Below are 142,525 nucleotides of genomic sequence, written 5' to 3' on the forward strand. Positions count from 1 at the left end.
CTGCCAGGGAAGTCCTTGGCAATGCATTTTAAACTAAGTTTTCATGTAATACACATACCATAAAGTGCACACATCTTAAGCTTACAGCGTGATTAGTTTCAGAGAGAACACACCTGTGTAGCCACAGCCCAGCTCAGTTTATAGAGCGTTTCCTGCATTTCAGAAGCTTCTCCTGTGCCTCCTCCCATCCTTACTTTCCCTCAAAGGACCACTCTTTCACTTTTATCATCATTAGCTAGTTTTGCTTGTTTTGAACAATATACAGTTGAAAAGGATCTTTGAAATTATTTCTATGTATTTTATAGACTATAGATATGTCTATATATTTGGTGCTGGTAGCTTGTTGATACGGAAGATTTCTCGTTGTGAGCTCAGCCCAAGACACCTGGCGAGAATCCTAGCTCTGGACCTCTTTGTGTCGTGTCGAGGGTTCCAGGATCCTTTGATTTTCTGACTCTAAAATTCTGTGGCACCACCAGGGCTTGAATGGCGTGACGCACAAGGAGAGCCCCAAAGTGAGGAAGGCAGCTGGAGTGTCGGCACCCCCAACTCCTGATGAGAGTAGGGTGCAAGAGAGGGCTAAGGTGGGAAGTTGGCTTCCTGTGAATCTTCAATGCCAGGATGAAGGAGGCTCCTAACTGGTCTACATTTCCTCTATTTTCTTCCTCTTCAGCCAGGTTATTCCTTTTCACCTGTGGTTCGAGACCTGCTTTTCTTCTTGTGTGATTTCCCCAGGGGACTTGGGAGAACTGGGGATAGAGGGGAGCAGAAAGTGGAAACGACAGCATCCAGGTGCTTGGAGAGGGATGTCTCACTCTCTCTGCTTCTCTTTGTTTCTTTCTTTCTCTTTTTTTAATCTTTTGGCCATGCTGCATGACATGTGGGATCTTAGTTTCCCAACCAGGGATCAAACCCGCGGCCCCTGCATTGGAAGCGTGGAGTCTTAACCACTGGACCCCCACTCCCCACCCAGGGAAATCCCCGCTTCTCTTTTTGATTTGGTCTCTGCCACTGCTTTTTGGTGAGACTTGACCAGTGCTTTCCTTTCCCTGGGCCTTGGTTTTCTGGATGTAAAGAGAAGGCTGGACCAAATAGTCCAAGAGTGCATCCTGTGGTTCCCGCTCTCTGAGTTTTCCTGCTCTTCTTTCCTGGGCATGCGGACATTTTTCTGGGTATATCAGACTCTCTGAGACTTGGTTTCTCTCCCCCAGCACCTCAGTCTTTCCAAATCTCTCCCTGCCTTGTCCCTGCCCCTGTCAGTCTGAATCTCAACCTCCCAGTCTCTGAGTGGAGCGAGTGTCTCTCTCCGCCTTTGTGATCCCTTGACAATGGGAGGTAAAAATAGCCCAGGGGCCGAGCTGGTGGAGATAAAAGGGAATTTGCCTTTTGTGTCCTGTGGCCAGGCTGGGGGGGCTGTGACACGTGGAGATTGCTGACATAGCTCTCCTCCGCTGACCTTGACGGCAGCAATAAAAGGGGGAGCCCAGCTCCCAGCCCTCACCGTGGTGCCGAGGTGGGTGATCGGGGCTGGAGTGGGAGCCCAAGGGAGGGCAGACAGGCTGGTGGGTAGGTTGCTTGTGGGTTGGCACAAGTCTCTCCATTTCTGTGGGAGAGGATGCTCTGGTGTCTGAGAGGGTGCTTGCATGTGTTGGGGGCTTACCAAAGAATCACCTACTATTAGGTCTTGTGGGTTGGTTGATCACACCCCAGTTTGGGGCCCCTGCCCTCAGTCCCCTCTCCATGCCATCTTCCAGTGCCTGCTGACTTGGACCGCCTTGAACCTCCAAGATCTCTGCTGCTGCATCCTCCGCCTCTCAGTGCCACTACCATGATGGATGTGAGTGAACTTGGGGAGTCTGCACGCTACCTCCGCCAGGGCTACCACGAGCAGATGAAGGTGCACACCGTCCTGTGGGATGGTAAGTGAAGGCAGAGGTGGGCAGAGCCACAGAGAAGTTCTTAAGGACTCAGAACAGGAGTGAGGAGGGGTGGCACTCCCCTTGGGTCTGAAGGAGCCCTCTAGCCTGACAGCTTTAGCCCCAAGAAGAAAATCCCAGGAACCTAGTATACCTCACTTGGGTGCCTGTGAGCAAGCCTTGGTTTGCTCCTCTGTAAAATGGGACAGTATCGCCTGCCTCCTAAGACTGCAGTCCGTGGCCGGAGCCTGAGGCTTCTGAGACGAGAGTGCCTGGTATGTGTGCAGGCTGCCTCCACGTGTCCATAAAACCTGTGCTGGAGTTATTTTTAGTGCTTTCCCTAGAGCCAATCCCTCTGTTTATTAGGGACAGGAATAAAGGCGACTATTTATGACCCGGTTTGCTCATAGGACAATAATAACAATAGGCAATGTGTATCAAGCACTTATTGTGCGCCAGGCCCAGAGCAGATGACTTTCCATGCATCATTGCAACAACCTGGGGAGGTGGTGACCAGGGCCAGCTTCGTGGGTATGTGACCTCTGCAGCTGCACTGGGGGCCTTTTACTCTTTGCTATCAGCATCTTGAAATTTTAAATGATTTCTTAACAAGAGGACTTGCATTTTAACACTGGAGCCTGCAAGTTATGTAGTTGGTCCTAAGGTACTTGGCTAGTAGGTGACAGGATACCTGAGTCTTTAACTTTCATGATGCCTTTAACTACCATGAAATATGGGCTCCCTGGAGCTCTGGGACCAGCTGCCTGGGCAGGAAGGAGCATAAGACAGACTTACAAGATGCAGGGCTTGAGTCTTGGGTAAAATAGGGGAGACAGAACCCACTAATATTAAGTGCCTGATACTGAGGGTTGCTCCAGAGGAGAACTAAGGCAATGCTCACAATGTTTTGCCTTTGAGGGACAGGCCCAGAGAGAATGAGGGATTTTCCACAGGTCGCAGGGCAAATACAAGAGAAGCATGAATTTGAACCAAAGTGTGTAATCCAGGGCTGTGGGGGACCCTTACTTCAGTCAGGGGATTCTTTGAGGAGATCTCTAGGGAAACCTCCCAGTGCTGCCTTTTCAGGAAAGAGGGTCTGGAGGGATCTTTCCTGGGTACTCCTGTGTCCTGATAGAGGGGCTCCTAGGCACACAGCTCTAGGGACACGACAGGGGAACCCAGTTGGGCCCCCAACCCCTGGATGTGCATCAGCCTCTTTCAAAGCCCCAATGCTCTCCCGGAAACCCAGGGAAGAAGCGGGTCTGGGTACCTGATGAACAGGATGCTTACGTGGAGGCTGAGGTCAAGTCGGAAGCCACTGGGGGCAGAGTCAACGTGGAGACCAAAGACCAGAAGGTTTGGCTCCCCCCTTTTCCTGGAATTAGCTCCTCTGCCTCCCGAAGGTGTAGCTCCTGGAAGGCATGCTCTGGATGAAAGGGGGTCTGGGGGCGTACAGGGGTGAGAGGCTGAGGTCACTTGGTTCACGTCCCCACGATATGGCCTTCCTGGCAGGTGCTGACGGTTCGCGAGGCTGAGCTGCAGCCCATGAACCCGCCCCGCTTCGACTTGCTGGAGGACATGGCCATGATGACGCACCTCAACGAGGCATCCGTACTGCACAACCTGCGCCAGCGTTATGCTCGCTGGATGATCTATGTGAGCCTGGAACCGAGGAGGGGCCACGGGTGGGATGGGGCTGTGCGTGGTGGGGGCGGGGCCGTACCATCAGGGGCGGGGCTAGAGCGAGAGCCACAGCTCGGCGGGGTCGGGACCGTGGGGAGGGCTCGCGGCTGTGTGCGGTGGGGGAGCAGGGCTAGAGGCAGGGTAGGGTGATGTCATGGGGCTGAGGGGGCGGGGCCACCGGCTGGTGGGCGGAGCTGGAGGTGGGGCTGGAGGTTTGGCTATGGGACTGTAGGGGAGGAGCGGCAGCCGCAGAGTCGCTGGGCAATGGGCTGTGGAGGTGGGGCCACAGGCTGAGGGCAGGAGTGAGAGCTAGGGCGGGGCCAGGTCGGCCACAGAGGTGTGGCGTCGCACCTTAGGCAGCTCATTTTGGGGAATTTTTGCAAAGATCATAGTTTTGCGAGGGCTAGAGCTTGAGGACGGGAACTTGGCCTCCAATAACCCATCTATACTCTCTCTCCCCAGACATACTCGGGCCTCTTCTGTGTCACCATCAACCCCTACAAATGGCTCCCTGTCTATACAGCCTCCGTGGTAGCCGCTTACAAGGGAAAGCGCCGCTCGGAGGCCCCGCCCCACATATACGCGGTGGCGGATAACGCCTACAACGACATGCTGCGCAGTAAGGGCTGCCTTGACTCCTCTCCCTGAGTCCTCTTTCTCTCCTGAGACCCTTCCCCCGGCTCCCCTTCCCTCCACTCGCACTGCCCTCTTTTCCATCCCGCTGGACACTGAAGCATAGTCGTTCTGTCTCTTCAAGTGGGAGCTGGCCTGCAGTCTGAAGGTTCCCACCTGGTCCTTCCCATTATTGGCTCTGGGTGGCGGAGGGGCTGTCCCAGCGCCAAGGATACCCCAGGTGTTCCACCTGTGGCTGGTCCCTCACTTTGGCTAACTTCTCTGTCTCCTCCCTTTTCTTCCAGACCGAGAGAACCAGTCCATGCTGATCACGTGAGTGTGGGGCTCTGGGGATGGGGTGGGAAATGCTGGCCATCTGGCAGGGAGGGAGTGGAACTAAAATCATTTCCCGAGATTGAATAATTGAATACAAAGTGCTAAGGGCAGGGGTTTTACCACCTAGAGCCAGTGTCCCAGGTGAGGCTAAATTATAGCGTCTTCTCTGCCCCTGTTCTGAGCAGATAAGTAGAAAAGGAATGCCAGACTGATCACCCACTCTCATACCCCCTGTTCCTAGGGCCTGGAATCTTCTCTAACCTTGATCTTTGGGGAGTTCTGATTCTGGCTCAAGGAGGGGGGAGGAGATCCCCTTCCCTTTCCTCTTTATTTTAGTCGGTCAGTCATGTCTGACTCTGAGACCCCATGGACTGTAGCCCATCACACTCCTCAGTCCATGGGATTTCCCAGGCAAGAATACTAGAGTGGGTTGCCATTTCCTCCTGCAGGAGATTTTCCTGACCCAGGGATTGAACCCATATCTCTTGCATTGCAGAAGTCTTCTTTACCACTGAGCCACCAAGAAAGCCCTTCTTCTTTATTACCAGCTTCTTATTTCTGAATCTTATTTATAACCCTTTGTTTGCCTCCTTGGGAAAGTGGTAGAATTCTTACATACCAAGTTTAGGTCCAGCCAAGCCAATATGGACATTGGTTGAGCATGAGTGTGTGTATGTGTGTGAGTGTGCAGCCTGCTAGTTAAGAGTAAGACCTTTGAAACCAGAAAGACCTGGATTCAAGTTCTCATGGGTCCACTTCCTGCTGGTGCCCTTGGTCCTCTGAATCTCATCAGTAAAAACAGGACAGTCCTGCTTACCTACTGCAGAGCTATAGGAGTCAGCCGGTGAATGTTTGCACCTGGCACCCGGCAGAAACAGCTACATGACCTCTCTGAGTCACAACCCCTTCTCTATCAAAAGAGGGTGATGATGGCGCCTGCCTTACAGGGTTCCTGAGGCTTCAGTGAACCAGTTCAGGTGAAGCACTCGGCCCAGGGCCTGGCAGTAAGTTAGCACTCAGTAAACAGTGGCATCATGTGTTTTCTCATCTCACTGGGATGATTTATGCTGGTTTGTTTTGTAAACAATTCAACACCTCTGGGAGCTGATCCATCTCTGAGTTTTGGGCTCGGGGGGATCCTGAGTTGGGAGCTGGGTGTGGGGAGGGCAGAGGCACCCTGCTGGAGAAGTAGGGTGCTGGGGGTGGGAGGAATTAGAGCAGCCAGATGGACATTGGTGACTCATGTTTGTGTTGTCCAAGGGGAGAATCGGGGGCCGGTAAGACCGTTAACACCAAGCGGGTCATTCAGTACTTTGCCATCGTCGCTGCCCTGGGAGACGGGCCGGGCAAGAAGGCTGTAAGACTTGCCCACGCGGGCACTGCTCCCTGCTGCTTCTCACTGTTTTTCTTTTCTTTTTTTTCTCCTTTTCTTCTTTTTTTAAAAAGTTGATTCCCCAGAGCCTCTCGCCCTGCCTGAGCCTCCCACCCTGGTGGCAGACTCTGGCCCGAGCAAGGCTTGACCAGAGAGGCTGTGGCCATTCTCTGTCACGTGATGCAGATCCACACTTGCCTTACTGTTCCCATCTGAAATGCAGAGGGGCGGGACCACATTGCTAGTCCTCAACATTTCATGTAATTTTTCCCTTTCATATTTTCACGACCTTCATATTTTAAAAGTTTACCAAGCAGGCTGTTTTTACCAAGAAGTAATAATCGGTTTCTTGGTTTTCATGCTCCAGTTACCTGCTGTCAATCAAACAAGGCAGGTTTAGCCAGAGCCAAGGGCACTTGGCCTTCCCAACAGTCAAGATTAAGGGCAGTTTTGCACCCTATGATTTCTTTATGGTTTTTGAAATTTTCTGAAACAATGGGGGACCAGTATTTTGGGGTTTTTTATTTGTTTTCGAGGTGCAGTTTTCCTTCCTAGCCCTATGGCCAGCTGTTTAGGGATGTGTGGGCACTGCACCCCCACCCCCAAATGGGTTGACTTTTCTTTCCAGAAGCCTAAGGCCTCCGCCCACCCAGCCCTCACTCCTGGTCTTGTTGAGCCTTGCTTTTATTATGGGGCATTTTTCTTTCTTCTTTTTCTTATCTTTTTTTCCATTTAAAGTTTTTTTTCCTTTTACTTTTTGCCTTTTCCTGTTTTCCCATTTGATTTTCTTGTGATTTTTTTTTTTTTTTCCCCAGTTTTGGTTTTTTGTTGTGGTGGTGGTTGTTTTTCTTGTTTGGTTTTGTTTTTGCTGTTGACTTTTTTGGTACTCTTTCCTCCCTCCCCTCCACCTCATTTTCCCAACTCCCAAAATGTCTCTGAGGATGCTACAGAAAGTTGGGGCTTGGTCCAGGAATAGGAATGGAGGGTGGGAGCTGATGGGGATGCAGCCAGAATGGGTGAGTCTAGGGGGCACCTGGGCAGAAAGGAGCTCTGCATCGTGGATTTGAGGTTTGGGGGAGCTGTCAGGCAAGGGAGGTAGAGAGAAAGGCTGGCCCACAGGGGCCATGGGCGTTGTAGCTTAAAAACCTTATCAACCTGCCTCCCCTCTCCCCCAAATTTGACTACATCTATCAGAAGGAGCCCTATTCAAAAGCCCTGGAGCTGAGTGTGTGGGGTGGAGCTCAGGGGAGGGCTCCTGCCATCTGTCTCCTGCCCCTGTCTCCCCAGCAACAGCTCAGGGGGATTTTTAAGTCTTGGGCTCCCTTGAGGTGAGTGAATCACCAAAGTCTCATAGCATGGGACAGGTGGCATGGCACCTGTCACTCCAGAATCCATTCCTTCCTTTCCCCCCTTTTCTTCCCAGGCTGCTGGGATCCAGGGCAGGGAAGAGATAGAAGGGTAGATGGAGGGAAGATGAGGCTAGGAGAGAGCAAGTGGGGAGGAGTCCTTTGGTTCAGCAAGTCCCTCTAGATGAGAGACAGGTGGCTTTGGGCATCATGGGAAGCAGGATGCCTGGACTCAGTGTCTGCCCTGCCCCTGACTTACTGTGTCATCTTGAGCAGACACTTTCCAGCTCTGAGTCTTAGGTTCCTCATTTGCAAATTAGGGCTAATAATATGCACCTGGCGGGGCTATTTTGAATAATACTCGATATACAGTTGTACAGTGAAAATGCACCCAATCATAATAGAAAGGAGAAGTGTGAAGAAGGGCCATCACAGAGGGAGGTCAAGGGTCAGAAGGTTTGGACAGGAAGAGTCTCTTCCAGCCTCAGAGAATCAGGGAAGACTTCCTAGAGTAGGGGGCTTTTGAGCTGGGCTCTAAAGGGGAGTAGATTGTAGTCAGGAACCTCTGGGGCTTGGAGCAGGGTCAATTCCAGGGGTGTGGGAAATGAAGGGATATGGAGGAGGCCAGAGACAGAGCTTTGGGGCACTGTGGGTAGGGGACACCCACACACAGCTCCTGCCTCAAGCCCCTCCCTGACTAGAGCCCTGCCTGCTCCATTTCTTGCATTTCTCCATCTAACAGCCCCTGGAGGGTCAGGCATAGGGAGTGGGGTGACATTTGGGTGACTAACATTCACTGTCCTGCTAACCCACCCTACTCCCCCACTGCCACACTCCCGCCTGGTGAGACCTCACACCTTCTAACTTTGTCTTCCTTCTCCTCCCAGCAATTTCTGGCCACAAAGACCGGGGTAGGTATGGGGCTGGTATGAGTGGGGCAGACAATTATTATGAAGTCCTGGGGACCCTCCCTCCCCTTCCCCTTCCTCTTCCCCTTCCCAAGCAGAGGTGGTCTGGGATGGGCTAAGACCCAGGACCACGGGGTGAGAGACCCCTCATCCTGCCTCCAGGGCACCCTTGAGGATCAGATCATCGAGGCTAACCCCGCCATGGAGGCTTTCGGCAATGCCAAGACCCTGCGCAATGACAACTCGTCCCGCTTTGTGAGTGGCTTTGGTGGGAGACTGGGTGGGGTTGGGGCAGGAGGGTGGGGAGGCGGGGAGACACAAGGTCTGGGGAGCCCTGGGTGGATGGAGCAGCACTGCCTGGGCCCCCGACTGAGGCTGCTCCTCTGCCCACAGGGCAAGTTCATCCGCATTCACTTTGGTCCCTCTGGGAAGCTGGCATCCGCGGATATTGACAGCTGTGAGTTCAGGAGAGGGTGGGGAAGGAGGAGGATGGGAGGGGCCACGCCTGCACCTTCCCACTTAGATTGAACAAGTTTCATCAAGTCTTTGGGGCTCCCACCTGCCCCAGACGCTGCTCTTCATCCTCAGGCCACTGCCCAGCTCATGCCACCTCACCTCTCACCTGGAACTTACCCACTGCCTCCACGTGATCTCCCAGCCTCCATTCCTCTGCCTGATCTTCTTTTAGCCAGAGTGATCTTTTTTTGGCTGCTAATCTGATCACATCGAATTCCTGCCTAAAAACCTTCTCCAGATCCCATCACCTTAAGATGGAGACCCCCACCCTTATTTGGTCAGGCTCCTTGTGATTGGGCCCCTCCCCCTACCACAACCCCAGCCTTTTCTCTGACCCTCCATCCAGCAGACCTGTGCCCCTCCTGCCCAACCTCATCTCTGGGCACCTTGAGACCCTGTCCTTCCAGGAAGGTCTCCCTCAGTCTGTCTCTGCAGTCATCGCCTATCCCTGACCCAGTCTGGCTACACAGACACTGGGTGCCCAGGTCACACGCACAGAGGGACCCCCCCACATTGACTGCTCCCCATCTTGGGATGCAGGGCCAGATCCTGACGGACAAGCATAGGCAGGTGGTGATGGGAGGAAACATAGTAATTTACACCCTGATGGGCCCGTGTGCAAACACACCAAGGCTCTGCTCTCTGCACACACTGGCACACCAGCACACCTCTGGGGGAAAGGAGCAGTCTGTGGGTGGAGGAATGACAGCCTAGATGAAAGAACAGACAAACAAAGATCCACACACAGGGGATTTCCCCGATGGTCAGTTAGGACAGTGAAGATTTGGCACTCGGTGCTGAGGGCCCGGGTTCAGTCCCTGGTCAGGGAGCTAAAATCCCACAGTGGGATTTAGTCAAGTGGCCAAAAAAAAAGACCCCTACACAGACACCCACATTAATACACGCACACTGGTGTACAGACACACACATTCCCACACTGTGGCACATGTGCCAATGGAGAGACCTCCTGCAGCACATGCCGGGGGTGTGTGCAGACACTCTTGCCCCCTGCTCCTCAGCCCTGGTGGGGTGACCCACTCGGGACAGTAGGCCAGCTCCTCCCTTTCCCCCAGATCTCCTGGAGAAGTCACGGGTGATCTTCCAGCTGCCTGGTGAGCGAGGCTACCACGTCTACTACCAGATCCTTTCGGGGAAGAAGCCAGAGCTGCAGGGTGAGGGCCAGCAGCCCAACGGGGTGGGAGTCAGAGCCCGCCGGTCTGGGTGGCAGTGGGGCTGCCCAGCCCTGTCCCGGGCCCCCTCAGACCAGGCCCTGGGCTGCCTGTTCCCCTGCTGTTCTGGGGTCTGTGACATCCCTTCTTCCCTAGAGACGCAGCACTCCTTCTAGCCACCCACCCGCTTCTTGGGATTTCTGGTTCCTGCCGAGCCCTCCCCCTCGCGCTGGGGAACAGGCCCCTCAGCATCTCTGCCCTGGCCAGGTTGTCTCTCCTGTCCTGAGACTAGAGAGGTTCCCCTCAGCACCAAGCAGGGAGCAAGGGCTCCATCTGGGCCTGGCTCACCTCTCTTGCAAGCCCCTCGAGGGCAGAATCTGATCCTCCCTGTACCCGAGCACCCAGCACGGGGTCTGGGCCAGAGGGGTGGCTGTGAGCAAGAGTCAAAAGGTGAGTGAGAGGTAGGGACTGTGGCTCTTTCCCCAGACTCATAAAGAAAGAGAAGCCCTGGGCATTGGAGTGGAGGAGAGAAACTCCAGGTACAAAATCTAGAGAGGGCCCTAGAGTCTCTTGCCGCAAGAGCCCCCAGGACCCACCACGCTGGGACCAGGGGAAGGAGGAGAGCTGGTGAACCCAGCCGACACCCCCTTCTCGGCTCTGTGTCCCCCAGACATGCTGCTTCTGTCTATGAACCCCTACGACTACCACTTCTGCAGCCAGGGCGTCATCACCGTGGACAACATGAATGACGGGGAGGAGCTCATGGCCACTGACGTACGTCTGGTGCGAGGGGAGCAGGTCCCGTGGCTCCGCTGGACCCTGAGGAGCCCAGGGTTCTCTGAGTCTTCCCCTCCCCCACAGCACGCCATGGACATCCTGGGCTTCAGCGTGGAGGAGAAGTGCGCCTGCTATAAGATCGTGGGGGCCCTCCTGCACTTTGGCAACATGAAATTCAAGCAGAAGCAGCGGGAGGAGCAGGCTGAGGCCGACGGCACTGAGAGTGAGGCGCCCTGACCCTGACCTGACCTGGTCATTCTCTTGACCCTGATCCCAACCTCCAGTCCGTGACCGTGATCCCTGAGCCTTGTCAGCAACCTTTGACCTCAGTCTGGCCCTATTTGTAAATTGTGACTACTCAACTCCAGCCCCTCACCCTTCTGAGCTGTACAGTTTGCTGACCCTGAACTTGACCTCTCCCAACCTCCCTCTCCTAACCCTAAGTAGAGACCAGTAGAGCCCCCAAAACCCCTAGTCTTGGCCACCTCCTCATCTCACCTGTGTGTCCTGCCAGGTGCTGACAAGGCTGCCTACCTGATGGGGGTCAGCAGCGGGGACCTCCTCAAAGGCCTTCTACACCCCCGAGTGCGTGTGGGGAATGAATATGTGACCAAGGGTCAGAGCGTGGAGCAGGTGAGCTGCCGGCAGGACGGGGCCCACCCTGGGACAGCTGGGGCAGGGTCCGCTTCTTGCCAGGTCCCAGCCCAGCCTCCCCATGACTCCAGGTGGTGTTTGCCGTGGGGGCTCTGGCCAAGGCCACCTACGACCGGCTGTTCCGATGGCTGGTGTCTCGGATCAACCAGACGCTGGACACCAAGCTGCCCCGTCAATTCTTCATTGGCGTCCTGGACATTGCGGGTTTTGAGATCTTTGAGGTGCGGGCAGGCCCATGGCCCCAGGCTCTGTTCTCTCTGGGGTGGAGGACCATAGGGGTGGGGGCAGGAGCCCTGGGGGTCTGCCTGGAGGCAGGGTGGAGTCCCGCACATCCCTGTCCTCTGTGGGCCTCCATGTCCCCATCTACAAGCAGGCCGGCTGAGCCGGGCGCTGCCCTCTACAGTTTAACAGCTTTGAACAGCTGTGTATCAACTTCACCAACGAGAAGCTGCAGCAGTTCTTCAACCAGCACATGTTCGTGCTGGAGCAGGAGGAGTACAAGCGGGAGGGCATTGACTGGGTCTTCATCGACTTCGGCCTGGACCTGCAGCCCTGCATCGACCTCATCGAGAAGGTGGGGCCCAGGGCCAGGTCACTCCGGCAAGGGAGTGCCTGTGTGCTTGTGTGTGAATGAGCGTGTGCAGGCAGGCATGTGCGTGTGCATTTAAGTGAGCGTGTGTATACGAGCATGACTGAGCGTATGTGTGTGATGTGTATATGAATGGAAATGCGTGCGGGTGTGTGACTAGGTGTGTTGGAGATTGAGTGCGAGCGTGTGTTGGTGAGCAGGGCGTGTGTGTGAGCCTGCGTCCCTGCTGCACTGCTGACAGTAAGCCCTACTGCAGACAGTTTCATTGGACCCTCAAAACTGTCCAGAACTACAGGGCACGGTAGGGTGTGTTTGTTTATTTGTTTATAAAACATTACATGTATTTCCCTATGGTACAAAGACTAGAAGGAAAGAAAAGTCAAAGAAAAATGGAAAAATCAGAAATAAAGGGGAAAGAATATTTCCCCCAGTCCTACCACAATATGCATCCTCTCCATCCTTTATCCTCGGCCTCTCTTTTCTCTAACGGACACAGACTCACTTCTCATCCTACCTTTTCTCTGAAAGTGTATTCTGGGCATGGTGCTTTGTTGAAGAAGGCACAGTGGTTCACACAGCAGATGATGCCCATGCGTTTCTGTAATCTCCTACCTATGCACATTCAGGTGGTCGACAATTCTTTGCTGTTATGGCAGGAATGAAAGTATTCATGTCCCCATTTTGCAGGTTAGAAAACTGAGGCTTAGAGAGGTCTAAGGGCCCCTTAACCACTAAGTGAGGAAGCCAGAGTTTGACATCAACTGCGTTTTTTGACAGCACCATGTGGGAGAGTGTGAGACCACAGATGTTGGAGGTGTGTGGGTGCAGGGGTGCTGGTTTGAATTTGCACACTTATAAGCAAAGAGAACAACTCAGGGCTGGCTGCAAATTGGTCAGAAGCAGGTTGAAAGCCAAGCCACAAACTTTCTTTCTTAGAAGACAGGGCTCCTGGATGCAGATCCATTCTGCCTCCCTCTGGGCAGATGGTGGCTGAGGTTGGGGGGTCTGGGAAAGCTCCCAGAGAGTGGGGCTCCAGGAAGTGGGAGTCCAGCCCAGCCTGGATGGACTGGCTTGATGGAGACCCTTCACCCTTGCGCCCTGTCCCCAGCCGCTGGGCATTCTGTCCATCCTGGAGGAGGAGTGCATGTTCCCTAAGGCCTCGGATGCCAGCTTCCGGGCCAAGCTCTATGATAACCACGCGGGGAAGTCGCCCAATTTCCAGCAGCCACGGCCTGACAAGAAGCGCAAGTACCAGGCCCACTTTGAGGTGGTCCACTATGCAGGCGTGGTAAGTGCCTGTTGAAAGCCCAGCTCTTGATCTCCCTCCTCCCTTCCTGGGGTTCCCCCGCCCCTCGGGTCAGCACCTGTCTGGTCTCTGGCAGGTGCCTTACAGCATCGTGGGCTGGCTGGAGAAAAACAAGGATCCACTGAATGAGACGGTGGTCCCCATCTTCCAGAAGTCGCAAAACAAGCTCTTGGCTACTCTCTACGAGAACTACGCTGGCTCCTGCTCTAGTGAGTACCAAGTGGTGCAAGTCTGCAGGGGACTCACGGAGGGAGTTCTCTGCAGTGAGTGACTGGCCCCTTGTCTGTCCTAGCTGAGCCCCCCAAGTCCGGGGTGAAAGAGAAGCGTAAGAAGGCAGCGTCATTCCAGACGGTGTCCCAGCTGCACAAGGTGAGGCCCCGTCTAGGCCCTGTGCAGGCCCCCTCCCTGCCGCCCCCACTGGGTCCTAGCTCCCTGCTCTGTCCCCTGCACCCGGGCGGGCGGCCGTTAAGACTTGCAGTGATGTTTAACTCCTCTCCACGTGAACATCACAGCAAGTCTGTGCTGCTTCCCGTCCCCACGCTGCCTGGGCAGGGTTTAGAGGGGATGGGGTGGGAGCCACGGGGCCTGTGGGAGGGCTGAGGATTGGTTGGGGGACCCACCCAGTCAAATGGAAGAGGGCCAAGGGTCACAAGGAGAGTCAAAGGGTGGTGCTGCAGAGACCCAGTGCTGAGGTGCCCAGTCCTTAGCGGGCTGGTCCATCCTTGGTGGGCTGGTCCATCCTTGGCGGGCTGGTCCACTGCGGCTTCCAATCCTGCTTCTCTGCCCTCTTGTGCTTTCTCCCCTCTCCCTCCCCCAGGAGAACCTCAACAAGCTGATGACCAATCTGCGGGCCACGCAGCCCCACTTTGTCCGTTGCATCGTCCCAAATGAGAACAAGACCCCAGGTAGTCACCCCAGGGGGGCTGGTTCCCCATGGGGGGACATGGGAGGGAGGGGATGGGGTTGCCAGAGCTGGGTCACCCCTCTCCACAGGGCCTGTGCGGCCTCGAATTCATGAAGGTGTGTCCCCTGACCGCTAGTCTTTTCCTTTAACCTCCACTGTGCCCAGGGGTCATGGACGCCTTCCTGGTGCTGCACCAGTTGCGCTGCAATGGGGTGCTGGAGGGGATCCGGATCTGCCGACAGGGGTTCCCCAACAGGCTGCTCTACACTGACTTCCGGCAGCGGTGGGTGTCTCCCCGGCCCCAGCCCTGGCTCCTCCCCAGCTCCCCCGCCAGCCACCTTCCCTCTTCCCTTCCTCCCAGGTGGAGGCAGAAGGCTGGGTGGGGTGGGAAGGGCACCCAGGAGGATGCAGGAGGGCTGGGGAGGGGGCTGGGGGGGCATCCCAGTGGGAAATGCTAGTCGGTGAGACCCGAGGGACTGGGTTTGGGAGAAGTGAACAGGCTCTGGGTAAATACTGCAGCTTCAGCCAGCAGGGTTTGCTAATGAACTGGAAGTGGAAAGAGAATGAAAAAGATAGGGGTGACTTCCAGGTGTTTGGCCTATCAACTGGGGAGTTGGTGGTAGATTTACTAAGAAACCAAGATAGATTTTTAAACTTTTGGCAGGGGGAGGTAGGTGGACAGTGGATTGAACTCTCCTTGGAACATGTCAGATTTGAAATGTCTCCAGCAGGAAGCCCAGGAGGGAAGTTGGGCAGGCAGAGCCAGGTGTGGATTTGGGAGTTGAACGAGGGCTCACGTGGACTAGGCTCTATGTAGCGCCTGGCAACGAGCGCTTCGTCAGTGCTGGGGCCTCTGCCTCCCCTTTATAGGTTTGACTTTTGTCTGGCTGCAATTGTCCATGGGCCCCTCCCTCTTCAGAAGTAATTGTGGCCATCCATGCTGACCATTATACATGTGTGTCTGTAGAAATACTTTACACATGGGTGCACACACACGCATGAGCACACACATGCATGAGCACACACACACATGAACACGCACACATGAGAACACACACATGTTCTCTGTTTTTTCCCTGTAACCATGTCTTGGGGATTGTTCCTTGTTAATAGACATAAGTCTGCATCATCACCCTTTTTTAAAAAAAAAATTAAGACTATTTTTTTAGAGTAGTTTAAGGTTTGCAGCAGAATCGAGGGGAAGGTACAGGAAATTCCGACAGTCCTGCCTCCCCCGGGGTCAATGAACCCCACCAGAGTGGGGCGTCTGTTACGGTGGCGTCATAATCCCTCAGTGTCTATAGTCACCATTACAGTCCACTCTCGGTATTGTGCCTTCTAGAACTTTGGATAAGTGTGATGACAAGTAGCATCATCCATTTTGTTATGGAGTGAAGTGCTCTGTAATCTAGTGACCCGTGCTTTGTAATCAGTCCCTTAGTGAGGGGCCTTTTGTGTTTCCAGGGTTTTGCCTTCACAGTGTGGTCAGCGCAACCTGACCCACACGGCCCTGTACACACGTGCAAGCGTGTCCTTTTAGAAGTGGGCATGCCGGAACCCTTGTTGATCTTGTGATCGACAAGATCGTGATCTTGTCGATCACAATTCTCTCCCAATGCTTCTTCAGTTTGTGATATGCTGTAACACATCACCTTCTTTACTTTTTTATTGTCTTCTCAAAAAACTGATAAATTATTAAAAATTATAAGTTAAAAATTATGACAGTGCCATAGGCCTTCTGTAAATACTGCTGCCTCTTAAAGAACTACTGAAGCTGTTTAAATATTACCTGAGCTTTTAAAGCAGAGTATGCCCACTCCCCCAGTATCACGAGGCTGTCAAGTGTCACCTGCCAGCTTGTTCAGTGGAGCCTGAACAAGCCTCCCAAAGGCCAGCCTCTCCAGTCCTCTGCTCCCCGTCCAGCACCCTCCTCACCAACCCTTCCCCACCCCCTCAGGTACCGCATCCTGAACCCCAGTGCCATCCCGGACGACACCTTCATGGACAGCAGGAAGGCTACAGAGAAGCTGCTGGGCTCGCTGGACATCGACCACACCCAGTACCAGTTTGGCCACACCAAGGTCGGGGCACAAGGGAGTTAGGATCCTGACCCGGTGTGGGCACGCACTCTGCAGGGGGTCATGCAGACGATTGAGGGTTATACCTACCACACCTACCCCAGGTGTTCTTCAAGGCTGGGCTCCTAGGCGTCTTGGAGGAGCTTCGCGACCAGCGTCTGGCCAAGGTCCTGACGCTGCTGCAGGCGCGGAGCCGGGGCCGCCTGATGCGCCTGGAGTACCAGCGCCTGCTTGGAGGCAGGTGGGTGCAGGCAGAGGGGTGGGACACAGGGTCAGGGTACAGCCACTGTCCCCCAGCTCACAGAACCTCTAGGCTCTCTGAACCTGGTCGTATTGTCCTGTGGGTCAGATTTTGCATATGGCTGGTTGAGTGTCTCCGAAGGGGCAAGCCTCTGCTGTGTGCCCATCAGCCCCCAGCTACCTGCCACTTCCTCCCCTCAGAAGGTGGGGAAAGAGAGTCCATCTCTATTCCAGGCCATCCCAGAGTGTGGTCCAGAGTGGGAATAAGGGCATCTAGTGTTTTCTAAGAGTCTTGTGTGCCAAGCCCTGGGCGAGATATCTTGTTCGAATTTATCTTGGTTAAGGTACAGGATGGACTTCTCAGATGTCTCTGGTAAAGAATCCGCCTGCCAATGCAGGAGATGCAGGAGACACGGGTTTGGTCTCTGGGTTGGGAAGATCCCCTGGAGAAGGAAATGGCAACCCACTCCAGTATTCTTGCCTGGAGAATCCCATGGACAGAGGAGCCTGGTGGGCCACAGTCCATGGGGTCACAAAGAGTCAGAATAGACTGAGCACACATGCAAAGTACTGGACAGTCCTAAGAGGCAGATGACCATCTCTGCTCACCAGAGGGGGTGTCTGAGCAGAGAGAGAGCCATCAGCTGACTCATGGGGGAGGTGGGAGGCTGGGATGGGAGCCCAGGCTGTCTGACCTTATATGACAGTCAGTGGCTTAACCACCCCTGGTGTCCTGTCTTCAGGACCCTTGCAGGGACCACCAGGCCATTCAGGGTTTGTGAGCTCCAGCCCTGGAGGCAGACCTGCATGCCCTGGGCCTCTCCCTCAACCTCGTCTGTAAAGCAGAGGATTAGGACCTATTTGAGAGGCTGTTGGGAAGGTTAACGCAATCGACCACACACTGAAGTGCTTAGTGCAATGTCCGGCCCAGGGGAGGTGCTCAGCAGCATCGGGGCTATCGCTATGAAGGGGCAGCTGTGAACCTGCTGACCACCGGTGGTCACCCCTCCCCAGGGATGCCCTGTTCACCATCCAGTGGAACATTCGTGCCTTCAATGCTGTCAAGAACTGGTCATGGATGAAGCTCTTTTTCAAGATGAAGCCGCTGCTCCGCTCGGCGCAGGCTGAGGAGGAGCTGGCGGCCCTGCGGGCAGAGCTGCGGGGGCTGCGGGGGGCCCTGGCCACCGCCGAGGCCAAGCGCCAGGAGCTGGAGGAGACGCACGTCAGCGTCACCCAGGAGAAGAACGATCTGGCCCTGCAGCTGCAGGCGGTGAGGAGGGGAGGGGTGGGCTTTCTTTCTGCGACCTGGTGCCCCGACCCCTGGGCATCCTCAGGGAACCTCAGGCTGCTCCGAGGAAATAGCACAGGCAGACCCACCACGCCCCACTCCCCCTCACCCCCCTGCCCAGCCAAGGCCAACCTGGCATGTGCTGGGTGCTCAGGCTTTACCTGGGTCCTTTTTGCTATTCTGGAGGCTCACGGGCTCATACCTGCATGCGGCCTCCTCGTACCCAACCTCCCCACCCAGTCAGTGCATGCGCCCCAGTGCTCCCACACCTTGGGCCCCATGGCTTCCTGCTAAAGCCTCCATGGAGCCCCATCTCCCCAGCTCTCTCCTCCACTCCCTCCCTGAGACAGTGCCAGGCTCTCTTCTCTGGTTAAGGGCCATGGGAACCCAGGCAGCAGGTAACAGTAACAACCAGAGGGCAGAGATCAAGGGTCCAGATCCTCCCCCAAGTCCACAGAGCCCTTCCTTCCTTTGGCAAACACCTTGAGTGTCAGGCGCCACAGAAGCTCTGGAGATAACACCGGTGGGAAGACAGATGGGCCTGTGCTCAGAAACCCACCTGCTAGAGCAGGAGATGGTTATCCGGTCAGGTGGTGAGGAAACAGCGTGGTGGCCGAGAATCTGAGCCCTCTGTGGCCCTGCAGGGCCCTCCCCACCCCAACTTCAGTGAGGGCGGACCTGGCCGTTGGCTTCTCTCCTTGAGCCTTGTTTGGGCCTTTCTCTGGATCGCCCCGCAGCCTACGGTTCCCCTCTTGTCCCCCGGTCCATCCCTCCACTTGTGCCCTCATCCCACCACACCTGATTGCCTTCAGGGCCCAGAACAGATCATTGGCATGGCATTCCTTGGTCCCAGAACCCAACTGAACCTGTGTCAGGCCTTGGCATGGACAAATGAGCTTTCTGTCTAGGACCTGGCCTGGGGTCCCTCGGCTGTCCTGACTGCGCCATTCCCGTGTCCCCCTCCAGGAGCAGGAAAACCTGGCGGATGCTGAGGAGCGCTGCCACTTGCTCATCAAGTCCAAGGTGCAGCTGGAGGCGAAGGTGAAGGAGCTGAGCGAGCGGCTGGAGGACGAGGAGGAAGTGAACGCAGACCTGGCTGCCCGCCGCCGCAAGCTGGAGGACGAGTGCACGGAGCTCAAGAAGGACATTGATGACCTGGAGCTGACGCTGGCCAAGGCCGAGAAGGAGAAGCAAGCCACGGAGAATAAGGTGTGGGTGCGGGGTGGGGTGGGGCAGAGCTGTGGGGCCAGGCACCTGCAAGTCCCACACCTATGTGGCCCTGGGCAGGTCTCATCCTCTCTGTGAGCCTCAGTTTCCTCCTCTGTCAAATGGGGCTAATAGAAGCACTTCCCTAATTAGGGTGGGTAAGGATTCAGTGTGTAACTAGGCTGTGCGAGCACTCACCACCGAGCCTTGCACGTAGTAGGTGCTCAGCAGATGCTCGGATCGTCATCCACCAGCTCCATGTGCCCCAGGGGCCTTCCCTCATTGAACCCTCCTGAGAGCCCGTTGGTTCACACTCTGGGGGGACTGACTCCATCATACAGGAGGGGAAAGTGAGGCTCTGGGGGAGGGTGAGCTGCTTATTCAGGTTCTCACAGGTGCTCCCTGAGGAAGCCAGGAGTAAGGAACAGCTGCTTAAAACACCCCTGAATACCCAAATAGCTAGCATCTATTGATCTCTCAGTGCCAGCCAGACACTGGGGAAAGGCTCAGTAATCCCTCGAGGAGGAAGCTACAACCATCCCTGAAGGATGAAGAAATTGAGGCTCGGGATGAACTGACTCACCTGAGGTTCCCTGGCTGGAAGGGGCAGCTGCTCAGGCCAGAGTTGGGGGAGGCAGCCCCACAGTGACCTTGGCCCCGACACAGGTGAAGAATCTGACAGAGGAGATGGCAGCACTGGACGAGTCTGTGGTCCGGCTGACCAAGGAGAAGAAGGCCTTGCAGGAGGCCCACCAGCAGGCCCTGGGCGACCTGCAGGCTGAGGAGGACCGTGTGAGTGCGCTGGCCAAAGCCAAGGTTCGGCTGGAGCAGCAGGTGGAAGACGTGAGTTGGGGCCACAGCAGGGGGCTGCACGGAGGGGCCGGGCCGGCCAGGACAGGGGGAAGCCCACCCACTCTGTCCTGCCCCACAGCTTGAGTGCTCCCTGGAGCAAGAGAAGAAGCTGCGCATGGACACGGAGCGGGCCAAACGCAAGCTCGAGGGGGACCTGAAGCTGACACAGGAGTCGGTGGCAGACGCTGCCCAGGACAAGCAACAGCTGGAGGAGAAGCTCAAGAAGTAAGTGTGGGGAGGGCCTAGCCCCAGCCTCCTGGCCGCAGGGACCTGAGCCTGCAGCCCGCTTCTCGTCCCCCCCAGGACTCTAGTCAGTTGCATCACAGCAGAGGTTGAACTGTAGGGTGAAGGGGGCCCACCTAGGGCCAGGCTCTAGGGCCAGGGCTTGAGAGGGAACTCTGGGGAGGTCTTGAGGGCTACTCCAGGCACAGTGCCTCAGGACAGCGTGTGTGCTGGGGCCCTCAGCAGGTTGGTGGCAGTTAGGACCTGGGCCGGCTCATGCCCATCCTCTCCTCCAGGAAGGATTCGGAGCTGAGTCAGCTGAACCTGCGGGTGGAGGATGAGCAGCTCCTCGGAGCCCAGCTGCAGAAGAAGATCAAGGAGCTGCAGGTGCGTGAGGGACAGGGGCGGGCGAGGACCCGGGTCAGGGGCCCATGAAGGTGACCCTGCCGCCTGCCCGTCCCCAGGCTCGGGCCGAGGAGCTGGAAGAGGAGCTGGAGGCTGAGCGGGCGGCCCGGGCCCGCGTGGAGAAGCAGCGGGCAGAGGCTGCCCGGGAACTGGAGGAGCTGAGCGAGCGGCTGGAGGAGGCGGGTGGTGCGTCAGCCGGGCAGCGCGAGGGCTGCCGGAAGCGCGAAGCCGAGCTGGGCCGGCTGCGGCGAGAACTGGAGGAGGCGGCTCTGCGGCACGAGGCCACCGTGGCGGCCCTGCGGCGCAAGCAGGCGGACAGTGCGGCTGAGCTGGGCGAGCAGGTGGACAGCCTGCAGCGGGTGCGGCAGAAGCTGGAAAAGGAGAAGAGCGAGCTCCGTATGGAGGTGGACGATCTGAGCGCCAACGTGGAGACCCTGGCCCGCGGCAAGGTGTCAGCCTCCTTCCTGACCCCGACCTCTGACCCTCCGCTAGCAGCCCACCCTCACCGAACCCCTCCTGACTGCAGTAGCTGACCCCATGCTCTGAGCCCCGAGCACCCCCTGCCTATCTGACACCACACTACTGCTAACCCTGCACCTGATCCTGATCCCCGGCCCATTCACCCGGCACCCAGCCCAAAACCCCCCACCAGTTCTGACCTCAAACCCTACCTCCTAAACTCTGTGCCCTGATGCCAAAGGATTTTGACCCAGCATCCAATTCCAACTTCTCAGTCTTTGACCTCTGAATTCTGACCTCATCCCTATCCTGTTTGGGCTTCCCTGGTGGCTCAGCTGGTAAATAATCTGCCTGTAATACAGGAGACCTGGGTTTGATCCCTGGGTCAGGAAGATCCCCTGGAGAAGGGAATGGCAACCCAGTCCAGTATTCTTGCCTGAAGAATTCCATGGACAGAGGAGCCTGGTGGTCTACAGTCCATGGGGTCGCAAAGAATCGGACACGACTGAGCAAATAACACAGACCTGTCCTGACTGTTCTTGTCCTGAATCCCAGCACCCAACCCTGACCCCTGACCTTTGTACCACCTAATCTTAACAGCAGACCTGTGACTGCTGTCCCCAGCTGCCTTCAGACTCTGGTATCCTAAACTCACCTTGACCCACTGGTTCAGCCTGCTCACTTCTGACACCCATGTTTTAAGCCATAGTCCAGCACTTGAATCTCTGACCCTGAACTTGGGGTTCTGTTCTCCCTTTGATTCCTGGGCACACATCTAGCCTTCCAGTTCCTGGCTCCAGTCTCTCTGATTGGCAGCCCTAGATCCTGCCTTGTGGGTCTCTGACTTGTTCTGATCCCTGACCCCGGCTCCCAGGCCAGTGCAGAGAAGCTGTGCCGGGCATATGAGGATCAGCTGAGCGAGGCCAAGATCAAGGTGGAGGAGCTACAGCGGCAGCTGGCAGACGCGAGCACCCAGCGTGGGCGGCTGCAAACTGAGAGTGGTGAGGCACGGGGCTCAGCGGGCCACGGCGGGGCCTCCGTGCTGCCCACCCGCCTTCACCTAACCTGCTGGCTCCCCTTTGGCCTGCAGGGGAGCTGAGCCGCCTGCTGGAGGAGAAGGAGTCTCTGATTAGCCAGCTGAGCCGCGGGAAGGCCTTGGCCACCCAGAGCCTGGAGGAACTGCGGCGGCAGCTGGAGGAAGAGAGCAAGGTGGGCCAGCCATGGGCAGCCACAGAATGGCGGGGGTGGGGGCACAGGGTCACCGGCTGGCCCCACGCTGAGGTCACCGGGCTCTCTGCAGGCCAAGAGCGCGCTGGCTCACGCAGTGCAGGCTCTGCGGCACGACTGTGACCTCCTACGGGAGCAGCATGAGGAGGAGGCTGAGGCCCAGGCCGAGCTGCAGAGGCTGCTGTCCAAGGCCAATGCCGAGGTGGCCCAGTGGAGGAGCAAGTACGAGGCGGATGCCATCCAGAGGACCGAGGAACTGGAGGAGGCCAAGTGAGTGCCCTGCCGGCTTGGCAGCACCACCTCGGGGCAGGGTAGGGTGGGGGAGGATGCGGGGCTCAGCTACGCTCCCATATCCCATCTGTTCCTGGGGTCCAGAAAGAAGCTGGCGCTGCGACTGCAGGAGGCAGAGGAGGGGGTTGAGGCCGCTCACGCCAAGTGCTCGTCGCTGGAGAAGGCCAAGCTGCGGCTGCAGACCGAGTCGGAGGACGTGACCCTGGAGCTGGAGCGGGCAACCTCTGCAGCCGCGGCGCTGGACAAGAAGCAGCGGCACTTGGAGCGGGCGCTGGAGGAGCGGCGGCGGCAGGAGGAGGAGATGCAGCGGGAGCTGGAGGCGGCCCAGAGGGAGGCCCGCAGCCTGGGCACCGAGCTCTTCCGGCTGCGGCACAGCCATGAGGAGGCCCTGGAGGCCCTGGAGACGCTCAGGCGGGAGAACAAGAACCTGCAGGGTACGGCCAGCCACGGGGTCAGAGCCGCCCTGGGGGTCACTGGGAGTCCCCTCCGAGTCACACAGGCAGGGTGCCCTAGCGAGGGCACCCTGGAATTACGAGGGGGTGAAGTGATGTGGCTGCAGCATGAGTGGTGGGGTGGCCCCTCAGTGCCCTGTCCTTTCTGCAGAAGAGATCAGTGACCTCACAGACCAGGTCGGCCTCAGTGGGAAGAGCGTCCAGGAGCTGGAGAAAGCCAAGAAGGCGCTGGAAGGGGAGAAGAGCGAGCTCCAGGCAGCACTGGAGGAGGCTGAGGTCAGGGGTGGGGCGACGCTGATGTGCTGGCTCCTCTGGCCTCCCCTCTCAACACACGTTCGTGGACCTCCTGGCTCAATGGCTTGTTCTATACCCCAGGGGGCCCTGGAGCTGGAGGAGACCAAAACCCTGCGGATCCAGCTGGAGCTTTCCCAGGTCAAGGCTGAGGTGGACCGGAAGCTGGCAGAGAAAGATGAGGAGTGTACTAACCTGAGGTGCGGGGGGCTGGCCCTCCTCTCCAGGCTGACAGCCTCTCCCGTCCCAACCGTCTGAGAGCAGAGGGCAAGAGGTGTTGGCTGAGCCCCAGCGTGCACGCAGATTGGCATGACACCTAGTCCCCCCTCCCCAGGACTTTCTTTGGGGGAAGGAGTGGATTATTGTCCACAGTTTAGAGGTGAACAGAGAGGCCAGAGGACTTGCCCAAGGTTACACAATAGAGGCAGAGCCAAGATTCAGTCCATGTCTGTCTGCTCCAGAGCCTCACTCTTGCCTGTGAAGTTGCTCTGATGGGCAACAGGCAGTCATGAGGGGCTTGAAACCAGGGAGAGACCGGTCACTTAGTCCGGTTTACGTCTCCAGCGTTCTTTTTGCGCCTGTCAGCAGGTGCGGTGCGCGGGCCCCTGCTCCTCAAAGGTCACCACTCCTCCTTCCGTCCCTTCCAACCATAGGCGCAACCACCAGCGGGCAGTGGAGTCCCTGCAGGCCTCCCTGGATGCGGAGACTCGGGCTCGCAACGAGGCACTGCGGCTCAAGAAGAAGATGGAGGGCGACCTCAACGACCTGGAGCTGCAGCTGGGCCACGCCACCCGCCAGGCCACGGAGGCGCAGGCCGCCACGCGGCTGCTGCAGGCCCAGCTCAAGGAGGAGCAGGCGGGGCGGGACGAGGAGCAGCGGCTGGCGGCAGAGCTCCGCGAGCAGGCACAGGCCCTGGAGCGGCGGGCCGCCCTGCTGGCTGCGGAGCTGGAAGAGCTGCGGGCAGCCCTGGAGCAGGGCGAGCGCAGCCGGCGGCTGGCGGAGCAAGAGCTGCTGGAAGCCACGGAGCGTCTCAACCTCCTGCATTCGCAGGTGGGCACAGAGGGGGTCACCAGAGCGTGCGGGCCGGGGGCCTGCAAGACCCAACTCTAAAGCTCTGCTTCCCTGCAGAACACAGGTCTCCTGAACCAGAAGAAGAAGCTGGAGGTGGATTTGGCCCAGCTGAGTGGGGAGGTGGAGGAGGCCGCCCAGGAAAGGCGGGAAGCCGAGGAGAAGGCCAAAAAGGCCATCACTGATGTGAGGCTGGGCTGGGGCTGGGGATGCCAGAGAAAAGTCCAAAGGGACCGTCACCTCCTGACCAGACCGCCACCTCCCCTACAGGCAGCCATGATGGCAGAGGAGCTGAAGAAGGAGCAGGACACAAGCACACACCTGGAACGGATGAAGAAGACGCTGGAGCAGACGGTGCGGGAGCTGCAGGCCCGGCTGGAGGAGGCAGAACAAGCCGCCCTCCGGGGCGGGAAGAAGCAGGTGCAGAAGCTGGAGGCCAAGGTGTGTGCGGCCCGCCTCCCAGCCTGCTGCCCTGGCGGGTGGGTCAGCCCCGGGGAGGGCAGGCCAGGGGCACCAGGCCCACCGGCTGGCTGCTTGTAGGTGCGGGAGCTGGAGGCCGAGCTGGATGCGGAGCAGAAGAAGCACGCAGAGGCCCTCAAAGGGGTGCGGAAGCACGAACGCCGGGTCAAGGAGCTCGCGTACCAGGTGGGTAACCAGGACCACCTCGAGGGGCGGCCCTAGGGCTGGGCTGCTTTGGGCAAGACCTGAATCCCCTTTGCCTGCCCAGGCTGAGGAGGACAGGAAGAATCTGGCTCGCATGCAGGACCTGGTGGACAAGCTGCAGAGCAAGGTCAAGAGCTACAAACGTCAGTTTGAAGAGGCGGTGAGTGCACGGGAGTCTGGGTCTTTGGGGCCTAGTACCAGTCAGGATTCCGGTGGTCACCCCACTTCTACAGCTGGCCCAGTCAGTGGGGATGCCAGCAATGGTCAGGCCTGTTCCATCTCTGGGCTGTGATTTCCCCCACGGTGGCTTTGTGTGTTGGCTGGGACAGTGACCCCACTGCCCAGTGGGAAGAAAGACAAGTTTCTAACAGGTCCAGCAAGACACAAGACCTAGCTCTGTCTCTGAGGGGACCTCTCTGCTTTCCCCTTCCAGGCAGGTCTGGCACCCAGGCACCTCTGGAATGAGTGGGTCCATGCCCTTCCTTCCTGCCGTGGGAACTGGGGAGGGATGGGGAGGGCCGTGGGCAGCGGTGGTGAAGCAGACTGGAGGACCAGGAGAAGCCGGCCCCTTTTGGGGCAGCTGACCGTCTCAGTGATCAGAGAGTGAGCAGGCCTGCCTGTGCCCACAGGAGCAGCAGGCCAACACCAACCTCGCCAAGTATCGAAAGGCCCAGCATGAGCTGGACGATGCAGAGGAGCGGGCAGACATGGCGGAAACCCAGGCCAACAAGCTGCGGGCACGCACCCGGGACGCCCTGGGCCCCAAGGTGAGGGGTGGTGTGGGGCACCCTCCCTGCTCTCTGCCCCGGAAGCCGCTCACTCAGGCACTCCTCTCCCTTTAGCACAAGGAGTGACGCTGGAACCCTGGGCTCTAGGAAAAGAGGGATACCTGCTGTCTGCCCCACCCTGATCCTGGCCTCTCTTCATTCACACCTGCTGGAGCCTCGCCACCCCAAGCCCTGCTCCACCTTGAATAAACCCCGTGGCTGCAGCTCTGACTGGGTTTCTGTTCATTCTTTGGGGTTCAGGAGGGGAGGGGAGCACATGGTCTCACAGACAAAAGTCAGGTCCACATCAGTCATTTAAAATAAATTCTTTAATAGTCTCCATTTAATTGGTTTATTTGTTGTTAATAAATTGGCAACACAAGAAGGGGCCGGGGGTGTGCTCCCAGGCAGGCTCCCGTGCGGGCAGGCTCAGGCAGGAGACGCTGCCTGGGGGTGGGGGTGGGGCACAGCCACCCTGTGCCCCAGGGGATTGAAGGAGAAAGCCCCCCACTTCTGGGGGAAACCCCTGGGATGAACACAGCGGCCAATGAGCAAACAGAACCAGAGGAGCTAAAGGAAAACGAGGGAGGGAGGAAAGGAGGGACAGATGGGCAGGCCTGGGGGAAAGAAGCATTCTCTGGTATCCCCCACCCCTGCCCAGGGGCTCAGAAGCCTTTGCCTGGGTCCAAAGGCCAGGGCAAGCTCGGCTCACAGATTGGGGAGGGGGCCCACATCTCCCTCCCCACGCCAGGACTGACAGTCAAGAGACCAGCGGGAGCTCAGACAGAGCTGTCTTTAAAAGTCCCCTTAGCTCTAGGTGGGCCAGGGCCCCAGGGTTCTGAACGAAGGGTGGGCACAGCGCCCCTGTCCTCATCATGGCGATCTTGAGGGAACTGAGGCACCCCAATGACCTGGAGCCTCAGAACCCAGGGGCCAAGGGCTTCTAGATGCTCCCTCCCACCCAGCCTGTACCTGAAGACCCGGGGCAGGTGGAGCAGCAGGGAGGCGGGGGAAGGGTGGGGGCAGGGCGTGAGGCACGCATACCCCGCTCACCCGTGCTGGCCCAGCAGCCACCCGAGGCCTGGCCCAAGATCACTCCTCGGTGAAGTCCCTGTCTATGTCCATGTAGGGCTCCTCAATGTAGCTGACAAGGGCAGAGGGAGACTGGCGGTCCGGGTTCAACAGGATGGACACGGTCTCTTTCCAGTATGAGAAGCTGATGCAGGAGCTCTGTGCACAGAGAGAGGGGCCACGGGAAGTGCCCTGGTAAGGGGTAGAGAGCTGCCTTCCACAGGGCCTGGTGGGAGTCAGGCGCCCCGGACACCTGCCCCTCCGAGGAGCCTGGGCCGGCGCGCCCGCGGCCTGCCTGCCACCCTCAGGGGCGGGGCACTCACGTTCTCCAGGCAGGTGCTGTCCTTGTCCTTGTGCAGGTAGTGCTGCTGCCAGAAGCGCAGCAGGTTGTGGAAGTTGTTGAGCAGGAAGCCAGGGTACTTCTTGCTGTGCTCCATCCGCTGCAGCAGCCGCAGGTAGAGGGGCAGCCGCTCTTTCCGTCGGGCCAGCATCAGGATCACCAGGCTGGTGTTGAGGCAGCTGACGTTCTCCTACAAGGATCGGGCGGTGTGGGTCAGGCACGTGCCGGCAGCCCAGGGGCCCTGGTGGACCGGGGTGGGAGGTAAGGGGGTAGTGGGCAGGGCGGAGGTGTCCACGGGCCTCACACGGAGCTGCCCTGCATAAAGCCAACAGAGGACTGCGGAGAGGAACGATGAAGCTCCTGCCCCCAGTGCCTTCCTGGCCCTCACTGCCCCCATCTCCCACCCCAGAGGTGGGGGGAGCGGCATTATTAATCTAGTCAGTCCATGCCTCCTCCAGAATCGGCTCAGGCACGGCTTCTTCCTGGGAGCCTCAGTCCCTGGGGCGGCTGGGTGCACGCATCTCTCTCACTCAGCACTAGACTGGAAGCATCTTGGTCTGTTTATTCATGGTGCATCCCCAGCCCAGGGTCTTGCCTTAATAAATGTTTGTTAGATGAAGGAACAAAAGAAAACCTCTGAGTGTCACTCCCATTTTAGAAAAGAGGGTGTGAAGCTTGGAGGAGGGCAGCTGCACAATTGCTTGTTGAAGGAGATGGGTGTCAACATCAGATCCAACCCTAGGTCTGTGCTGCAGGCAGGGCCTGAAGAGCACTGGACGGGGAGTCAGAACTCACTGCCCACCCAGACTCTGCCCAAACCACTTGTGACCTCGGAGGCTGGCTCCTTCCCCAGGCCCCTTCTGTAAAATGGGGAGCTGATCCCTTATTGGAACAAGTCCTCAGAATAGCTGGGGGGTCTCCTAGGAATGAAGGGTTGGGTGACAGGAGAGGTACTTCTAGGGTGAAGGTGGCCCCGGGATGAGGGTAACTTTCCAATCCCCCTTTCCTGGGGGCAGGTCTGTAGGCCTCTCACCTGGGTCAGCGTCTGCACGTGAATGATATTGATGAGGCGGAAGAGGAAGGACATCTGTGTGGGCACCTGGGATATGTAGGCGAGCAGGCGGCACTCGGACAGGACCTCCGCGACTGAGGACAGACAGGCAGAGGTGTGAGCAGCAGGTGCAGAAGCTGCTCGGTAGCCCCGGGGCCCGACACCCAGGCTTCTAGTCAAGCCCCCGGGGCCCCAACTCTGAAGCTGGGAGCCCCCACTGTCAAAACGACTACAGAAAAGCTGGGCTGCAGCAGGGAACAAAGCTCCAGCTGCTCCGCCACCATGGCCAAGCCTGCGTTCCCATGAGAGTCCCAGCAGGAGTGCACCTTCCCCTTCTCCTTCAGTCCCATTCTGGGGCCGTGCCTCCCTGAGGCCCTCCCCAGGCTTCACCGCTTGAATCCTCATCCAGGCAATTCCAGGCCAGGAGAGGAAGGGTATGGTGTTGTTTCTTGCATTTTGCTGGCAACAATGTTTTGGTTTTCTTTAATTAAAATGTCATACATGCCCATCAGAGGAAGCATGGATGATAGAGAAAATTCATGAAAATCACCCAGAGAGCCACTGCCCCGACCCCAACCATGTTGGTTGTGTAATGACTCAGAAATTTCTGTCTCTCCTTGCAAGAGGCTGGGTGTTTGACACCAGTGCGGCCACAATGGACGGACTCACTTCCGCACTGAGCCTTCTCTTACCTTTCATGTCCACCTGGTTTTCGAATCGGTCCAGTGACAGAGTGACACAGCGCACCAGCATGTTGGAGTCCACCAGCGAGCTGTTGATCTGCTTCAGGAACACCTGGAACTGGAGCGGGGCCAGGCTGACGGGGGTGGTGGGCTCTCGGCTGAAGATGGCCAAGGCCCAGGGCATGCGGTCACTGCAGGGGCACCCACCTCCCCTGGCCCAGCTGTTGCCAACAGGAAGACCGAAGCTCAGAGGGACTCGGTGCCCTGCCCTCCCCACCTAATAAGCAGCCCCAGCAAGAGCTGAACCAGATCTTCAGACACCATGTCCAGTGTTTTCTGCACCAAAGGGACTGCTGTCATGTTTACTTCAATTAGTCTGGGCTGGGTTTCTACCACATACACCCTGAAAGCTTTCCACATCAGGCCCCATCCTGCCCTTCCAGGGCCCATCATGGCACCTGGCACACTGCGTCAGAGTCACTGCCAAGCTCACCTGCTCCTGCCTGCCCACAAGCAGGCGAGACTTTCATCCCTGCATACCCAGGGTCTAGCGCAGAGCAAGGGCTAATGAACGCTAACTGACATCTGCCCGCTGACCCCAGGACTCTCCAGTGTAAAACCAGCACCTGAAGACTGGCAAGGACCAGGGCTCTGACATAACTTCTGGACAAAACAGTGAACTCATGAAGCCCTGGCTTAGACTTACCTTTGCATCAGTGTTGATGTACTTATTGAACCTCTTGAATGCATCAACATTAAACTTCATCAGCTCCCCAAGGAGGTCAAAGTAACTCTGCAGCACATCCCGTGACTTGCACTCACTGTCCACGATGCAGTAGAGGATGTGCTGGGGATGGGAGAGGACAGAATGAAGGCAGGAAAAGGTGGCTGGTCCCCGGAGGCCCCAGGCCGTGCTCATCTGAGCTGCCCACCGCCTGCCTCCCCCAGCCCTGGTATGTAGCTCAGCCCATGTGGTGTTAGCTTCGAGCAAGCATCCAGGTTGATAGAACCTGCTCCCCTGTCTAGATTCTCATTGGAGGATGCTGGTGGCTCGAAGGGCAGGGCCAGGCCTGACACACCTAACCAGGAAGTGGGGCGGGTAGGGGTGAGGGCAGGTTGGGGTATGTAGCCACAACCTCTCTTGCTTGCCCAGGTCTGAGCTAAAGTCTTTTCACGATGGCCAAGCTCTCCAGCTCACAGGGAGGGAGCTGTCTCCAGAGGTAATATGGCCCCGGCCTGAGCACTGAGGCCATTCAAGTGAAGCATGGGGTTTAAGGACAGGAGACACATTTTGACCCCATGGTTCATGTTAATAAACGGAAAAGTTTACAATGAGTGAATTTTTACAAGACAGTTAAAATGTTTCCTTTTCTTTTTCTTGAGGTTGTATATACTGATTTAGGTGAATTCTTTACCTTATGGATGTTATTACAGTTCATGGGTCAGTTTCTTATTTGTATCCTTTTTATTTTTTAAACCAATTGTAGCTTTGGACATTTTGCTCTACCCCATATTGTAAATTTTGCTTTTTCTGGAGGCCATTTTTTAATAAAGGGAAATTAAATAGTCAGCAGCAAAGTATCCTTGGGGTCAAAAGGCCTTGCTGAGCAACTTCACAGACTCCTATAATCCTCCATGGCCACCCCTCAGATCCCTCAATCGCCCGGTAAGCACCCATGGGGAACCCAGAGCTGAAAGCTCAGGGGAAGTACCAGAGAGATGTGCACTGGCATCTGAAGATAGTCTGGTCTGCTTCTGCCAGCTGTCTAGGTCTCAGGGCAGGAAAGCAAAGCATGGGGCTGGGGGAGAAGGGGACACCCGACACCCTGGCTCCTCCGGGCCATTACCTCTAGAAGGCCTCGCTTCAGCAGGAACATCTGGTCTGCATAGGAGGTGGTCCCTCGGAGGAAACTCTCCACAGCCCGGGCTTGCCAAAACCTGCGACCCAAATGTTGACCCCTGGCCCAGGTGGCTAAGGCTGCCCTCTTCTGGCCCACGTTCCACTCACCGAGGGGCTGGGAGATGTCTATTGCCCTTTTCACTGATCCAACACACTGGACACTGGGAGACGTTTACTGAACATCTCCCAGGCCTTGGGCCTCATACAGGGCCCTGGGAACACGTGGCGAGTCCCCACGCTTAGGGAGCTGACGGCTCAGTGGGGAACAGTCCTCTATGTGGTTCGTCTGGAAGGAGTATGTGGGCTCAGAGGACTGCCCCAGGAGTTACGTGTGAAAACATACTCTAGGCTCCGTTCCTTCAGAGGAACAGGAGGACATGGAAGAGAGGGGTCAGAAATGCATGAGGGACCAGACAGGCATGTGGACGGGTCACTGAACTCACTTCTGATGGGCTGTCCTAGAGAAGAGGAGGCTGATATTGACTGAGTGGCCCCAGAGGGCAGAGCTTGGATCCGTGAGGGGACGAAGAGACAAGGTAGGCTGAGCTGACAGGGAACCCTTGGGCGTGGAGCCTGCTGACAGCTCACACCCACCCTGATGGAATGCCTCCCTCAGCCGCTGTCCTGTCCACAGCCTCTAAGACAACATGGATGAGTCTAAGGAACCGGGATGCCCTGTCTGCACCCCCCCTCCCCCACAAGCCCTTCCTTTGCTCCCACAGTCCCCAGCACAGGTCCTGGCTCTGAGCCTTTCCATACCGCATCCCCCACACAGGGGTTTTTCCATGCTTATTTCCTGCATGCCAGGGGCCTCCATATGGGTAGGGATTGTAGCTCCCATTTCTTCCCGCTTGTCCAGCATCAGCACAGAATAGGTGCTTGTTGAATGCTGGCTCAGTTCCTGAAACACACTGCCAGCACACAGCAGAACCTAGTACATGCTAGATTCTGTACAGCATCAGGGAGACAGCAGACTCCCTTTCCCTGACAGTAACCAGCTATGCGGGGTGGAAGCTGGTGATGACAGAAGGCGTTTCTAACAGCTTAAACACTTGGTTTCTGCACCCTCAGGAGTGGGAGGTGCATGTCCAGACCTACCTGAAAGATGACTCAGCTGGCTCCTTCTTCATAACCTGCAGCAGACGTGTTAATAAGCCCCTCTTCCCATCACATACCAAACTCCTGAAAGAAAACAGACAAAAATCTTGATGGCAGATTTGAGAGGCTGACAGAGGCCAAATTCCATATGGCAGAAGAACTACGTCTTGAGACCCTGGGACTGGGTGTCTTTGCTGACGTAGGTGGGTAAAAAGCAAAACAAAACAAAACATGAGGACATTTCTAAACCTGCAGGATGTCCTCCTGCTCCACCTGGGTCCAGAGCACTGTAAGGACTCCTGCAGTCTCAGAACTAAACAGCCAAATGCATTCTCACATCTCAGGGCAGCCTTCCATGCCCAGGCATGCTGACAAGTGACCAGAGGCCAAAAACACATCCAGAGTCATATGGGGCTCGGAATTGCTGGAGGGAGGGCTGCTCGTGACAAAAGTGGGTTTGGATCACCATGACAGAGTCTAAGAGATGGGGCAAAGTCCGTGTCACTGATAGGGTACGTAAGGCAGGGAGTACCCTGGGCCCCAGCTTTGGCTTCAGGTGGCCATGGACACATACCCAAGTTTCTGGGCCTCTGCTTCTCAGTCTAGGAAGCAAAGACAATAAATGAGAAAAGCACTCAGGCTGCATTATGGAGGAGAGAGGAATAGCAGGCAGCGACTCTAGGCCCTTAAACTTTCCCTTCAAATAGAGCAGTTCTACTATTCGCCTACTATAGGCCTTGTGCTGTGTGCTTGATTGCTCAGTCCTGTCTGACTCTTTGCGACCCCACGGACTGTAGCCCACCAGGCTCCTCTGTCCAAGCGGATTCTCCAGGCAAGAATACTGGAGGGAGTTGCCGTGCCCTCCTCCAAGGGATCTTCCCAACCCAAGGATTGAACCCCGGGTCTCCTGCACTGCAGACAGATGTGGGACTACATTCAATTTCATCTGAACAAAGATTTCTGCTGCTTTTAAACCAAAACAACAACAAAAGATCAGAGAATTATGACTCCTGTTGCTGCACAGTCCTCCCTGCCGTGACCCCTGTGAGCTTGAGACCCCCCTGCTCTGCTCCAGAAAGCGAGGCGTTCGTCGGCTAATGGGTTTTGGCAGAGGGCAGGAAAGGAGGCGGCCAACGAAGCTCAGTGAGGAGGGAGGGGGCAGAGCATTTACGACCTTTGGCAGGTGACCTCGCTGAGCCCCTGCTCCCCAGTTTGCAAAGTGGGTGACAATGGCACTTCCCGCCGAGGCTGCTGGGGCGCCAGTGAGACAATGCAGGTGACGGGGGGACAGAGCCCGGCACGCGGGGGCCCTCGGCACGCCAGTTACGCACGTGAGAAAGGACCAGTATGCAGACCCAGGTGCACCTGTCTGAGAGCCCCGGGACACGCAGGCAGCCAGGCGGGCTGTGGCCCCGCTGCTCACCTGTCAGTGTTGAGGACGGCTTCCACCTCAGGGATGTTGGCCTTGAGAGAGATGGCGCTGAGTTCATTCAGCTCTTGGTTGTTGAGCAGTAGGTATTTGTTCCTGAAACAGATGTGTTGGAGGCGGTAATGGACAGGAACTGGGGCCACCACCTCCACACTGGGCCAGTCTCTTGCTGCCCACTTCTGTTAAGAAGCCCCCAGTAGGTGCCCTGAAAACCACCCACCCCAAGGCAGCATTCTGGGGGAGGGCATGGAGCCCACTGCTGTTCGGCTGAGGGAGTCTCCCTGGCCCCAACGCCCACCCTCTGCCTCATGTTCACTAACAAAGCCCCTTTCCTTAGTATGTGTAAGGCCTTTCTTTTGCCACTGAACATTTCTATTTAATTTCTCAAAGGCACTTCCAACTCCATGATGCCCAGACGCTCATCACTTGACTCAAGCCTGGCCCTAGTCCAGCTCTCCCACCAGGAGGCCCGAGTGTGACACTCTTCCTTCCCCCTTCACACCCAGGCCTCTCGTCACCCACGTAACGTGAACAGAACCGGCTTCCTAAACGGTCTCCCACAGGAATCAATCCCACACACAGCACCCAGAAAGATCTTCAGAAAACTGGAACCTGACCCTGCCACTCCCATGAAAAGCATGCCCCCCTTTCCTGCTGCTTCAGAATATACACAATCCAAGCCTGCGAAAGTGAGCCGTCAAATGACGAAAGTGAGGAACCCAGGTCCTCAGGGAAAAAAGGACACATTCAGGTCATACTGGTGCCATTTTTCAGAGAGTTGCCATACTTCCTGGGGCTTAAGGCCTTCAAACAGAGAACCTCTCAGAGAGGATGGGCCACACCACCCACACAAAACTTCAAAGTGAAGGCCCCTGAGGCCACATGGGTCTCCTCAGGCATGTTCTATTAGCTTACACAAAGAATCTAAACCAGCACCTAAAAATCAGGACCTTGCACATAAACCTTCATTTCTGGCTTCTATCAGGGGAAAAACTCAGGAACTACAACAGTGGGCCCTGTTTCCTGTACCCAGCAGGTGGTAAGAGCTGAGTAGCACCTGCTTCTGTTTGCCAGTTCACCAACGTCTTCCCAGTGTCAAGGTCAAGAGTCAGCTGTCATTTACCCCTCCCTTGCCTGCACTGTTCCCTCAGAGCAGAGACTCATTCTCCTACACATCCTCCATCAAAGGCTGAAGAGTAAAAAATGAGAGGGCAGAATGTGTTCCAAGGAAAATGGGAGAAAGCACATCTCCTCGTACAGGCAAAGAATATCCCACCTGTTCAACGTATAAATACTCAGCCCACTCTGGCCATCTGAGGTTGCTACAGGCCCCTGCGAATAGCCAAGCTGTCTACTCCCGGCTCACAGGGACAGACGGCCGAGAGCTGCATTGACTCCAGGGGTACTAAGGGGCCAGCAATTTCCGCACTCACTTCCAAGGTGGCTGTGGGGGTCAAGGGGATGCTCAGGTAGTGCCTGGCATAAAGGAAGGGCTGGACAAATGGCAGCGCTTATGGAAGTGCAGCCTCGTGGTCACACTGAGGTGACAGCGGCTCTCACGGCTCCCGGGCCCTCCTCAGCTGAGCTCAGTGATGAGACAGAGGGAGAACAGAGGCAGAAAACCAAGTCTCCTCTTGGGCACAGCTTGTACTTACTCGTGGTGGTCGCTGAAACTCTGGAGGAGCCTCAAAAACTGGATCTTCAAGGTGATGTCCTAAAATACACGTGCACCCTCGATGTTAAGACCACAGTCACAATGTTCCAAAAGAAAACAAAAGGGTCTGCTGGGAGCCTGGGCATCCTGCTGCTTCTCTGAGTCCCTGTCCTGGCGCACAGGGAGGACTCCTCTTTAGTCAGAAAACCTTTTGTCCACATCTGGCCAACAGTGGATTCAGCTAAGGCAGAACCTTTCTGTTAAAAACACTCCAAGATACTGGATACAAAATAACTGAAATTATTTTTAATGTGAGGCTAAGCACATAGGAAAGAAAGGAAATTCCACTAGAATTAGAAACGAAGGAAGGACTGAGTTCAGAGCAGGGAGCACAAGAGCTGATGGCTGGCAGAGAAGGCAAAATGAGACTTATTTGGGCCAGGGCTTGGGTTTCAACGCTCTGTAGGGACCAGACAGGACCTTGGGCCTATGTAAAGCCTGTGGAGCTGATACATTTAGTGAAAAAAGGGTTAGAAAAACCCCATCTACCAGCCCCGGGAGCTGGCAAAGAACCCTGTCTCTGCTGGTGGAGGGGAGTCCCCAGGTCTGCAGGACCCTGGGCTCACACTTCCAGAGGGGGAGGGCAGATACTCAATGTGAAAACTTGCCCTGGGACACTGCCTCCTACAGCACCTGGTAGACAAAAGCCAAATGTTCTATGGGACTACTTCCAGTATCCCCAAGGAAAACAAGCCCCCTGAAGGTGGACCTTCTATAAACAGTACAGAATACAAGGCAACACTCCACCCCAAGCTGAGTCTGAAGACGCAGGCACAAGTATTAGCACTCTGTGAACAATCCAAAAAAGACCATAAAAAAGTATGTTATTAATAATTAAAGAGATGAAATTAAAGACAGAAAATGCAACAGAAAAAGAAAATATTTAACATAATGAATAAAAGTCCAAATACTTTTTGACAAAGATCCAGACAAAATGTCTAGAAACACAAAATATATGAACTCAAATGGATCTGTTGAAAGGTAAATCTGACAAAGCCAAGGAGAAAAACAGCAAACTGGAAGACACGGCACTGAGGGAAGTCCCAGGATGCAGCAGAGAGACCAGGCAGGGCCCACGGCTCTGGGCCCTGACAGCCGTGTGGCACTGATGTGGTGCTGACGGCCGATGATTTAGACTCCCCGTTCAGGGCTCTTTAGGGCACTGTGATGAAAACCAGGTAGACATGAGCCCTTGACCCTTAAAAAAAAAACAAAAACAAAAAAAAAACTTCCTAAAGTCCTTTTTAGAGGCCAACTGCTGGCGTGGTTCTGGGAGGCAAACCTAATATTAGGGATGTCAATTAGAATGGGGAAAAGAACAATGAGGAAAACCCTGCTGCCCTGGAGTGGAGTGAGTGGCCCTGCCTGGAGGTGAATGAACAATGGTAGGCTGCTGGAGGGTCTCCAAAGGGATTCCTGGGGAGGTGGAGGGTGGGGGTCAGATCCTTCCCCAAGGTGGCTTCCAGTTATGGGAGTACACAGGCTGTGACTTTTAGTTTCTGCTCTACTCTCAAAGAAGGAGATTTCAAAGGGCCAAAGGCAGGTCTTGAAACAACCACTCCTGGCATCTGCCGTCAGGGTCCCTGCTCACCGGGCTACAGTCACAGTTCTGGTTGTGACCGTGGAGCACGAGGGCAGATGCTGAATGCTTCCTCCAGATCAGTTTGTCAAACAAATTATTCAGCCCAGGGATCAGCTTGAACTCCGCAATCATTCTGTGAACCTGGAGGGGTAGGAAGGCAAAAGCATGAAGACAGATGTGCGTTGAAGGTCTATCAAAAGCCCAGGCATATATGTACAAGAAGCCTTCAGGATGAAGAAAGCAATGCTGAGCTTTAAAGCAAACATCTACACTTATTCTCACTATGCACCAGTGCACTTTCACACTCTCTAGAGACATTAATAATTGGTAAAATTAGATGCTTCATGGAAGAACCTTGAATGTTCAGGACCAGAGGGGAGAAAGGCTTCATTGATACTTATTTATACCTCAATACAGAACTATGTGAATTACCGACCTATTAAAATAATCCATGTCCCTGTAGTACCTGGCACATAGTAGGAACTCAGTAAGTGCTGACTGTGCAAATGAGGACACAGCAGCATCACACTGGCTCTCAGGAAGGCAGGGTTGAGGCCAGCTGGAAAGGGCGGCTGTGATCAGTTTAACCAAAGACCACAAAGATTCATAGAAACTTGGTGCCAGGGAGACTAAGGGAGCAGGGGAACTATCACGGTGAAGGGACAGAAAGAAAAGTCAGAGCAGCAGGATTTAAGTCCTGCTCTGACAATGCCTGGAGACTGAGAACATGGCCCTTATGTGGGTCTTGGTTTTCACAAATATCAAGTGGGATGGAGGCCACCATCTGCTGTGTAACTTACCAAGTACCTGCATATTCAAATATGATTACAGAAGTGTCTCGAAAAAGAAAAAGCACTCAACACAGGTAAGACATCGTGACTAATATTTTTTATATGAAATATATACCACATGGAAGGAAGGAGCCCCAGTGCTGTGGACGTCATGGCAGGATTTCATCCAGTGTCCTGGTTTTAAATGCCAATCACAGGTTGACAATCCCCAGAGTTATACCTCCAGGGCCCATCTCGCCCCTAACTCACGTGCAGGTAACTCCAGAGCCAATTCTAATAGACAGCTAAACTTAACCTGTTCAAACTGAACCCTGCCCCTTGCTCCCTTCAGACGTCTGCCCCTCCACTTCTTACCCACTAGTCTTAACCATCTCAATAAACGGCAAACCATTCCTCCCACCTGCTTGGAAAGAGGTAAGGAAGTCATCTTTACTTCCTCTCTCCACTTAAGTCCATACCTAACTTCGCAGCAAATCTTACCTGTTCTACCTTCAAAACAGATCCAGAACAAAAGCACTGTTCACCACCCCTGCCATCAACACGTGGGTCCTAGCTACTGTCAGCTCTTGCACACAGCAACTGGAGCATGGTTTTCTGTTTCACTCAGGGTAAATGCCAGAGTCCTTAAATGGCCTATGAAAACCAGAGGCAACCTGGCCCCCTGCGACCCCTCAGCCTGCCTCTCCTGACTGCTGGCTCCAGTCCACCCCCAGCTTTGTACTGTTCCACTAAATCATCAGGCCGGTGCCCACCAGGGCCTGCTTCCTTGACCTGGTAGGCCACCTCAGGCGAAGCGGTCGGCATGCCTGGCTCCCTCGCTTTCTTCAGGACACTGCCAGGCCAGATGTCCTCTTTTCAGCCAGTCTTTCCCCTTCCACCATCTCTAAAATTGTTCCTTTCTTGCAAACTTGTGATAACCGCATCCATCTCACAGAGAGCTGTGTGAGAGAACAGTCTCTGACTCAAAAGGTTGCTCAGGGACTGCCGCGCTCCCAGCTCCCCTCAGGCCTTGCTACATCCCTAGGAGGTAGAGGGAACGGGAGGGGGCCACTTGTCCATCCTGGGGAGAAGCCGGGTGTGCTTCCAGAGCACCCCCCATCCCTCCGTCCTGGAACTGCTTCAAGACTCAGGGAACCTCCGCACAGCTGGACCCCTGGTAGCTGCCCAGCTGTCATAACTTGACTTAGTTCTGGCCCAGCACCCCAAGCCCCCATCAGACTGGCAAGTCCTCCAGTGCATCTGCAGGGCAGACACCCACCCTTTACCCTGTGTATTAACAAGGTCGGGTAACAGGTAACACGGCTACGTCACCCACTTCTGCCTGGGGCCCCAGAGCTCTAAAAAGGTCCCCCCAGTACGGTGCGGTGGGAGGACAATGGGCTCTGGAACCAGACTGCAGGGCTAAGGAACGCGACTCCTCGCGCTGCTGGGCCAGGGCCAGAGTCGCTGTGGGAGCAGCCAAGCAGGACGCTGGTGTGCTGCGCGCGCCCCCGGGAAGCGCGTCGCCGCGGCCCGGAGCTGGGCGGGCCTCACCTGGTTGCGCTGGCGCCCCATCAGCAACACGCACAGCACGTACAGCACCTCCAGCTTGTACATGATCTCGTGCATGATCTTCATCGACTGAGGCAGCTGAGTCCTGGTGGAGCTGTGAGGCGGGCTGTTCTCCTCAGAAGCCCCTGGCGGAGGGAACACAATGGAGGCTGGCACAGCCACCAGGAGACAGGCTTCAGTCACCGCGCGTGAGGAAACACGTTTCTGCCCCTCAAACCTGCTCCGAATAGACTTGAGGGGACAGCCATTAGACTGGGCCCCAGGCCTGTGATGGAGACTCTGAACGTCAGGCCACCAGGGACCAGGGAAGCTTAGACGCGTAATTAGACGCGTAGGAAATACGGACTCTGCAATTCTACCCCATCCGCTTTTAACGCTCCGACACAGCCCACGCAGTACCCTAACCCATTCTCTGCCCTCATCTGGACCCCTCACCCCACCTCCGCCGCCAGAAGGCACCCAGACACACGTTCAGCAGGTAACTGTGTCCAATTCCCTTCAGGTCCCAAATGACTCTGAATATGTGGTCATTCTGCCGAGATTCCACAAGGGGGCACCGCTGAAGGACTGAAACGGGATCTTTTTAAAAGACTTTTTTCCTCCTATCGCTCAAACAGCCAAGGGAACTTTCCTAAGGCAAAGGAGGCATCACAATCGATACTAGAGATGGAGATGAACACATTACCTACTAGCAGATTTTCATTTCCCCCGATTTCATTATTAGCAATGACGGCAACAGCTATGTTGTACTGTGTCAAGCACTGTGTTCTGGGCTTTAGATAAACCATTTACCCCACTGCCCCACTAACACAATAGTCTCAGTGAGTCACACAGCGGAGGGTAATCTCAGGAGCGTGGCAGAGCTAAGGGATGAAGACTGAGGGCTGTGGAACGACAACCTACTGGCTGGCTGTGGGACCCTGGGCGTGTGACCTCCTCCTCAGGCTTTCAAGGGTTCTGTAAATGCGGAGAACAGGAGTGCTGCAGTAGCTGGAGATCCCGTGCAGTGAAGGAGGACACAAAAAGCCCAGAACCTGATTCTTGGGAAGCCTCACTCTTGCTGTGCTGTGCTCAGTTGTGTCCCACTCTTCGCAACCCCCAAGACTGTAGCCCGCCAGGCTCTCTGTCCATGGAATTTCCTAGGCAAAAATACTGAAGTATTCTTCCTGGAGTATATCCTTCTCCAGGGGATCTTCCAGACCCAGGGATCTAACCTACATCTCTTGCATTGGCATGTGGCTTCTTTACCACTCACTGAGTTACCTGGGAAGCCCCGGTCTCACTCTTCGGTCCCTATTATTTTAAATGCTCAGGGTCAGGAGACCTTAGGATTTACTTCCTCTTAGTTTTTCTCATCTTTAAGGTGAAAGGATAAATCAGTCATTACTGAGGTCCTTTCATACTCCTACTCAACTGCTGCCCTGGAGCCTTTTGAAAAGGCCAGAAAATCTGTCTCTTACAGAGCAGTGGTGCTAAAATATACCCAGGTGAGGCACTCACAGTTATGATTTCTGTATGGTGATATCATGTCACAAGAACCTAACTTACTCCACCTCATGGACTTGGAACTATTTTTCCAGCCATGTTAAACATCACTAATATATAAGCTGGAAGACGACCAGATGCTGAAAGAAGCACGACTGCAGCACAGGGGCTAAAGACTTGGAGCCCGACTGTGTTAGGTGGCTTTGTGGAAATCTGTTGACATGCCTATGCTTCAGCATCCATCCTCGTCTATAAAACAGGAGTAACGGCAACAGTGTGTGTGCTGTTGCTCAGTTGCATCCAACTCTTTGCAACCCCCTAGACTGTAGCCCCCCAGGCTCCTCTGTCCATGGAATTTTCCAGACAAGAATACTAGAGTGGGTTGCCATTTCCTGCTCCAGGGGATCTTTCTGTCCCAGGGATTGAACCCACATCTCCTGCATCTTCTCTCTTGTGTCTCTTGCACTAGCAGGAGGATTCTTTAATATTATAACACCAGGAAAGCCCAACTGCAACAGTATATATTACCAATGTTACAAAGGTTAAATGACTTAAAATGGCAACAGTATCTATTACCAATGTTGCAAAGATTAAATGACTTAATATGTTAAAAGTGCTTAAAAACTGCCAAGCATATGTACCCTACATACAAGTGTGTGTCAAACAGAAGTAAAAAACTAACTCTGGGATTTTCAGTTAATGCTTGCTTGCTATTTGTTTTCTTTCTTGTAATCTGCAAGCTCTTAATGGCAACTAAAGTGGCAGTAGGCAAAAACTAAGAAACAGTTTACTCAAGAAAATCTAATTGAGAAAATGCTATTTATTGACATATATTTTCTTGCATGTTGGGAGAAAAACCATCATTACTCAATTTTATGTCTTGGGACTCCTTGGCCCAGGTCCCAGAACAGTTTCAGAGTCAATTGACTGGTAAAGAGAATCTGATGAGTTATCACGCAGAACCACACCTCTGCTGCACACCGGCAGGGTGCTGTGAAGCCTCTGGTGCCTCAGTGTCCTCATCACCTAGACCAGGGGGTCGAGGCGGGGGATGGGGGGGGGGCACTGCGGGAGAGGACCTGTGTGGAAGGAGCAGGTGTGGTGGGTGGCACAGGAGCCCTCCTCAGTAATGAACCTGTGGAGAGATGCAGGCAGCTTGGATTCTTCTGAGTCACTGACAACTTTTGCTGCCTGGTTTGCAAAGGCCTCATAAGAAACTCTCTAGGATAAATATTTTCAACAAACGCAGGCCTCAAAGCAATAGCCAGTGTGCAGAAACAAGACAATTACCAAGGATGAGGATGGGAAAACTAGTTTAAGAGGCCTGGCCTTCCCTCCAGATCTCTTCAGTTCCACAATACCGATTAAAGTGGGTATGACACTCCATACATATGTAATGTACCCTGGAGCACACTAACTTAAATAGCTTTGAGCTATAATTATAATTCACATACCATACAATTCATCCCTTTCAAGGATATGACTCACTGGTCTTTAATATATTCACAGAATATCCAGCTATCATCACAATCAACATTAGAGCACTTTTATCACCCCACAAAGAAGTCCTATTTGCTTTAGCAGCCACTCCCCTTTTCTCACCAAGCCCCTAGAAACCCAGACATCCATTAGACTATGTTCTGTCTCTTTCTACAAATGGAATCATACAACTTGTCGTTTTTTGTTTCCAGCACAATGTTTTCAAGGTTTATTCAGACTGCAGTATGTATCAGTACTGAATAATAATCTATTATATAAAATATATTAATTTTTTTATCCATTCATCAGTTGATAGATATGAGTTGTTTCTGTATTTTGGTTATAATAAATCTGCTACTATGAACATCCATGTGTAAGTTTTTGTGTAAACATATATTTTCATGTATCCTGGGTGTATACCTAGAAGTGGAATTTCTAGGTCATACAAAAACTATGTTTAACTTTTTTAGTAACTGCCAGACTGTTTTCCACAGTGCCTGTACCAGTTTGCATGCCTACCAACAGAGAATGAGGGTTCTGATATTTCCATCTCCTTAAGGACTCCAGTTACCAGTCTTTTTGATGATAGTCATTCCAGTGGGTATGAAAGGATATCTGATTGTTGGATTGGATTTGCATTTCCCTGATGGCTAATGATGTTGATAATGTTCTCATGTGCTTGCTGATTACTCTTGTATCATCTCTGGAGAAAGTCTATTCAGATCTTTTGCCCAAAATTTGAAATGGGTGTCTTTTCATTATTGAGCTGTAGGAGTTCTTTATATCTTCTAGATACAAGTCCCTTATTAGATATATGGTTTGAAAAAATGTTCTCTTCTACCCTCCAAAAGTGTTCACCCATTCTGGCTTTTCCTTTTCTTGATGTTGCTTTTTGAAGCACAAAATATTTTCATCTTAATGAGGTCCAATTTACCTAGTTCTCATCTGGTTGCCTGTATTAGGCATCATCTAAGAAACCACTAGGGTTTCCCTGGTGGATCAGTGGTAAAGAACCCACCTGCCATCGCAGGAGATGTAGGTTTGATCTCTGGGTCAGGAGGATCCCCTGTAGAAGGAAATGGCAACCCACTCCAGTATTCTGGCCAAGAAAATCCCACAGACAGAGGAGCCTGGTGGGCTACAGTCCACAGGGTCAAAGAAACCACGACCAAATCCAAAGTCCTAAAGAGTTATCCTTGTTTTCTTCTAAGTGTTCTCAAGGATTAGTTTTTACATTTAGGTCTTTGATCTTTTTGAGCTCATTTTTATATATCATGTGAGGTGGCAGGGGAGGGAAGTCCAACTTCATTTTTGCATGTGGATATCTAATGGTCCCAGTACCATCTGCTGAAGAGACTACTGTTTCCCCAACCAAATGGTCTTGGCACTCTTGTTGAAAATCAACTGACCATATAAGTGAGCATTTATTTCTGAATTCTCAATTCTATTTCATTGTGTATATCTCTTGAGGTCAGTAGCATTATAGCTTTGTACTAAGTTGAAAAATTAGGAAATGTAAGTCCCCCACTTTCTTCTTTAAGACTGCCATAGCTATTTGAGGCCTCCTGCATTTCCAAATGAATTTGAGGGCCTACTAGTTCATTTCTGCAAAGAAGTCAGTTGGGATTGTGACAAGGACTGTGCTGAATCTTTAGACAGACCTGGAGATCAAGGTGTGAATTACTGCTACTTTAATATCAACTCTTCTGATTCATGAACAAATGCTTTCTTCACAATTTTTTAGGTTTTCTTTCTTTCAGTAACAATTATGTTTTGTAATTTTCAGAGTGTAAGTTTTCTATTTCTTTGTTAAATATGTCACTAAGTATTTTATTCTTTTCTGATGCTCTTTTAAATGAAATTGTTTTAATTTCATTCTTGGTTTGTTCATTGCTACTGTACAGAAATACAACTGATTTCTGTATACCTATCTTGTATGCTGAAACTGTTGAATGAACTTGTTTATTGGTTTAGCAGTTTTGTAGTGGATCTTTAGGTTTTTCTATATAAGAGATCATGTCATCTGTGACTAGAGACAGTTTTACTTCTTCCTTTTATTTCTTTTTCTTGCCTAACTACCTAGCCAGAACTTCCAGTACACTGAACAGAAGTTGTAAGAGCAGATATCTTTGTCTTGTTCTAATCTTAGTGAGAGGAAAGTTATCAGTCTTTGGCCATAAAGTGTTATAATATTGGCTGTGGGTTTTCTTAGATGCCTTTGAACAGGTTGAGGATTTCTTTTCCATTCCCACTTGGAATGTTCTTATCTTAAAATGGATTTTGTCAAATGCCTTTTCTGCATCTACTGAAATAATCATGTAGTTTTCGTCCCTTTTCCATCAATGTGGTATATTAAATTGACTTTCATATACTGAGTCAACCTTGCATAAATTCCATTTAGTCATGTATATATACTTGATCAGGTATATAATCCTTTTTTGTTGCTGTATTTGGTTTGCTAGTATTTTTGTTGAGGTGTTTTGCATATACGTTTGTAAGTTACGTTAGTCTGTAATTTCCTTGTGACGTCTCTGGTTTTATTATCAGGGTAATACAGTTTCACAGAATGAATTAAGAAATGTTCTTTCCTCTTCTACTTTATGGAAGTCTGTGATGTACAGGCATTACTTCTTCTTTAAATGGTTGGTATAATTAACCAGTGAAGCCTTTTGAGCCAGGACTTGTTTTCGGGATAGTTTTTCATCACTAATTCAATCTCTTGTTATAGGTCTGTTCAGATTTTCTATTTCTTCTTGAGTCAGTTGCAGGAGTTTGTGTCTTTTTTATAATTTTTCCATTTCAGCTGGGTTATCTAATTTATTAGCATATAGTTGTTTATAGTATTCTCTTATAGTCCTTTTATCTTTGTAAGGTTGGTTACAATATATCCTCTTTCACTCCTGATTTTAGTAATTTGAATCTTGTCTCTTTTTTTTTGCTTGATCAGTGCAGCTAAAGATTTGTCAATTTTGCTGATATTTTCAAAGAATCAACTCTTGGTTTTGTGGATTTTCTCCGTTGTTTTTCTATTCTCTATTAATTTCCAATTCAATCCTATTATTTCTTTCCATATGTCTGCTCTGGGAATGTGGTTTGCTCTTCTTTGTTCAATGACTTAAAGCAGAAAGTTAGGTTATTTTTTTGAAATATTATATGTAGGCATTTACAGCTATAAATTTCTAAGCATGCTTTAGTTGAAATTCAGTAAATTTTGGTATGTTGTGCCATCATTTTCATTTCATCTCATTCATCTCAAATTATCTTCTAGTTTTCTTTGTGATTTTATCTTTGAACCATCAATTATTTAGAAGTGGACTGCTTAACTTCCACACATTTATGAATTTCCCAAATTTCTTTCTACCATTAATTTCTAATGTCACTCCATTGTGATTGAAGTATATACTCTACAATTTTAATCCTTTTTTAAGTTTTCTGAAATTTTTTTAGGGCTTAGTGCCTTTTTTTTTTAGTCTAGTTGGCTTACTGTGTTGCTCAAGTCTTCTATTTCCTTGTTGATCTTCTATATAGTTACCCACTATTGAAACTGGGTTATTAAAGTTTCCAACTATTATGTTGAACTTATATTTCAAACTTATATTTCCTCTCTTCGAATCTGTTAGTTTTTGCTTTCTTTACTTATTTTTGGCTCTGTTGTTAGACACATATGTGATTTTAACTGCTAAATCTTGATAGATTTACTATAAAATCTACTTATAAATCTCTGATAACTTTTTTTTTGTTTTTAAAGTCTCTCTTATAGTACAGCCATTACAGTTTTTTATGGTTATCTTCTGCATGATATACTCCTATCATTTACTTTCAACCTATTTCTATCTTTGAATAGAAAGTATGTATCCTGTAGGATGCATATAATGGATCGTTTTAAAAAACCCAACATGGCAATCTGTTTTTTGAATGAATTGTTCAATCTATTCACATTTAATGTTATTAACTGACAAAATTGAATGTACTTCTGCCTTTTACTTTTTGTCTTGTTAAAGCTCACTTGTATTCCCCTAGTTCTTCGTTAACACTTTTTGTATTAAGTAAATATTTTCTAGTGTAACAATGTAATTCCTTTAACTATATTTCTCAAGTTACTATGTCAGCAGTCACTACAGGGCTTGCTTGCCATATACATCTTGACAGACTCTTTTTTAGATTTAAACTAACTCCAGGGCTCTCATAGGTCCCTCTCCTCCCTTTGTGTGCTATTATTATTATGCATACTACATCTACATATGCTGAAAACCAAACAATACAATGTACTATACAATACCTTGTTACACAACATTGTATAATTATTTCATAAAATTGTATGCCAATTAAAGAAGCTAAGAAAAGAAAAGAGAATAAATATTTATTATTTTCTATAATGACCCTCTTTATTTACCATTTTGATTTTCTTCAGATTCCTGTCAATTCCTGAGTTACTATCTTGTAACAATTTCCTTATTCCAACACAACTTTGGTCCTACTCACTTTCTTTGATCTGTTATTGTCAAATATATTACTTTTCTATTTGTTATAGGTTCAACAATATAATTATAAACACAGTTTTATACAACTGCTTTTGAAATTAGTTAAGGAAAAATATGCACTTATATTGTCTTTTATAATCATATATAATTACCTTTACTGATGCTGCATTTTTTTGGTGTGTGAATCTGAATTACTGGCTGAGGTCACTTGCTTTCAGCCAGTATTTCCGTAAGGGAGATCTGCCAGCAGCAAATTCCCTAAGTTCTTCTTTATCTAGGCAGCTTATCTAGGTGTTTATTTCACCTTCATTAAAAGAAAAATTTTTTAATTGAAGCATAGTTCATTTACATTGTTGTGCCAATCTCTGCTATAACAGCAAAGTGACTCAGTTATACATGTATAGACATTCTTTTTAAAAGTATTCCTTTCCATTATAGTTTATCACAGGATATTGAATACAGTTCCATGTGCTATATAGTAGGACCTTTTTGTTTATTCACCCTGTATATAATAGTTTACATCTGTTAATCGCAAACCCCCAGTCCTTCTTCCCCCTAATGCTGGCAACCACGAGTCTGTTCCTGTTTTGTAGACAGGTTCATTTGTGTCATATTTTAGATTTCACATATTAAGTGATATCCTATGGTATTTGTCTTTCACCTTCTGCCTTACTGCAGTCATATGATAATCTCTAGCTGCATCCATGTTGCTGCAAATGGCATTACTGGCTCCTGTTTATGACTGAGTAGTATTCCATTATGTGTACAAACCACATCTTCTTTATCCATTAATATATGCTGATGGACATTTGGGTTATTTCCATGTTTTTGTCTACTGTGAACAGGGGTGTGTGTACCTTGTTGAATTACAGTTTCATCTGGTTATATGCCTGGAACAGGACTGCTAGACCATACAGTGATTCTTATGGTTTTCTGAGGAGCCTCCACCTTGTCTTCAACAGTGGTTGCACCAACTTACATTTCTACCAACAGTGTAGGGGAGTTCCCTTTCCTTCAAACTTCTAAAGCATTTGTTATTTATAGACTTTTTAATGATTGCCATTCTGACCAGTATGAGGTGGGACCTCATTGAACTTTTGATTTGCATTGCCTTAATAATTAGTGATGTTGAGCATCTTTTCATGGGCCTACTGGCTATCTGTCATGTCTTCTTTGGAGAAATGTCTATTAAAGGCTTCTGCCCATTGTTTGATTGGGTTTTATTGTTGGTACGGAGAAGGCATGGCACCCCACTCCAGCACTCTTGCCACGAAAATCCCATGGACGGAGAAGCCTGGTAGGTTGCAGTCCATGAGGTTGCTGAGGGTCGGACACGACTGAGTAACTTCACTTTGTCTTCACTTTCATGCATTGGAGAAGGAAATGGCAACCCATTCCAGTGTTCTTGCCTGGAGAATGCCAGGGACGGGGGAGTCTGGTGGGCTGCTGTCCCTGGGGTCGCACGGAGTCGGACAGGACTGAAGTGACTTAGTAGTAGTAGTATTGTTGTTAAGTTGTACGAGCTGTTTGTATATTTTGGAGATTAAGCCCTTGTCTGTTGCATCATTTGCAAATATTTTCTCCCATTCCATAGGTTGTCTTTTCGTTGTTGTTGGTTTTTTATGGTTTCCTTTGCTATGCAAAATCTTGTAAGTTCGATTAGGTCTCTTTTATTTTTGTTTTTATTTTTATTGCCTTGAGGGATTCACCTTCATTTCTGAAAGAAGGTTTTACTGGATATAATCCTTGGCTGAGTTTTTTCCCCAGCACTTTGAGTAGGTCATTTCACTCCCTTCTGGCTGCTATCATTTCTGATGATCTTATTGAGATAATCTTGGGCATGATGAGTCATTTCTTTCTTGCTATTTTAAGCTATTTGCTTTGCTTAAATATTTTTCAAGATTTTCTCTGTCTTCCAGCATTTTCATTATGATGTGCCTGGGTATAATTCTTTTGAGTTTATTTACTTGTAGTTCTTTGAATCTCTTGGATGTGTACACATTGATCAAATTTGGGGAGTTTTCAGCAACTACTTCTTTGAATATTATTTTCTGTTCCTTTCTCTCAGTGAACTTTTCATTCCAGTTATTGTATTTTTCATCTCTGGAACTTCTTTTTGACTTTTTTATCTGGTTAATAATATTCTCTATTTGATGACTCATTGAGCTTCTTTGAGCACAGTTACCTTTAGCTCTTTGACTATAATTATGATGTCTCTGTTAATTCTAACATCTGAGCTCTTCCACAGGCAATTTCTTTTGCCTGCTTTCTCCTATGTATGGGTCATATTTTCCTGTTTCTTTGGATGTCTCAATTTTTGTTAAACATCAGACATTTTGGGTAAATATAGCAACTCTTGAGGCTGATTCCCCTTCCTCCTTTCAGGGCATGTTGCTGTTTTCTTGTTTGTTCAGTGACCTGCCTAGCCACTTGTGGTAAAGTCTATTTCTCTGAGGACTGATTTGTTGTTTTCTTGTTTATTTGTTTAGTGACCTACCTAGCTACTTGGGGATAAAGTCTATTTCTCTGAGGACTGATTTGCTGTTTTTCTTGTTTAGTGACCTGCCTAGCCATTTGTGGTCAAGTCTGCTTCTCTGAGGACTGATGAGCCCCTCTGCCAGCCTTGGGCATGTGTCCATGGATGACAGTGTTTTAGCAGGGCTCTCTTTGTCTGGATCTTTCCCTCATCTCTCTGTTAAACTTTCTGCCTCATCTGATACGAAACTCAGCTGTCAGGCTCCACTAATTGCTAGCTGACCGCTCTACTGTTTTTGACAAAGCCTTGAGGCATAAATTGCTCCAGAGTCTGATTCAATTAAATTCAGGCAGGGGTAGTTTTTGAGACTGAGGTTTCTTGTGACCTCAGCTTTAAGCTCTTCTCAGCCACCTCTTTCCCTGGTTCTCTGGGGAACTAGCTGGTATATGGTTTGACTTTTAATTCTCAATTAAAAATAAGTCCTTTTATTTTCCTAAAAAATCTACATTGTTTCTGGGAATGACCTTGAGCTCAAACTTCCCAACATTCTGTTCTTACCTATTACCTCTCCACCTGGCAAAATCTCAGTGTTACTACTCTGAGCAGGATTGATAGCCTCCACTGTCTTTTCAGCTTGCCTCTCTCTATGTGGTGGAACCTTTGTTCCACAAGTGAACTGGGGCAAGGTGGTAAGGGCCACAGAATTCTTGGTCTACTGGGCCAAGCTTCTGAGCTATGAATACGGTATGTAGGTAGATGGAAGGAAGGAGCCCCTGGCATTACGCTAAGTGAAATAAGTCCGAGAAAGACAAATACTGTATAATACCAATTATATGTAGAATCTAAAAAAAGCTGAACTCAGAGAAACTGAGTGGTGGTTACTAGTGGTTAGGAGTTGGGAAAATGAGAAGTTATTGGTTAAAGAACACAAACTTCCAGTTATAAGATTAATAAGTTCTGGGTGTCCAATAGAGAAGATGGTGATTATAGCTAATAATACCATTATCATATTCCTGAATGTTGCTGATACAGTGGATCTTAAATATTCTCACCAGAAAAAAAGAAATGTTAATTATCTGATGGGATAGAGGTGTCAGCTAAGGCTACAGTGGTAATCATTTTACAATACATAAATGTATGCAATCAACACATTGTACAATGGGAAGGGAAAGGAAGGGAAGAGGAAAGGAACCTCTGCCCTCGTGGCTGTATTCATCAAGAATTCAGCCTCTTCCACTTGGGAGCTAGAAGGAATGAGAGCCTGTCCCTCCCAGGGAGATTCTGTATCCTTATCTGGGAGCTGAGAGAACCCTGTCTTTCTGGCCACACCTGCCTAGAGTGAAACTTGCACCAAGTAGAAATTCCAGCGTCACAAGCTCTCAAGGTTCCCAATCTTAGTAGATTTTTCTGGAAGAAATGTTTCCCTACTCGCTGTATGCTCTGAGAACAATTTCCACAGACTTTATATGGATGTCTGTTGCTGCTGCTGTTGTGTATCCCAGGAATGAAACTCCTCCCTTCACTTTTATTTGCATGATTCCAGTGGGAATTCCTGTGTTTGTACAATTTGACCCCAGAGTCAAATGCTTTGGGTTGAGCACCTCATCTAAAACAGAGCAGTTCACCGAGAAGTTGAAGCTGAGACTAGGAGTCCACACATTTCCAGGCGGCATACTCATCAGAATGGAGAACGGAGAAGACTAAAGAAATGTGTAGAAAGAAGCAGGGACAGAGAAAGATCCTCTGGGTTGCTAAGAATGTTCTGGTAATGGTTTTCCAGTTGGTCCTTTGGGTTCTGTAATAAAGGTCCTGTCCCTGAAATCAGGTCTGCTTTGAGGGAGCTCCAAGAAATTGTCATTTGCTATTAAAATCTGAACAATCATGATTCAGGACCGCCCTGAGGGAGATTCTTTTTTGAGTCAATTTCAACTTATTCTCCTTGGAAAAGAGGTCAAGAATGGCTCTAGGAACCCACAGGAACACTCTCCACCTCTCAGGAGACCTGCCCCGGGTACCTTGATTGTGCTCAGATTCTTCATTAGCCACTCGCATCAGGGCATCTAGCACCAAAGCATTGTCCAGCCACGTGTACCACTCCTCCAACTCCTGCAGGAAGCTGGCTGTGCCCGTTGATTCTGACACCTTTCTAGTTGCCAGCTTGCATAGCCGCTCGACAAAGCCAGGGATGCTGAGGAGGGCCGCTGCCGAGGAAAAACAAGAGAGGAAATGTGACCACAGAAACCAGTGCTACAGCTCTCAGCAGACAACCAGATCCTCACCTGCATGAGAGGAACGATCTTTTTTTTAAATGAAAATTCTGGGGGGCTTTTATTTTTTAATTGGAATATAATTACTTTACAATGTTGTGTTAGTTTCTGCTGTACAACAACCTGAATCAGCTCTATGTATACATATATCCCCTCCCACTCCCTGCTTCCCACCCAGAGGAATGACTCTTAGGCTGACAGCAGTTAGAACTTCCTTTTAAAATGAAATGCCCACCCAAGGTAAAATACTAATAAAGGTAGAGAAATAAGAGCAATTTTAGCAGGTGCAGGGAGTCAAGCTCTCTCATGTCAATTGGTGGGAAGATAAATTGGAATAACCTTTAAACCCTGTATCTCTCTCTGTCTTTGAGCTAGTGGTCCATTTCCGTGAATTCACCATAAAGAAATAATTAATTACAGATAGACAGATAGATAGATATCTGTATAGAGAGGTTCACTGGTGTTTCTATAACAGCAAAAGTCACAGATGACTATATGTTCATTAATGGCATACCGATTAAATACAATATATCCATGCAGTGGAGCACAATACACAGATACTAAAAACAATGACACATATGTCTTTATATTGCAACTCTAAAGAGGTGTTTAATTTACTTCTTAAAGAAGTAAATTATTAAACAGTATTGGCTTAAGCCCAATTTCTTTAAATTTTAAAGTTTTCTTCTTTAAAATATGCACATAATATATATACACACACACGAAGAATGGAAGGATATATACCAAGTATTTACCGTGGCTGTTCCTAAGTAGGAAAGGATACAAATACTTCTTTTAAAATTACTTAACTATCTGATTTTCCTATAACACACACGCCAGGAAGAAAAAATGATAGTCCTTTTTTTTTTAAGGTAAAGAAAGCAACTTAACCACCCAACTCCTATTTCCACCAGTTCCATGTACTCACCATGATGAGTAAGACAGAAATTCTGGTCAGCATAAACAACATAATAAACTTTGAAGGCACGGAATTCAGGTTCAAATCTTGGCTCCAAAAATTAACCCTCTTTAAAATAAAGCTAATGTCTGTGCCTATTTGCTTGTGGATATACTAAATCTTGGAAGGACAGAAAAGAGTGGTTGCCAAAGGCAAAGAGAATATGGCCACTGGGAATAGTGTGAGAAGTTTTCAGTGAACACCTCTCTGAATTTGTAATTTTCTGAACCATGAAAATGTAACATCTAATAAAAAATTAACAAATAGATATTTCAAAATATCAAGATATTAATATTACTTTGGGAGAGTATAATATGGTATTAAGAGTTGTGTTTCAAGAATCACCATCTTATAGAAACACTGAAATATAGGCAGGTGAAATATTACAACGTCTGGGATCTGCTTCAAAATATCCAAAGTGAGGAAGGGAGGAATAAAGGAGGGTAGAAACAAAGACAAAGACAGCCATCAGCTGATAACTGCTGAAGGTAGGTAACACGTAAACAGGGATCATTACACTGTTAGATACATGTCTCTATTTTATATGTGTGAAGAGTCCCATAACAAAAAATTTTAAAATAAATCCTAGAAGAATACAACTTTAAAGAAAGTTCTTTAAAAATAGAATAAATAAAAACAAAATAACTAGTTAGGAGGATTATGTCATATGAATTTAGTCCCAGCAGAAACTGGCAAATCATCTTAGCCCTCTTTCCATCCTCTACAAATTAGTGACTGACTATAAAATAATGTATGACTTCATTAACAAAGATGAAATAAAACTATATTTAAACTAACTTTTCCTCAAAAAGTTAAACATAGAATTATTATACCATGTGACTTAGCAATTCCATCCTAAGTATTCATTCTGTAAGATCTTACAGAAAAATCTGAATGAACTTTTAGGCCAACCCAATACATACCCAAAAGAAGTGAAAGTAGGTGCTCGAACAAATACATGTGTTCAGAGCAGCACTATTCACAGTAGTCAAAAGGTGTAACTAACCCAAATGTCCATCAATAGATACACAAATTTTGTTATATACACACAAAAAAAGAATGAAAAAAGAATGAAACACTGACATTTAACAGCACTGATGAACCTCAAAAATATCATGATAAGTGAAAAAGGTATGAGATGTGATACAAAAGGTCACACATTTTTAAAATCCATTTATATGAAAAACCCAGAATAGGTGAATCCACAGACAGAAAGCAAATGATGGCCAGTGGTTGGGGGGAACAGAGCTTCCCAGGTGGCGCTAGTGGTAAAGAACCTGCCTGCCAATGCAGGAGACCCAAGAGATGCAGGGGTCTGATTCCTGGGTCGGGAAGATCCCTTGGAGGAAGGCAATGACAACCCACTCCAGTGGGTTGCCTGGAGAATCCCATGGACAAAGAAGCCTGATGGGGTCACAAAGAGCTGGACACAACTAAGGCCACTTAGCATGGGGGTGTGGGGAGAAGGGCTGGGGAATAACTGTTGAATGTGCTCAGGGTTTCCTGCTGGGATGAGGAAAATGTTTTGGAACTAGATGGAGGTGGTGGCCCCACAAACTGCAAATGTACTATAAGTCATTGAATTAAGTGGTTAGTTTTTTAATGTGACTTTCACATCAAGTAACGAAAATATACTGGGATAGAATTTTTTGGTTTTGTTTTTACATTTGTTTCTTTTGAGATACCATTTCTTACTTATCAAGTTTGACAACTATCAAGAAATCTAAAATGGCCCTATACTGGGAAGGGTATACAGGGTGGGAAGATGAACTAGTAATTTCTACGGAAGGTAAATCTGTTAACATCTATCAACATTTAAAAGGCAAATATCCAGCACATTAAACTCTATACATAAGGATGTTATCTGTAGGAACAAAGACGAGGGAAACCAAATTTCCATCAACACTGGACTAATTAAATAAATTGCGGTACGCCCATACAATGGCTATCCACTTGTAAAAAGGAATCAGGTAATTCTACATGTACTGGAATGGGATGCTTTGCAAGATAAAATTATCTGAAAAGAGTCAGAGGCAGAATGGTGCTTATTTTACATCATCATCAGTACAAACAGAAAGGAGCCAGTCTCTCATTCCCTCCTCCACCCCCGTGGCTGGGCATGTACAGATTATCTCTGGAGGGACAGATGAGAAACTGGTGATACACCACTGGGAGGAGAACAAACTTTCTGCTGTATACCTGCTATTCGTCTTGTAGTTTGTGAATTTAAAAAAAAACGAAACTGTAGATTTCCCCCCACAAAAAATAAAATAAATGATAAGTTTGAATTCTAAAAATTTCTAATTTTGAAAAATTTCAAAAACATGGATTTTTAGTCACATCTTCTTTCTCCAGGTAAACAGCTCCAGTTTTCCTAACTGTTCCTCGGAGGGCAGTTCCTAAGACCTAGTCTACACACCCTGAACACTAAACACAGCCATTCAGATGTGACCTGCCCAGTATTTAGGATTCTGAGACTGATTCCCACCTCACAGGGTCCTGAGCTTTTGTTAGTCACTCATCTCTGATGAATGTTATGGATTCTCTGATGATGAAAGCTGATCAAACTTATGGAGTCTCTTCTCAGAAAAAACTCACTGGCCTCACTTTACTCACCAACTTATGCACAATCTCAGGGGACTGGCACCCCAGCATTGTACAATCTGTACTTCTCACAGCTTTACCAGTAGCTACCACACACACTGTTGGCTAATGTTAAACCAGCTGAAAATTAAAACATCCACAACTTCCAATAATTTCTGCAAAAGCAGACCCTGTCTCTCTTATTTGTTAAAACATCAGTATTTCCAAAATATTCCTGTGAATTTTTCTGCTGCAGTTGAGGCCCTGCTTTCCAGATCTCTGAGAGGATTCTGAATTCCATTCTAGCTCACATGCTGTGTAAATCAGCCCCTCTCATCTCAGTGTCACCTATAAATTGATAATTGCCAGGCCTGAGGCTTTATTTGCATCTCTGACTAAAATTTGAAAGACCTTTTCCCCACAGATGGATCCATTTGTTCCCATCTGAATCGACAGAAGAGATAATTGGTCGTTTCTGAGCAGCCTATAAAGTGCTCTAACATTTTTATGAACTGAGGGGCAGGAAGATAGCATAAATAATCATTTTGCTGGTCAAGAAAACTATTTCACAGCCACAGTTTATTAGAAACAAAACAAAAACTTTTTGGCAACATCCTATACACTTTAGCCTTCCACACTATAATGGAATGAATTGTGTCCCCCCCCAAATTCTTATGTTGAAGCCCTAATCCACAACATGACTGTATCTGGAGACAGAGTCTTTAGGGAGGTAATTAAATGAGATCATAAAATGAGGTCCTAATCTGACAGGAATGGTATCCTTATTTAAGAGGATGAGACACCAGAGCTCTCTGTGCATGTGCAGAGAGAAGGTCACATTGAGGCCACAGTGAGAAGGTGGCCATCTGCAAGTCAGGAAGAGAGGCCTCACCAAAACCACTGCTGACGGCACTTGCATCTTGGACCTGTAGCATCCAAAACTGTGAGAAACTAATTTCTGTTGTTTAAGCCACTCAGTCTATGCTATCCTGTTATGGTAGCCAAAGCTGACTATTATGTATACCTCTATTTCCTTAAACAACTGTAAACAGAGCCACCAGTCAGATCCTGCAATCCCACTCCTGGGCATATATCTGGTGGTTTAGTCACTAAGTCATGTCTGACTCTTGCTACCCGACAGACTGTAGCCTGCCAGGCTCCTCTGTCCATGGGATTCTTCAGGCAAGAATACTGGAAAGGGTTGCCATTTTCTTTTCCAGGGTATCTTCCCAACCCAGGAATCAAACCCGGGTCTCCTGCCCTGCAGGCAGATTCTTTACCAACTGAGCTACAAGGGAAGCCCTGCATGTACCTGGAGAATACCATCATTCAAAAAGATACATACACCACAACATTCATTGCAGCACTATTTACAGTAGCCAGAACATGGAAGCAACCCAAATGTCCATTGATGGATGAATGGATAAAGATGTGGTACATATACACAATGAAGTATTACTCAGCCATAAAAAATGAAATAATACCTCTTGCAGCAACACGGACCTACAGATTGTCATACTGAGTGAAGTAAGCCAGAGAAAGATAAATACCATATAATACCCCTTATATGTGGAATCTAAAAGTAAAAAAAAAGGTACAAATAAACTTATTTACAAAACAGAGTCATATATGGAGAAAACAAACTTACAGCTACTAAGGGGGAAGCGGGGGAGGGATAAACTGGAAGACTGGAATTGACATACCTACACTACTATATATAAAATAGATAACTAGTAAGAAACTTCTGTATAGCACAGGGAACTCCACTCAGTATTCTGTGATGACCTATATGGGAAAAGAATGTCTTAAAAAAGTGGATGTATGTATATGCATAACTGATTCATTTTGCTGTACAGCAGAAACTAACACACTGTATATCAACTATATACTTCAATAAAAAGAGACTGCTGAAATGACAAAGGATTTACGAATATTACATAAACTTAGGTGATAAAGCAACAGCAGGGTTTGAGAAGACTGACTCCAATTTTGAAGTAAGTTCTACTATTAGTAAAATCCCAACAAACAGCATTGCCTGCTACAGAGAAATCATTCATGAAAGAGTCAATCCATGTGGCAAACTGCTGTCTTATTTTAAGAAACTGCCACAGATACCCAAGCTTCAGCAACCACCACCCTGATCAGTTAGCAGCCCTCAACACTGAGGCAAAGAGATTATAACTCTGAAGGCTCAGATAATGGCTAGCACTTTAGGCAATATTTTTAATTAAAGTATGTACTTTTTTTTAGATATAGTGCTATTATTACACACTTAACAGACTAAGTTCAGTGTAAACATAACCTTTATATGCACTGGGAAACCAAAAAGTTTGTGTGACTCTATTGCAGTATTTCTCACAGTGCTGCAGATACTGGAACTGAACTTCCAGTCTCTCTAATGTATGACTGTATATATCTTTCTCTCTCTCTCTATACTGTTTCTCTCTGTATATATCTGATCTCTCTCTCAAGTGCTAAGTCGCTTCAGGCGTATCTGACTCTTCACATCCCCATGGACTGTAGCTCGCCAGGCTCCTCTGTCCATAGGGATTCTCCTGGCAAGAATATTGGAGTGGGCTGCCGTGCCCTCCTCCAGGGGATCTTCCCCATACAGAGAAACATACACACACATATATATACATACACACATAGCATATAGCATCAGTCAGTATCAGTTCAGTAGCTCAGTCATGTCCGACTCTTTGCGACCCCATGGACTGTAGCATGCCAGGCTTCCCTGTCCATCATCAACTCCCAGAGCTTGCTCAAACTCATGTCCATCGAGTCAGTGGTGCCATCCAATCATCTCATCCTCTGTCATCTCCTTCTCCTCCTGCCTTCAGTCTTTCCCAGCATCAGGGTCTTTTCCAGTGAGTCAGTTCTTTGCATCAGGTGGCCAAAGTACTGGAGTTTCAGCTTCAGCATCAGTCCTTCCAATGAATATTCAGGACTGATTTCCTTTAGGATGGACAGTCCAAGAGACTCTCAAGAGTCTTCACCAACACCACAGTTCAAAAGCATCAATTCTTCGGTGCTTAGCTTTCTTTATACTCCAACTCTCACGCATACATGACTACTGGAAAAACCATAGCTTTGACTAGACTGACCTTTGTCAGCCAAGTAATGACCAAAGATTTTTTGCATATAGCATAAAGACCCAGAAAAGGCGTAGTGGAACAAAAGATATATGTACTTTTAATTTTGATAAATAATGGTGCTTCATTTTTTTGAAAATCTGGATCTACTAAAAAATCTGATGGCTATGGACTTGGTCCCCCAAAATAATGAACAGATACACACAAATTTTACACCCTCTAAGTGGACCCAAGGAGCCCTCACATGGGAGTCAAATCTCTAGAAATACTGAAAGAAAAGATTTAGGAAGGGATCTCAGTGCTACAATGTCAAAATTCTGACAACTTAGAGAGTTTACCTTGGTTAATTTCAGCTGCAGAAGGCCCCAAGCTCAAGCTCTTCTTTTGCTGAGCATTTTTGGCAAGAAGCGTATGCTTGTCATCATTCCCTGTATCCATCTCTGAAATGGTGACAGCCAGAATCCGGCAGAAATTAGCAAGCTGTTGCTGATCAAAATTGGATACTAAGGAACTCAGATTGGGGACTTCATCTAGTCGGATCATTTCCTACAAAAGACACAAACAAAACAATTCCCATGCTCAGTTCATTTGAGACTGAATGTACCGCTCTACTGCATTCCCCTGAGAATAGAGCTTGGTATTTAGACCACTTAGGTTCAAATCCCAGCTCCGCAATTTGCAGCTGTGCAACCTTAAGTAAGTCATGGAACTTAAGTCTTTGTTTTCTCATTTGTTAAACGGAACTAATCTACCTAGCAGTCTTGGATTGATTAAACCCTTTGAGCGCCACTATTTGTATTCTCTACCTTTGTTCATATGTCCCATTTTGGCTTAAAAAAAAAAGTCTACCATTCAAGTTTTATGAATGCGAAACTGCCACAGATGTTCTCTTTTTAAGACATAAAATATTTTAAACATAGCTGAACGCCCCTGTGTGTCCCTATCCAGTAGCCTTCACTTCTTTCCCCTCAGAGGTAACCATTACTTTGAACTCTATTATTTCTACACATGTTCACACTTACAAGTATTTCCACAAAAATACATGTTATTGTTCACAACCTACTATGTATAAAATAAAGATATAATGTATAGCACAGGGAATGCAGCTAGTATTTTATAACTTTAAATGGAGTTTAACCTAGGGACTTTCCTGGTGGTCCAGTGGTTAAAAATCCTCCTTGCAATGTAGGGGATGAGGGTTTGATCCCTGGTCAGGGAACTAAGATCCCACATGCCTAAGAGCCACTACGTCTGCATGCCGCCAACTATCAAGCCTGCGCCACACTAGAGAGTCCATGTGCCTCAACACAAGGTCCCAGTGCCAAAACCAGGACCGGATGCAGCCAAATAAATTCTTAAATTTTAACGGAGTATAATTTTTTAAAATTTTGAATCACTAAGCTGTATACCTGAAACTAATATAATTATACCTCAATAAACAAAAATATACAGTTTTGTTCTGCATCCAGTGTGATTGACATATTATACCCTATTTTTCACAGTCAACACTGTAATTTAACTTTATTGATACAAATAAGTCTGCTTTATTCATCTCTCACTGTTTTACCCTATGATTTATTCAATCTTTCTCCTTTTATAATATGTGTATGTTAAGGTGGACTACAACTTTCCACTATTAAACAAATTAGCAACGAACATTCCCAAAGGTGTCACCTTGTGTACCTGCCTATGTAACCAATTATCGAGAGTAAATGACAGCAGACATTCTCCCCTTTTCCTGTAATAGAAGTATTCCCAAAGTTCCAGGTTCAGTTTGATGTCTGCTGTAAATTTTAACAGATAGTCAATATCACCTTAAGGAATTTTCTTTCTATTCCTAGCTTTTATCATGAATGAGTACTGAGTTTAATGAAATGCTTTTTGTTATCTGGTTATATTCTCATTTCCTTTCTTAAGAGCCACAAATATTGCACCTACATCCCATGAGTTTCTCTCCTTGAAGCATCCTGACATTCCTCAGATAACACCTGCTACCCCTCATCCCATAAATTGACTCAACTTTCACTGGGTTGGTTATTTCTCTATCACTGCACGTATCACATGAAGTTTTCTATTCCTGCATCTAATTTCCCAAATAAACTGACACTGTCTTGAGGGCGAGGTGTGTCTTACCTTCTCTCCAGAGCTTCAGTGCATAGAACCTGGCAGTGAGGGTCTCAATAAACATGTAATGAACAAGTGGATGATTCCTAGAAGCCCTCCTGAATCCTACTCCCACTTCTGGTTGTCTGTGGAGGGGTATTTGAGAACAATTTCTTCCACTTTGCTTCTCAGTAACAATAGTAACAATTACTCAGCCATTAAAAAGAATACATTTGAATCAGTTCTAATGAGGTGGATGAAACTGGAGCCTATTATACAGCGTGAAGTAAGCCAGAAAGAAAAACACCAATACAGTATACTAACGCATATATATGGAATTTAGAAAGATGCTAACAATAACCCTGTGTACGAGACAGCAAAAGAGACACTCATGTATAGAACAGTCTTATGGACTCTGTGGGAGAGGGAGAGGGTGGGAAGATTTGGGAGAATGACATTGAAACATGTAAAATATCATGTATGAAACGAGTTGCCAGTCCAGGTTCGATGCACGATACTGGATGCTTGGGGCTGGTGCACTGGGACGACCCAGAGGGATGGTATGGGGAGGGAGGAGGGAGGAGGGTTCAGGATGGGGAACACATGTATATCTGTGGCGGATTCATTTTGATATTTGGCAAAACTAATACAATTATGTAAAGTTTAAAAAAAAAAAAATGTTGGCTATTGTTATTATTGAAAACTTTCAGCTCATCAGTTCCTCTAGCCCTGGCTAACTTAGGGTGTGGGGTTACAACCCAGGCCCTCCCACTCTTCAGGTGCACTTCTTTGGGTTACATTTTAATTTTTATTTAATACTTGGTATAATATATGCTACAAAGTAAAACAAAGTGAACAGCTATGTGTGCCTTTTCTATCACATTTCCCTGTCTCTCTACCAGAGGTAACCACTATCCTGAGTTTTATTATTGTTTTTTCATTGAAAAAAGTTTTGTATAATTTGAGTTTGCCTATTTTTGAGCTTTGTAAAAATGATATACTATAGACTATCTTCTTTGACTGACTTCTATCAATAATTTCTATGATTTGGCTATGTTGCTGCTTATAGCAACATTCATTGTATAATATCCCATTGTGGGAATAGAGGACATTTATCCATTTTCCTGTTGATGGATCAGAGAGACCTGATTTCAGGCTCTTAATCAATAATGCTATAAACGTTCTTATATGTTTCTTGATGCACAGATGCAGAAGTTTTTCTGGGGCAGTGGCTTCCAAACCATTCTGACAATATTCAAGAGTTAAAAATAAATTTTCCATCACAACCTAGCAAATATACATAGGTGAATGCATAAATATGTGTATAAACATGAAACAAAAACTTAGTACCCTTACACAATACATTTTGATCTTTTCTATTAGCTGGTAGATCCACTGAATTGATTTCACACCCTTGTGGCTTCAATTTAGTGTTTTTATGTCTAAGAATCACTGTTCTGGGGACTTCCCTAGTGGTCCAATGGTTAAGAATCTGCCTGCCAATGTGAGGGATACAGGTTTGATCCCTGGTCCAGGAAGATTCCACATGCCATGGAGCAACTAAAAGCCTTTGTGCCACAACTACTGAAGCCTGTGCACCCTGGAGCCCGTGCTCCACAAACGAGAGGCGCCAATGCAATGAGAAGCCTGTGCACTGCAACTAGAGGGCAGCCCCTGCTCGCTGCAACGAGAGAAAGCTGCACAGCAAGGAAGACGTAGCATAGCCAAAAATAAATAAATAAAAGAATCACTGTCCTGGAATTGAGCTTCCCCACAAGCGTGCCTGGGCATAGGTTACAGGTGACCTAGGCCACGATACTAATGCCTCAGTCCTCAAGGAAATGCTTCCATAGGTGGGAGTCACAGGGAAGGCACATATTCAACTAGAAAACAAAATAGGTTTACTCCACTGATACAAAAAGGTGTCTGCAGTAATGTGTTTGCAGTGATACACATTCTCATAGAAGTTAAGCATCTTCTATTTATGGATCATTTGTCTCTCTTCTGTAAAATGCTTGTTCCTATCAATGCCCATTTTTCTACTGGGCCATTTGTCTCTTCCCTGCTGATGTGTAAGAATTCACGATAAATTCTATTGTTGCTTTTGGTCTTTTTTGTTGTTTGTCTGGCCATGCCATGAGGCATGTGGGATCTTTGTTTCCTGACCAGGTATTGAACTCGTGCCCCCCAGCAGTGGAAGCTCAGAGTCTTCAACCATTGGAGTGCCAGGAAATTCCTCATGACAAATTCTGAATACCAATCTTTTGTTAGTTGAATGAGTTGCAAATATCTTTTCCCAGTTTGCGGCTTGTGTTCCCACTCTCTTTAAGGTGTCTATTCTTTCCAACTAACATCTAGCAAAACTCATCACCATTTTTGGCAACACAGAAAAGTATGAGAGGGGAGAGAGCACACAAGGGACAAGGAGGCAAAGTTAGGAAGGAGCAATCCCAGAGTCTCATGCTGAGATTGTCAGGGAATCTGGAGTTTCCGCCTTGGAAGGCCCTTCTCACAAACTGGAACATACAATTATTGGAAAAATAACAAAGCCTTTTCATCAAAGGGAACAAAGGGTCTGTCTGGGACCTGCACACATCTCCAGTGTGTTCCTACAGACAATGGGTCACTTGTGCATCTTTGGCCTGGGCAATGACAAGCAGAGCCTGGGGAAAGTGCAGCAGGATGACAGAAGTGAAAGCGGGGATCTCCACAATGCACACGGTGCTCTTTTCACTGCAACAGCAACTCTAAGAGCAATGCTAACTCCCACCTCCTCAGTAGTAAAAGAAATCTGCCAACTGTAACTGACACAGACTGGGGGAAGAAAACCAGGTTCTAACAAGCATTATGCCAAAAATCTAATACAGTGCTTCTCTAACATGTCTACAGATGTGTTCTGGAGCGGTCTGTGAGTGCTTGATGACAAGTTTTTAATTTAGTGCTTTCGATTACAGTTTGCCCTTTTTTTTTTTTTTTTTTTTAAAAAGCATATTCTGCATTATTTGAAAGTTCGTCTTAAGACCAAGTAGCGGGATTTCAGTGCTCATATTTGTTATTTCTTATGTTGGTGTCAATTAAAAGTAACTGCTGAAGAGTAATGAGAAAAAACACAGGTGAATGTAACAAGTGAAAGTCAAACATCACCACAAGAAAGCTTCACAACAGTTCAATTATAGAGAAGTGGTAGCAAAACAGAGTCCCTGCACAGCATACAGCAGAAGAGCTATGCGAAAAAGATCCTGCATCATAATAATTGAGGGATAATTTGATTTCAGCATAGTAACAATAGCTGACACATTAAATTCACGTCAATTTGTCCTTTTGAGTTTTATAATTAGTTTGATTTCAATCTGTCTTAAGTTTTATAGTCACTTAAGACCTGTTATAAGGAGCATAATCTAGTAAATATATTTAAGTAACACAAAAAAATAACTTGTGTTACTTAAATATATTTAAGTATTTTAAAATCTTTAAGTATTTATATGTTTATATATAAATATTCTGTTAGCATATACTATAATAAATATTATATATTTATAAATATATTTAAGTATTTATAAGGAATATGGTAAAATTCTTCTTTAAAAGAGCTCTTGTATATTACTCATGTACAACTGTCTGAGACATTCTGTTCCACCTGGTCACGCACCAGCTAGAGGACCCAGCTCACCTTTTTAACACCCAAAATATCTTCAATGAGGGTTGCTGTTTGTAAGAATGTCTTCTTACTCGTCATCAGTGTAAACAGGAAGATCACAAAGTCATTTTTTTCCGCCAAACGCTTTGTAACCCCTTCCGTCTATCAAGGGAGAAGAAAAGACAGAACAGGTTAAAATCACAAAATAAAACATAAAGGGCAAAATATCCCCTCCAGACATGGAAAAGCAATTCCATGCTATACCAGGAATTGTAGCTGAGACCTTAAATTCCTACAACTATATATAAAACACTGTACGAATGCATTTTTTTTTCTGGGGAGGAGTTTTTAAATAATATCCATCATAGGTTCTTAACCTAGTATCTGCCTAGTATTTAAATCAAGCGCTACAAACCAGCACCTAGTAAGCCAAGTTTTATATGGACAGCAGCACCTTTTAAATTTTGAATTTAAGAGACAGGACAATCTTACTCCAGGTTAGTCACAGGTTAGTCACTTGTGACTTGTGACTAAAGTTTGCCCACTCCAAAACAGGCAAACCTTTCTTGTTTTCTACCTGATCCTTGGAGGCACTGGTGTTTGCAACTTTGAAAGCCCTAGGTTTCCATCTAACCTGGATATAAATCAGATCAGCACAGGTTGGACATCATCCTATCTTGATGTTTTTGTTTCTTCTTCTTTCTTCTCTTTCCTTTGTTTCATTTTCTTTCTTTCTCATTCCTTTTCTTTTTTTCTTCCTTCTTTCCCTGTCTTTCCTTCCCCTTCCTTGCCCTTTATTAAAACTGAACTGTGTTGTACTGGAGTATCATTAACATTCAGTTCAGTTCAGTTCAGTCACTCAGTCGTGTCCAACTCTTTGCGACCCCAGGCAGCACACCAGGCTTCCCTGTCCATCACCAACTCCCGGAGTTCACTCAGACTCACGTCCATCGAGTCAGTGATGCCATCCAGCCATCTCATCCTCTGTCATCCCCTTCTCCTCCTGCCCCCAATCCCTCCCAGCATCAGAGTCTTTTCCAATGAGTCAACTCTTTGCATGAGGTGGCCTAAGTACTGGAGTTTCAGCTTTAGCACCATTCCTTCCAAAGAAATCCCAGGGCTGATCTCCTTCAGAATGGACTGGGTGGATCTCCCTGCGGTCCAAGGGACTCTCAAGAGTCTTCTCCAACACCACAGTTCAAAAATTCTTTGGCACTCTTGTAAGACTGCCCCATTAAGACTATTAACAGCATGGAATCTGTGAATGATGGAGTCTTTACATCATACATGCATCATCTTTACTTTAATAAGGACAATTTCTTACTGGCTTTAGTTATAAGAATAATTGTGTACTACCTGAACAATTAGCTTATTTTTATCTTACGGGTCTGTTTGTGCCTACCTGTGCCACTAGCTACATGTGACTACTGAGGACTTGAAGTGTGGCTAGTCTGAACTGAGATGTGCTCTAAGAGTAAAAAATACACTGGACTTTGAAAGTTTAAAATAAAAAAAGAATGTATCATTAATAATTACTTATACTGATTACATGTTATCTCACTAAAAATTACTCATGTTGATTACATGTTGGAATAGTATTCTTGACATACTCTGTATTAAATAACTACAATGTTAAAATTAACTTCAACTATTTCTTCCTACTTCTTTTCTTACTTTCAAAAAAACTGGCTACGAGGACATTTAAAACAACCTAGTATGCTGGAGTGATAGGTTATTTCATCTGTTTTTGGAGTACTTTTATATTATACTCTAACATTCTTGAGAGACCAGTATAATACATTTTTATACTTTTTAAAATGTGGTACACAGAAGCAAACACAAAATATACATAGCCTAATCAGTGACTAAAAATGCAGATTAGGTGCAGGTTTATTACATAACTCCTTTTTTTTTTTTTTAAAGAAAAAACAGGTCCGAATCTTCAGTTTTAAAATTCTACATGTCTTTTACAATACATTTGTTATTTAAATGACCTCTAAATGGTTAATGTACAATGAATACTTTTTTTCTGAAACTGAACGATGAATTCTGACCTCATCAATATGATTATTCTAAACATAATAAGAGAGTGTTGGGAAGGGCTGTGTGCTGCTGGGAGACCACCACCAGCACATGCCTTCTTGTAGAATCCAGGCGACCAATCTGTGCAAAATGCTTTTGAAGACTAATGATTATGGCCGATTTTAAAGTCAGTCAATGGAATTAGAGTTTCTTTTTGTTTTGAAACATCAAAGCACATTTAAAAAAATAAATGAAACAATTTGCTTTCACAGTCTACAGAGGCAAACTCGAAGTTATAAATATCTGCATGCAGTAACATTCCTTTTCAAATATTTTTTGAAGAATTTATACATTTTATAAAGAATGTCTTAAAGGGTGTAAGTTTTCTGATACTGGTTTCACAAAAGGACAAATGCTGCTAACAATAACTAACAGTGAATATCTAAGTTCAAGCTAATGTATATGTAACAGGCAATTAAGGTGGCTAATCATAAGCCACAATGCACATATTCCCTTTGAAAAAATGAAGTAGTTTGATCCACATTTCTAGAGTTACTTGGGTAGAAAAACAAAAACAAAAACCACTTTAATTCAGCTGAGAGTTTTGATGAATTTATTGTTCCTAAAATGTAACCAGGTAAATAGTAAATGATATGTACCACTGAACTATATTATTATTTTAACTTTTCTATAAAAAGATGGTCTGCTGTGTTGGAAGGGATGAATGAGCACTGTTGAACAAATGTCACAGAATGTCTCAGTTTCTTCCATAAATTATACTTTCTTCTTCCACGACACAGGTTTCACTCTATAAAACTTTGTCCCCAAAGGAACTTTAAATCTGTTTTGTGCCTTTTTGGCCTGACAGTACTCCTTCTCCATCATTTTTCCAAGGACCCATGGTCTTTAAGATGCACCCGAAGCCTGGACTGGGATGCGGGTCCACTGGTGGGCACAGTGGCTGGGAAGCTGGACAGTGGGGACTGGAGAGCAGTCCTTGGGCCAGGACCCCAGGACCACCACAGAAAGATGGCCCGAGGGAACAGGAGGGAGGCAATTTCTGGCAAGGAGTGCCCCCAGAGGAAAGCTGCACAGTCATGGAAGCAGGGCACCACTGCTGAGTCACACACAAGGGTGCAACTCCTTTTAAATATTTTATTTCGACTGATCAGTAGACTAAGCTTGTTTTAGCCTTTTTTGGTGACAGTAGTCTTTGATGAATCCTTTTGAACTCTGAACTTACTGACAGTTTAGGCCCCTAAACTATTTTTCATTTGTATGTCCCTAAGACATACCTCCCTTGCTCAGGACCTTAGTTTTTATTTCCCGTATGTTTATAGTTATATCCAAAGCTTAACCCTTTTTAATTCTTTTTATTCAAATGGTCTATCATGTATGTTGTCAAGATCTTTGTGGATGCTGATTTTTATCTTAGGATATCAATCCTGAACTAATAAACACATTATTCCTAAAGGTAAAATAAAAAGAACCTGAGTGTTTTGTGTTAGATTTCTATTGCAGAGCACTGTTATAACAGATGCTTAACTATGTTAAGCACTGAAACATATTTCCCTATTTGTGTTGGTTGTTAAGATGCTTAAATCCAAATTTGTACCCCATCCACGGTACAGATGATTTTATGTTCAGCCCAATTCCTGGATATCTGCTTCTAAATTAATGATCTTGGTAGATTTTACATGCTCCTAACAAGGTGCCTGAAATCTTTCTTTGAATGAAGCAAGCAATGAAATGAAAATTAAATATTCCTTTGTGCTTTGACTGCATATTAGGTTTCACTTCTGCAACAGCATCTGTTTCCTTCTGTTGTATATGATTCACTCTTTATAGTTTACCACATAAGCTCCCAAAAGACAGGTATTGTGTCTTACAAAAATTAACACTGTATATTGCTTTACAAAGTGCTTTCACATCTATCATCTCATTTAATCCTCACAATAACCCTATGGTGTTGTTAGTATGATTACTAACCACACTCTACTAAGAAATGAAACTGAAGCACAGGGAGAATGAATAAGCATGAAGACAAGAGCCAGAATCCCAAGTCAACTTCCAGCACTAAGTGCTATGCTCTCTCTACCAAACTGCTTCTATTTACCATTCTTTCTCACTCAGTGATCAACCTAGATGAGTGTCCTGGTCAACAAAAGGTAGGCCTTCTGGTTCTTGTTCTGTTTTCTAACAATAAAAATGAAGGAGTAGGCACAGTAGAGTTTAAAGAAATCCTAAAAGGTCATAGACACTCTTCCCATGCTTGCATCCATTTAACAAGTATTTGTTCAGTCTCTGCTTGGACTCCTCCAGGGCTAGAGGAGTTCAATAGCTGTTGAATCAGCCATGGTTCTTAACAATTACTATGAAATTTTGCCACCCCACAATTTCTACCTGTTGGTTCTGGTTCTCAGGCACACATAAGTCCATAAGTCCAATTCTCCAATGTGTGAAGATAGCTGTCATGTCTACCACCCCCATTCAAATCTTCCTTCCTCAAGCACTGCAGATCTGGTAGGGAGATAAATGAGGTCCCAGTGGCAGGGGTACTTACACAGACACAGGTATTATACAAGATGCTCAAACAGTCCTTGGACATTTCATCACTTACTGAAAGTGAAAGGGGAACAACTGGTTATTTTTCTCATTGGAAAGACAGTACAACAGAATCAAATTTTTGAACATAAGAATTGTTCCTCATGATCCCAAAATGATTATTTTCCTTTCAGCATACCTCCTTCCAGTCCTTATTTACCCGAGTTTCAGGATGCCCATCAGAGCCTATTAACCAATTTGTATATAGCTTTTTGGTCTGATATACTAGTATGCTTATTAGGGTCCACAGTCTTCATAATTTCAACCTATTGTGGTGTTATCACTTAATAAGCCATGTTCCCTTTGTAGCTTGCTTAAAATCATATCCAGCTTTTCTTTTTTTTACTTTTGCTATTTAAATAGGCTAGAAATAAAAAACGTAACATACAGCCTTAATTTTACGCTTGTGTTGAACTGGTTCCCTAAAACACATTTCCAAAAACAGAATTGTAAGAATCCACTAAAACTAAAGTATCAGCACCAGGATTGTTGTTATAAATCTCCATTGAAAATTCTATTAGCAGCAAACAAGGAAGTCATTTTTACTCCAGACTCAAAGTGTTTGTTTTATTATTTGTGCTAAATAAAAGGCTTTTAATCCCTAAACTACTGACTCTAATAAAGAACTAGTTACTTCTCCATGAGCAGGTACAGAAGAGTATGACAAAACGGAAAATAAATTTTCATGACCTCAAAAGCAGGAGATAATAAAGCTGAGTATGAACCATGGATAAAGTGTTTTGTTTGGCATCATTTTTTATTTTTAAAAACTGTTTATATTCATTCCCATGCTGCCACAAACTCTAAAATGTCAGGCTTCCCTTCACAATTCCAATGGGCAGCCCTGCCAAGCTAGAGTAACCAGAGGACTAACTGACATAATCTTGAGACAATGGAGATGTCCTATATCCCTCACCACCGCTTTTCAACCTAAGGGGCTTTTTGGTTTACTTCATGACTTCGGAGCAGGCTGGAACACCAAATCAGTGTATTTCAGTACTTCTAGACCTTCATTTTCAAAGGGAATTGAAACTCACTCATTCATCAAATATTTATTCAGCATCCACTCTAGAGCAGATACAGAATATACAGAGGTTAGCAGGGGAAAAAAAAAGACAAATCCTCATAGAACTTACGAATTTAGAGGGGAAGAGAGAATAAATAAGTACACCAACAGGTAATTACAAGCTGCTACTTGCTACAAGGACCAAGGACATGAAGAATCAATTTAGACAGGATACAAAGGTACGACATCAAAGATGAATACAAATCCTCTTAACTGCTCCTGCATGTATAAACAAGGCCTTCCTTATACACTATGTCATGTTGATTTTGTTTAGAAGAAAAATTTTTCATTAAAAAAACAAACAAAGTGATGTTTGTTTTAAACATTCATCAAATGTTAACTGATCCCTGGCTTTTAATTTTTTACAGTTTTTTGGTTTTTTTTTTTTACAGTTTTTTTAAAAATTATAAAAGGACGACCTAAAAATAGTATTTGCAACATGTGTAAGTTATAAAGACTAATAACAGGACAATACCCATATACCCACCGCCCAATTCAAGAAATTATGTGCTATCTTAACACTCTGACTTTTCACCACACACATTCTGGTAGTAATGGAACTTTTTACAAAAGCATGAATAACCTCATAACAACAAAAACAAGACAGTAATTTAAAAAAGTAAATGATCTTGCCAGTTTTTTCCTTACTCTCTCAATTAGTGATATGAGAAATAAGAATTTGCAAAGAAAACATAAGAGCTGAACCCAAAGACTGTTAGAAATTACAAAGATGCAATTCTTTTAGTCCAGTAGTTTTCACACTTTTTGATTTAAAGCACCAGATTTGTATTTTCTACCGAGTATAAAATAAAGAGAGCAGTTAGGCGGAGAATGTTCTACAGCTGAATGTAAGGCATGTCCTCAGTGTGAAGGGAAAGAAGAGACACTCCTGGGAATCACCACAATAGCAAGTTAGGAAATGAGCGCCAGTAGCTGCTGAGTATACTTACTTTTCAGTTTCTGTCCCCGAATAGAAATTGTAGGCCTCATAAGAATTTCTACAAGGAGCTATTTAAAAAACAAACAAAAAAAGGGATAAAATCTTCAAAATTCAAAGCACAACTTATAAAACAATCTTTGCTGTGATAACACATGGCCCAAATACCTGTCATGGTACTGCAAGGCCCTTTTGTTCCCAACACAGGGAGAAGGCAATGAAGTTCAGGGAAATGAGCACTGTACCAAGAGTCAGGAAACCTGGGTTCTAGTCACAGCTCAGCCACCTATTCTCCATGAAAACTTGGGCAAGTCAGGGTCCCACCATGGTCTCAACTCTCATTTCAAAAGATAAGAATGTTAGATTAGTTAACCTCTGGGATCCAATGTGGCTTCAATTTTTTAAAAGCTGCAGAACATTACAACAATGATTATTCTTGCTTTAGAATATTTATGTTCTTTTATAAACACAAGTTTATAAAAAGAATCACAAAAGATACACCATAAACTGTTAATACTGATTTCCACAGGGGGCTGGAGAGGATATGCATTCATTTATCATTTTACATACTTTTAATACAACATGTAACTGTTTAAGGGCTTCCCTTGTGGCTCAGACAGTAAAGAATCTGCCCGCAATGTGGAAGATCCAGGTTCGATCCCTGGGTCAGGAAGATCCCGAGAAGGGAATGGCAACCCACTCTAGTATTCTTGCCTAGAGAGTCCCGTGGACAGAGGAGACTGGTGGGCTAGTTCATGAGGCTGCAAAGAGTCAGACACGACTGACTGACTAACACTTTCACTTCCTGTTTAAACTGTTTATAATAAATATGCATTTAAAAGCTCATTCTGAAAAAAAAAGAAAGAAAGAGTTAATAATGATAAAAGGGTCAATCCACTGGAAAAGATATAACAATAATAAACATATATGCATCTAACAACAGAGCCTCAAAATACATGATGCAAAAACTGACAGAACTGAAGGAAACAGACAAGTCAAAAACAGTAGCTGGACAAGACAATACTCCACTTTCAATAATGATTAGAAAATGAGGTATCACCAAACAGAAGACTTGAACACGATAAACCAATAAGCTCTAACAGAGAGCTATATAATTCTGCCCAGCAAGAGCAGAATACATGTTCTACTAAAGCACACATGGAATACACACACAGAGAAGAATACTACTCGGCTATAAAAAAGAACAAAAATTTGCCATTTGCAGCAATATGAACAGACTTGGAGGACATTATGATAAATGAAATAAAACAGAGAAAAGACAAACACTATATGAATATCACTTGTATGTGGAATCTAAAAAATAAAACAAGATAGTGACTATAGCAAAAAAAAGAAGCAAACTCACAGATACAGAGAACAAACTAGTAGTTACCAGTTGTGGGGAGGGGCAACATAAAAGTGGGGGAGTACAAACTACTGAGTGTAACACAGGCTACACAAATGTATTATACAACATGGGGAAGATAGCCAATATTTATAATAACTATAAATGGAGCATAACCTTTAAAAACTGTGAATCACTATGCTGTACATTTGTAACTTATATAACATTGTATAGCAACTGTACTTCAGTAAAAATGCAAAAAATTTCTCTTAAAAGAAAAAAAAGGAATTATCTCAAACCAATAGCCTAATCTTTTACTTCAATTCACTGGAAAAAAAGAGGTGTAAGCCAACCCCAAAGCAAGCAAAATAAAAGAAATAATAAGGATTAGAATGGAAACTAATTTAGCAGAGAATAGAAAATAACAGAGAATATCAATGATATCACCACTGACCTTATAGAAAACAAAAACTACCTTCCTCCTGATGAATATTTTTAACTATTATATGTAATGCCACACTAAGCATTTTTGTATACAAAGCTTTATCTCATTTTGACTTATGTCCTCAGAAGAGATTCACATAAACGCAAACAGAGCAAAATCAATAACGATCTTTAAGATTTTTGAGATGTACTACACAAAAGCTTTTCAAAGAGATGCCCTGCTTTTCAGTCATCCCAGTAAAGTATGAGGAGCTCATCCTGCATAGATTATTATATTTAAAATAAACTGTCTTCAAATAGATGATGTTCTATGCCAATGAACAAATTAAAAGTCCTTGAATGCCAAGCATGGATTATACCTGGCCCACAGATGTAATTCATGTGGTCCATATCTACTGAAAAGCTGTGATTCTACTTACAAATCTAGATTTCCTACATCCCTGAGGGCAAAGGTCAAAAGAAATGGAAGTCATTTCCCTATAAAAGCAGGCATGCACTCTCCAGTTCATCTCAGTCTCTGCAGTCATTTAATTTATGTAGATCATCTTACTCCGGGCCTGCTTCACTATATGCCTACTTGATCCTACAGGCATCTAACTTCACAGACTCTAGGATACACTTTCCAGTGTTACATTAGGGGTTTGTTCAAGTTGACAAGGAATGGTCTAGCCACCATTCCACTTCAGCTAAGCATTAGGCAGCATGTTGAAAACGGAATTACTTTGGAGCCTTTCTGGGGATTGGCAGAGGGAGAAATAAAGAACTCTGAAAGGTACTTTTAGAAGCAAGATGACAAGAGAATTCAGCAAGAAGAAATGCACCCAAATAATGGTTAGTGAAGAACAAAATGATCCAAGTAAAAGCCTCTATAAACAGACTGAGATTCTTGGAGAAGCTAACCTAACTCAAAGCAGGGAAGAAAAACTCCACAAAATCAAGAACTAATGATCCGAAGATGTCCTAAGATGGGACATGTACCTGCAAGAGAAAAGCTTCGTTCCCACTGCAAATAAGACACCAGGCTAAAGACTCCTATCTTCTTTTTCCTCCCAGGACCACACTGGTTTCTATTAAGCAAATTCTTTGACAAACGATTCAGAAGTAAAGGCCCTTCAAAATGGCCAGTAAGTAAATGCGACAGGACCGCTGGGATTGCTAAAGAGGGAATGCCGAGCAACAGTTGAAGGAATACAGTCTATGACTCATGCTATGGATGTAAATGTTCAACACTCAATTTTTGCTTTGGGGAAAATGGCATCTTTAAGGAAAGGAAATGTTTTTTCAAATTGAAGTAATAACATGATAGCAAACACCCTTTTCCAACAACACAAGAGGAGACTCTACACATGGACATCACCAGATGGTCAACACAGAAAACAGACTGATTATATTCTTTGCAGCCAAAGATGGAGAAGTTCTATACAGTCAGCAAAAACAAGACCAGGAGCTTACTGTGCCTCAGACATGAACTCCTTATTGCCAAAATCAGACTGAAATTGAAGAAAGTAGGGAAAACCACTAGACCATTCAGGTATGACCTAAATCAAATCCCTTATGATTATACAGTGGAAGTGAGAACTAGATTTAAAGGACTAGATCTGATAGACAGAGTGCCTGATAAAACTATGGACAGAGGTTCATAACATTGTACAGGAGACTGGGATCAAGACCATCCCCAAGAAAAAGAAAGGCAAAAAAGCAAAATGGCTGTCTGAGGAGGCCTTACAAATAGTTGTAAAAAGAAGGGAAGTGAAAAGCAAAGAAGAAAAGCAAAGATACATCCATTTGAATGCAGAGTTCCAAAGAATAGCAAGGAGAGATATGAAAGCCTTCTTCAGTGACCAGTGCAAAGAAATAAGAGGAAAACAATAGAATAGAAAAGACTAGAGATCTCTCCAAGAAAATTAGAGATACCAAGGGAACATTCCATGCAAAGATGGGCTCAATAAAGGACAGAAATGGTATGGACCTAACAGAAGCAGACGATATTAAGAAGAGGTGGCAAGAATACACAGAAGAACTGTACAAAAAAGAGCTTCGCAACCCAGATAATCACAATGGTTTGATCTCTCATCTAGAACCAGACATCCTGGAATGTGAAGTCAAGTGGGCCTTAGGAAGCGTCACTACGAACAAAGCTAGTGGAGGTGATGGAATTCCAGTTGAACTATTTCAAATCCTAAACGATGATGCTATGAAAGTGCTGCACTCAATATATCAGCAAATTTGGAAAAGTCAGCAGTGGCCACAGGACTGGAAAAGGTCAATTTTCATTCCTGTCCCAAAGAAAGGCAATGCCAAAGAATGCTCAAACTACCGCACAATTGCACTCATCTCACATGCTAGTAAAGTAATGCTCAAAATTCTCCAAGCCAGGCTTCAATAATATGTGAACTGTAAACTTCCAGATGTCCAAGCTGGGTTTAGAAAAGGCAGAGGAACCAGAGATTAAATTGCCAACATCCACTGGATCATTGAAAAAGCAAGAGAGTTCCAGAAAAACATCTATTTCTGCTTTATTGACTATGCCAAAGCCTTTGACTGTGTGGATCACAATAAATTGGAAAATTCTGAAAGAGATGGGCATACCAGACCACCTGGTCTGCCTCTTGAGAAATCTGTATGCAGGTCAGGAAGCAACAGTTAGAACTGGACACGGAACAACAGACTGGTTCCAAACAGGAAAAGGAGTATGTCAAGGCTGTATATTGTTACCCTGCTTATTTAACTTATATGCAGAGTACATCATGAGAAACACTGGGCTCTAGATGAAGCACAAGCTGGAATCAACACTGTCAGGAGAAATATCAATAACCTCAGATATGCAGATGACACCACACTTATGGCAGAAAGTGAAGAACTAAAGAGCCTCTTGATGGAAGTGAAAGAGGAGAGTGAAAAAGCTGGCTTAAAGCTCAACATTCAGAAAACTAATATCATGACATCTGATCCCATCACTTCATAGCAAATAGATGGGAAAACAGTGGCAGACTTTATTTTGGGGGGCTCCAAATCACTGCAGATGGTGACTGCAGCCACGAAATTAAAAGATGCTTACCCCTTGGAAGCAAAGTTATGGCCAACCTAGACAGTATATTAAAAAGCAGAGACATTACTTTGCCAATAAAGGTCCGTCCAGTCAAGGCTATGGTTTTTCCAGTAGTCATGTATGGATGTGAGAGTTGGACTATAAAGAAAGCAGAGTGCCGAAGAACTGATGCTTTTGAACTGTGGTGTTGGAGAAGACTCTTGAGAGTCTCTGGGACTCCAAAGAGATCCAACCAGTCCATCCTAATGGAAATCAGTCCTGAATATTCATTGGAAGGACTGAAGTTGAAGCTGAAACTCCAATACTTCGGCCACCTGATATGAAGAGCTGACTCATTTGAAAAGACCCTGATGCTGGGAAAGATTGAAGGTGGGAGGAGAAGGGGATGACAGAGGATAAACTGGTTGGATGGCATCACTGACTCAATGGACATGAGTTTGAGTAAACTCTGGGAGTTGGTGATGGACAGGGAAGCCTGGCGTGCTGCAGTCCATGGGGTCACAAGAGTCGGAAACAACTGAGTGACTGAACTGAACTGAACAACGTGATAAAGCAAACAGTATAAATTGTAAACACAGAGCTCCAGTTTTTACAAAGTGAATCTCATTCCAACACAATCAACACCCAGATCAAGATACAACACAACCACAACACCCTGAAAGCCTCCCTCATGCTCCCAGTAACAGGGGAAAGGACAGGTATCTGAGAGAAAAGAAGCAGGATCCCAGTACCCTCACTCATTACGTAAAAATAAATTTCAAGTGGTGCAAAAATTAATCATACATGATAAAAACTTTGAAGTATTAGATGGAAATAAAGACACAGTTTATAATGCAACAATGGGCAAAGGAAAACTCTGAACCCATGAAAGGAAAGACCAATCAGTTTGACAACCTAAAAAGTAAACAACTTAAAAAGTAAACCTAAAAAGTTTCACATTAAAATGTATCATAAACAAAGTCAAAATTCAATTTTCAAACTAGGGAAAAAAATAGAATACTTATGACAAAGGACCTTTAAAAACTGAGTACTTACAAGTTACTATAATCTGCATGTTGTCTCCTGAAAACCATGCTAAATCTTAATGCCCAATGTGATAGCATTAGGAGGTGGGGCCTTTGGGTGGTGATTAGGTTATGAGGGCAGAGCACCCACGAATGGTGTTACACCTTATGAAAGAGGCTCCAGAGAGATTCGCCAGCCCCTTCATCATGTGTGGACACAGGGAGAAGCTGGCATTTGTAACCCAGAAGAGATTCTTCACGAGACACCAAATCTGCCAGTGCCATGAATCTGGACTTCCCAGCCTCTAGAACTCTGAGAAATAAATCTGTTGTTCATAAACTACTCAATCTGTGGATTTTGCTATAGCAGCCTGAACTAAGACAAAAATCAATAAGAGAAGGGCCTAATAAACAAATAGAAAAAAAAAAAAAGGAACTACTTATAAACACACGAAAAGATATCCAATTCCACTCATAGAAAGATATAAATTTTTAAAACTATACAGAGACTATATAAAGGGCTCTCAGAATTCATAATAACGATATTTTCCGAGGAAGACAAACAAATGACCTAGAAGCACATAAAATAATGTTCAATAGCATTAGGCAACAGCAAAATGCAAATCAAAACCACAATGAAGTAACACTTCACACCCAGTAGGATGGCTATAATCAAAAGTAGAGAGAATAGCCAGTGTTGAAGAGGATGTGGAAAAATCAGAACCCTTGTGCATTGTTGGTGGGTATGCAAAATGGTGCAGCTGCTTTGGAAAACAGTCTGATAAATACAAGAGCTACTATATGACCCATCAATCCCACTTCTAGGTATATTCCCAACATTAATGGAAAGATATTTCCACACCAAACTTGTACACAAGTGTTAAGAGCAGCATTATTTGTAACAGTCAAAAGATAGAAATAGCCCAAGTGTCCACTAACTGACAAATGAACATACAAAATATGGTATATCCACACAGTAGAGTATTATTCAACCATAAAATAGAATAAACTGCTGAAACATGCTATAATGGGGATGAACCTTGAAAACATTAAACTAAGTGAAACATACCAATAACAAAAGATCACATATTATGTGACTCTGTTCATATGAAATGTCCAAGACAAGGTTACCTATAAAGACAAAGTGGAGTAACCATTGCCTATGATGGGGCTGATGGTTGGAGGAGTGGGAGAGTGATAGCTTAAACATATGGAGTTTCTTTTCTGGGTGATAAAAATGTTCTAGAGTGACTGTGGTGGTGGTTTCACACATCTACAAATACACTAAAAGCTACTGAATTATACACATTAAATGGGTGAATTATATGATGTGAACTATATCTCAATAAAACTTTAAAAAACTATGAAGAAATATCATTTTCCTCATATCTGCTTAGCAAATATTTAAAATACTTAAAACATATTGCTTAGTGAAGGAGGCTACTCTGTGTTGGTAACAGTCTATTTCATGGTTTGGGTGGCAAAGGTGAATGTATCTTCTCATAGTTATTGACATACCTCACTGTATGCAAGTTATACCTCAAGAACAAAGTCCATAAAAATACACATACACACACTGTGTTGGTGATGGAGTGGATAAAAAGACACTCTTCTTCTTTGTTACTGGGGATGTAAGTTGATAAAAGCCTTTTAGGTACATAAACTGGTAAATTTATAAACAATAAAAGACATATGCTTTGATCCTAAAAGTATACAGTACTCACATGTACAAAAACTTTCACTGCAACCTTGTTTGTTGAGAAAGCTAAATGTCCATCAACTAAGGCCTAAGTAAATAATGGTATAATCATACCAGGGAATACTATATAGCTGTTAATAATAATGAGGCAGATTTACACATATTAAAATGAATCTACCTCCAAGTTATAGAATCACATGAAAAAAAGCAAGCAAGGTACCTGTATATATGATATGCTACTTCTATGTGGGGAGAATATAAACCTAAGGTGGGGGCAGTCAGGGTAACTATTTACACACACACATATATATATTACATCTCTGGAAGGACAAAGAAGAAACTAGTCATCACAGCTGAACTAGGAAACATTAACTTTGTGCCTTAAAAAAGTTGATATTATTATCAATTCACATAAAATCAACTCTTTCAATGTAAAAGCTATGGTACTTCAACACAGGTGAATACCATGGAACTTCTAAAGAGAAAATTCTGAAATGCTTGCTATAAATTCTAAAACGCTTCCTAATTCCCATTTCGAAAGTTCCCAAGCCATTAAATAGCAGTAGTAATAATAAACAATGACTTACATCAACACCTCCAAACAAGTCAAAAATATAAGTATTTGGATAAGTGGTTTCTTGGGTAAGTTTCCTCTCTTCAGTAACAAATGCCATAGCCTCCATGGAGAGAAGAGGAGAAATTTCCTAGTGAAAAAGGATACCAAGAGACACTGAGTTCTACTATCCAACACAAACCAGACACCAAAAGAACAGTTTGCATTTTAGTCACAACTTGAATTCCCATGAAGCCAAAGACAGCCTCCACAATGAACAATAAAAAAAAAGCCAACTTACAGAAAAGCTGATATGATAAAAGTTGTTGTAATCGTAGTAGAAGCTAACTTATTAAATGCTTATTATGTACCAGGCATGGTTCTTCATAAGTTACCTCTTTTAATCCTCACAACTCTATGATGTAACAGTAATGTATTGGCCCAATTTTACAGATAAGGAAACTAAGACACAAAGAAGTTGTCAATGTCAAACAGGGCATGTGACAGAGTCAGGACTTAAACCTAGGATGTCTGGCTCCTGAGTCTGTGCTTACAAAAGAAAGCATAACTACTGTGGGTCAAACAGGAGGAAGAGTAGGAAGAATACAGGGTCCTACTCATTGTGTTCTCTTCTCAGGAACCGCAAGGGAAGACGGAACCCACTGGGCTAGAGCAGTAGTTCTCATACAGTGGTGCATCCAGTCACCTGAAGGACATGTTAAAACCCAGACTGCTGGGTCCCACCTGCAGTTTCTGATTTAACAGGTCTGGGCTGGGGCCTGAGAATGTGCATTTATCATTAAGTACCCAAGTGATGTTGATGTTGGTCCAAGTACCACTCATCAAGAAAAAGCAGAACTCTCTCTTACAGATAACCTATTACATGACAAGCACCGGATTTCTATACTTAAGTCCATTTCATCCTTAAAATAATTCAATGAAGTGAGTACAGTTTGACCCATTTTACAGGTTAAAAAACAAAAAGCACAAAGTTGTACAAGGTCACATAATTAGTGGGAGAACTACTTCCTCTGGGTTTCATTTCTCTCATTTATAAAACTAGACTGTAATTCTGCTGGCAACACAGTACAGTGGAAGCTGGCTTCAGGAGCAGGACAAATCTGGGCTCATCATGATAACCACATGACGGTAGGTGGATTATGCTGAGTCTGTTTTCTCAACCGAGAAAGGAAATGCAGAAGACATCTGGATTTTCCTGCTCAGTATCTCCTTTTCTCTTCTTCAGGTAACAGCCCTACTTCTGTGGAAGAATACGAGGCCACACACAAATGTCAAGATAAGAAATAGACTGCCTAACTCTATTTGGCCCCTGAACTCACATCTGTGCTTTCTGAAGATGTGAGACAATAAAAAATCTTTTTCGCTAATCCGAGTGGGTTACTGTTACATGCAATCAAAGTATTTTGGACTAATCCACTAATACCACCCATCTCACAGAGTTATCATAAAAATTAAATATGCCTGGTACATAGTAAATTTCAAGTATTTGTTGAATGCATAAAGAAATGATGATCACATAGCAAGCACTCACAAATATGAATTTCCCTCTTTCATCTACCTCATATCTCAGAGATTTTGCAGGAATCAAGTGAAATAATGTATAATTCTTCACAAAATGTTTTCAAGCAAGCATAAGACACTGTAATTATTTCTATCCTAAATCAAACTGTGAGAAGATTAAGAACACAAATATCTTTATATAAACTTTTACTTGGGAATGGTTTTCAATTTACAAAAAAAGTTGTATAGACAAAATATCTCTTCTGAAAGGTAAAGATTAAACTTATCTGGCCCTATTAATATTTAAAAATGATTTATGTGAAATAATAAACAGAACTTCACATTTGAAAAACATATTTTATTATGATCAAATATAACTTGAATAGATTTTAGCTACATTAGAGCCAGTAATCTAAATTCAAAGTTGGACCTGCTTTCCCAATATGAAGTTTGACCTACTAAATCAGAAATTCTACTGGCAGGGCCCACCATTAACAAGGCTTCCAGGTGACTCTGTTACACACTCCAGATTGAGAACAACTGCCCTGGATGTCTCTGCACTCTTTCCAAGTCCCTTCACCTTCAGATGCCTGTCATACTTATCAACAACCACAAGGCCACTTCCTTGAAGTCTCACCAAAATGGGACCTTTTAAATCCCATTGAAAAAGAATGTATCCCAATCCCAGGGCAAGGCCTCCTTAATTAGGCAAGTACTAGGACAAAACACGGAGAAGGCGATGGCACCCCACTCCAGTACTGTTGCCTGGAAAATCCCATGGACGGAGGAGCCTGGAAGGCTGCAGTCCATGGGGTTGCTGATGGTCAGACACGACTGAGCGACTTCACTTTCATTTTTCACTTTAATGCATTGGAGAAGGAAATGGCAACCCACTCCAGTGTTCTTGCCTGGAGAATCCCAGGCACGGGGGAGCCTGGTGGGCTGCCATCTATGGGGTCGCACAGAGTCGGACACGACTGAAGTGACTTAGCAGTAGCAGCAGCAGGACAAAACAAGTGTGAATAAAACCCAGAAGTATATACACCGGGGACTTAACAGTGATTATCTCTGGGTAGTGGGATTATAGGTGATTTTTATTTTCTTCTTTGCACTTTTTCTGAACTTCCCAAATTTTCTACCGCTTACTCAATAAATACAGGCTATTTTAAAACGCAGACTGAAAAAGAGGAATAACCCAGATGTCTCATATCACGTGGAGGCCCTGAATGCAGCCCCTCCAATGCCCCTAACAGTTACCTTGAGGATGTTTTGGCATTCACCGAAGTCACTGTGGAGGTGGCTGGTCGCATACAGCTTAAGGAGCAGCTGCGGAATTCCACTCCATTTGGACTGTTTGTCCCTTTCCGTCAAAAAAGTTTCAGTGAACTGTAAGTCCAAAGGAAAAAAAAAAGAGGAAACTATTACTGGTGAGGAAAGAACTACTAGAGCATACAGCAAAAGAGAGCAGCTGGCTCCCAAATCCACCCAGGACAAGTAAGTCAAAGGTCTTTCTAGAAACCTTCAAGTTTCCCGACAGCCTGTAAGGTCAAAGTCCAGCTCCTTGTTTATGATACACCCCCTTCCTACTCTATCACCTACTTTCCTCTCTTAACTTCTTCTTTGCCCAATGCACACTCTAGGCTCCAAATGTATGTGTTCTCTCTCTATGCTTTGCATATGTTCTTCCCCCGTACACGGCTCTGTATATGTATGCCACCTGTATGGGGAGAAAATAAACCTAAGGTGGGAGCAAGAGGGGTAATTATTTACACACACACATATACAGGTTTGAACTGCATGGGTCCACTTACATGAGAAATTTTCTTCAGTAGTAAATACTACAGTACTACACAATCCATGGCTGGCTGATTCCACAGGTGCAGGGAAACTGTGGGTACGGAGGGCTGACTCTTAAGTTATACAAGAATTTTGACTGTGAACGGTCAGCGCCCCTACGCCTCTGTGCTGTTCAAGGGTGGACTCTATGCCACAGAACATTTCTGGGCGTCTTTCCTACCTTGAAAGCTCCTCGTCCTCCTCCCTGTCTCTTCTACCTGGAAAGCTCCTCCTCCTCCTCCCTGTCTCTTCTACCTAGAAAGTTCCTTCTCCTTCAAAATGCAAGCCAAAAAAACAGAAACTTTCCTTGATAGGACTTCCTCTCTCTCCTTTCTGAGAGGGTCTGGGATCTTATCTAACATTTATCGTACTGTATTGTAATTACTGGCTCATTTGTCCTAACCGCCCGCCGCTACAGAGCAGGTGCCAGGCTGTCTTTACTGCGCACGCCTTCTTTCTCTCCAAGGACGCCAGGCATGGAGCAGGGGCTCAGAAAGTGTCTGAAGGCATGAGCAATAGCCTAGTCTAATGACAGGTTCATTAATCATGGCAGTGTCTATTTTGGGGATATGGCATTATCGGTGCCAGAAGTGAATTATTTTCATGTAGACTTATCCCTCAATTAGATCAAAAGCTCACTGCAGCTTACAAAGGACATGCAGGTCTTCAGTAACAGCTTGGCCTATCCTGATGCACATCAGTACTCTGATCTTGGACAAGTCCCATTACTCTTCCTGAGCTTGTTTTCTTAGATTGTAAAAATAAAATAATTCAAGGGTCATGAAAGATAATGAAATGTTTCTGAATATTTGTATTAGGGTGAACCATAGGAAATTACCATTTCTGTAGGTCTAAATGATTATCAGAAATGTTATATTCTTCAAGCAAACTCAAATTAAGGCAAACCCCAAAACAATGGAAAAAAAACAAAAGACCTTTCCTTTCCTTGAAAGGAAAAAGACAGAGAACAACAATGGCTTCATGGGTCTTGGCAAAAGCAGTGCTTACAAGTTTATAGCTATAAACATTTATATTAAAAAGGAGAGCAATCTCAGATTATCTTATCTTCCATCATGAGAAACTAGGGGAAAAACGGAGTAAACCCAACCCAAAGAAAGCATGAGGAAATTAAAAATATCCTTGCAAAAATAAGTGATATAGAAAAAAGAAAAATAACAGGAAAAAATCAACAAAATCAAATTTGGTTCTTCGAAAAGACCAACAATATTAAAAATAGTTACACTGACTAACTTACATTGACTCAAATTACTATATATTCAGGAATGAAAGAGGAAACAACTACCAATTTTAAGGAGATAAAAAGGTTTACATGGAAATACTAAGAGCAACTATATGCCAACAAACTACATAAATTAGATGAAACGTACAAATTCTCAGAAGGACACAAATAACAGAAACTAACTTAAGAAACAGAAAATCTGATATACCTAAAACAATTAAAGAGATCAAATTAGTGATTTAATACAAAAGGAAGAAAAGGAGGGAGGGATGGAGGAAGGAAATGACCCATAAAAGCCCAAGTCTAGATGCTTCACTAGTAAATTCTATTGAACATTCAAAGAGAAACTGGCAAATACTTCACAAATTCTTCCATAAAACAGAAGAAGGAACACTTCCCAGCTCATTCTATGAGGCTAGTATTAACCCTGATACCAAAACCAAAGACACTAAAAGAATACCTAGAAATAAACTTAATCAAGGAGGTGAAAGACCTATACTCTGAAAACTATAAAACAATGATGAAGCAAATTAAGGATGATACATAGAAATGGAAAGATATCCTGTGTCCTTGGATTAGAAGACTAGTTAAAACGTCATACACTCAAAGCAATCTACAGATTTAATACAATCCCTATCAAAATATCCATGGCATTTTTCACAGAACTAGAACAAATTCCTAAAATGTATACGGAACCACAAAAGATCCAGAACTGCCACAACCATCCTGGAAAAAAAAAAGAACAAAGCTGATGGTATCACACTCCCTGATTCAGACTATGCTACAAAACTACAGGAACCAAAACTGCACAGTACTGGCACATGGACGCAGACACACAGATCAATGGACCGAAACAGAAAGCCCAGAAATAAACCCACCACTTATGGTCAATTAATTTACACCAAAACCAACAAGAATATACAACAGTGAAAAGACAGCCTCTTTAATAAGCAGTGTTGGGAAAACTGTACAGCATATGTAAAACAATGGCATGCGTAACACAACACTGCAAATCAACTATACTTCAATAAAATAAATTTTTTTAAAAAGAAATTTGAACATTTTTCACAAAATATAAAAAATAAACTCAAAATAGATTGAAGACCTAAATGTAAGACAAGAAACCATAAAACTCTTAGAAGAGAACAGAGGCAGAACACTCTGACATAAATCATTGCAGTATGTTTTCTGTATCTGTCTCCTCAGGCAAAAGAATCAAAAACAAATAAATGGGACCTGATTAAACGTAAAAGCCTTTGCACAGCAAAGGAAGCAATCAACAAAATGAAAAGGCAGAACCCACTGAATGACAGAAAATATTTGCAAATGATATAATAAGGGATTAATATCTAAAATATATAAACAGCTCACACAACTCAAAGCAAAACTACAAAAAACTAATTAGCACAAATTAGCATAACATTATAAATCAACTATACTTCAACAGAAAAAATAGAGGAAAAAAATATAAACAACCCAATTTAAAAATAGGCATAAGACCTAAATGGACATTTTTTCAAAGGAGACCAACACACACACTTAGGGCTAATAAATGAGTTTGGCAAGGTTTCAGGATACAAAATCAGTATACAAAAATCACCTGAATTTCTATGCATCTGCAATAAACAATCCAAAAGTTAAAATAAGAAAGCAATCCCATTTGTAACAGCATCAAAAAGAATACTTATGAATAAATTTAACAAAATATAAGATCTGTACAATGAAACACAAAACATCATTGAAAAAAATTAAAGAAGTAAAGAATGCCTAAATAAATGGAAAGCCATTCATGCTCAGAGATTGGAAGACTTAGTATTTCTAATACGGCAATATTCTCCATATTGATGAGATGGTTGGATGGCATCACTGACTCAATGGACATGAGTCTGAGTAAACTCCGGGAGTTGGTGATGGACAGGGAGGCCTGTTGTGCTGCAGTCCATGAGGTCCCAAAAGGTCAGCCACAACTGAGCGACTGAACTGAACTGATCAAAATTCCAGATGGCTTCACTGCAGAAACTGACACTACATTTATGCAGATGACACCACCCTTATGGCAGAAAGTGAAGAGGAACTAAAAAGCCTCTTGATGAAAGTGAAAGAGGAGAGTGAAAAAGTTGGCTTAACTCTCAACATTCAGAAAACGAAGATCATGGCATGTGGTCCCATCACTTTATGGCAAATAGATGGGGAAACAGTGGAAACAGTGTCAGACTTTATTTTTTGGGGCTCCAAAATCACTGCAGATGGTGACTACAGCCATGAAATTAAAAGACGCTTACTGCTTGGAAGGAAAGTTATGACCAACCTAGATAGCATATTCAAAAGCAGAGACATTACTTTGCCAACAAAGGTCCATCTAGTCAAGGCTATGGTTTTTCCAGTGGTCATGTATGGATGTGAGAGCTGGACTGTGAAGAAGGCTGAGCGCCAAAGAATTGATGCTTTTGAACTGTGGTGTTGGAGAAGACTCTTGAGAGTCCCTTGGACTGCAAGGAGATCCAACCAGTCCATTCTGAAGGAGATCAGCCCTGGGTGTTCTTTGGAAGGAATGATGCTAAAGCTGAAACTCCAGTACTTTGGCCACCTCATGCGAAGAGTTGACTGATTGGAAAAGACTCTGATGCTGGGAGGGCTTGGGGGCAGGAGGAGAAGGGGACAACAGAGGATGAGATGGCTGGATGGCATCACTGACTCGGTGGACATGAGTCTGAGTGAACCCCGGGAGTTGGTGGTGGACAGGGAGGCCTGGCATGCTGCGATTCATGGGGTCGCAAAGAGTCGGACACGACTGAGCGACTGAACTGAACTGATACATTCTTTGCAAGTACACAGAGCATTTACAAAATGCGCAGCTGCTGGGCCATGGAGCAAATTTCAATACATATCTAAATGAATCAAAACACAAACTATGTTCTCTGACTGCAGTGCAATCAGCCTAAAATCTGTAACAGAAAGATAATTATAAAACCCTGATGTTCATAAATTAAAAAGTATACCTCCTAAAGATGCATAGGTCAAAGAAGAAATTCAAGGAGAAATTTGAAAATATTCCGAAATAAATGACAATGAAAATACTACAGATCAAAATTTGTGGGGTCCAACTAAAGCTATGACTAGTGGCCAGGATAAACTTGATACCAAAACCTGGTGAAAGGAAAATTGTAGGCCATTCTCATTCATAAACACAGAAGGAAAAAAATCCTAATAAGAAAATTAGAAATCAAATTTAGCAATCTATAAAAAGGATGAAGTTTTGAATCAGAAATTCAGATTTGGTTTAATACTTGAAAAGTTTACTCAGTGTAATTCATCATATTAATAACACAAAGGAAAACAATATTAACATCTCAATGCAGAAAAAGCATTTTGATAGAATTTAACACAGAAACTCAGAAAAGAAGTGAACTAATAAGAGTATCTACAGAAAATATTCAACATCATACTTAATGGTTAAATGTTTAAGGCTCTCCCTCTTAGGTCAGTGACATGCCACTTCAATTCACTGTAAAGGAGCATCCCAAACAGCAGTTAGGTAAGAAAAAAAAGATGTAAGATAGGAAGGGATAAAATAAAAGCTTCATTTGCAGATATACTTGCAGATGACTGTACACACACACAATCCAAAATAATCTAAATACAGGAGCAATAATTAAAATACAGGAGCAATATAAACACTGCAGCAATACAAAAACCAATCTTGTTTTTATATTACAGCTACAGTTAGAAAACATGATCTTTAAAATGCTATTTACGATACCATCAAATCATATCAAACACCAAGGAATGAATCTAACAAAGACCACTACATAGAAAACTATAAAATATCATCAAGAGAGATTAGGAAGATTAAGTCAGAGAAAAAGAGATGTAAGGGAAGGAGAGAATGAGTGTGCAGTATTGGATAGACTGAAAGCAAACCCAATCAAAATTCTGTTGTAAAAATGTACACATTCATTCAAAAATGTATATGGAAATGGCAAAGGACCAAGAAGAGCCAAGGAATTCTTGAAGAAAACTAGGAGAAGCTACTCTTCTGATTCAATATTCTATAACCAAAATCAACACATAAAATTACAGAAAATGAGAACTGGTATTAGCATAAGGGCAAATGGACAAATCAGAGGAACAGAACAGACATGAAACAGAAGTGAAAACAAACACTACAGAGCACTGGAGGGACAAAAAAGACTTCAATAAGCAACTGGTCAACTCGGTATCTCTATGGAAAAGCTCACACCACACCCAAAAATAAATTCCAAGAGGAACATATGTTTCAATGGCAAAGGCAAAACAGTAAAGCTTCTAGAAGATAAGCAGAGTATCTTCATGACCTTAGAGTAGGTAAAGATTTATTAAACAGAATACAAAAAGCACTAACCATAAGGGAAAATAGTGGTATTAAAATTAAGCACTTCTGTTTACCAAAAGATCTTTTGAGAGACTAACAAGGCAAGCCACCAAATAAGAGAAGATATCTGCCAAATATAACTACAAAGGGCTCATATCCAGCAAATAAAAAGAACTTTGTTTTAAATGAAAAACCCCATCAGAAAAATATGTTAAAGATTTAGAAAGGTAATCCACAAGACAGAAAGTCCAAATGGCCAATAAACTCCTGAAAAGATGCTTAACTTCACTAGTCGTCATGCTGCTGCTGCTGCTGCTAAGTCGCTTCACCCATGTCCGCCTCTGTGCGACCCCATAGACGGCCTCCCACCAGGCTCCCCCGTCCCTGGGATTCTCCAGGCAAGAACACTGGAGTGGGTTGCCATTTCCTTCTCCAATGCATGAAAGGGAAAAGTGAAAGTGAAGTCACTCAGTTGTGTCCGACTCTTCGCGACCCCATGGACTGCAGCCTACCAGGCTCCCCTGTCCCTGGGATTTTCCAGGCAAGAGTGCTGGAGCGGGGTGCCATTGCCTTCTCCGTCACTAGTCATGAGGGAAACACAAACTAAAATCATTAGATGCCACTTCTCACACACTAGAATGACTAAAATTAAAAAGACTGGCAACACCACAGGTTAGTCAGAACATGGAACAGGAGCTCACATACACGGCTGGTGGGACTGTAAATTAGTACAACCATTTGGGAAACTGTTTAGCTGCTGATGCTAAACCTATGTATATCCTATAACCTAGGAATTCTACGTTTAAGTGTACACCCCAAAGAAATTGCACAGATATGCTTCAAGAGACAAGTACAAGAATGTTCACATAAGCATTATTCAAAACCGCCAAAAACTGGAAAGATCCCAAATACTCATCAAAATTACAACAAATTAACTGTGGTTTAATACTATACAGCAATGACAATGAATGAACTACATCTTTACCTGTCATCAGGGATGAATCTCACAATGTGGACTGAAAGAAGGCAGAAGGCAGACTTAGTACATACTGTTTGATTCTATGTATGTATGTATGTATATGCATATGTGGGCTCAGGCGTGTCCAACTCTTTGTGATCCCATGGACTATAGCCTACCAGGCTCTTCTGCATGGAGTGGGTTGCCATTTCCTCCACCAGGGAATCTTCCCAACCCAGGGATTGAACCTGCGTCTCCTGGACTGGCAAGCAGAGTCTCTACCACTGTGCCACCTGGGAAGCCCTGATGCTATTTGTATAAAGTATAAAAACTAGTATGACTAAATGCAAAGTTAGAAGTTAGACTAGCGATTTCATTTGAGGGGAAGAAGAGTAGATAGAGAGGTTAGTAAGGAGTACAGAGGTGATGCAGTATTTGCTACATAGTAGATAATTTTGAGTTGTTCATTTATCTTTGTGCATTTCAACACAGAAAGTTTTGTAAATGCCTAAAATAAAATAATCTTATGTAGTAATTATGCAAGGATCTCTAAAATACATTTGTAAGTGAAAAAAGCTAGAAGCACATAGTACATATAGTATGTATACATACTACACAACAGTATGTATAGTACAGTATCACTTGTGTAAGGAAGACTATAGAGACACATTTGCTTTCCTAAGCTTAGACAGAGGGATCCACAAGAAATCAATAACCAGAGTTGCATCTGGGAGTAGAACTGGAGGGAGATAGGAGAGGTGGCAGCAGGCCATCTGTAAGGCAGACTCACTTTCTCCCTTTTGTACATGAGTATATGTTACTCAAAACAAATGTTATCTCCGGCAGGGAGGGACTGACATGAAAGGGGAATTAAATATATTAATAACTTCTCAAATTTGGCCATGGGTACATGTTTACTGTGGCAATACACTGGTATTACTTATTACAGCTTTTTAAAGGTCAAATATTTAACAATAAACTTAAAAAAAAAAAGCCAACTCTATGCACAATGGCATACTGTGGATGTTCAATAAATATTACGTTCCCCACCCTAATCCCAAATATCTAAACTTGTCTCCCACCGATCTCCCACAGGAGCACTTCACTTTCTCTTCTGTCTTCTAACGGCCAGTTATGAGGACTTTCTCAATGGTGTTCCTGAGAAATATCTATGCTACTGTTAAAAGTCTACTCATTCTTCAGAACCAACTCACGTCTCACTTATTCTATGAAGTTCTCCAAAGCAACCATAGCCCAAACTTCAAAGGAGAGAAAATGTCTTTTAAAAATAGGAAGATCCTAAGAGAACACTTAGTGCAATCACTTGCAGAGGGGTTAGTCAGGTGATAGACATGATTTCATATTAGTTGTTACATATTTTAATGTACATCTACCAAAGTGTACCCATAATGAATAAGCAGACTTTCATCAATGCATATTATAGCTAAAATTACAGAAGACCAGAAAAAGAGACAACCCTAAAAGCTCTTAGGAGGTAAAGAGTGGGAATATAGGTCATGCACAAAGGATGGGGAATGAGAACAGAACCTTTCGACAGTTACACCAAATGCTTAAAGATAATGGAATAATATGCCATTAAAACTCTAAAGGAAAATAACTTCTAACTTAGAATTATATACCCAGCTAAACTAAATACTCAAGTATAAGAAAAAAAAGACATTTTCAGACATACAAACTTAAAAGAAAGTTACCTCCCATGTATGCTTTCTTAGGTGGCTACTAGAGAATGTACTCCAAGAAAAAGGAACACAGGATTCAGAAAACAGGGATCCAAAACATGAGAAAAAGAAATAAAATGTCCTGAATTTGGTGAAGGGAAACCCCAAAAATTCAGCAATACAGCTATTCTAGCAAGTAATTAGTCCAAGCTGAAGCGGGCCAGAGGGTTCCAAGAAGAATTTCTTTTTAAAAGAAAAAAGTAGGAGTTTTAGAATTTGGTAATAAATTGTAACAAAAAGTAAAGCAAATTTTATAAGGATGATTATAGTGAAAGAAGCCAGACTCAAAAGGCTACATATGGAATGATTCCATTTCTGTGACAGTCAGTAAAACAGCATAACAGGATAGACAACAGATGCACAGCTGCCAAGGGATGGTGGTGGGGAAGGGCAGACTACTACAGGGGAACTTGCTGAATCTTAACTACAGTGGTGGTCACACAACTATGTGTGTTTGTCAAAACTTACAGAACTATACACTGAAAGGGTGAATTCTACTATACTCAGGTCTCAATTTAAAAAGTAGGGAAAGAAAGGGCAGCTTTTAACTAAGAAAAATACATTATACAGAATATAATTGTTGCATACTATATGGCTCTGCCGTAAACAATTATATCACTATCATCATAATGAAAATACCAATGGCCAAAACTGACAGAACCACATTAGGAGAATCATGGAGACCAAATGTATGGCACAGGGTGCTGTGAATTAAACCCTCATCCTCTACAAGAGGAAGAGAAAAGATAACCTTTAAAACTGTACATGTCATTTAGAATATTGGCTTTCCTGTTTTGTGGACTCTTCGCCTGCAAAAGAAAACAGCCACAGTGTGGACAGTGACTGCCTGGGGAGAGTGGAACTTGGGGTGAAAAGTGGGGGCACTGCTGTTATTTTTTGCAAGGTTCATGATACCCAGAGATTCTCCAAATCATAATCAAAATATTCAGCTTCACAGGGAATTTCTTTTACTACTACCAGTTTGTCTTACAAGGCATTTACTCTCATTTAAAAATCATCATCTGGATTTTGTTTTCCTTGTGAACATCTGAGTAGTATGATGAAAAGAGCCACTATCCAGGCATCTTCAAAGCTGAATTTTTGGCAGGTGTTGTATGGGTTTTTTCTCTTGGAGTACTTGTGGTTTGACAGTTTATAGGAGTGATAATCTCTTACATCATGCTGCCTAAGCTGTCAACCTATTTAGTAAATGTGACACTTCCAGACATTTACAGTTTTTCTTGACTTATTTTTGTCTTTAGTGCTTTTCTTTTTAAATAATTAAATGCTGAATTCCATAAACATAAAATGTATATTTTATTTGTTTAGTTCTAAGTGTAAGATATCAAATGCCTCGAAATAAATTAAGTGCAAGTAAATAGCCTTCTTAAAGATTAATGAAGATTAAATACCTTTAATTAATGAAGATAAAAGACATTGTTAGATTATTCTGGTAATATTAACCAATGAATGCTTGCATCCACTTTAATGGGATCTGTTATGTTTTAATATAATTAAAAGTGAATTTTATGGTTTGTGAATATAAAAACCTGTTTAAATATTATCCATATTTTTAAAAGAATTTATCCTACTGGGGGGTTTTCAATATCAAATTATCCTTGACAGGCAAAGAGGACAGTATTTGATTTGAACCTCTAGGTTTCAAATGTTAATGCTTAGAACAAGGCTGAAAGAGGCAGTACCAATTGAAAACCAAAAAAAAAAAAAAAAGAAGGGTCAATCTAAAAAGATACATATGAAGTAAATAACACTCAGGTAGAAGTTAGATATACCAATAATCACCAAGAAGTGATGACTGGAATTTGGGAAACAGAACAGGATGCCATAAGCCAGCCTATCATTAGATTTCCAAACTGAAGTGGTATCTCTAGGTGTGGTGGGTCATGACCTGTTGAGTTGCCTTGCCTAGTCTATCCCTTTCCCGCAATTCCCACTGACCATGCAGGGTCCTGTGCACCGCAGGGAAGGAAACTGGATTTGATACCAACTGCCATGGGATGCCACTGGAGGGTTTTAGGCAAGGGATTGTAAGATCTGATTTGTTTTAGGGATCAAATGTGCTGATAAATCTGGACAGGCTCTGTAAACACTAAAGCATCATACCAGCATATTTTATTACCTGATAGAGGACAAATTGAAAGGGAGAGATGAAAATAAGGCACACTAAAATCCAACTAGGATAGGCCCATTTTAAATCATTCAGCCCGGAGTCTCCTCCCAGGCTCCTCCCAAGTTGCATTTGGGACTTGAGGAAGATCAGGTTTGGTGGGCTGTATTTGCCATATTAAGTTTTTGAGGTGCCCATTAGATGTCTGTGTGGAGATGCTGAGAAAGTATTTGGATATATCCAACTGGAGCTAAAGGGGGGAACCAGGATGGAAATACAGATTTAGGATCTATCAGAATATAGTTTTGCTAAAAACAATACTTGCTAATCTTTATAGCATGACTACTATATTTTAGACACCATTTTAAGTGCTTTACATGTATAAATGCTCTTGGTCCTTACCACAGCCTTACCAAGCTAGAGCCCATGATTATCTCTATTTTATAAATGAAGAAACTGAGGCAAAAAGAGATTAAACTACTTGTTCAAAGACACAAAGCAAGTATGTACCAGAGCTGGGATTCAAATCTAAGTAATCTGACTCCAGAACTCTTTAAAGCCATGGGACTGTGTGGGATATACAAAGAGACAGCCCTGAGAAAGCCAAAGCCCTCAGATACAGTATTTCAAGTCAAACAATTTCCTGAGTCCTGAGGATCAAATGACTGGTGCTGTTTCAGGCTCTGCAGACACATAAAAAAATAAAACACAATCTTTCAACAGGCCCAGTCTCAGATCCATGAGCTGATAACAACTATTTACTGATCATCTACTATATGCCATACACTGGGCAAGCTTTTTAGATATATTATTCTACTTACTCCTCCCCCAATAGCACTAAGAAGATGTTACCATTGCCATTTTAGAAATAACGAAACTGAGGTTAAGAAAGGTTATATAATATAACCTAGCAATAAATGACAGAACTAGGGTTCAATACAGGTCCATCTTACTTCAAAATCTGGTTTTTGCCAAGGAAGTCCTGTTACATGCTACAACACAGATGAACCTTGAGGACATTGTGCTAAGTTAAATATGCCAGGCACAAAAAGACAAACAATGCATGATTCCACTTATATGAGGTATTTAAAGTAATCAAATTCATGGAAACAGGAAGTAGAAGAACGGTGGTTACCAGGGGCTGTGAGAAGGGAAAAAGAGTAGTTTAATGGCTCAAGTTTCAGATATACAAGATGAAAAAATTCTGGGGATCTGCTTCACAACAATATGAATACTTACTGACTGCACACTTAAAAATGAATGAGTTGGTAAACTTTACATTCATTATGTGTTTAAAACGCAAAGAAGAAAATTTTAACCTGGTCTTTCCAAGTATTCCACAGGCCATAAGAGAATATACTCACTGTGTCATGGAAATACCTGTGAGGAAATCATTTACTCTGCAATGTGGTGGAGGAAAAAGAGTGGAACAAGGAAGAGATCAAACAAAGTTACTAAGAAGCGACACATCTGAAAGATGAAGATCCCCACTTTATCTTCACTATAGTTTTAGGAAGGAACCTCAGTCTCAACCTCTGAAATAGCTCCCACACCTGTCTGTATACAACTTGATTACCATACTAATAGTGGTAATTAATGTGGTAATCAATTATTACCACAGATTATAAATGGGGCTCAAGAACATTCCAGTACCTTCTATCCGATGAGTTTCTCCAGTCTCCTTCCATTCCAAGTCATCCAGCATTGGGTACAAATAAATGTAAAGAACTTAATTTTCTTTCATTCATTAAGTTAAAGAACTTTGGTGGCTCTCTATTGCTCTCAGAACACAGAAGATTATTAAGAAGAGTGCTTAGGAGCAAATTACCTAATCTTTCTGAGCCTAAGTTTCTTCATCGGTGTTAAGAGATGAGTCCTGACACTTGATTCAAAAGACTTGAGAATGAAATAAAGACACTGTATAACTTGCACAATGCTTGATCCAAAGTATGTACTCAATAAAGGTGAGTTAAGTTCCCTTTCTGCCCGTTCCTACCTACTCAGGTCAGTAAGAGTCTTTGGGTTAAAGGACAGAGCAAGTATTTCCAGGATCTTAAGGCAGATAGAGAAGAATGCAAAGGGAAAAAAGTTGCTCATCTATGGTTATCTTATGGCAAGGAAAATACTGCTCACCCAGAACTGCTTCTTCATCTGTAACCCTATACACACACACATATATATATATGTCCTTTTAACCATATAATATTAAAATGGCTCAAAACTAAGTTACTACGAAAAATCTCACTCTCATTCTCTCCCTCATCTTCCCAATTCCCACTCCACCAATCACTTTATTAGTTTCCTGTACATACTTAAAAGTTGGTTTATGCAAAAGCTGTCCTTAACTTAAGCTAATGTTTTACAGGGGTGTTTACAAGGTAAGTTCTGGGAACAAGGTGAGGGGGAAGGGGCAAGCAACCTTGGTCTTATTCATCCTGATTTACCCTAAAGCAGTGTCCTTCATTCATTAAAAAAAAAAAAACCCAAAACTAATCATTTAATAGGCACGTAGCGTAAGCTAGATAACAAGTACTGCATTAATATTAACTGATTACCCTTCAGCTTTTTACTATGCACCAGAAACGCATTTAACGCTTTACACAATTGTCTTTGATCTTCACAACACCTTAACAGGTTGGTTACTAATTATCATCTTCATTTTACAAATGAGGAAACTGAGGCACAGAAAGGTAAACTTGCCCAACCAAGAGACAGCAGGGTTCTGAATCCAGGCCTGACTCCGGAACCCTAGCTGTTAACCATGACGCTTTACACACGCAACACAGATACAGTCCCTGCACCCGTTGGAGCTCAGCCTAATGTAAGATACAGGCGAGAAAAAGAGTAGACAACAAAGAAATATGTAATTAGAGACTAAGAAAGTAATGTGAACGAAACGAATTCTGGGCTGTAACTGAATAACAATGGGGACCTACTTTAGAAGGGGGGGAGGGGTTATGTCAAGGAAAGGCCTCTCCGAGAGAATGACATTTATGATGACTGGGGAACCGTTTGGTGGCTGCAATGATGACCCACCGCCCAGTTCATCGCGGAGAAACTCGCGGCCCGTAGAGGCTAAAGCCAACTCGCCCAGGGTCCCCCAGACGTGCAGACGTGGCGCAAGGAAGGGAGGATCCAGGAGCTGGGCCCAGGACTCGTACACGCCATCAGTGCCCGATGCAGCCCAGCCCGGCTCGGCCCCTAACCCGGAGCCTCTAGCCTGCCGCTGCCCACTGCTCCGCCGCGGCTGACAGCGTCGGGACAGCCTACAGAGAGGCCCAGCGACCGGCCAAGAGGGGTCAGGCCCGTACTGCGGCGGCCTGGAAGGCCTCTTCCCCGGCCCCCCGCCAGCTCCCGCCCGGTCCACCCCGCCCCGCCCCTCCGGGCCGGCTTCATACCTGCACGGCCCGGGCCAGGCCCCGGCCGGTCAGCTGGCCCTGCCGCAGCTGCAGCAGAATGTTACCCGGCCGCGGCCGGCCGCCCCATCCGCCCCAGGCCGCCACCGTTGCCGCCGCCCGTCGCCCTCGGCCGGCCCCAGACCCAGCAGCCGCCGGCGCCGCCGCCATGTCTCCTCGTCCTACAAACAGGAAGCAAGCGGCCCCGGGGCCGCGGAGATTTCTACGGGGCGGCAGAGGGGTCGCCGCAGCGCCCCCAGTGGGCCGACGGCGGAGGCGCAGGCCGCGTGGCAGGGGCTGTGCGTGCCGCGGGGGCTGCCGGGAAATGTAGTCTTGTTCGCAAGCGGGCAGATGCGAGAGAGCAATGAGTGGTTTCTTGCGCCACTTGTCCTTCTGGCCCCTCGGTCCAGCATTTCGCTGAGGTCCCTCGAGGTCGAAGACAAGTCCCTGCGTGCGCAGTCTCCCATTTCTTGCCAATTTGGGGAGGTTACAGTCAAATGACTAGGAAAAGATCTTGGGTTCCAGACCAGGAATCAGGCCGCCTGTTCTGATTCCCACCTGCTGCTTTCTGCTGAGACTCGCCACGGACCTCCCTGAGCTTCATTTTCCCGAGTTCATTCAATCGGTAGTTCCTGGGGGCCTATTCAGCCAATACATAGTTCCTTGGAGCCAGCTCTGCGCCCAGCACCGAGAGGTCCCTGGAAAAGCAGTGGTGAGCAGAGAAGATAACTAGGTCTCTGTTTTGGAATGCGAGTTACAGGGGAAGACAGCACATCCCTACTCAGACGCACAGTAGGGTAAGTTGTGTAACTTGGTAGGTTACTGTGAAGTTAAATGAAATAATGGAAGGGAAAATGGTTGGTAAATTGTGACATCATATTCACTGTCAGAGGAAACTTGACCTGATTTCTCCCCACCAGTATGTTCTTACTCTACTCTGAGCCCACATAATCATGCTCTTGGCAAACTTCTGTGGTAGGATCGTGGTGTCTCCTTGCCTTTTTTCATTCTGGGAGGGGGTCTTGTATTAATAACATAAATGAAAGAGGAATGGTGGGTGTAGTGCAATAAGGAATGGTGGAGATTGTAACTCATAATTTATTGCCCAAACCAGAACATTTTTAAGAATGAAAAAGTGCTATTAATTACAACAGGACAGTAGGCATATAAAGAGGCTGTTTCTGGTAAACTGGGATTGTGGTCATCGTCCTCATTCCCATCTGCAGGGAGTGGGCTCTACTTGCCTCCAGCGGGTTGTTGCTAAACTGTCTGGTTTTTTCCAGAAAGGCCAAAAGTCTGAATTTTTATGTGAAATTATCCAATTTTGAAAACCCCAAGGGCCAAATAAAACCCTATTTGTGACCCCTGAAACAAAGAGATCAAGATCAGATTCCGGTATACATGGAAATTTAACATGTGGTAAGGGAGACATTTCAAATCACTGGGGAAAGAAAAAAAAAAAAGTTAGGTGTTGAACTTTACACCAAAAGCTAAAATGAATCTCAGACATACTAAAAGTGGTATGTAACAAAATCAAAGTACAGTTTTAAAGCTGGATTGTGCTAATGGTTATACAACCATAAGTTGGCTACAAATCATTAGACTCAAAGTGGGTGAGTTTTATTGTATGTAAATTATACCTCATAAATTTATGATATGTAAATTATATATGTTAAAAATCAAAGTATAAAAACAGTAGAAGTGAATCTATGGGACTACTTTTATGATTTGGGAGTAGGAAAGTTCTTCTCAATCATAAAACCCAGAAGTCATGAAGAGGAAAAGATTGACAAGTTTGACCATAGCAACATTAAAGCCTTCTGTATAAGACACTGTAGTGTTAGTTGCTCATTCCTGTCCAACTCTTTTCACCCCTTTGGACTGTAGCCTGCCAGGCTCCTCTGTCCATGGGATTCTCCAGGCAAGAATACTGGAGTGGGTTGCTAGTTCCTTCTCCAGGGGATCTTCCGAACCCGGGGATTGAACTCAGGTCTCCTGCATTGCAGGCAGATTCTTTACTGTCTGAGCCACCAGGGAAGCCCCATAAGACAGCATAAATAACCATAAAAGGCAAGGAATATTCTGGGAAACAGTCAGTATCCAGAATGTGTGAGGAACTTACAGTGTGCTCTCAGCCAAAACTTCTCATCCCCAGGAAGCTTTCTGAATGGCTTGCTTTCTCATGCTCCAGGTTTCCATTCAAGGAGAGACCTTCCCTACCATCCATATAAAAACAGCACTCACACTCCTTACTTTACGCTCTCCATCTTATTACCTGCTTTGTTTGACCTAACATGGTTTTCTTTCTGCACCCCTCCCCCTGCCTAGAGGATAATCTGGGTCTTTGTTCATTGTTGCATTTATATCCCCAGCACATAGAATAGAACTTGACACATAGTAGGTGGTCAAATATGTTTATTGGCTCAGTAAATTAATGAACAGATGCGTTATTCAGTTCAGTTCATTCGCTCAGTCGTGACCGACTCTTTGCGACCCCATGAACCACAGCATACTAGGCCTCAGGCCTCCCTGTCCATCATCAACTCCCGGAGTCCGCCCAAACCCATGTCCATTGAGTCAGTGATGCCATCCAACCATCTCATCCTATGTCGTCCCCTTCTCCTCCTGCCCTCAATCTTTCCCAGCATCAGGGTCTTTTCCAATGAGTCAGCTCTTCGCATCAGGTGGCCCAAGTATTGGAGTTTCAGCTTCAACATCAGTCCTTCCAATGAACACTCAGGACTGATCTCCTTTAGGATGGACTGGTTGGATCTCCTTGCAGTCCAAGGGACTCTCAAGAGTCTTCTCCAACATCACAGTTCAAAAGCATCAATTCTTCAGCACTCAGCTTTCTTTATAGTCCAACTCTCACATCCATACATGACTACTGGAAAAACCATAGCCTTGACTAGACATTACTTTGTTGGCAAAGTAATGTCTCTGCTTTTTAATATGCTGTTTAGGTTGGTCATAACTTCCCTTCCAAGGAGTAAGCGTCTTTTAATTTCATGGCTGCAGTCACCATCTGCAGTGATTTTGGAACCCAGAAAAATAAAGTCAGCCACTATTTCCACTGTTTCCCCATCTATTTGCCATGAAGTGATGGGACCGGATGCCATGATCTTAATTTTCTGAATGTTGAGCTTTAAGCCAACTTTTTCACTCTCCTCTTTCAATTTTATCAAGAGGCTCTTTAGTTCTTCTTCACTTTCTGCCATAAGGGTGGTGTCATCTGCATATCTGAGGTTATTGATTTTTCTCCCAGCAATCTTGATTCCAGCTTGTGCTTCCTCTGCTGCTGCTAAGTCACTTCAGTCGTGTCCGACTCTGTGCGACCCCAGAGACAGTAGCCCACCAGGCTCCCCTGTCCCTGGGATTCTGCAGGCAAGAACACTGGAGTGGGTTGCCATTTCCTTTTCCAATGCCTGAAAGTGAAAAGTGAAAGTGAAGTCGCTCAGTCATGTCTGACTCCTAGGGACCCCATGGACTGCAGCCTACCAGGCTCCTCCATCCATGGGATTTTCCAGGCAAGAGTACTGGAGTGGGGTGCCATTGCCTTCTCCTGTGCTTCCTCTAGCCCAGCTTTTCTCATGATGTACTCTGCATAGAAGTTAAATAAGTAGGGTGACAATATACAGCCTTGACATAGTCCTTTTCCTATTTGGAACCAGTCTGTTGTTCCATGTCCAGTTCTAACTGTTTCTTCCTGACTTATTGGCTCAGTAAATTAATGAACAGATGCGTTAACACCTACAAAAATCAAGGAAAACCAAACAACCCAATAGGTATGGTGGACTATACTCTCTCATCTTTGTCACAACTGGGAGACAGGATCCTGACAGATCTTACAGTTCAAATGGCCCTTCAGGTTTCCCTTGGCACTCATCATGCTGGAGGCAAGTCTTCCCATCTCAGCTGTGCTGCTGCTGCTGCTAAGTCACTTCAGTTGTGTCTGACTCTGTGCGGCACCATAGACGGCAACCCACCAGGCTCCCCCATCCCTGGGATTCTCCAGGCAAGAACACTGGAGAATGTTCACAAATGTGAACACCCAACCACAAATGTCACTGTCCATTCCTAAATTTGTAGGTTCCTCAGCCCATCCTGGCCCAGGCATTCCCCAAATCTGTCTATTCACTGAGTCAAAAATGATCACTTCAAGTTCAGTCCCAAGGTCACTACCAACTAGGAAATGAGATAGGTTTCCAGAAAGTTAAAGTGAAGTTGCTCAGTCATGTCAAACTCTTTGAGAACCCCATAAACTGTAGCCTACCAGGCTCCTTAGTCCATGGAAATTTTCCAGGCAAGAGTACTGGAGTGTGTTGTCGTTTCCTCCTCCAGGGGAATCTTCCCAACCCAGGGATTGAATCCCCAGGTTTCCAGAAGCCTCAGGGTAAAGGCACTCCCACTTCATCTCTTTTCTGCCGGCCTTTTCCATAGAAACCAAATGAGTGTGTTTCACCACCAGAGGGCGTAGGACCCCTCCCAAAAGAGCCTCAGATCAGATCAGATCAGTCGCTCAGTTGTGTCCGACTCTTTGCGACCCCATGAATCACAGCACGCCAGGCCTCCCTGTCCATCACCAACTCCCAGAGTTCACTCAGACTCACGTCCATCGAATCAGTGATGCCATCCAGCCATCTCGAACTCTGTCGTCCCCTTCTCCTCCTGCCCCCAATCCCTCCCAGCATCAGGGTCTTTTCCAATGAATCAACTGTTCGCATGAGGTGGCCAAAGTACTGGAGTTTCAGCTTCAGCATCATTCCCTCCAAAGAAATCCCAGGGCTGATCTCCTTCAGAATGGACTGGTTGGATCTCCTTCCAGTCCAAGGGACTCTCAAGAGTCTTCTCCAACACCACAGTTCAAAAGCATCAGTTCTTCGGTGCTCAGCCTTCTTCACAGTCCAACTCTCACATCCATACATGACCACAGGAAAAACCATAGCCTTGACTAGATGGACCTTTGTTGGCAAAGTAATGTCTCTGCTTTTGAATATGCTATCTAGGTTGGTCATAACTTTCCTTCCAAGGAGTAAGCGTCTTTTAATTTCATGGCTGCAGTCACTATCTGTAGTGATTTTGGAGCCCAGAAAAATAAAGTCTGACACTGTTTCCACTGTTTCCCCATCTATTTCCCATGAAGTGGTGGGACCGGATGCCATGATCTTCGTTTTCTGAATGTTGAGCTTTAAGCCAACTTTTTCACTCTCCACTTTCACTTTCATCAAGAGGCTTTTGAGTTCCTCTTCACTTTCTGCCATAAGGGTGGTGTCATCTGCATATCTGAGGTTATTGATACTGGGGTCACAGTTAGAAAAACTGAAGCTTCTTAATAGGCTAATTTTCCCCCCATATTAATCCCAAATGGTTTAACCAAACATGCTGATACTACTCAGAGACTATAACTTCTTATAAATGAGTTACTCAACTGGGCAGATGGATTTTCTGGGGCAATTTTTTAAATTTTTCAACATAGAAAAGTCATTTTAATCAAAGCAACTGGCACAATTATATTCAGACCATAGAAACAGCTGTTCATATATCATCCTTTGCTGTTATTTCCAATGATTATATTTTACACATTACATTTCTAATGTACAACTTTTCAAGGATTTGTTTCAAAAATGTTTGTTGGGTACGGTTTCACTTGCCAGGCGCTCGGGATACAGTGCTAAATAAAAGAAACAAAGTCTCTGCCCTTATGGAGCTTATATGCTTATGTAAGACCCACCCTTTTCTTTTTCGGGGCGGGGGGGCATTTACCATTGGCCAAGCAGTTTATTTGCAATATTTTATTTTCCCTCCAGTTTTTTTGGGGAAATTTTCAAATCTTCAGAAAAGTTGAAAGAATAATACTATGAATACTTAGATATCCTTGCTTAAACTCATCCATTTTAACATTATTTTATCTTTATTTTTCTCTATCTGCATATATATATATACACACACACACACATAAACATCAAATTTGTTCCCAAACCATTTGAAAGTAAATTACAGATATCATGATACTATACCTCAATACTTTAGCATATTATCTCCCAAGAATACGGACCTGCTTCTAATAACTATGACACCATCACATCTAAGAAATTTAATGTTATATAATATCACCTTCTATTCAATTGTCTGCAATTGCCCCCAAGATGTCCTATAGAGTCTTCCCCCCCACCCCCCCAACAGGATTCAATCAAGGATCATGCCTTGTTTTTGAATATCATGTCTCTTTAGTGTCTTTTAATGTCTAAGAGTCCTTTCATCTGTTCTGTCTTCATGATACTGACAGTTTTTAAGGGTCTGGGCCAATTTTGCTGAATGCCCTACTACCTGAATTTCTTGATTAGATTAGGGTTCAGATTTTCTAGCAATGATACTATATAGTTGATGGTATCTTTCTCACTGCTTCACATCAGGATGAAATAATATAAATTTATCCCATTATTAATGATGCCAAGGTTGATCCCTTGGCCTAAGTGGTATTTGCCAAGTGTCTTATTGGAAAGGTACATTTTTTCCTTTTGTAATTAATAAGTAATATGTGGCCTCAAGACTGAAGCTATCTTATTCCCCCCACCAACTTGTTGTTTTAATTGCTAAGTCATGTCTGACTCTTTGAGACCCGGTGGATTGTAGCCTGCCAGGCTCCTCTGTCTATGGGATTTCCCAGGCAAGAATACAGGAGTGGGTTGCCATTTTCTTCCCCGGGGGATCTTTGCAACCTAGAGATCAAACCCACATCTCCTGCATTGGCAGGTGGATTCTTTACCACTGAGCCACTTGGGAAGCCCAACCTTTTCCCTAGGATGATAGTAATTAACCTTTCCTCTGTTGTCAAAGGGGCTTCCCTTGTGGCTCAGCTGGTAAAGAATCTGCCTGCAATGCGGGAGACCCGGGTTCCATCCCTGGGTTGGGAAGATAAGGAAATAGCAACCCACTCCATTATTCTTGCTTGGAGAGTTCCAGGGACAGGGGAGCCTGGTGGGCTGCAGTCCATGGGGTTGCAAAGAGTCAGACACAACTGAGCAAGTAACACACACATAGACACACACCCCTGATTCCCATCATTCTTCCACATCCCTTCCATGTTCCAGGCAGACTTGGATCCTTAGAGACCTCCTGTCCTACTAAGGATGAGAAGACCCAACTCCTGCAAATCCCACATTTTCTTTAAGACTAAGTTCCTACTCTTTGCAGAACTCCGGAAGCATTTCTGGTCAGACTCTCACAACCTAACCCTTGCTCACCAACATTTTTAGTATTGTTCTATACTTAGTTCTCGTGGTTTCTTTCAACTTCCTGGTAGACTGTATCTGACAGAAGGATAAAGTAACAAGATTACTTCCCCTCCTCCTACCATACATATAGTTCAAAAGACATTCAAAACCTTATTTCCTGCAATTGTATAATTATCCCTTTCTGAAACTCCATTTTGGAAAGAAAAAAAAAAAGTCTCTTTTGAAAAGAAAGAAAAAAAATCTAAGTAAAAGCCACTGCCTCTGAGTCTTTTCCGTACTTCTTGACAGGCGACAACTTTGACTTCTGGTGAATTCGAGTCTCAAACACAGCCCAAAGTCCTTGAGTGAAATGACGAATAGTGGATGATTAATACCATTTTTTTGTTCTTTAAAAAATTTTTTTTTAATTTGGAATAATTTTAGATTTACAAAAGAGTTCCAAGAATAGTACTAACACCCTTACACCCATATCTCATGTTTCTCCAATATTTACATCTTATATAACCATCATTTTTCTGTTTGTTTTTTTAAAGCTTCAGTACAAGGAAAAGAAGTCCCAGACTGACTGTTGTGCTGCAATCCTAGAAAGCAATCAATCAAATTAGAAGAGCCCCTATGAAGAAAACAATAGATTCCCACCAGGAATTAGTGTCAAAAATTGAGATTCTTCAGCATTCAGAAACTCTTAAGAGGATATAATTACAATTTTATGCCTAGACATTTGAAAATTTAGATGGAATAAAATTTCTAGGAAAAAAATCTATACCTAAATGGACACAAGTAGTAGAAAATTGGAATAATCCCATAACTATTAAAGAAATTGAATCTATAATTTAAAAACCTCCCCCCCCCCCACCACACACACAAATTCAGTCCCAAATGGCTATGAAATCTACCAACCTTTTAAGGAAGAAATAATACCAGTAATATATAATTTCTTCCAAAAGCCAGATAAAGAAGTAATATTCCCCAACTGTTATTGTGAGGCCAGCATAACATTAATACCAACAATAAGAGATAAGGGGCAATGAAAACCTCTAAGTTGATTTCATTTAATTTGAGCTCCTTTCATTAGTAAGGTTTCATCGATTTCTTGCAGCAATGATGGGGACATCAAATACCCTGGTTCTGAAACGTGAGCTTACAGCAGAATCACCTGGCCAAGTTGAGCATGCAAAGTTGCTTCAGTTGTGTCCACTTCTTTGTGACCCTATGGGCTGTAGCCTGCCAGGCTCTTCTGTCCATGGGATTCTCCAGACAAGGATACTGGAGTGGGTTGCCGTTTCGTCCTCCAGAGGATCTTCCCAAATCAGGGATCAAACTCGCGTCTCTTACCTCTCCTGTTTTGGTAGGCAGGTCCTTTACCACTAGCGCCACCTGGCAATCAGCTGGAAGGCTTGTTCAAACACATACTGCTGGCCCTCCCTTTTCTGAATCAGAAGTTCTGGGGTGGAGCCCATGGGTTTACGTTTGTAACAAGTTCTCTGGTGATGCTCCTGCTTCTGGACCAGGGGCCACACTTGAAAACCATGGAACCAGTGGCATGTATTAGGTTGGTACAGAAGTAATTGCAGTTTCGGACTGTGAATTTTAAATCATTATAACGAGGAACAGCTTCAATGGTTGCTGTCAGTTGGTCGTTCTCAATTTCCAACGACCGGCCACTACGCTCCTCAGCTTTAAGGCTCTTGTCTCCTTTGCAAAACTTCTTGAACCACCACTGCATTGTACATTTGTTAGCAGTTTCTGGGCCAAATCCATTGCTGATGTAGCTAGTTGTCTCCACTGCTTTATGACCCATTTTGAACTCAAATAAAAAAGATCGCTCAAATTTGCTTTTTGTCTAACATCATGTCTATAGTCCAAAATAAATATAAAATAAACAGTAAGTAATGTCATTAGCAAAAAAAACATAAAGTGAGAAATGCAATTAAAATGATGTATAACATAACCACATTTAAGAATGTGTTCTAATAGCAAACAGCAAAGTTCAACAGTGCAAAACCACAATTACTTTTGCACCAAACCTAATATATTGAAATTTTGCTTGCCATTGCAGTAATATCATTTGAAATGCTTGGACAGGCTTGAATTGGACTGGGTTTCCTAAGAACTTTCTAATTTAATTCACTAAGAATGTTAAAAAATATATCAGTCAAATAGGCCAACATTGTTATTCCAAAAAAACAACTTTGAAAAGATTTTCCAAATGAGATTGCTTTTTGGCTAGAAAAATAGGAATTTTATTCTTGTATTCTTGTAATGTACTTTGGACTTTCCCTTAAGACCACCAACTAACTCTGATAAGATAAAATAAGTGGTAGGTCCCCTCTAATCCCTGAAGAATTTTTTTCCAAAAATTAGCTATTCTGTTGACTTCCTTTAATAAAATGAACAACTTCCACTGTTTCTGCCCAACATACACATGAATTTCAGCAAAATTTGTTTTCCAAAGATTTACAACCTATAAGACTATGCCAAATAACATTGTTTTCAGATGCTCCTAACATTTTAAAAATGCCTTTGTCATATTTTACTTTTTCCAGACTAATTTATATTGACCAAAATTGCACTTGTCAATTTTGTAGACATTTTTAATCCAGTTTTGTGTGAGGAGAATAACTAAATACATAACAAGACCTTCTTTAAAATGGCCTTACCACTCATCTCAGGCATAAACTAAGCATTGTGCAATACCCAACTTGTCTTTCTCAAGTTGGATCACAAAATCAATACCATAATTAACACTACTTCTAAAATTCTGCAAAGATTCAAGGAGAAATCATATTATTGCTAAGACGTATGTTTATTGATTTACCATAAAAACAGTACACACCAAAAAATATACCAGAAGACTAAAAACCTTTAGCACAGGGAAGGAAACCATCAACAAAACGAAAAGGCTACCTACTGAGTGAGAGAAGGTATTTGCAAATTTCATATCCAATAAGAGGTTAATATCCAAAAGAGACAAAGAATTCATACAGCTTAACATCAAAAACAAAACAAAACCTAAGTAACCCAATTAAAAAATGGGCAGAGGATCCAGATAGACATTTTTCCAAAGAAGACATACAGATGGCCAACAGGCACATGAAAAGATGCTCAACATCACTGATCAACAGGGAAACGCAAATCAAAACCACAATGAGATATCACCTCTCACCTGTCAGACAGCTATTATCAAAAAGACAACAGATAACAAATGTAGGTGAGGATGTGGAGAAAAGAGAACCCTTTTGCATTATTGGTGGAAATGTGAGTTGATGCAGCCACTATAGAAAACAGTATAGAGATTCCTCAAAAAAGTTAAAGATAGAACTACCGTACAATTCAGTAGTTTCACTCCTGGGTATTTATCCAAAGAGAAAAAAAACACTAATTAAAAAAGATATGCACTCCTGTGATCACTGCAGCATTATTTACAACAGCCAAGATACAGAAGCAACCTAAGTGCCCATCAATAGCTGAATGGATAGAGTATGTGGTATAAATATATATTACCCAGCCACAAAAAAGAATGAAATAGTGCCATTTGTGATAACTTGGATGAACCTAGAAGGTATTATGCTAGGTGAAGTAAGTCAGAGAAAGAAAAATGCTCTATGATTTTACTTATGCTGCTGCTGCTAAGTCACTTCAGTCGTGTCTGACTCTGTGCAACCCCACAGGCGGCAGCCCACCAGGCTCCCCCGTCCCTGGGATTCTCCAGGCAAGAACACTGGAGTGGGTTGCCATTTCCTTCTCCAATGCATGAAAGTGAAAAGTGAAAGGGGAGTCACTCAGTCATGTCCGACTCTTCGTGACCCCATGGACTGCAGTCTACCAGGCTCCTCCGTCCATGGGATTTTCCAGGCAAGAGTACTGGAGTGGGGTGCCAATTATATGTGGAATCTAAAAACCAAAACAAAGGAACATAACAAAACAAACAGAGTGAGATGCAGAGAACAAACAGGTGGTTGCAGAGGGGAAGGGAGTCAGGGGTTGGGGGAGGAAAGAGATGAAGGAGATTAAGAGTTACAGAATTCAAGTTACAAAAGAAATGAGTCACGGGTATGAAATGTCCAGTGTGGGGAATATAGTCGATAAATATGGGGACTTCCCGAGCAGTCCAGTGGTTAAGACATTGTACTTCAAATGCAGGAGACGTGGGTTCAATCCCTGGTCCAGGAACTAGGAGCCTGCATGCTGTGCAGCAAGGCCAAAATAAGTTTTTTAATAAAATAAATAATTATGTAATGTCTTTTACAGGGACAGACTGTAACTAGACTTATTGAGGTAATCATTTTGCAATGTCTAGAAATATCGAATTACTATGTTGTGTAACAGGAACTAACACAGTGTACACAGGTCAATTGTACTTCAAAAAGAAACTCAGAAAAAGAGATCAGATTTATGGTTACTAGAGGCAGGGGGAGGGGGCTGGGAATTGGATGAAAGTAGTCAAGAGGTATAAACTTTCAGTTATAAGATAAATAGATACTAGGGATGTAATGTACAACATAATAAATATAATTAACACTGCTATATATATGAAAGTTAAGAGACTAAATCATAAGGGTTCTCATCATAAGGAAATATTTTTTTCTATTTCTTTAATTTTGTATCTATATGAGATGATTCATGTTCACTAAACTTACTGTGAAAATCATTTCATCATGTTATGTTAATCAAATCATTATACAGTGCTGTGTGTCAATTTATATCTCAATAAAACTGGAAGAAAAACAAAAGCAAAATATATATATGCCAGAAGAACAGTTTCTTATTTTTTCAGGAGCCTTGTAAGCAGTTTTCCCTTTTGGCACCGAATATACAATCCAATACAATGATAATAAGGATTTCTCATTGATAGCTACATCATGGCACAGAAAAATCTGTCCCATCACATTATATATACTTTTCTTTTTTTGAAAATATTCAAGGGACTGATTCAGCATGTCATGTTTCCAAGTATCTTTTTACTACTACTACTACTAAGTCACTTCAGTCGTGTCCGACTCTGTGCGACCCCATAGACGGCAGCCTACCAGGCTCCCCCATCCCTGGGATTCTCCAGGCAAGAACACTGGAGTGGGTTGCCATTTCCTTCTCCAATGCATCTTTTTAATATTGCTGGCTTATTAATGCTTTCATTGGCAAGAGTATCATTACAAATAATGCATTAGTATATGTCACTTTTGGTTTTGTACATTTGATAAAGTCATATTTTTAAAATGCTGTCTTACTAAACTTACCCTTTTTCTGGCTGTCTTGGGTCTTCCCTGATGTGTGGGCTTTCTCCAGCTGCAGAGAGCTGGGGCTGCTCTCTAGATGTGGTGCGAGCGCTTCTTATTGCAGTGGCCTCTCTTGTGGAGCGCCAGCTCTAGGGCATGCGGGCTTCAGTGGTTGTGGCGCAAGGACTCAGTAGTTGCAGTTTCTGGGCTTCAGAGCACAGTTGTGGCACACAGGTTTAATTGCTCCAAGGCATGTGGGATCTTCTCAGACCAGGGATCCAACCCACGTCCCCTGTGCTGGCAAGTGGATTGTTTACCACTGAGCCACCACGCAAGTCCCTACCCTTTCTTCTTAATGAGGCACAAATAAAGCCATTGTCTGCTAACGCTAAGTACTTTTCCCAATATCACTATTCATTCTTCCTATATTTTCACCTTCTCATTCTCAATTTTTGTAGCATGAAAACAGTCCATTTAAGGACAATTTGAACTATTTCAGTAAAAATGCTACATTTTTCACACGTTCAAGATATTCCTGATTATGAACCGTCTGAAAAAACCACACTGCAAATTCCTAACCAAAACTCAGTTGAAAGTTATGGCAATGTTACCAAAAATGAAAAATTCTCCCACACTTTCATTCATAACTAACTTCAAATTAGTTGGTGGTAACTTGTTATAGCAGCCCAAATAGACTAAGGCACCATGTCCTAGTGGGCATGAAGTGGTATCTTATTGTGGTTTCGATTTGCATTTCCTTAATGACTAATGATGTTAAATATCTTTTCATGTGCTTGTTGGCCATCTGTATACTTCTTTGGAGAAATGTCTATCTCCTTTGCCCATTTTTTCATTGTATTGTCTTTACTGTTGAGTTGTAAAAGTTCTTTATATATTCCAGATATGAAACCCTCACCAACTATTTGATTTGCAAATATTTTCTCCCATTCTGTAGGCTGTCTTTTCATTTTATAGTGTCCTTTGAAGCACAGAGTTTTTAATTTTTAGAAAATCCAATTTATCTGTTTTTCTTTGTTTACATGTGCTTTAAGGTGTCTTCTAAGAAGCCACTGCCTAATCCAAGGTCACAAAAATGTATGTTTTCTCCAAAGATTTTTATAGTTTTAGCTCCTATTTAGGCCTTTGATTCACAGAGTTAGTTTTTTATATGGTATTAAATAGTAGTACAAAATCTTTCTTATGCAAGTAGATATCCAGTTGTGCCAGCATAATTTGTTAAAAATGTTCCCCACTGGATTGCCTTGGCACCTTTTTCAAAAATCAATTGACCATGAAGGTTTATTTCTGCATTCTCAGTTCTATTCCATTAATTTATATGTCTACCCTTATGCCAGCACCATACTTTCTTGATTATTATTATTCGTAGTAAGTTTTAAAATCATTATGAGTGAATCCTCCAGCTTTGTTCTTTTTTAAGATTGTATTGACTATTCCGGGTCCCATGACTTTCTATATGACTTTTAAGATCAGCTTGTCCAATTCTCTAAAAAAGGCAACTGAGTTTTGATAGAGATTCCATTGAATCTGTAGACTAATTTTGGTACAAATGCCATCTTAACAACATTATGTCTTTTAACCCATGAAGATGGAAATATTTTCCCTTTACTTAGGTCTTTAAACTTTTAACAATGTTTTATAGTTTTCAGTGTACAAATCTTCTTGTATTTTTGTTAAATTTACTCCCAAATAATTTTTTTATGCTGTTATAAGTGGAGATGTTTAATTTCATTTCTATATTAATTGCAAATGTACAGAAGTAAATCGATTTTTGTATATTGATCTTGTATCCTGCAACCTTGTTAATCTAATGCTTTTCTCTTATTTGGGAGAGGTATAAAAAGAACAATTAACTTTAGACTTTAAATTAAAAACATGTACCAGTCGGAATGGTCTCTAGATATAACAGTTAGACACCTGAGAAGAAACATACAGCTCACTCAAATTAGAAGGATGAGAGGAGGGTTTAGTAAAAAGACTATTTACAAAGGTATTTGGGCAGAGTATAAGAGAACCTCAAGGGATAGTGTAGTAATCTGGGGCTAATACTAGCATAGCCATTACCATACCTAGCCTGAAAGAATAAGGGAACGGAAAGGTTACCATCACCTGAAAAGAAGTTGAGAGAAATAGTGACCTTCAACTGAGAAACTAGCTAGCCTGAAGCACCCCCGCTGGAAGAAAACCGTGGGAATAAATATCATGACCTCATTCTACTTCCTTTCGCCAATCTCCTGGCCAGACACCCCACTGACTGAACCCAAGTAGAAGCCAGAGAAAAAGTGAACCCATTGGTGTAGTTCATACAGGACCACAAGAGTAGACAACAATCCACCCTCATGGGGGGGAGAAGGTGGAGCAGACCTCCAGAGGAGCAAATGGAAGATACCCTCACACGAGGTTATGCCACCGTGATAGACAACCTCATCAGAATCACTCAAAGAAAGTAGGAGGAAGAAAACAATAAAAAATACTGAATCACTGCTGTACACTTGAAACTAGTATCATACTGTAAATTACATTTCAATGAAAAATAAAGTACCTGATTAGTAATGTGAAAGAATTTTTAAAAAAGAAAATAATAAAAGCCAACATTAGGATAGTAGAAAATAAATATAACAATTAACAGTAACAACCAAGTCAAAAGTTTGTTCTTGAAAAACGAATAATAAAACTTAAAATCTCTGGCAAGACTAATCAGGGCATAGGTAAGTAGTATCAGGGATAAGAAAAAACAACTTTATGCTAATAAATTCCTGGAAAACACAATTTTCTTTGGTGATCACTTTGTGATGTATAAAAATATCAAATCATTATGTGGTACTCCTAAAAATATTAAATCACTCTGTTGTACACCTAAATAGTATAATGTTGTAAATCAACTATACTTTAATTTTAAAAATGCCACTCTGTAAATTGGGGAAGAGCATAAGATTTCGGAAAGGACTTTGCTTCTTCTCTCTGGTCTAGAATCCAGTATGTTGACTGATGATCAAGGGTATCCCAGAGTGTGGGGGTGAGTTAGCCTTGGCCACAAAAAAGCTCTGAATAATGAGTGGGGTGGGTTCTGGTTCTATGAGCAGCCACAGCTAATGGAAGCTGTTAGTTTCTAGATGCTGTCATTCCCCAACTTTCAGTCAGGTCTTACTAAAAGTTCATACACCACAATGAAGTGGAATTTATCCCAGAAATGGCTCAATATCCATAAATCAGTGTGATACACATATTAACAAACTGAAAAATAGAACCATATGATGATCTCAATAGATGCAGGAAAAGTGTTTGACAAAATTCAACACCTATCTGGCTGCTCTCACTTTCTAAGACTGCCCACAATCTATCTGTGGGGCGTGTTTCTCCCAGGGCTTCTCTCGTCTTTTGAGAGGGACTGTATCCTGTCTGTAGAGTGTGTATCTATCTCTTTCACTTTACTATGGCTCGCTCTTGAATTCTTTCCTGTGTGAAGCCAAGGACCTCAACTGGTGGTCTGTCCCAGGAACTTACCTGAGACCTAGGACAGGACCACCCTCTTGTGCATCATTTTCCTAAAACATCTTTACAAAGGAAAAGGAATAAGGTGGTCTTCTCCCTCTCCCCACTTCTTTGATTATAAAAATGTGGCCCACTTAGTTCTTGGGGTAGAGCCCTCTTGCCTGCCTATTTGTATCCATCATAGGGTCCTATATTAATAAGTCTATTTCTTGCCTATCAAAAAAAATTCAACATCCACTTATGACAAAGACTCTTAAAGTGGGTATAGATAGAACATATCTCAACATAATAAAGGCCATATATGACAAATCTACCATCAATATCATACTCAATGATGAAAAGCTGAAAGCATTTCCTCTAAGATAAGGAAAAAGGCAAGGATGCCCACTCTCGCCACTTTTATTCAACATAGTATCAGAAGTTCTAGCCACAGCAATCAGACAACCAAACAAAAGGAATACAAGTTGGAAAAGAAGTAAAACTGTCACTGTTCATTGATGACATGATATAAAATCTATTTATAGAAAATTATAAAGACACCACCAAAAAACTATTAGAAATAATAAGTGAACTTTATCATACCATATAAACATAAGACTAGAAACCATAAAACTCCTAGAAGAAAACACAGTATGCTCTTTGATATTGGTTTTAACAATATTTTTTTGGATATGTCTCAGGCAAGGGAAACAAAAGCAAAAAAGGGGGGATTACATCAAACTAAAAAGCTTTTGTACAGAGAAGGAAACTATCAACAAAATGAAAAGGCTGTCTACTGAATGGGAGAAGATATTTGCAAATAATATATCTGATAAGAGATTAATTATCCAACATCAACTCAACATCAAGAAAACAACCCAATTAAAAGATAGACAGAAGTCATAAATAGGCATTTTTCTAAAGAAGACATACAGATAATACACAAACACATGAAAAGATGCTCAGCATCACTAATCATCAGGAAATGCAAATCAAAACAATGAGATATTCCCTCATACCTGTCAGAATGGCTATCATCAAAAAGACAACAAATAAATGTGGGCGAGGCTGTGATGAAAAGGAAACCCCTGTATACTGTTGGTGGGAATGTAAATTGTTGTAGCCACTGTGGAAAACAGTATGAAAGATTTCTCAAAAAATTCAAAATAGAACTCCCTTAAGGTCTAGCAATTCCATTTCTGGGTATTTATTTGAAGAAAACAAAAATGCTAATTTGAAAAGATATATACATGCTGATATGCATACCTATACTCAATGCAGCATTATTTAGAATAGTCAAGATACGGAAGCAACCTAAATGTCCATCAACAGACAAATGGATAAAGAAGATGTGGTGTATGTGTGTGTGTGTGTGTATATATATGAATATTAGTCACACAAAAGAATAAAATCTTGCCCTTTGTAAAAATATGAATGGACCTAGACAGTATTATGCTAAATGAAATAAGTCAGAAAAAGACAAATACCATGTGATTTCACTTATATGTGGAACCTAAAAACAAATGAACAAATATAACAAAACAGAAACAGACTCAGACACGGAGAACAAACTGGTGGTTGCCATGGGGGAGGTAGGGTGGGGGGGAGACTAAAACAGATGACAGAAATTAAGAGGTACAAAATTCCAGTTATAAGTAAGTCATGGGGATGTAATATACAGCACAAGGAATATAGTCAGTAATACTGTAATAACTTAGTATGGTGACAGACGGTAACTAGGCTTTTTGTGATGATCATTTTGTAATGTATAAAAGTATCTATTTACTACATTCTACATACAGTATAGTTTTTATATAGTTCTATATTATATAAGCCCTATGGAATTTATAGAATGTTGTAAGTCAACTATACTTCAATTAAAAAATAAAAAATGAAAATCTCTCCGCCCGCCCCCGCAAAAAGGACTAACAAATATATTTAAAACACTCCCCAGAAAATGGGAACCTTGAAAGGAAGGGAGATTCAAGTATCAAGCCCTGGGGTCTTTGAAGCTGGCTAACTTTATGTTCAGCTATTTCTCCAACCATAAGAGAAAAACTAGATTAGCAGTTGTTTTTAGTTGTACACCCTATCTTTGAATGAAATCTCATGAAACAACCCAATTTGTAAAATAGAAAACCACGATCATCAAAAGCCGATTTATTGTTACAGTTTAGTTTCAAAAACAAAATATCATCCAGTGGTTATGAGGAATCTAGGAAAACCTGTCCCAGTAATGCCAGCTTCGAGGTAAAAGGCTGACTAGGGCAGCTGAGAAGTGGGATTTTCTGCTTGGCAGGCTTCTTTTCCCTTGCCTGCTCATGGTTTTCAGGGGAGGAGAAAGTTCCGGGCCCTGTTGGGGGTTCCCATGGCCCCGAGCTCATAGTTTTCTTCTGAAATCTCGACCTTTTCCGTTTGAGAGAGTAGAATTCCCTCATCAAATCTTCCACTTCCCACTGTTCTTCCTTCAGCCTCCGGCAACAGTGCAGGGCAGCGGGGTCGATGGGGTGTGCTTCTGTGTTGAAGATATAACCCCCAGCCCCCAAGACGCACTCCCCGTAGGGGGTGATTACCGCATCGAAGGTGGAGCCGTTGTTGTGGATAAAGTTGTCCGGATCAAACAGCAGGTAGAGGTATTTCACAGTCTCGGCCAGGAAGAAAGACTCCATGCGGTTGTCAAGCTTGTGGTCCCGCAGATCTTTGATCTGCCACGTGGAAGAGGGAAGTAAGTCAGACTAGCATCAGAGCAGGAGAAAGGGTCCGGGGTGGGGGGACCCCATCAGCCTTCCTGCCACTAGGCGGCTACGGATCTTTGAGCAAATCACTTAATGTCATCTCTCACCAAGCTTATCACAATTTTCAACTGGGCTTCCTTCTTCCATTCTTAGCCTAAAGGATTGGTTGTTGTTGTTTAGTTGCTAAGTTGTATCCTACTCTTTGCAACCCCATGGACTGTAGCCTGCCAGGCTCCTCTGTCCATGGGATTTCCTAGGCAAGAATACTGGAGTGCCATTTCCTTCTCCAGGGGATCTTCCTGACTCATAGATCGAACCTGTATCTCCTGCTTGGCAGGCAGATTCTTTACCACGGAACCACCTGGGAAACGCTATGCTCAAGGATATTTTTATCTTAAGTCTTACCTGTCAATCCTCTATGGAAAACCCTCTATTAACATCCCATTTCCCGCAAACTAAAGTCAAAGTCCTTATCATGGCCTAACAGGTGTTTGGTGATCTGGCTCCTGCTCCTTGCTGACCTCATCTTTTTCCTGCTCTTTCTGTGGCTCTCGCAGGTCCAGCCACTCAGCTTTTCTATTCTGTGAACATGCTCACGCCTGGCCCAGTTCTTTTCAGTGGTGTTCCTGAAGCCTGGCGCCACCTTCCTTCAGGTATCTTCCCCCTCCTTCACTTCCTGCAGGTCTCTGCTCAAATGCTGCCTCATCAGAACTGTCTTTCTTGGTCCCCCTACATGATGCACCAATATCCTAGCCCCTTTATCCTATCCTTTTGTGACTCCAAACATTGATCTAATGTTTACACCTCTTAATGATGTAAAAATGTAGCATCATTTACTTATTGGACATTAAGATGGTTACCAAGTTTTTTGCTCTTGTACACAACTGATTAGAAGTCTTTACAAAGAAAAATTCATACTGAGTTTATAGTAGGGGATGAGTAGGTTTACTTGCTACAAACATTTATTTTAGTTTCTAAAATAAGTATTTATTTTAGAATTAGCAATGCATTTTCTTAAACAAAACTAGTTCTCAGTAGACATCTATTTTATACCCAAAAAATGTGACTAAAATATGGACTTGATGTACCAGGAATTATTATTCTTTTGTCCTATTTCCCAAAGGCCAAGGAGTCAGATGCCTATTCCCATCATTCGCCTTGGCAGGGCTCCAAAAGACTTCACTTTTATGGAAATAAGTCAAGAGTTCTAAGGCCCCACTGAGCTCATCCACTTTGGCTTTTCACAAAATACAACATACTAGAAATTAAAGCACATCGTTGCTTTATATTTCTCCTACATACAGGTCTTCTCTTTAAAAATATGCACCTATGTTTTACTCATAGAATATAATCAATTACAACTTTTTGAAAAGGAAGAGTTTTTTTCTGATTTGATTGTTTTTAATTCCATACCCTAAAAAAACCTCTGTAGGCTTTTTGGTGAATTTCCTTCCAGACTATTTGCTTCAACATCTGGTTTTTACATGTCTGAAACCACTGTTTATTTCTATCTTGCCTGCTTGGGTCCTCTAAGGATGTGATATGGCTCTCCTCCTTGACCCTTTCAATCCATTCTGCACAGAGGGGCCAGAGTGATCTTTCTAAAATATAGCATGTCACTGCTGTGCTATAAATCCTACCAAGGCTTCTCCTTCCCAGCAGAATGAAATCCCAGCTCTTCCTCATGGCTAATACAAAGCCCTATGTGATCTAGCCCCTGCCTACTTCTGGGGATGTATCTTCTCCCACTTTCCCCCTTGCTCACCCACCTCCAGCCTCAATGGCCTCCTTTCTGTCTCCTAGATACACATTCACTGTTTTTTCCACTAAAATGTCAGCTCAGGGGCTTGGTCTTTCTTCATTGCTATAATCCTCAGTCTAGCACAGCACCTGGCCCGTTAAAGACATTCAGTAAATATCCATGAGACCAGTAAGGCTGTTTCATTAAGGATCCTTGGGTTTGCAAATAAGGCTTATTGTTGTTGTTTTTCAGTCGCTAAGTCGTATCCAACTCTTCTGCAACCCCACTGACTGTAGCCAGTCAGGCCCCTCAGTCCATGGGATTCTCCAAGCAAGAATATTGGGTTGTCATTTCCTTCTCTAGGGGATCTTCCCAACTCAGGGATTGAACCCACATCTCCTGTTTGGCAGAGGGATTCTTTGCTACTGAGCCACCAGGGAAGCCCGCAAATAAGGCTGTGTGCATGTGTGTGTGCATGTGTGCTTAGCTGCTCCATCATGTCCAACTCTTTGTGACCCCATGGACTGCAGGCAGCCAGACTCCTCTGTCCATGGGAATTTTTCCAGGCAAGAAGACAGGAGTGGGTTGCTATTTTCTCCTCCAGGGGATCTTCCTGACCCAAGGATTAAACCCACATTTCCTGTGTCTTCTGCATTGCAACCGGATTCTTTACTGCTGAGCCATCAGGTTTCCCTGCAAATAAGGCTATGGGACTGTAATTCCCTTCTAAAATCCATTTTATAGGCCTTTTCACAAAATGTTTCACAAAACACTTCTTTGCAAAGTAGCCTATTCAGATAGCTAGAGGGTCTCTGAAGTAGGGAGAAGGCCAAGGGCATGGAGTCTAGACCCCTGGGAACGAATCCTAGCTCCACCTCTACCTGCTTTGTGACCTTTAGCCAGGTTCGCTTCTGTTCCTCAGCTGCCCCGTCTATAAAATAAAGACACTACTTACACCTTTAAGAGTCCTTCCAGTGTTAATATATAATAATTCCAGAGGCTCTTTAGTGGCAGGGGGAGACATTTCCCAATTCTTGGGCCCGTGGAAACACTTACTGTGGCAAATCCACACTCCACCTTGCTGATTTTCTCGATGGATTCCACAGCATCTCTTCCGAGTTCTAAGAGGGTGGGATCCCCCGTGGCACGGTAGAGGTACATGGCACTCTCAATGAGTTCTGCAAAGTTCAAAGTGGACCCTTCTCATCCAGTGGCTGGGCAGGGAAGGCTAGGAGCCTGCCTGGAGCGGCGAGAGACTCCTCCCCTCCTTACTGTGTCCACAGGGTCCCAACTAGAGGGAACGGGGGCAACTCCCTTGAATTGAATCTTCAGAGCCAATCCACACACAATCTGAGGCTTAGTGAAGACCAGCATTAAAATGGATCATGGATTCCCATCCCAAGGGAGAGACAGGCAGCCAGGTTCTGGGATACAGAAGGGGGAAGGGGCTGCTGCCCACCTCCCAATATCTGTTCCCTCCTTCTTCCTTAGTAACAGAATCGCTAACTTTACTCAAGCACAAGGCTCCCCAGATTAACAACTATTCCCAGCAGGCAGGTGTGGGATTTCTTTGGAAGGAATGATGCTAAAGCTGAAATTCCAGTACTTTGGCCACTTCATGTGAAGAGTTGAGTCATTGGAAAAGACTCTGATGCTGGGAGGGATTGGGGGCAGGAGGAGAAGGGGACGACAGAGGATGAGATGGCTGGATGGCATCACTGACTCGATGGATGTGGGTCTGGGTGAACTCCGGGAATTGGTGATGGACAGGGAGGCCTGGCGTGCTGCGATTCATGGGGTCGCAAAGAGTCAGACACGACTGAGCGACTGAACTGAACTGAACTGACACCAAAGAGTACCACATAAGGCCGGAAAATCAGAGAACAAGTTAAAATTTCCTGTTTTTCTTTTGACCACATGGTATGGCATCTTAGTTTCCCCACCAGGGATTGAACCCAGGCCCCTTGCATTAGAAGCTAGGAGTCTTAACCACTGGACCGCTAGGGAAGTCCCCCCAAAATAAATTTCTATTTTAATTAAGCTACTATTTTTTCTCTGCCACTTATAGCCTAACTGATCCTAAAGCTTCAAAGAGTATGACTCTGTCATTATAAGGCCCTTTCCAAGATGGGATGGGCAAAAAGATGAAGGTTAAGATATTCAAGAATCAACTTACAATCTAGCAAAGATCCAGCCATCAGTTCACTGTGCCCAGAACAAGGCAACAGTCTTGCCTTATTCTACACAATTGGAATCTGACATTCAGACATGAGCCCCATCATAAGATGAATATTAGCCAAATAGCCAACAGGAGCTGGACTAGATGGGACTATTTATCTGGAGAAAAGAAAACCCAGCACAATGTGTTTGTTGCTTTCAGATATCTCGAAGGCTGTTACGGAAAAGATGTGACTTCTGGGGTGGGCTCGGTGGGTAGAAGCTACAGCTCCACAGACTTTGCTACTTCTTCACCTGTCTTTACTCGGACAGGAAAGTACTCTTCTCCTCTCCCTACACAGCCTCTCCTCCTCATGTTCTGCTTCCTATTTCCTCCTGACTCCTGATGAGTACTTTTTTCCCTAATGATTTATTACTGTAAATTCTATTTCTGGTTTTGTTTTTTTTCTGGCCATGGCATGCAGGATCTCAGTTTCCTGACCAGAGATCAAATCTGTGCCCCCTGCCATGTAAACGCAGAGTCTTAACCACTGGACCACCAGGGAAGTCCCTTGAACATTTGTATGTGTAATTCAAGGAATTAAACACATTGGCTTTATAGAGTTTGTTTCAATAGGAATTATTATTCCATTTCATTTTGGCAGAGTTGAGAAGACATCAGAATTGTTTTATATTCAATTTCTTTTTTTTTTAAAGCCATGCCACACAGCATGTGGGATCCTAGTTCCCTGACCTGGAATCAAACCCAGGCTTCCTGCATTGTAAGTACAGAGTCCTAACCACTGGGCGGCCAGGGAAGTCCCATCTGTTTCTTATTTTGGGAGAAAATACCGCTGCCGATCTCCCTAGTGTTCTCCTACTTCTCCCTCCCTTTAACCCACAGGCTTGTGGACACTTACTAATCTAATTGCTCATATTCTAAGCATAGATGGGGGTACATTTACTGGTAGATGAACACACTGTGTGTGTTCAGAGATGGAAAAGATGGTGCCCTCGTGGGAAGCCTCCCCTTATGCTTCTCGCAGCTGTCTGGCTCAGTGCACCCAGGGCCAAGCATCTTGTTTCTTGTTTTCTCTTCCTAACACATAGGCCTGCGCCTGCTAGTGACTGCTTTAACTTCCGGTGTATCTGGTCAACTCTCTGGAAGAGGGTGAGAGCCCAAGGTTTAGACTTGGACTTAGGTGAAGGTGAAGGCCTTCAGAGACTTTTAGGCTAGGTTCTGTGCTCCAACACTGCTGGACAGAAGCATGCACCAGAGCATCGGCACTGGCCAACCTAATTATAGAAGAGTCCCTTATCTCCCATTTGCTATTGTTTGGGGTAGGAAGAGTGACTGGTCTAAGGCATTTCTGGATTCCTGGCTGTGGTGCCTTACTTTCCACTGAGCCTTCCTGTCAGCCTATCCTGCAAATAAAACACATTGCCTCTGTAAGTAGTGAGCCTTCTGTCATTGTTGGTAACCAAAGACACGAGGTAACTACATGATGGGGCTATTGCAGGGGGATATCAATTAGAAACAGGAGTCCCCAACCCCTGGGATCTAATGCCCAATGATCTGAGGTGGAGCTGATGTAATAATAATAGAATAAAGTGCACAATAAATGTAATACACTTGAACCATCCCCAAACCATCCCTCCCCCAACCTTGGTCTATGGAAAAATTGTCTTCCACGAAACTGATGCATGGTGCCAAAAAGGTTGGGGCCACTGGATTAGAAGACCTCTCAGGTTCCCTCTATCTTTGAGAATGTACAAGCCTAGGTCTCACATTTAGTCCCAAACTCTGTCTTCATCCTATTTAGTAGTAACATGGCATCAATACAATCTGACCATTTTATGTTAAAAAAAAGCTATGAGAATAAATGCATGAGCAATAGTAAAAACAGCAGCCTCCAAGGAGTCAAAAATGACTAATTTGCTCTTTCCAGTTGCTGTTTTATTCCCACTTCTGTTGCTTCTCCAAGATTCTTAGAACAATGATTGAGAAGATTAGCACGTCAGAGGAGGAAGGAAGTGGGGTAAAGAAGGGCAGAATGGGCAGAAGCCACTAGAAGGCCCATCCCACAGTTAAAAGGCATTCAGGTGGGAGGAGTCAAAAACAATGGGAACATAAGCTATTTTGGGGTAGGGGGCAGGGTGACTGTGTGCTGACTCAGCTTCCTTCCTCTGCCCCCCTTTCCTTTCCCCTCCTTGTAATGTTTAACTTTCCTTCCATGAATCAGAAGATAGGAGCTGGAAAAGAACGTAAGAGAATTATCAAGTGTGTGAGCCCTTCCTTCTCTACATCTTGAGGACTGAGCTGCAAATGAGGAGGTGGAGGACAAGAGATAATTCACTCCTAAAGTCCATTCCTAAAGTCCCAACATTCCACAGATGCACAGTTTATCTGACCTGATCCATTGACTTATGATTAAGATTGCCTATGCGTCCAAAATCCCAATGGCAGGAACTCAAAAGGCATCAACCTGGCTTTGTCCATCTCACTTGCTTGTCCAAGTTTGAAAGAGCATAAGATGTAATGAGGAGACCTGGGTTCCAGTCCTAGCTCCTACACCTAACAGCCTTGGGGAAGCCATTGCAACCAACCAGGCTTCCATTTCCTTCTCTGAAAATAAAACGGATATAGAATTCCTAGCAGGAAAACCACCCAGAGTCACTGGAAGAAGCAGATGGGGGGAAAAAATGGAGCTGTGAGCATTTGTGAGGCATGGAACCTCATAGAGATGTTGAGGGCTTGGGGTTCGGAGAATTGGAGGCTGTGAGCTGGCCATGGGCCAGAGATGCTGCTTACCTGGCCGAAGCGGGTAGCCCTCTCGCTTCTCCACTGTATATCCCTGAGGAATGTTGTAGAATTCTGGGAGCCCCCCAAACTGCTTCCAGATGGTGTAGTAGTTGAGGAAGGTCCTCATGGCATTGTCAATGTCCCCAATGAGGCTCTGCAGGAGAGAACTGGTTGTCAAGAAAGCAGCCACCAGGCAGGAAACCCACATACAGAACCTCACACGCACCCTTGGGGGAAAGAGGAGGCAAAGGCTTTGGAGCTCAAGACCTGTGATCAAACCCAGAGTTGGCCATTTACTCACTCTGCAACCTCAAATCAGATACTTAACTTCTCTGAGCCTCATGTACAATGCGCAATTATAATGTATATTTTATTTTGCTGTAAGGGACACAGGGTGTATACAAAGTCCCTGCCCATCAGTACTTGCTCAGTCAATACTGGCTACTAATAGTTAAATAGGTAAGTCAGCCATCTGATTTGAAATTCTAATAAGAAAAAGATTGATTATACTAAGTTTCACTCCTACCCTATACCCCAGAACGTAATCATTTTGCATTAGTTTGTAACATAAGCAAAGGTGTATGAGTATATATTACTTCCCCTACATGAAATACAGCTTACTCAATATACTGTTCTGCAGTTTCCTTTATTCATTTAACAATACAACTCAATTTTTCCAAGTAAGTACATCTCCCTCCTCCTATTTATACAGTTGCATAGTAAGTATCCCACTGCTTGGATCACAATTTAATTAGCTCCTTATTGATAGTTAGTTGACTTGCTTCCAATCTTTTGCTGTTTGCTATAATAATCAATGCTACAAGAAATAACCCTGTACTTAGGTCACCTCAAACATGTGAAGTGTATCTGTAAGATACATTTCCAGAATTAGGATTGCTGAGTCAGAGGATGTAGGTGCTTGTCATTTTACTAAGTGCTTCTAAGTAGCTATTCATATTAATATAAGCTCACAGGGAAGCAGCTGACCTTCCTGACATCTCCACTGGATGTCTCAGGGATAGAACAAATGACATTTTCCAGGCTAAATTCTTGGTTCCCTCACTCTCTCACAAATTTGCATCTCTACTCTCACCTCTCTCCCTTTTCAGTAAATGGCACCACCTTCCACTGATTCCACTCTGGCTAGATAGCTGGGGGTCATCCTTGGCTCTTCCTTCTTCCCCAACCCTTACATCCATTCTACCAGCAACACCCATCAATTCCCTCTCTCTAAAACATCAAGATTTTTCTCTCCTTATCTCCAGAGCCACCGCTTGTTCACTAGCATCTTGCACTGAGATGACCTCAAAGGCCTTCTCACTGACCGGTTCTATGACTTGTCTTCTCTAGTCCACTCTCCCCAGTACTGCCAGAGTAACTGTCTTACTCAGAGCTTATGCTGACCAGACTCAGCATGAGGTCAAGATGCCACCATGGCCCTCAAGGCCCTGTGCGATCTGGCCACTGCTGACTTTCCATTAACTGTTCTTTTCCTTCCTTGGACTGTGGCCATCCTGCTTTTGTCTCTGATAAACACCTGACTCCTTCCTGCCTCCAAGACCTTCACACATCATGTTTCCTCTGCCTGGAATATCACCCCCACCCCTACTTCTTCACATATCAGCTTCAACATCACCACTTCTGAGAGTCCTTCTTATCTAAAGTAAGTCCCCATCTAATATTCTCTCTTTTAGCCTCTTGTTTCCTTAATTGCAACTTATTACTTTATGAATTTGTCTAAGTTTTTCTTTGTGTTTAGCTCTCTATGAACTTCATGAAGGCACCCAAATATCTGTTGAAGATATGAACAAATTTAATGTCCTTCTTTCTTCATCTATGGAACATCACCTCAATGGGCTATGATGATTCTGTGTAAAATGCCCAACACATAAATCATTCTTTCATAAATATTTATCACCTCTATGTACCAAACTGTCAGCTAAATGTTAGCTATTCGTGTTATTATAACCTCACAGAGAAATAACCCCAGAAACCTTTCTCAAAGCAGGAAAAGTACCACACACAAAGCACACAAATCCTATACAAACTGGGATAGCAAAGTGTGATATATACTCACAAAGGAATATTATTGAGCCTAAAAAAGAAGGAATTTCTGATATAGGTTACAAGCATGAAACTTGACATTATGCTAAATGAAATAAGCCAGTCACAAGAAAACAAATACCATGTGATTCCACTGATATGATACCTGGAGTAGTCAAAATCATAAAGATAGAAGTTATAATGCTGGTTGTCAAGAGGCTTGGGAAAGACAGAATGGAGAGTTAGTGTTTAAAAGGTGTAGAGTTTTAGTTTTACAAGATGAAAAGAGTTATGGGGATGGATGGTGGTCTGCATAACAACATGAATATAAATTCCATCGAACTGTACACTTAAAAGGATTAAGATGGTAAATTTTATGATGTGTGAATTTTGCCACAATTTAAAAAAAGGAAAAAAAATACATTTATTTTTCTTTCATTACTAGATGTTTGGATCATTTCCAGTTTTTCTTTGTCATAAACTTTGCTGCTAGAAATACCCATATATGAGTTGCATCTTTCCCTGATCAATTATTTTCTTGGAAAATATGCACAGAAATAAAATCATGCAAAGTCAATAGGTGTGATCAGTTATATGGATGGCTGGTACAAGCTGGTTTTTTAAGGGGAATGTAGTCACAAATGGTTTTAAGGAAATAGATTTCCAGATCCTCAACTTTTCTAAAATGTATCACCAACACAAAGGCAGGCTACCCATTCTGTCTCTTTCACAACTGTCCTTCTACCACTTGACAAAAGCAAGGTGCACCCACCAACAATCTCCAACCATCCTGTGGGACACTGAACACTCAACTAGGTTAAATTTAAAATATTAGTGTAATGAAAAACAAAAACAAAAAATATTAGCTTAGGTGTTAAGAAAAATGAACGACTCTAACCACTGGGTAACAAATCCTTCTGCAAATCAGATGGCTTTCAATTCTTTGCTTTCAAAAAATGGAGAGAGGAACTGGTCAAGTTGTCAGCAGAGACATCATTAAAAATAATTTTTGATGACAGATCATTATGTGATTTTCTTTGAACAATATAATATTGCTACTTCTTCAGGTCAAAAAATGGTTGAATGCTGGCAATTTTATACAGTTCAATCTATTAACTCAATGATTTCAAAGAACTGAATGATACTGCAATTATCAAACTCCTTCCATCCATCTATTTATTTATGTGCTCAGGCTCCTCAGCACTTATATTTAAAAAAGGTGAAAAGCAGGAGTAAAATTGATGTGTAATTGTGCCCCATTTTAGCACATTTGGGTTGCAAAAGAGTCGGACATGACTGAGCAACTGAAACAACAACATTCTTCATGCACAAATACATGAACTACTTAAAATTTTAAAAAGCCCCCAAAATCTCATTAAGAAACGAACCTCCAATTAAGTTGCTTTCAGGTTAATAGTCATCAAAAATTGTAAGCTATAAATGTTGTTTTAATCATTTACATACTAATGATAACTAAATCCAGAAGAAAATAAACACTCAGAGCCTGTGGGCATGGGAAATTTTAAAACGTTTTAAATTTCTACATATGAATAAATTTTGTCACAGAGACATATATAGGGTGTCCAATAAAATGCTTTCAGCATAAAATTATAATTAGGATAAAATCCTATTGAGGTAGTAGAATGGAAATATGAGTTGGAGGAGAAAAAGGAATGGTATGCCACTATTTAAATTCATAAGATTAAAAACATGCAAGGGACACTATAATTTTTTTAAATCCTTTTAGGGGATACTCCAGTAATAAAATTTGAAGATCTTAGAAGACCTGGACCAATATTCAATATTATCCACAAGTTCTCTAGGAGCTTCTTTCCCCATCTGTAAAATGAAAGGGTTGGCTAAAAGTATATAATGGGGAACTAGTTAAATAAATGATGCTACATCTATTCAATGGAATATATGCAACTGTTTAAAAAAGTAAAATTGATCTATATGTATCAGTAAAGAATGATCTCCAAGACAGTCAGTGAAAAGTAATAAAATACCCCAATTTATATAAAGGAAAAAAGGGGCCATAAATATATACATATCTATGTATATGGATTTCTGGAAAGAGGTACAGAAAACTGGCAATAAGGGCTGGCTTGGAGAGAGAATCTGAGGGTGGGGGCTTGAGACTTATTTATCACTGTATTCCTCTTTTGGGGGGCATTTCTTTTTATGCTGAAAAAATTTACTACCATCTATGTGTCCGACTCTTTGCGACCCCATGGACTGTAGCTTGCCAGGCTCCTCTGTCCATGGAATTCTCCAGGCAAGAATACTGGGGTGGGTAGCCATTCCCTTCTCCAGGGGATCTTCCCAATCCAGGGTTCGAACCCAGGTCTCCTGCATTTCAGGCAGATTCTTTACCATCTGAGCCATCAGGGAAGCCCCTACATGTTCTAACCTTTTTTTAACTTAAGGCTAAAAAAAAAGTTTATAAAAATATTTTAAATATAAAGTATTTTAAAATATTTACAGCTTATAAAAAAATTTTAAATATTTGAAGACACCCACAGGATGGATTAGATGGGCTCTAAGATCCCTTCCCACTGCAATGCTATCAGACCATGTAATGGGAAGACACAATGATGACAGCAGAGTGGCCCCAGATGCATTCACACCCTTCTTAGGCCAGCTGTCAAGAATGAGGATATGTGACAGAAATGTCCAATGGAGAAATGGTCATTGCCAATGGCTATGACCGCCCAACCCAGAAAAGACACTGTGTACTTTAAATGGTACAACATTCCACAGTTCCTGACACCTGAAAGCTCCCCCTGAAAAACTCAGTCTGGCAGAACTTTTAAATCTGTCTGACTCACTCTAAGCCTCTCTTCCCTCCCCAACCCACCCCTCCAATAAAACATACTCAAGTGCTTTTGATTACACATCAGAATGAGCTTGCTTTGCCCGTTCCATAGAAAAAGGACCACCCTCTCTGATTGCTCCTACCTGAAGACCAGGCCAGTAGGCCTCCAGAGACTGGAAGACTGGCATGGACACAGTCCCCTTGTACATCTGCACCCATAGGTACCAGTCATCGAAGCGGGTGTAATTCCGAATGGCTTTGTTATATTCTGCAGAAGAAGTAAGACAATGGACATGTCAATGATGAGGGACACAGAAGGTAGGCTTTGGCAACTGGGGGATGGATTTAAACATTTGAAAGACCCTCGGGTGACCCAGCCTCAAAGTAGACAAGGATGCAAGGAGATAGATGAAGGAGTGTGGATTCTGGAGTCTAACTTCCAGGTTCAAATTTCAGCTCCAGCCCTGCTACTTGCTAGCTGTGACCCTGGGGCAAGTTTTTCCCCTCTTAAGCTTCAGTTTTTGGTTTTTAATTTAATTAAAAATATTTTTAGTAGAGTGCAGTTGATTTACAATGTTGTGTTAGTTTCAGGTATACCATAAAGTCAACAGTTTTGCTGTTGTTCAATTGCTAAGCTGTCTGAGTCTTTGTGATTCCATGAACTGCAGCACGCCAGGCCTCCATGACCTTCACTATCTTCCGGAGTTTGCTCAAATTCATGGCCATGCTATCTAACCATCTCATCTTCTGCCTCCCTCTTCTCCTTTAGTCTGCAATCTTTCCCAGCATCAAGGTTTTTTCCAGTGAGTTGGCTCTTCGCATCAGGTGACCAAAGTATTGGAGCTTCAGCTTCAATCCCTCCAATAAATATTCAGGTTTGATTTCCTTTAGGATTGACTAATTTGATCTCCTTGCAGTCCAGAGGACTCTCAAGCGTCTTCTCCAGCACTACAATTCAAAGGCACGGATTCTTCAGCACTCAGCCTTCTTTACAGTCCAACTCTTGCATCTGTACGTGACTACTGGAAAAACTATAGCTTTGACTATATGGACCTTCGTCAGCAAAGTGATATCTTTGCTTTTTAATACCCTGTCTAGGCTTGTCATAGCTTTCCTTCCAAGGGGCAAGTGTCTTTTCATTTCATGGCTGCAGTCACCATCCATAGTGATTTTGGAGCCCAAGAAAATAAAATCTGTCACATATACATATGTCCACTCTTTTTCAGATTTAAGCCTCAGTCTTAAGTAATGTTATACATCTCATGGGATTATGCAGTCATTTGTTCACTCAACAGTATTTACTGAGCACCTCTAGGTTCCTGGGTTGGGAAGATCCCCTGGAGAGGGAAATGGCAACCCACTCCAGTATTCTTGCCTGGAAAATCTCATGGACAGAGGAGCCTGGTGGGCTACAGTCTATGGGGTCGCAAGAGTCGGACACGACTTAGGGACTAAACCACCTAGGTTCCAGATATCTAGGGAGTGGCAAACAAATCAAAGTTCAACCCTGAGGGAGCTTGCATTCCAGTGGCAACTTGAACTTATAACAACCCCTAGAGTGTAAAGCCATGAGTTAGGACTTTGTTTTGTTGATTGCAGGATCCCCAACATGAAGATAGTACATAATATATATGCACAATAAAAATTATCTGGGGACTTCCCTGGTGGTCTGCTGGTTAAGAATTTGCCTTGCAATGCAGGAGACAGACGTTTAATCACTGGTCAGGGAACTAAGATCCCACATGCCACAGAGCAACTAGGCCTGAACACCACAACTAGAGAGTCCATGCACCTCAATGAAAGATCCCTCATGATGCAACAAAGATCCTGCAGGCTGAAACTAAGATCCAATGCGGTCAAATAAATATTTTTTAAAAAAGCAGATATTTAAAATTAAAACAAAACATTATCTGACTGAAGTACCAAAAACACATCCAAATAAATAAGACAATCTCAGTGTTGTAAGGATTAAAAGAAACAGTCCATGTTCAGTGCTTGGCACTGCAGTTGATATATCAATGGTACCCAAAAAATATTTGCTGGATAAATGAATGGTAGCCATAATTATTACTAGGTGCCCAATAATTCCTCAGTATCATTATTGCTAGTGTCTAAGGGGCTGGAGGGTAAAATGTTTCTATTCAACAGACATTCATCTGCTAGCTACTTCCTGCAAAGCACTGTGGGAAGTACAAAGATGAATAAAGCCTGGATGTTGCACTCAGCTGGTAGAGCTGTAACTTGTGATGACAGCTGATGGTAAAAAAAAGATGCTGAAGGTCCTAAATTTTACTGAGGAAGCATCAGGCTATTTCCTGGACATAATGACATTTAAGCTGAGCCGTAAAGGGTGAACAGAATTTGAACACATAATAGCAGGAAAAAAAGCATTCAAGGCAAAGGAAACACAGTATGTGCAACAGCCAGGAAATAAAAAAATAATCCAGGGCCGCCTGCAGGCAGCACGGTTCAGCTGGGCTCTCGCAGGACAGCATGAAGAGGTGTGAGGGGCCTCAAGTGGGCAGTGTGAGTCCACGGTAGTTTTGAATGCAGACTCCGGTACGCAGAACTAATTGTGTAGGCAGGCTGCTGCTGCTGCTAAGTTGCTTCAGTCGTGTCCGACTCTGTGCGACCCCATAGACGGCAGCCCACCAGGCTCCCCGGTCCCTGGGATTCTGCAGACAAGAACACTGGAGTGGGTTGCCATTTCCTTCTCCAATGCATGAAAGTGAAAAGTGAAAGTGAAGTTGCTCAGTTGTGTCCGACCCTCAGCGACCCCATGGACTGCAGCCCACCAGGCTCCTCCGTCCATGGGATTTTCCAGGCAAGAGTACTGGAATGGGGTGCCATTGCCTTCTCCAGTGTAGGCAGGCACTTGGGAGTGATTGAAAGTTTATAAATAAATGATATTTCAACAGGGGAAACCAAGAGGAAAAGCCCCCCTTCCCTGCCCTCTTTACCTAGGAACATGGCCATGAGCTTTTTATCCTGAAGCAGGATGGCTCCTTTCACCAGGTACTCAAAGTAGGAGTCCACACCAGCCCCAATGCCTGCGTCCTGGGCCACCCATTTGCCAGTGAGCACGTCGATGTGGTTACCAACCTAGGAGAAAGACACGTGGTCTCAAAGGAAGGAGCTACTTGAGGTCCCCAAAGTAGCACCCTCTTAAGGAAATGTTAAGGATTCCTCACACAACTTTCACTTTCAAGCTGACTTAGAACCAGAATTTGTATAAAACATGCCCCTACCTGAATCATTTTCAGACAACACAGTCTTCATCCGTCATAATGACTCAGTGAGGAGGTATAAGTATGTCATATTACTACTGAAGTAACTGTGGATCAGAAAGGTTGAGTGACTTGGCCAGGGTCACACAGTTTCAACAGAGTAAAGCCAGAACTCAATCTCAATTCTGACTAAATCCAGAGCTATTTCCTGGACAGCTCTGGCTCAGTTACTATTAATTTCACTGGATGATCCAGTTTAGGAACTGCAATCGACCTCAGAGATGACTGGTCACATTTTTCATGGGTTAGTAGGTGTGGAGAGGAAGGGAAGCCCTGGTATCAAATAAGTTTATGAAACATTGTGTTAAGCAAAATTAAACAGATGAATTTATCAGAGGTTTTCATAACCTTTAAGCTGTTGTGTTCATTATAACTCTTCAAAGAAAGGATACTATTTATAATATTTCCCAAACTTAACTGACCAGGAATCTTTTTTTCATGGAATAGCCATTCAGTGTCTCTTATATTTTCTGGTTCTAGGAAACATAGTTTCACAAAAATATGTAAAAATGAGGGCCAGACAGGCTGATTATCTAAGGTCACTGAGTGAGTCGGGGCATGAAGCATGCAACCCACTCCCTAGAAATCAGAGAAGCTCAAGGAGTCAGAGCTCGTCACAGCCCCCCTTCCTGGTAAAGGATGTGCTCTTATGCTCTCCTCCTCTCTGTGCCAAAGCAGGAACTGGAGGTCTCATCTACTTTCCGTGTTGTTAGCCTAAGTCTTGAACCACTCCTGAGGTCACCCTTCGTTTCCTTCAGCTGAACTGCAATTTGTTGCTCAGAGCCCCGAGCCCTGAGCCGCGTAAGCACGGGCCAAGGTGGCCAACTTGTGGGACCTACCAGCCCAATGTCGGACCGGCTCTCCCAGAGGCGCATCAGGGCCACTCTGGCCACGTCTTCGAACACGGGGTCACCGGTGAGGCTGCTGAGGGTGGCAAATTCCACAATGAAGGTCCCGATGCCTGCCGTACAGGTGACAGGAGTCTCTCCCGGGTTCACGCCATGAAGTAGGTTCACCGTGCCATACGGCATGCCAGTGGGGGTCTGAAAGGCTGAACGATCACAAAATTAAGACCCCAAACAGGAATGGGGAGGTGGAGATGGTTGGACACAGGCCTAAAGCCTGAAGCTTTGGCCAGTGCTTCCTTCTTGTCCCCTAGGTCCGCAGTCCACAACCTTTTTGGCACCAGGGACCGTTTTGTGAAGACAGTTTTTCCACAGACTGGGGCAGGGGGATGTTTCAGGCAGTCACGTGAGTGATGGGGGCTGATGGGAAGTGGCAAATGAAGCTTCACTCGCTTGCCCACCACTCACCTCCTGCTGGGTGGCCTGGTTTCTATCAGCTTGCACACCAGTACCGGTCAGCAGCCGGGGGTTTGGGGACCCCTGCCCTAGGTGATCTGCTAGAGACTGAGCCAGAGAAGGATAAGTGTCGCGACTGGAGCCAAACACCGCTCCTCATGCCTCGGGCTCTTGCCTGTGGTGCGGAGGGGAATGAACAGCAGGCTGTGCTCCGGGTTGGCACGCATGCTCACTGTACCTAGAGCAGCTCTACTTTTACTTATTTTATACTGTGCCTTCAGAGGCTAGGCAGGTAACTTAGTGTGAAGCAGGTGGGGCTTAGGCCATAGGCAGTGGTGGGGCTGTTTGCACAATGAGGAAGCCATTCATCTACTTCTTAAAACACCATTCTGACAAATGAACTGTATCTGCAGACTCAGAGGAGCCAGTTCAGGATTCCTGCTCTAAAGAGTCTTGGGGGCTATTTTTTTTTTCTTTCTTTTTTTTAAATTGGTGCATAGGTGCTTTACAATGTTGTCTTAGCTTCTACTGTACAACAATGTGAATCAGGTATACGTATACATACATCCCTTCCCTCTTGGGTTTCCCTCCCACTTCCCCCCACCCCACCCCTCCAGGTCATCACAGAACCCTGAGCTGAGCTCCCTGTGCTATACAGCAGCTTAGCATTGACACAGATACACTACCATGTGTAAAATAGATAGCTAGTGGCTATGTTATTTTTTTTTAAAGGATATAAACCATGAACCTGCTGATTGTAGTCCAATCCTCAATTCACAGGTAGGAAAAGACATGCTTGCAAAGAAGTGACTCAAAGGTCACACAGCAAGCCAAATGGAACTAAGATGAGAATGACTGCCACGTGCCCGCTCCCTGCTCCCTCCCCACAGGCCCACTGCCCTGCCCACCCCACCCCAGCGCTTTCCGATTCCAGGCAAGGATCTAGACAGCAAGCCAGAGGCAGAGACTTCCTCTCCAGGCTGAAAGGTCAAACAACCCCAGAGCAGCCTGTGCGTCACCAAACTGTGAACAACGCTGACAAAACTTCCAAGAACCACAAGGCCCAGCAACTCTACTGTAGGAGGAGAAACTTGCTATCTGGCAGACATGAATGGAAAGCAAGGACGATTCAAGTCACCACCAAGAAGGCCCCAAAGAGATAGCTCGGAGAAGTCAGGCAGTCTTAAAAAGAGAGGGGGGTGACTAAATCCTGTTTCTTGACCTGAGTGGTAGAAACATGGGTGCCGACTTCAACATGTACTTTGCAATATGTATATTTCTCAATTAAAAAAAAATTAATGCCAAAGAAAAGCTTCCTCCAAGGATGAGTCACACAGAACATGAAGCTTTAAGGAGACATGCAGGCTGTGAGACAGCGGGCCTGAACTGGGATCGCTCATTCTCCTCAGCTCGTCCCCAAGCATGAGAGGCAAGTCCTGGGTGAAGGGGAGAAGTGACATGGCCAAGAGGCTGGTGGAAAGCACAGTGTGATGTGTTTGGGTGTGAACAGCACTCAGAACCTCCACCACACCCTGACGAGAACACAGTGTCCAGCTGATGCTGCCGAGCCCAGCTACTGCCCCACCAGACAAACACTGTGGCTTGGCCTGCAGCCCTGGACATGGCTTAGCTACAAAACAAGTCCCTCTCATGTCTCAGTGGTGTTTGAGGTTCTCCAAGAACTTTCTCCATTGACCTCATTTTATGTCTCCCCAGAGGGAGGAAGGAATCATGACTGTCATCTGACAGATGGGGAAATTGAACCAAGGAGAGATATGGGTCAAGAGATTGGCTGGCAGAGCCGAATCTGGAATCTGGGGTTGCAAACGCTCAGACCTGGAATCCTTTCATCCCAGCATTGTGTGGGCCTGGGAGGGGGCAACAGCACTCACTCAAATAAGGGCAAGAGCCTTGCAGCCACCACGCTCCCTGCCCACAGTCATGAGGTCAGCTTGTCCATCCTAGTCTAGCCCTCCAAATGCCCAGGACTCCCCTGATTTCCATGGTGGGCGCTGAAAGGTAGAAATACCAAGTGTCTGGTATAATAATTCAGCCACTCTCTTCTCCAGCAAGAGCAGCAGGACCTCCTGGACTTCCTCTCTGGTCTGTCTTGACATGGGTCTTACCTGGGAGGAGTTTCCGGGCTGCCTCCTCCGCCATCCTCAGGAGAGGCCCCGAGCAGGGCCATCCGGCCTCCACTTCCACCCCAGCCTTCTTTGATAGCAGGTGAGCTGACAGAAGTCCTCCTACCACTACAGATGGCACAAAAAGCAAGTGTCAGACTCCCAGGGACCAGTCTTTCCCTTGTGCAAATTAAACCCAATGCTCTGTTCGGTGGTTCACTGGGAAGCGGGTAGAACTACCGAGGGAAAGAAGAGTCCATAACACCCATATTGGTACAGTGTTAAGGTCACCAAGTCTTTTTTCCTCTTGGTAGGTCACAAAAACAACGACTATCACTTTTAGTCCCTAGGGTATACCAAACAGGACTTCCCAGGTGGCACTAGTGGTAAGGAACCTGCCTGCCAGCGCAGGAGACATAAGAGATGCGGGTTTGATCCCTGGGTCAAGAAGATCCCCTGGAGGAGGGCATGGCAACCCAATCCAGTATGCTTGCCTGGAGAACCCCATGGACAGAGAACCCTGGTGGGCTACAGTCCATAGGGTTGCACAGAGTCAGACACAACTGAAGCAACTTAGCATGCACGCACATACACCAGGTATTTTGTGCCCTCTTCAAAGACACTGAGGTTCAGGGGGGTAAAGAGATTTGCCCAGGGTCGCCCAGTCTGCCTGACTCCAAAGTCCATGCTCACTGTACTTGGTCACTGTCTCTCAATCTCCAGGAGAAGAAGGGAAAGATACTTATTACCTTCATTTTATTCATTTCTCTATTTCAATTTATTACATAATATTTAGGACTTATAAAAAAGGACCTAAAGTTTACATATCTGGAAATATGGTGAAACTGGTGACCTTGGGCTTCAGTTTCCCTGCTTCAAAGGCCAAACAAAGGCAGTAAGATAATGACATTTTCCTACTAAGAAAAGCTGAGAAAGAATGCACTTGCACTAAAAGACATTCAAAAGGAAGTTTTTCAGATAAAAGGAAAGGGACCACAGATGTAAGGTCTGTGATACAAGAAGGAAAGATGGTTCCAAAGTGGCAAATAGTAGTAAATCTAAACCTTCAATTCTATAGAATGACAATAATATATGGATGGCTTAAAAGAAATAATTAAAATATATAACTAAGGCATACAGGTACAGATAATCCTCAGAGCCAGGTTTTATATTATTCAGGAGAAGAATAAAGATCTTCATTAATTTTAGACTATGTTTGTTAAATTTTCCAAGAAAACTAATAAGCTAGATATACTGCATACTTTCTAGATTAGTAAAGAAAAATGGGATGAGGGGGAAAACAACTCAACCTACAGAAGGCATAAAAAAGAGGGACTTCCCCAGCTGTCCTTGGTTAGGTAACTCCATGCTTCTGTTGCATGGGGTGCGGGTGGGTTCAGTCCTGGCCAGGGGAACTAAGACCTCAAATGCCACATGGCACAGCCAAAAAAATAAAATTGAAAAGAAAAAGATAAAGAGTAGAGAGAAAAATGGGACAAACAGCACAAAGTAATACTATAGAAATGAATGCAAATGTATCAGTAGTTACAGTAAATGTAAATGAACTGAATGCTTTGTCAGAAGGGATAAACATACTATGTAAATTACAAAAGACAGAGCTAATCATAAAATTCAGCAAGAGAGAAAATAAAAGAGAAGAAAAAGACATACTGGGCAAATGTCAACCAAAAGAAGGCTGATACAATTACATGGGTATCAGAAACAGAGACTTAAGGACAACCTTAACTTATAGATGACAATCTGGGCTCAGCAGTTCTGGGACACAGCATTGAGTATGGCCTCAAACTCAGGTCTGATCCCTACACCAGGATTTTATACCATGCTGTCCCTCTGCTTTTTTTAATTAAAAAAATTATATATCTGTAATACAAATTTCATTACACATAACATATAAAGATGAGCAAAATGAGGAGGAAAAAATATAACTATCATCCAGAGGTGATGGCTGTTAAGCCACCAATGGTCTAGAAGCTCACCAAGAAGAAGGGTTGTACTACTTTCATAAGAATCATTGGATCAAAATTCACTGAAATGTATAAATCTGTGCATTTCAGTATATGTAAATGTACCTCAACAAAAGGAATGAATCATTTAAAAAAAAAGATTCATTGGCACCTGCTAAAAATACTGACTCTAGGACCCAACCCAAAGATTCCAATTCATTAGATTTAGAGTGGAGTCTAGACAGCTGAACTTTTAAAAAGGTCCCAGGTGCTTCTGATCAGCAGCCAGGTTTGGAAACTAATACCCAAGACTCACACTATGTAATACAACAAATAGTAAAAACATGCCATGATTTAAATTTGCATTCATTAAAATTCAATAAAATTAAAAATTCAGTTCTACAGTTGCAGTAAACACATTTCCCGTGGAGATGGAAATGGCAACCCATTCCAGTATTCTTGCCTGGAAAATCCCATGGATGGAGGAGCCTGGCGGGCTATAGTCCATAGAGTCGCAAAGAGCTGGACACAACTGAGCGACTTCACTTTCCCTTTCAAACATGTTTCAGATGTGGCTACTGGACTGGACAACAGAGATATAAAACATTTCCATCATCAGTGCAGAAAGTTCTATGGGTAGTGCTTCCTAGGCAATAAGCTATGAGAAGGCAAGGATTACATCTTTCTTGCTCTTGGCTGAAAGCCTAGTACCAAGTATATGTTAAATATGTGAGTAATCCTGGCATGTTTCTCTTCAGTCTTTTCTCTGTCTCCTGCTCACTTTCATGTCTAAAACTGATGAGGGATCCTGAGACCTCCCTACCCCACCCCCAGGAGGGAAGAGCTCTGTCGATCTGTTTTGAGTCAAGTGCCCTGGCAAGGCTGGCCCTTAAGATCCTATTTACCACCTCCTGGTTTATACGGAGGCCAAAACTCCAGTCTCCTTTCTTACAAGGATCCTCGAAGGCACCCCTCACCTCGGATGTTGGTTTCAAACACAGAGGCATTCACGTCAATATCAAAGTCCACATTGTCCTGGAGCACTTCAACCACTCTTTGGAATTCTGAGACATTCCCCAAAATCTGTAGGAAAGAGAGACCTGAGAGTGAGGCTCCCAGGCTTGTAGGCACTGGAGATGCTAGATCAGAGTCTAGGATCTTATGCTGGTGTGACTCTCACTTTTTCAACTTAAGACCTACAATTTCTGTTCTAGAACTGCTGTTCTAGACTCAGAGCTGGAAACACTCAGAGCTGGAAATCACACAGACCCAGTATCAAGACATTAGTAAATTCTTTGGTTCCAGCTTTGGAAGAGCTGCTTTTAGGGATTCCCTTTTAAGTACCCCAGGTTGGGAACAGGGTTCTCACAGCCTCACAGCCAAGATCATAGGAAAGGGGCCCTATTTTCCTGCTGCTTCACAGCTCAGAACATGTACTGAATGGAATGTATTTTTAAGAGAATAAAGTCTACTTTTTTTTTTTTTTTTTTTGTATTTTAAAGATTGGGAGGGCTAGGGAAGTAGCCCTCAAATAAACTGTTATTACCTCATAGGCCCCCTCGCTGGGGACACATCAATGTGTCGGTCTACACCTACTCACTCAGGCAGGTCCTCTGGCCACTCCCTTGCCCCTTGGAGGCTGGGTGCAGCAGCCTCTCTTACATTCCTGCTCCAAGCACGGGACTGAGGAGGCCAGACCCTGTCGCTGGAAACCTGGGCAAAGCCATAAGCAGTGACTCAGGGCTCCTGGGGTGCATGTGTATAGTTGAAGCTGCCTGTCTGCATGTATCCTCTGGCTCTAATGCAGTCTGTTGGCTCTGCAGCACAATATGTAACCAATAAAGCTCCCTAGTTTCCACAAAAAAAAAAAAAAAAGAATCCTATGTACTCATTTAAATGAAACCAATATAAAGACTGTAGACCACATAAGGAAATCTTAGTTTGACATTTTCAGTGGATATCTGTTGTTTTTAACCTTGTCATATTCATCCTGGTGAAAATACTGCAGGTTAGTTGACCCAACACTGATTTCCAATCTTCTTTATACTTGTAGCTTCCAGCCATAGAAGCTAGAAATTGGCATACTTGTTTCTCAGCCTCATTTGCCACTAGAGGTGACTGTATTATCCAGTCAGTTCTAAGCGCTGCAGTCTACTAAGGGCACTTCTCAGAAATGGCCTAACAAAAAGAGACAAGACACCATTGGCATGGCTTTTACTCTTTTCCTTTCTACTTTGAAAGCAGACTTGATTTCTGGAGCTGTGGCAGCCATCCTAGACCATGAGGTATGAAGCACAAGAATGTAAGTCAATATACTAACGATGGCAGAATGGAAGGATACCAAGACAATGGGTTTCTGATGACACAGTTAAGCAGCTGACCCAATGCTAGACATTATTAATACCTTCAGATTTACTTTTACTTGAGAAAATTAAACCCTTTTTGTTTAAACTGTAAGTCAAATGCAATCCCGATACCTTTTATTCTGATATGACTGCTCCAATTGTCCCTTGAGGAATCACCCTTCTTCCACAGTCACTCTTATAATTTGAAGAAGCTGATTCCATTCCTTCACCTACACCAGTCAGCATACTAAATCTCTTGGTCAACTGATTAGTTCAGGGATAGATGTGTAACCCAAGCCAGATCACTGAGACTCAGTCATTGCAATTAATGAAAAATAACTAATTCTTTCCACACAGGTTACTAAATGAGTGGGATGTGAGTCTGGAGCTACCATTGGTTACCCTGTCAGCATAAGGAGAGCCTGAGAATACAGCCAGTAAAGGAGGCAGAAATAAGAGATAGAGAAAGAGATTCCTACTGACATTATTTATATTGTCTGGAACCAACTGGGTCTGAGGCCAGTCTTTACCTGGACTTTTTAGCTATGTGACTCAGTAAATTTCCTTCCTGTCTAAATCTATCACTTGCAACCCAAATAATCCTATCTCAGAATTTAAAGCCCTCTATGATTGAGACCTAATCTATCCTCTGTGTCTCTCATTGTTCATCTAGCCTCATCTCATCCACTTCAGTAGAACTGTATCTACTATTCCTTGATTTTCTAACCTCAGACATGCTGTTCCCTCTACTAGAAATCACACCCCAAGTCTTTCCATTTACAAATCCAACTTACCCTCAATCGTCTACATGTTACCTTCTCTAGAAAGTTTTTGATTCCCCCAGCTGAAATTGACCTCTTCTTCCTTCAAAAGAATCCAGTTAAGTTTATCCCCACAACTCTGAGGCATCTATTTCTTTCCATGTGATGAGAATCTTTGCACAGGCAGGAGCCTCACTCATTCCTACATTCCCCCAGAGGGCTGAGCACAGTGCATGAGACAATTACTCAAAAAATATTTGTTAAATGATTGCATGAATCTTTTTACACATTGTAGCCAGTGATCTTCTCAAAACAGAAATCTAATTTCCTGTCCTCATCTTGAAAAATGCCAGTGGCTTTCCACTGCCCTCAAATTAAAAAGATCAAAGTGAAAGATGAAACTCAAAGGCCCAGGTGAAGAATTCACTTTTCACCCACAGCCAAGCTGCCAAAAGAAGAATATTGGTTATGCAATGTTGGAGAGAAAAAGGAATAGATGAGACACTTACCAGCAAGGTGTCCAGAGCATCAATCAGAGTCAGAGAAAAACTGTAAAAGGACAAAAATATCAGCTGCTTAGCAACAAAATCAAACACCAGATATCAAGGCCTCAGATCAGATACCCCAGAAACTAATAAGTGAGGCACAGCAATACCTCTGCCAGTCCCACTTGCTGTCACAAGAGATGCCATAGTGAAAATCGGCAGGAACCTCTGACCCTTTTAAGGCACTTGGGAGGTGGGCAGATGCAGCTGACTGTATTTAAACACATCGCCTATATTCTCTGGAATTCCCCACCATAGGGAGGCAGTATAAGATTGCAGCTCCCAGCATAGGCCTCCCACATCTATGACTTTATCTCACAGTGCACAGAACTGTAGGCTTGAGAATACGTATGGCAGTATTGTTTTTAGAACAGCAAAAAGCTAGAAATAACCCAAATCTACACCAGTTGAAGAGTGAGTAACCAAATCGTAATATATTCAAACAGTGCAAAACTATGAGGTTGTCAAAAAGATTGTTATCAAGAGTTCTATGGGCTAATGTGAAAATATTCAAATTATCTAGTTCAATGAAAAAGACAAGCTACAGAATAGGTAGTGTCATATGTGCTAACTGCATTGTCAAAAACAGACATATATACAGAAAGCAGATTAGCAGTTTTTTGGGCCAGTGGTGGTGGAGGGATTAACTATAAAAGGCCATAAGGGATCTTTTCAGGGTGACAGAAATGGTTCTCTATCCTATGATGGTGGTTGCTACACACTTAAAGTGGGTGCATTTCATGTAAGTTACACTTTTAAAAAGTTAATTTAGAAAGATACATATATACATATCTATAGGATGGTATAAATCAAAAATATTTCTGGAAGGACCCACAAGAAAGTTAACAGTGATTGGAGTTCTAGCATATGGGAGATATTTATTTTATTATGACATTGTACTGCTTAAATTTGCCATTCACGTGCATTACTTTTTCAACTAAAAAACAACCCAACAAATTTTGGGGGCTTCCCTCATAGCTCAGTTGGTAAAGAATCCACCTGCAATGCAGGAAACCCCAGTTCGATTCCTGGGTCAGGAAGATCCGCTGGAGAAGGGATAGGCTACCCACTCCAGTATCTTGGGCTTCCCGTGTGGCTCAGCTGGTAAAGAATCTGCCTGCAATGCAGGAGACCTGGGTTCGATCCCTGGGTTGGGAAGATCCCCTGGAGAAGGGAAAGGCTACCCACTCCAGTCTTCTGGCCTGGAGAATTCCATGGACTGCATAGCCCATGGGACCCAAAGAGCTGGACACGACTGAGCGACTTTCACTTTACTTAATTTCTCCAGTTCTTAGCATATTCATTTGTAAAATGGAGATAACAGCACTTAACGCCTAGGGATGTTAACTACATGAGATGAGGCAAGGAAAATGCTTAGCACAGTGTTTCATCAATGTCAGTTTCGCTAAATGCAATGATTCTTCACTCACTCAGCAAGGACCAAGACAGAGGATTCCATATCATAGATTTTTTTTTCATAGATTTTTATTCTAGTGGAAGTGAGAAACACAAACTAGCAGATAAGTGAAAACGACAGTATCAGAGTGAGAAGTGCTACAAAGAAGATAAAAAAGTGTGTTTGTGAGACTGACTAGTAGGGGATGGGTATTTAAGGGAACTGACACTAAGGTGACAGTGTGAGCTGAAATCTCAAGAAGCAGTCAAGGATGTGAGGATAAAAGAGGAAGTGCATTTCAGTTACACTTACCAAGGCTCTGAAGTTTCACCTTTGGAAGAGTTATAGCTCCTCCTGGGCCTGTTTGACTACTAACAACTTGAAGGGGTTGGGTCTTGTGACTTCTTGAAGCCCTTCCACACATCCTATGGCTCCAGAGATTTGCCCAAGTCCCAACAGCTGATGTCTGTTACTGCTGTGGCCAGAGCCCAGAGATCCAGCCCACTAGGATAACCCAGCCTTTTCCCACCTTGTGATACAAATTTCCAGGAGGCTGGGTGGATCCTGGTGGCCGTGGGCCTGAATTGAGGGGAATGCGACCCCACCCTGGCTAGGAGCTTTTTCTGGAACCCCGTGAGGAGACCATGAAGCCACCAGTTCCAGCAGACCCGCCGGCCTAGGACCAGACTGCTAGACCCAAGCCTCCCCCTTGCTCCTCCCCTCGCACTACCTGCCCCAGGTGTCCTGCCCGTCACAGGTGAGAGGCCGCAGCTCATCGTAGGGAAAGGCATTCTCCAGGTAGCTGTCGTAGGCGTGGTAGAACATGGCTTTGACTCGCTCCCTGTGCAGGGTACGAGAAATAAGGCAGAGGGTCACCAAATGAAACCAGGCAGGGGAAGGACAAGAAACAGGGCGGAAAGTGGGAATTGTCACCTGGTTTCTGCCAGGAGCCCAGTAAGCTGGGTCCCAGCAGGTCAGGATGGGGGTTCCGGGATGGAGGGAAGAGGGACGGGACCAAATCTTTGCTTCCTATTCCCAACTATGGAAGGGCAGGGAGCTCGACCCCCCACTTCACCTGTAGTGGGCGGGGTCGGGTGCGGTGCCATCAGGGCCGGGTGCACCATGGTGCAGGGGCAGCAGTGCACACAGGAGGCCAAGCGGGACGAGCAGCCGGAAAAGCATAGAGCTCGTGTCCTGTCAGCGCCGCCGCTGCAGCAGCAGCCACCACCACCCGCTCATCCTGCGAGCCCCAGCGGGTTCTTCCGGGAGTTTGCGACACTACGCCTGCGTGCCCATGAATCAGCCACTCACTTCCGGACTACAAGCCCCAGAATGCAATGGGCGATGGAACGCAAGCAAAGAGAGCTTGGGATATATTGTCTCTGAAGCGAACGTGTCTTAAAGATAGTGGCTGTTATAGCTACTATTATTAATTAATGTTTTAGCAACAGCATCGGAGAAGGCAATGGCACCCCACTCCAGTACTCTTGCCTGGAAAATCCCATGGACGGAGGAGCCTGGTAGGCTGCAGTCCATGGGGTCGCGAAGAGTCGGACACGACTGAGCGACTTCACTTTGACTTTTCACTTTCATGCATTGGAGAAGGAAATGGCAACCCACTCCAGTGTTCTTGCCTGGAGAATCCCAGGGACGGGGGAGCCTGGTGGGCTGCCGTCTATGGGGTCGCACAGAGTCGGACACGACTGAAGCGACTTAGCAGCAGCAGCAGCAGCAGCAGCAGCAGCAGCGACAGCATGTTTTAAAGCTTTCTTAAATAATTATTTTTATTGAAGTATGGTTGATGTATAATATTATATGTTACAGTATAGTGATTCACAATCTTTAAGGGTTATACTCGATTTATAGTTACTATAAAATATCATCTATATTCCCTGTGTTGTAAAATAGATCTTTGTAACTTATTTTATACATAACAGTTTGTACCTCTTAATCCCCTGCCCTTAAAACATTGCCCCTCCTCACTTCCCTCTCCCCAGTGGTAACCACTAGTTTGTTCTGCATATCCATGAATCTGTTTCTTATTTGTTATAGTCACTAATTTGTTGGGTTTTTTAAAAATTCTATGTATAAGTGATATCATACAGTATTTATCTTTCTTTGACTTATTTCAGTTAGCATAATGCCCTCAAAGCTAGTGGAGGTGATGGAATTCCAGTTGAGCTATTTTAAATCCTGAAAAACGATGCTGTGAAAGTGCTCACTCAATATGCCAGCAAATTTGGAAAACTCAGCAGTGGCCACAGGACTGGAAAAGGTCAGTTTTCATTCCAATCCCAAAGAAAGGCAATGCCAAAGAATGCTCAAACTACCGCACAATTGCACTCATCTCACACGCTAGTAAAGTAATGCTCAAAATTCTCCAAGTCAGGCTTCAGCAATATGTGAACTGCAAACTTCCAGATTCTCAAGCTGGTTTTAGAAAAGGCAGAGGAACTAGAGATCAAATTGCCAACATCTGCTGGATCATGGAAAAAGCAAGTGAGTTCCAGAAAAATATCTATTTCTACTTTATTGACTATGCCAAAGCCTTTGACTGTGTGGATCACAATAAACTGTGGAAAATTCTGAAAGAGATGGGAATACCAGACCACCTGACCTGCCTCTTGAGAAACCTATATGCAGGTCAGGAAGCAACAGTTAGAACCAGACATGAAACAACAGACTGGTTCCAAATATGAAAAGGAGTACGTCAAGACTGTATATTGTCACCCTGCTTATTTAATTTATATGCAGAGTACATCATGAGAAATGCTGGGCTGGAAGAAGCACAAGCTGGAATCAAGATTGCCGGGAGAAATATCAATAACCTCAGATATGCAGATGACACCACACTTATGGCAGAAAGTGAAGAGGAACTAAAACGCCTCTTGATGAAAGTGAAAGTGGAGAGTGAAAAAGTTGGCTTAAAGCTCAACATTCAGATAACGAAGATCATGGCATCTGATCCCATCACTTCATGGCAAACAGATGGGGAAACAGTAGAAACAGTGTCAGACTTTATTTTTGGGGGCTCCAAAATCACTGCAGATGGTGACTGCAACCATGAAATTAAAAGACGTTACTGCTTGGAAGGAAAGTTATGACCAACCTAGATAGCATATTGAAAAGCAGAGACATTACTTTGCCAACAAAGTTTCGTCTAGTCAAGGCTATGGTTTTTCCTGTGGTCATGTATGGATGTGAGAGTTGGACTGTGAAGAAAGCTGAGCGCCGAAGAATTGATGCTTTTGAACTGTGGTGTTGGAGAAGACTCTTGAGAGTCCCTTGGACTGCAAGGAGATCCAAC

At 44.5% G+C, this 142,525-nt stretch overlaps 3 protein-coding genes across 7 annotated transcripts; 1 reads left to right on the plus strand and 2 right to left on the minus strand.

Annotated features, from left to right (window-relative positions):
• The first annotated feature begins 1,813 nt into the window (after positions 1–1,813).
• MYH7B (myosin heavy chain 7B) lies at positions 1,814–25,828 on the plus strand. Of its 3 annotated transcripts, XM_055544848.1 has the most exons (41): positions 1,814–1,919; positions 3,166–3,272; positions 3,429–3,572; positions 4,062–4,218; positions 4,517–4,544; positions 5,808–5,904; positions 8,153–8,176; positions 8,336–8,428; positions 8,567–8,630; positions 9,763–9,861; positions 10,529–10,632; positions 10,720–10,858; positions 11,150–11,268; positions 11,361–11,510; positions 11,693–11,863; positions 12,987–13,166; positions 13,261–13,393; positions 13,477–13,553; positions 14,002–14,089; positions 14,254–14,371; positions 16,046–16,169; positions 16,271–16,407; positions 17,421–17,676; positions 18,661–18,903; positions 19,567–19,743; positions 19,832–19,977; positions 20,271–20,361; positions 20,439–20,828; positions 21,713–21,839; positions 21,929–22,047; positions 22,139–22,335; positions 22,441–22,790; positions 22,960–23,084; positions 23,184–23,299; positions 23,753–24,149; positions 24,228–24,353; positions 24,438–24,608; positions 24,708–24,812; positions 24,895–24,990; positions 25,460–25,597; positions 25,673–25,828. In XM_055544848.1, the coding sequence occupies exons 1-41, from the start codon at positions 1,829–1,831 to the stop codon at positions 25,682–25,684; spliced, it is 5,826 nt and encodes a 1,941-aa protein (XP_055400823.1). In that variant the 5' UTR covers positions 1,814–1,828; the 3' UTR covers positions 25,685–25,828. The 3 variants fall into 3 exon arrangements, with proteins under 3 accessions (XP_055400823.1, XP_055400821.1, XP_055400822.1); XM_055544846.1 differs by lacking the exons at positions 1,814–1,919; positions 3,166–3,272; positions 3,429–3,572; positions 5,808–5,904 and having other exon boundaries at positions 4,134–4,218; XM_055544847.1 differs by lacking the exons at positions 1,814–1,919; positions 3,166–3,272; positions 3,429–3,572; positions 4,062–4,218; positions 4,517–4,544 and having other exon boundaries at positions 4,552–8,176; positions 25,460–25,567.
• Positions 25,829–25,911: 83 nt separating this feature from the next.
• TRPC4AP (transient receptor potential cation channel subfamily C member 4 associated protein) lies at positions 25,912–95,480 on the minus strand. Of its 3 annotated transcripts, XM_055544850.1 has the most exons (20): positions 95,266–95,478; positions 80,873–81,001; positions 78,129–78,245; positions 70,014–70,071; positions 67,957–68,012; positions 63,405–63,533; positions 57,970–58,177; positions 50,744–50,929; positions 38,790–38,956; positions 36,475–36,606; positions 34,825–34,883; positions 33,164–33,265; positions 31,741–31,824; positions 30,590–30,680; positions 29,449–29,589; positions 28,752–28,860; positions 28,042–28,154; positions 26,992–27,198; positions 26,651–26,827; positions 25,912–26,167 (listed from the first exon to the last, which is right to left on the minus strand). In XM_055544850.1, the coding sequence occupies exons 1-19, from the start codon at positions 95,431–95,433 to the stop codon at positions 26,690–26,692; spliced, it is 2,394 nt and encodes a 797-aa protein (XP_055400825.1). In that variant the 5' UTR covers positions 95,434–95,478; the 3' UTR covers positions 25,912–26,167; positions 26,651–26,689. The 3 variants fall into 3 exon arrangements, with proteins under 3 accessions (XP_055400825.1, XP_055400826.1, XP_055400824.1); XM_055544851.1 differs by having other exon boundaries at positions 25,912–26,827; positions 38,790–38,932; positions 95,266–95,480; XM_055544849.1 differs by having other exon boundaries at positions 25,912–26,827.
• Positions 95,481–111,606: 16,126 nt separating this feature from the next.
• Positions 111,607–140,489, minus strand: EDEM2 (ER degradation enhancing alpha-mannosidase like protein 2). Its single transcript, XM_055544852.1, has 11 exons — positions 140,294–140,489; positions 139,949–140,059; positions 137,787–137,826; positions 135,149–135,254; positions 132,211–132,336; positions 129,623–129,834; positions 128,457–128,598; positions 125,640–125,764; positions 120,648–120,792; positions 116,735–116,856; positions 111,607–113,907 (listed from the first exon to the last, which is right to left on the minus strand). Exons 1-11 carry the CDS (start codon positions 140,398–140,400, stop codon positions 113,407–113,409), a joined length of 1,737 nt encoding a protein of 578 aa, XP_055400827.1. The 5' UTR covers positions 140,401–140,489; the 3' UTR covers positions 111,607–113,406.
• Between the last annotated feature and the right edge of the window lie 2,036 nt (positions 140,490–142,525).

The sequence above is a fragment of the Bubalus kerabau genome, chromosome 13 (genome assembly GCF_029407905.1).
Source record: "Bubalus kerabau isolate K-KA32 ecotype Philippines breed swamp buffalo chromosome 13, PCC_UOA_SB_1v2, whole genome shotgun sequence".
In the NCBI taxonomy this organism is placed as follows: Eukaryota; Metazoa; Chordata; class Mammalia; order Artiodactyla; family Bovidae; genus Bubalus; species Bubalus kerabau.

What these genes read in the sequence shown, in the direction of transcription:
- MYH7B (XM_055544848.1), top strand. Translation starts at nt 1,829, where the DNA reads ATGATGGATGTGAGTGAACTTGGGGAGTCTGCACGCTACCTCCGCCAG. An exon ending in AGGGTCAGAGCGTGGAGCAG is followed by an intron (nt 11,269 to 11,360) that starts GTGAGCTGCCGG and finishes CCATGACTCCAG; the next exon opens with GTGGTGTTTGCCGTGGGGGC. An exon ending in GCGGCTGCAAACTGAGAGTG is followed by an intron (nt 21,840 to 21,928) that starts GTGAGGCACGGG and finishes TTTGGCCTGCAG; the next exon opens with GGGAGCTGAGCCGCCTGCTG.
- TRPC4AP (XM_055544850.1), bottom strand. Translation starts at nt 95,433, where the DNA reads ATGGCGGCGGCGCCGGCGGCTGCTGGGTCTGGGGCCGGCCGAGGGCGA. An exon ending in AGTTTCAGCGACCACCACGA is followed by an intron (nt 33,266 to 34,824) that starts GTAAGTACAAGC and finishes CATCTGTTTCAG; the next exon opens with GAACAAATACCTACTGCTCA. An exon ending in ACATCAACACTGATGCAAAG is followed by an intron (nt 28,861 to 29,448) that starts GTAAGTCTAAGC and finishes GCCCCGCTCCAG; the next exon opens with TTCCAGGTGTTCCTGAAGCA.
- EDEM2 (XM_055544852.1), bottom strand. Translation starts at nt 140,400, where the DNA reads ATGCTTTTCCGGCTGCTCGTCCCGCTTGGCCTCCTGTGTGCACTGCTG. An exon ending in GGGCAGGACACCTGGGGCAG is followed by an intron (nt 137,827 to 139,948) that starts GTAGTGCGAGGG and finishes GTCCTTTTACAG; the next exon opens with TTTTTCTCTGACTCTGATTG. An exon ending in GGGCTACCCGCTTCGGCCAG is followed by an intron (nt 116,857 to 120,647) that starts GTAAGCAGCATC and finishes TGAACTTTGCAG; the next exon opens with AACTCATTGAGAGTGCCATG.